This window comes from Pristiophorus japonicus, chromosome 1, assembly GCF_044704955.1.
Source record: "Pristiophorus japonicus isolate sPriJap1 chromosome 1, sPriJap1.hap1, whole genome shotgun sequence".
Classification (NCBI taxonomy): Eukaryota; Metazoa; Chordata; class Chondrichthyes; family Pristiophoridae; genus Pristiophorus; species Pristiophorus japonicus.
The window spans coordinates 194107495-194251673 of record NC_091977.1 but is presented as its reverse complement, the minus strand read 5'-3'; the positions used below and the strand labels follow the sequence as shown (position 1 = coordinate 194251673).

The 144179-nt window shown below is 45.2% G+C and overlaps 1 protein-coding gene across 2 annotated transcripts; it reads left to right on the top strand.

The window, feature by feature from the left end:
• Nucleotides 1-73529: 73529 nt before the first annotated feature.
• znf366 (zinc finger protein 366) lies at nt 73530-138556 on the top strand. 2 transcript variants are annotated; one of them, XM_070868220.1, is made up of 5 exons: nt 73530-73641; nt 95203-96502; nt 123304-123495; nt 128511-128685; nt 137194-138556. In XM_070868220.1, exons 2-5 carry the CDS (start codon nt 95225-95227, stop codon nt 137658-137660), a joined length of 2112 nt encoding a protein of 703 aa, XP_070724321.1. In that variant the 5' UTR covers nt 73530-73641; nt 95203-95224; the 3' UTR covers nt 137661-138556. The 2 variants fall into 2 exon arrangements, with proteins under 2 accessions (XP_070724321.1, XP_070724232.1); XM_070868131.1 differs by lacking the exon at nt 73530-73641 and adding an exon at nt 76120-76175.
• Nucleotides 138557-144179: the final 5623 nt, after the last annotated feature.

Sequence of the window (144179 nt, the reverse complement as noted above, 5' to 3'; positions counted from 1 at the left end):
CTGCCCTCTCAGGTGGGCTTCAAAGATCAAGCAAGCGACTTCCTCTGGTGCCTTGGCCAGCATTTATCGCCAATCAACATCACTAAAAAAAATTGTTTGATCATTTATCTCATTGCTGTTTGTGGGACCTTGCTGTCTGCAAACTTACTGGTGCATTTATCTACATTGCAGTTGTGGCTACACTTCAGAAGTAATTCATGGGCTATGAAGCACTTTGGAACATCCTGAGGTCCTGAAAGATGCTACATAAAATCAAGTTCTTTCTTTTTTGCAGAGGGGATATAAAACTGCAAAACAAGAACATGAGTGAACACTAGAGGTCTCCCTTTGACCTTCAACCCAAATCACTGTCCATCTTTCATCTGATATCTCAATAATACAACACAAGGAGCACTTTGCAAACTGTTTCATCAGTTATTATTCTTTATTTTTATATCATAGACCTATCACACTATTGGTGCATTGGGCCGGATTTTCAACTTTCAGGGTTTTTCGGTGAAAACGACAGCGATACGTGAAACTTACTGTTTTCGCTGCACTACCGTCTTTAAGCCAAACTTTCGGCCTTTACATCTGTGCCCATCGATAAGGGAGGCGTTGCACAAGCATTCGTGGCGCAAAATGCAAGTTTCGGCAACTTTAATCCGGGGCCAGGAGTGCTGCGAGAGAGGAAATAAAATTCCAAAAAACATTTACAAGACCCTTAACTATCCAATTGCTGTAAAAAATTTAAAAAATTAAAACTTTAGTGTATCTTTTTTGCAGGTTTTCATACTTACCACTGCTGGCAGGGCTGCACTGACAGGTTTGATCTGTTGCTATTCTGGGCGTGGCGAACTGGTAGGGAGAGTGCCGAAACTCTGACGCAACTGCAGTCCGAGTCGTTGCACATCGGTGAACCTCTCCCTGGCGGTACTTGGAAGCGCCATCGCAAATAGGTACCCGAAGATCCCACCCAGGCTTTGCGGCCGGGTTTTCACCGCGGAGGGTCAAATCATGGCGAAAACCAGGTCGCAAATCTGCTGAAAATCCAGCCCGACTCTATGCTGCTGTGGCTAGATTAATTTTGTTCTTGCGTCCTTCAGTTCTGTGTTTACAGTCCTAGTTAAATAATATCTACATTATCTATGCCTCTCAGCATTTCAAAGATCTGGATAACGTTCACTCAATTACTTTTTCCAATGAAAACAAGTTCAGTTCAGTGTGTTTCACCTCATGATTTAATTCCCTAAACCTTGATCACCTTTGTTGCTTTGATTTTTTTCCCTTAAGCCTTTCCAATGCATTGATGCCCTTTTGAAGGCGGAGTGCCTAAAACCGGACACAGTATTTGAAACATGGTCTCACCAGTAATCTAGATCAGGTTAAATGGATTGTTTAAATCATAAATCAAATTCCCTCAAGAAGCATTGGTATTCAGAGATCCCTCTCTTGTATTGTATCCTGTAACCCAGAGCCATTTATTTTATATTCCCATTGATTATTTTCCTTCCATAGTCTCATTAACTTGCATTTAGCCACATTACCACTGATCGCCTATCTATTCAACCTGTCCCAGTCTTTCTTGTTTCAACCCTCCTCCCAATTTGATGCCATCCACAAGAAGACAGTTTTGATTCTGTCCCCAAGCTCCAATTTATATACATTGTAAACAGCAATGACCGCAGGCACTGATCCCCGTGATTTCCATTAGTGTCCCTCGTCATACTGATGTAATGCCTCTCATAACCACTCTTTGGTTTCTCCGATTAAGCCAATTTTCAACTGACTTCAGAAGCTTTCCTCTTGTTTTGTGCTTACCTACCTTGTGGAGTAATCACTTGAGTGACATGGTATTAAAAGCCTTGCTAAAATCTACAGATATGGGGGCCACATAATTTCTGTTGTCAATAAGGTAAATTTGGAATTACTTTCTTCAATTTAAAATTGTCACTGAGTGATGCGAGAGGTTCGGAGAAATTTCTTTATGGTGAAATTTTTCAAAGCATGGAATGTTTTGCCACATTGAAAATTGAGGCAGAAACCATGCCATACTTTAAGGGAGGACTAAATAAACATGTGAAGCAGAGAAACATACAAGGCTACAAGGAGAAAACATGGTAGTGGAATTAGTGTTTAGGAATTGCTCCAACAAAAAATAGCAGAGACATGATGGACCAAATGGCATCTTCCTGTGCTGTAAATCTTTATGGTTATATTTCCTTGAAGAATACCAGTATATTTGTTCGACAAGATCTACCTCATTAATCCATACTGACTCTCTTGCCATGCCACTAATTTTTGTCCGGTTTGAGGCGGTAACACTGCCTGGTTGCTAACTTTAGCACTTGGCGATGTTTACTGCCTCTAATCGGGATATTGATTTTTAGCACCCTAAGATGGAGTGGAGTACTATGGGAAGCCTTCCACACTTCTCTTAGGGTGCTAAAGTTCAATTGTGGGGCGCTAGCGTTAATGAAGTTGTGGCGCTAGGGAACTGGCATCCTAACGCCTAAAGGGGACGTCAGCTGGACCACCTGAAGAGTAAAAATAAATGCAAGGAAGGTGATTTGAACATTTCTAAACATCGGGCAAAGTTAAACCAAGCTAAATAAAGTGAATGTAAATGAAAAAACCTCACCTTCTAACCACTCACCTGATGATCTGTTTCAGTATCGCCCCAGGAGCTTCTGGAATGCTTGCTTTCCCTGTCGCGATTAGCGCCAGGCACTAAGGCAGGTAAACCCATTGAAGTTCCTGACCGCGGTGCTACCAGGGTGTTTCACGCGCATTTACATCACTAAGTGGATGGCGCTAGAGTACGCAGCGGTAACTATTAGTGCCACTGGTAAACCTCCAATCAAGTTCTCGTGAGGCGCTGACAGCGCGGCACTCTGGTAATAAGTGCTTACCGTCTGATAGGGGCGCTAACAGGCCACTAACAAGTGGCGCTGTTCCATTCAATATTTCACCCTAGCTGTTTCATGAACCCCTCTTTCAGGATGCCTTCTAATACTTTACTCACTATAGACGTTAGGCTTACTGGCCTGTAGCTCCTTGGTCCATCATTTTTCCCCTTTTGATATTACGTTAGCTACTTTCCAGTGCTTGTGCAATGCTCCCATTTCCAATTAATCTTTAAAATTAGTGGTAATGACATGACTGATTTTGTTTGCTACTTTTAAAAATATCCTTGAATGAAATCCATCTGAGCCTGGTGTCTAGGCTTCCTTAAATTTTCCCATGTTTCCCTTATTGATGGATCTAATCACAACACCCCTGCACTCGCTTCTCCCAAGAAATTGTGAAGATTCTCAGAACCCAAATGGTACTTTTTGAAAAACAAAATGTTTCTTCACCTTGTGCAATTTAGAAATTCACTGAGCCCTCAGGTTAACAAATAGGAATTCGTCAAAATATACACATGGAACAAATCCATTCTTTCCCCATTTACTATGCACTTTGAGTAACACAAGCTCAATTGCACCTCAGCTTGCAACTAAGTACATACAGCATCAGCAAAGCCTTACGTTAAAACTAGAAAAGAGAATGGAAATTATTATGCTCCTAATAAAGGATGAAACTGAGTACTTTATGCAATGAGTAAGTGTGACCTTAGCTCCTTTAATTGAACTCCAGAGTACAGGTACAGCGTGGGAAGCCTGCTTATATACTGTGCTCCCAAGGGATGCTGGAATCCCTTTGGGACTCCAACAGGTAGGCCCTCTGGTTGTGGTGTGATACAGGTTGCCAAGGGTTAAATACATAACATCACTCCCTTGTAAAGTCAATAGTACACTTATTTACAGGGTGAGACGATCTGGGGCTTTTCGCTCCCTTGTCAATCGTCTCGGTACAAATGCAGGTGTGGGTGGGTTGGTTGGTTCTTCACTGAGCTACTGAACAGTTGGCCTTGCCAGGCTGCTGGGGATGGTGAGTTCAGCTTCATGGTCGATCATGATGTTGGTTGCCGCGTGTATGTGTGTGTGTTTGAGGGTCAAAGTTGGTGGTGTCCTCTTCAGATTGCTCGTAGCTGTTAGTGAACCGCAATTTGGTTTGGTCCAAATGCTTTCTGCAAGTTAGTCCATTGGCCAGTTTGATGCGAAACACCCTACTCCCTTCTTGGCTATGACCGTGCCAGCAAGCCATTTGGGACCATGTCCATAATTGAGTACAAACACAGGATCATTGACCTCAATATCGCGTGACAAGTTTGCGCGATCATGGTACATGCTTTGTTGATGCCGTATGCCCTCGACGTTATCATGGAGATCAGGGTGGACAAGAGAGAGCCTTGATTTGAGCTCCCTTTTCAGGAGCAGCTCGGCTGGGGGATCCCCGGTGAGCGAGTGGAGTCTGGTGCGGTAATGGAGCAGGACTCGGGACAGTTGGGTCTGCAGGGAGCCTTCTGACACGCGTTTCAAGCTTTGCTTGATGGTTTGAACTGCCCGTTCTGCCTGGCCGTTGGATGCGGGCTTGAACGGGAAAGATGTAACGTTCATGATCCCATTGCGGGTCATGAATTCCTTGAATTCAGCTCTGGTGAAAAACGGCCCATTGTAGGCTTTCGATGGTGACGGTGGACATGCTTACAGACATTATAACACATTCAATCCATTTTGAATAAGCATCCACAACAACCAAGAACATTGTGCCTAGAAATGGGCCCGCAAAGTCAATGTGGATCCTAGACCATGGTTTGGAGGGCCACAACCACAAACTTAGCGGTGCCTCTCTGGATGCATTGCTCAGTTGAGAGCAAGTGTTGCATTAGCGCATGCATCACTCTAAATCTGAGTCGATGCTGGGCCATCACACATGGGATCTGGCTATGACTTTCATCATTACTATGCCTGGGTGGGTGCTGTGTAGGTCGCGTACGAACGCTTTTCTGCCTTTCTTGGGCAAAACCACGTGATTATCCCACAAAAGACAGTCCGCCTGTAAGGACATTTCGTCTTTGCGCCTGTGGAACAGCTTAATCTCTTCCTGCATCTCCGCTGGGACGCTGGACCAGCTCCCATGGAAGACATAGCTTTTTACCAGGGACAGTAAAGGATCCTGGCTGGTCCAGGTCCTCATCTGACGGGCCGTAATGGGTGACTTTTCGTTTTTGAATGCATCCATAACCATGAGCAAGTCTGCAGGCTGTGCCATTTCCACCCCGCTGGTGGGCAATGGTAGCCGAGTGAGAGCATCAGTGCAGTTCTCTGTGTCCAGTCTGTGACGGATTACATAGTTGTCTGCTGACAGCGTGAGCGTCCATCTTTGGATGCGGGCAGAGGCATTGGTGTTAATTCCTTTGCTCTGAGAATAGCGATATGAGCAGCTTATGATCAGTTTCTAGCTCAAACATGAGACCAAACAAATACTGGTGCATTTTTTTCACCCCGTAAACGCACGCCAGAGCTTCTTTTTCAATCATGCTGTAGGCCCTTTCGGCATTGGACAGACTCCTGGACGCATAGGCAACCAGTTGCAAAATCCCCGATTTGTTAGCCTGTTGTAACACACACCCGACCCCGTATTATGACGACGCATCGCAAGCTAGCATTAATCGTTTACATGTGTTATACAGAACAAGCAGTTTGTTTGAACATAACAGATTTCTGGCTTTCTCAAAGGCAGCCTCTTGTGAGTTCCCCCATACCCAGTCATTTCCCTTGCGCAGTAGCATATGTAGGGGTTCTAGCAAGGTGCTTAACCCGGGTAGGAAATTATCAAAATAGTTGAGGAGTCCCAGGTACGACCGCAGCTCCGTCACATTCTGTGGTCTCAGCGCGTTCTTTGATGGCCTCCGTCTTGGCTTCGGTGGGTCTGATGCCGTCTGCTGCGATTCTTTTTCCTAAGAACTCGACCTCTGGCTGAACACACTTCGAGCATTTCAACTCGAGTCCCACGCAATCTAGCCGACTTAGAACCTCTTCCAGATTCTTCAAGTGTTCGATGGTGTCCTGACCTGTAACCAGTATGTCGTCCTGGAAAACCACGGTGCGTGGAACTGACTTTAGCAGGCTCTCATGTTCCGTTGGAAAATTGCCGCGACCGAACCAATCCCAAACGGGCATCTGTTATAGATGAACAGACCTTTGTGCGTGTTGATGCAGATGAGGCCTTTCGAAGATTCCTCCAGCTCCTGTGTCATGTAGGCCGAGGTCAGGTCCAACTTGGTGAATGTCTTTCCTCCAGCCAGGGTTGCAAATAGGTCGTCTGCCTTGGGTAGTGGATACTGGTCCTGTAACAAAAAACGGTTAATCATTACTTTATAGTCCCCACAACTTCTGACTGTGCCGTCACCTTTGAGTACCGGGACAATCGGACTGGCCCACTTGTTGAATTCCACCTGCGCGATGATGCCTTCTCTCTGCAGCCTGTCCAGCTCAATTTCCACTTTCTCTCGCATCATATACGATACCGCCCGTGCCTTGTGGTGGATGGGTCATGTACCGGGAACCAAGTGGATCTGCACCTTCGCCCCGAGAAACTTCCAATGCCTGACTCGAACAACGATGGGAATCTGCTCAGAACCTGGGCATATGAGGCATCATCGACGGACGAAAACGCTCGGATGTAGTCCCAGTTCCAGTGGATTTTTCCCAACCAGCTTCTGCCGAACAGTGTGGAGCCATCCCCTGGCACGATCCATAGTGGGAGTTCGTGCACTGCTCCATCATAAGAGACTTTTACTTCTGCGCTGCCGATTACAGGGATCAGCTCTTTGGTGTAAGTTCTTAGCTTGGTGTGAATGGGGCTGAGCTTGGGCCTGTGTGCCTTGTTGCACCACAGCCTGTCGGAGGCCTTTTTGCTCATTATAGACTGACTCGCACCCGTGTCCATTTCCATGGATACTGGAATTCCATTCAGTTCAATTTTTAACATAATCGGTGAACATTTCGTGGTGAAGGTGTGTACCCCGTACACTTCTGTCTCCTCGGTTCGAGTCTCTAGTTCAGCCTGATCCACCATGGATTGATCTTCCTCTGCAACGTGGTGGTTTGCAGGGGTTGCAGGGTTTGAAACTTGCCTGCACATTCGCTGGAGGTGTCCCATTGTTCTGCAGCCATTGCATGCATAGTGCTTGAAGCGGCATTGATGGGCCCAATGATCACCTCCACAACGCCAACAGGGTGTTAACTGCCTCGCATTAACGATTGATGGCGGACTCTGGGTTATCTGAGGTCATGCAACAGCCAGCGTGTACGTTCTGCCATATATATTCCTGCTCGAAAACGAAGTTACTTTGTGTACGGTACTTGCCGAAACCTCTTTATGCTGCGAAATTTGTTTGGTGTTATCGCTGGTGGACATAAATGCCTGGGCTATCGTTATGGCTTTGCTCAGATTCGGTGTTTCAACAGTCAATAGTTTGCGAAGGATAACCTCATGGCCAATGCCAAGCACAAAAAAGCCTCTTAGCATTTGTTCAAGGAATCCATCAAATTCGCCTTAGTTCGGCGACGTAGCTCACCACTTCCTGGCCCTCCGATCGTTGACACGTGTAGAACCGATAGCTCGCCATCAAAACGCTTTCCTTCAGATTTACGTGCTCCCGGACTAGTGTACACAATTCTTCATAGGATTTGGTTGTTGGTTTCACTGGAGCTAGAAGATTCTTCATGAGGCCATAGGTTGTTGCCCCACAGACAGTAAGGAGGATCGCCCTTCATTTGGCAGCGTTCTTGTCCCTTTCCAGCTCGTTGGCCACGAAGTATTGGTTGAGTCTCTCCACAAAGGCCTCCCAATCATCCCCTTCTGAGAATTTCTCCAGGATACCAACAGTTCTTTGCATTTTCGCGCGGTTGTTCGTTACCTCGTCGCCAATTATTATGCTCACAATAAAGGATGAAACTGAGTAAGTGTGACCTTAGCTCCTTTAATTGAACTCCAGAGTGCAGGTACAGCGTGGGAGGCCTGCTTATATACAGTGCCCCCAAGGGATGCTGGGATCCCTTGGGACTCCCAACAGGCAGGCCCTCTGCTGGTGGTGTGATGCAGGTTGCCAAGGGTTACATACATAACAGAAATGATTTCCATTTGGTCTGATCGCCCCAGCTTAAATTGGGCAGTGTGCCTTACTTATCCTTCACTTTGACCTCTGGTGAACGTGGTTATGTTTCTGAGTTCCACTAATTTGAGTGCTGATTGGGATTACTACCTCCCATTTGGCACATGGTGAGTAGAGGGTGGGAATGCTTGTGTTGTTGTAGATGTCAAGGCAATTTTAGAATTGGTGGCTGTTGATTCCGTGGCAGCAGTTGAAGACAGTGGGGTTGAAATTCCTCAGCCCTGCTCTCCCTGTGGGAGTCTGGTGGTACAGGTGCCAGTGACCATTGTACCTGACCCCGCCAGAGTATTCAGACACCAGGATGGGGTCACTTCATTTAAATGGCATCAGCAGCTACCTGTACCAGTATGGGCACATCTTGGGTGCCTGTACAGGGTGGATGTGGAATAATTGTGGTGCTGGCAAGCTGATCTTTATCCAGTGTCTCTAAATTTTAAATGGTTGCTCCATCAGTCCCCACTTAGAATTGGGTCACTTTAACATGCTGCCAGCATTTTGATGGGAGCGTCCAATCCAAGATTCAGGCCTTGCACCCCATGTGGGCCTCTCCGATGTAAAAGTAGCTGCTCTCAACATCAACGCAGCATTTGACGGCATATAACACCAAGGAGCTCAAGAAAAAGATCAATGTGGGTCAAAGGGAAAACTCTCCAGTGGCTGAAGTTATACCTGACAACAGGAGGTGGTTTTGGTGTTGGACACTAATAGACAGTTCATTGGTGAAGCAAAATGGAAGCACGGACCGCTGCGATGCCAAGGTTAATGGGATCGAGAAGGGGTGGGGGGGGGGGGGTGATCGGGGTGGCAGGCAACGTTATGGTCAATAGCCCACGTTCTTTGAATGTGGGGTTGGAAGAAGCACTCTTGCTCCTCCTGGCTCCACATTCAGGTCAATATATTTTAAAATCTGACATTGTTGGTTCCGGCCTAACCGGCTTTAAGGCCGCATGTAGATCCGGTTTTCCTGAGTGCAATTGGCGCTGGCTGCCTCAGGGCAAACCAATATTGCAGAGGGGCTCTCGAACAGGCGTTAGGCCTCTTTTTTTGCTTCTGCAAAGGGTCGAATGACCGTTTCAGAAGTGGGGACTGCATGCTGATTTTTTTTGTGGCCTTTACCAATATGGCGGGCGGACCACTTCTGGCTCGTAATGCCTGCCATATTGGAGGCTTAGGAAGTCGTTTAGTGCCTGGAAAATGGGCGCTGCGTGGCTGAATTTCAAGGCCAATATTTTTGGACAATCGGTGCCTGTGATATCCGCCACTTCCAGGGTGGACAAATTATGCTGGCAACTTGCATCTCCTTTATGTAGGTGTGAATCCAAGTCAGGTGCAAAATTGATAATTGAAATAATGGGATTGCTGAGGGATCACATAATGCCTTCTTATCCTGTCATTTACATACACTTATTCCATCCATTCCCTTTGTCTGAATTTATGGTGTATGCGAGAAGGAGTAGAATTCTGGCATATCAGCATTCTGTCCCAGCGCTATTTGCCGATGCCTGTACTAAGTGGCGTAGGCAGCACACAAAATTCATGCTGTCTGCTCATTTACATGATTGCAGCGCTGATCTCAGCGCTAAACATGTTGTTGATTGGTTTAGCGCTCAACGGGGTGAGGGGGGGACAATATCAATTGCAGTCTCTCCGCTACTTAAAGGCGAGGTGCTTTGATGCAGAAGCACCTCATTGTCAGCTTAAAGCAAGGCACGATGCACCACGCTAGAGAAAGGGCAAAACGTTTTACAGATGCGGCACTGAAAACTGTGGTCCTGGGATTCCAACGATGACGGGATGTCCTATACCCGCATGGGGGCAACAGGCCTTCAAGGTTGAACAGCCGAAGGATCTGTGAGGAGATTGGTCAGTCCGTCACTGTGATGAATGTCATCCCCAGGACATGGATCCAGTGCCGCAAAAAGTTTGATGACCTCACACGGCTGGGGTCAAGGTGAGTGAAGGCTCCGTCAAATGCCAAATCCCACCATCTGTACCATGCCTCACGCACTGCCCCACAGCCCCATCACTCACCTACCAACAATCTCTAGCTATCCCACTCATACCTCACAATCATAGCTTCACTTCACCCTCACCCTTACTACTGCTGCAGCACTCACATCCATATGCCAGCTATTCAACCATGGAAGGCACATCTTGCACTACACTCACTGACGCTCTTCTCCTGCAGGCAAAGGTGGTTCATAAACACAGAGAGCAACATCAGACAGGAGGTAGCCAAGTAATGGTTGAGAACCTGACTGACCTGGAGGAATCAGTGTTCCAAATAACTGGAGGTGCTGTGATAGAATCCATGGCGAGTGGAGAAATGGAAAACATTGCTGATGACGGTATACTCATACTTAATCCTTCTTCTCACATCCCACAATCACTTCTTACTTCCAAGCTGCTCATGGTGTATGCATGGATATCTTGCTGTCCCTCCTCTCACCACAACCCGACCCTTGTGCCTTTCTGATTTCAGATGCACAACAATTGCAACCTGATCAGCCTGTCCCTGAATATGAGGAAGCCCAGCATCGAAGCACTGACCACACTCGACCAGCTCCATGGGCGGGGGGAACATTGTCGGCATGATTGACAAAACTCCCAAAGCAAGCGCTTTACTCGGAACTCCTACACGGCAGACGATCCCCAGGTGGGCAGAGGAAACATTTCAAGGACACCCTCAAAGCATCCTTGATAAAGTGCAACATCCCCACTGACACCTGGGAATCCCTGGCCAAAGACGGCCCTAAGTGGAGGAAGAGCATCCGGGAGGGCGTTGAGCACCTCGAGTCTCGTCGCCGAGAGCATGTAGAAACCAAGCGCAGTGGAAGGAGCATGCGGCAAACCAGGCTCCCCACCCACCCTTTCCTTCAGCCACTGTCTGTCCCACCTATGATAGAGACTGTAATTCCCATATTGGATTGTTCATTCATCTGAGAACTCACTTTTAAAGTGGAAGCAAGTCTTCCTCAATTTCGAGGGACTGCCTGTGATGATGAGGAAGAGACTGTGAAAAGAAAGGAAGGAAAGAAAAAAAAAAGGGCAAGGAAGGAGTTGCATTTATATAGCACCTTTCACAACCACCAGACGTTTCAAAGCGCTTTACAGCTAATGAAGTACTTGGAGTGTAGTTACTGTTGTAATGTGGGAAGCGCGGCAGCCAACTTGCACACAACAAACTCCCACAGACAGCAATGTGATAACGACCAGATAATCTGTTTTTATGTTGATTGAGGGAAAATATTGGCCAGGACACCAGGGATAACTCCCCTGCTCTTCTTTGAAATAGTGACGTGGGATCTTTTACACCCACCTGAGGGGGCAGATAGGGCCTCGGTTTAACATCTCATCTGAAAGATAGCAGCTTCGACAGTGCAGTACTCCCTCAGCACTGCATTGGAATGTCAGTCTAGATTTATGGGCTCAAGTTCCATGAGTGGGACTTGAACCCACAACTTTTTGACTCCAGGGCAAGTGTGCTACCCACTGAGCCACAGCTGACACACCGGCACTGTATCTGACTCGCAGGCACTGTATCTGACTCGCAGACACCAACTCAGAAAATGGCACTGCGTGAACTTGGTTAGGATAGAGGTGGGATCTGCATGTGGTGAGTCACCAGGCATGTGTGGGCTGCAGCCAGGCCAGGGGAAAAAGTAGCTCAGGGGCTAGCTCCCCGGAGGGCACATTCACGCACGAGTTCTGCTGCACAGGACTCAGATGATGACCTTGATGGAGCGACCTTCAGAAGAAGGGTGATGGGCATGTTGGATGCAATGACAAGCCTGCCAGAGAGCCTCTCGTCAGTGTCAAGGAGCATGGAGGAGTCCAGCTCCAACATTCCACAAGGTTTTGCGCAGAGCCTGAAGCCCATGATTTCCAGGATGGAAATGGTAGACAACTTCGAGAGACCATGTGGACCCAAATATGATGCTGGGTCTGATGGTGATCTTGCAGCTTCCATTGCAGCACAGGTGGAAGCGACCCAACTACTCAGACTGCTGCCTTCGTGGCTGCGTTTACCAGTGTCGAAAGGGACTTGCAAGGTGTCGCAGCAGGCCAGCAATCCGTCCTCCAACAGATGGCTAGAAATGCTGAGGTGCTGCCCTGGGGCATTGAAGTGGCTCTGTGGAGCATGAACCTGCTGTCCTCTCAGGACAACAGCATTCGTACTCCCAGCACTGCCACTCCGTCAGTGTCTTTGCTGCTGCCCCTCAGCCAGCCAGCTCAGATTGCTGCCGCCTATGCGGAGGTGGTGTAGTCTACAGCCGGGCCTTCTATGTCCAGAGTTGGTTGAGGTCATCCTGCAAGGCCATCTATAGTCTCCCCCACTGAACATCTTCCATCAGCCATGCTGCAGCCACTGGGGGAGCATTGTGTTTGAGCACAGGAGTAGGAAAAGGCACACAAATTACAGGCACTAAAGGAATGCACAATGGTGATCAGTTGACTTTGGTCTTTTGATTAGAATCTGATAAATTTATCATTTTGTTTGGAATGTGCATTTTGTGGTGGCTCTCATTTCAGCTTTGTACCCAGGAGGATGCTGTGATGTTCCGTGATAGAGATGGTAAGGGTGGGGAAGTGGTGAGCAATGGGCATCTGGGGTTTCATTCACTGGAACCAGAGTCTGATGAGGTGCTCACGGACAGACCGCCCGGAACAGGGATTTGCTGTCTGCCTCCTCCCTCCCTCCTCATCCTCTTCCTGAGGTGGTTCTGGAACCCATGGTGGCAAGGATTGCACATTCATGGCCAAGTTGTGGAGCATGCAGCAGACCACCACGGAATAGAACACCCGCTCTGCTGAGTCCTGGAGGGCTCCTCCCGAGCGGTCAAGGCAGCAGAACTATTGCTTGAGCACCCGGATGGTCTGCTCAATGATGTTCCTCGTGGCAGTATGGCTGTCATTATATGAGTGTAGGCCACGAGAGGTGGAGTTGCAGAGGGATGTCATCAACCAGGTGCAGAGCGGATAGCCCTTGTCTCCAATCAACCATGCTCGGCACCAGACTGGCGCAGGATGAAGACATCATGATAGCGAGCATTCACCATCATGATGCGCTGACTGTGGTCACACACCAATTGTACATTAAGTGAGTGGTAGCCTTTGTGGTTATGGAATATCTCAGCATTGGTATACGGTGCCCGCAAAGCCACATGGGTGCAGTCAATGGCGCCCTGCATCATGACGACGCCAGATATCCTGGCAAATCTACATGCGTGCTTATCCTGCTGCTCCCTGTTTAGAGAGAAGATAATGAAGTCCCTCTGTGACTTCCCGGATGCAGCGATGGGTGGCGAACTGGGAGATGTTCACTATGTCGCCTACTCCAGACTGAAACCATCCGGTGGCAAAAAAAAAAAGAGGGCCACGGTGACCTTGAGGACCATTGGCAGCTCCATCATCGCCCTGCTCTGAGGCTGCAGGTCTTGTTCCAAGAGGTGGAAAAGTTCTGTGACCACCTCCTTGGTGAAACGAAGCCTCCAAATACACTGCTCCTGGATTAAGTGCAGATAGGAGAAGGGCTCTCGGCCTCCTGCTGAGAGCACTCCTCCTCCTCCTTCTGTGAGCATCTTGTCCTCTTCTTCGCTGCCTCTGCTCCATCTCCCTGTCATACTCGAGCACAAGGGGGACTGCAAGTAGAGCCCACATGACTGGGATCAAGTGGTCTGAGCAGATCCTTTTAAATATGAACAAGGCGTTCTCCACTTACAGCAACTCTCCCCGTCACCTCGCCAACTTTAAACAACTTGAAAAGTTCCAAACAGTTGCACAAACTTAGACAGAGACAGAGGCAGTAGAATTGAAAAAGCAAGTCAGCTGCAAGTTGTTGATAAATAACACTGCTAGGGGTTCTTCCTGGTGCTGATCGCTTGGTCAGATGGTCGTGATTTGAAGAGGGCGTTAAAAGGAGCAAATCTGTCCAAAATGACAGATTGTGCAATCGCACACTCATTGACTTCATGATCTGTCTCATCGAAATATGTGGAGTTAGCGCTGGTAACGGCAGCACTGCTGACCTCCTCAAAATGGCAGCCACCACAGGACCCACCGAAAGCGGGCAGATGCGAGCCATTATTTTCATCAACGACCAACCCTAAACCCCTGAATTTAGCAGCCCATATCTCTATTTCCTTTCCCTCATTTTTGCCAGTGGTTTCTTAATTCCTTGTCCTTTCAGCCCTTGGCAAAGGACTGCTAATAGGATGAAAAGCTTTTTAAACCTTTCTAAAGTCTTTTAGAATTAATCACCCCATAATTATCCCCATCTCTTCATTTAAACTTAATTTCTGCTCCCACCATTAGTGTGCTCTCCACGCCTGACAAATCTGCACCTGGAGCTATAATACAAATAACTGACTCAAGAAATTTGAGCCCTATTAATACTTTACTATTCTGCTGGGATTTGTACCATTTAGTTCTGGCTTACAACAGTAGGAAAAAAACTTTTCTGTTGTCTTGATAAAGTAACTGCACTAATGATGATGAGTACTTTTGTCCTTCCATCAGTAGAAGCCCCTTCTTATTGTACTATTTAGCAGTTGCCATGCTTATAGTCAGAGATGGCAAAAGCATTGTCAAATTTGGATGTTACAATTTATTCCTTTTTTACTTCAAAAATAGTAAGGGTTTGCTCTCAGATTATCTTTATTGTATGGACTATTGATCAACATTTCAATCCTTTTGGCGTATAGGCGTGTCCATGATCGAAAGTTATTTTCTCTCCCTTCCCTATGAACGACTCCTGGATCAGGTGACTTGTTTGCCAATTTTCCCTCTCCTTGTGGGATGTGATCTGTTTCCTTTTGGCAACTTCCCCGACTGTTTAGCAGGATTCTGAACTTGTGATGGAGAAACCTTGGTTAAAAAAATAAATAATTTTTAATACTAGAGCCAAAGAGGTAAAAAAAAATGTTCGAGCAGATTTACCAGATCAGCCTAAAATTTGTTACAAGAAACTTCATAACAATCTACAGTTCATCAAAAATGACTGCAGCACTCAAATTCATTCTAGAAGATTCTACATTTAAAGTAAATTGTCAAGCAGCTTTTACCTCATTAGATTGTGATATTCCCCACAGTCATGATAGACAGATTATTACGGCAAACACCTTGTTAGTGTTTTCCATTGCTGATATTCAAATTAAATGGACTTAAAATAAGCCTATTTTAGTTGGTCAGGGTGGACCCAAGTTCTGTCCAAATATTTGGGCTCCCTCAAGTAGAAATCTGGGCCTAGAAATTTGTAGCATTTACATTAGCCATTAAGACCCATTTCAGCAAAAAAATGGCATCTGCCTCACTTCCGCTGCTGGCGGGACCTGTGGCGGCTGCTATTTTCGATTGGGTGGGAGCACTGCCAATGTCCTGCTCACTGGGGATATGGAGATTTTATAGATCGTGACTTGAGTGTGCAATGCTCACCTGATGCCCGATCTACTATTTTGGAGTGCGCCACTCAACTTCCCGGTCAGGATTTAAAGGGGTGGAGTGGCGAGGGAGCGGAGGCCATGAAGAGGAGGAGAAGATAGAAGCAGAGGGAGGAGGAGGGCCAGGAGGGTTCTCAAAAGAGAACACTTCTCTTATCTCCGCTTAAGCGAGGAGCAGTGTATTAGGAGGTTCCCCTTCACCAAGGAGGTGGTCACAGAACTCTGCCACCATCTGGACCCAGACCTGAGTAAAGAAATACAGGAGGAGCATGCATGTGGCTTTGCCAGGATATTGGGGAGCCCCATAGTGCAGGGTCCCATCAGCTGCACATACGTGGCTTTGCAGCTGTCGCATAACAATCCGGAGATCTTCTTTTAACTGCAAAGGCTACCACTCAGTTAATGCGCAGTTCTTGTGCAACCAAGCCCAGCGCTTCTTGATGGTCAGTGCCCGCTATCTTGGTAGCAGTCATGATGCCTTCAACCTATGTCAATCCAGTGTGCCAGCAATCTTCCAGCCACCACTTTAAACCCAAGGGTGGCAGCTCAGAGACAAGAGCTATCCGCTCTGCACCTGGCTGATGACTCTGCTCTGCAATCCCAGCACTCATAATGAGAGTCATGTTGCCAGCAGGAACATCATCGAGCGGACAATCGGGCTACTGAAGCAACGGTTCCGCTGCCTTGACCACTTGGGAGGAGCCCTCCAGTACCCTTTTTTTGGTGGTCTGCTGCACGCTTCACAACGTGGCCATCATGAGTGGACAGCCCTTGCAAGCAGGGATTGTGGGTCTATCTCAGGAAGAGGAAGAGGAAAAGGAGGAAGGGAGGAGGCAGGTAGAAAATCCCCCTTTGTAGCCAACGAGCTGGACAGAGAAGGAAGCGCTGCAAAAAGAGCGGCCCTCTTCACAGTCTGCGGGGCACAGGTCTACAGCCTCATGAAGAATCTTCTGGCTCCGGTGAAACCCACAGATAAGTCGCATGAGGAGCTGTGTATACTGGTACGGGAGCATCTTAACCCGAGGGAGAGGGTGCTGATGGCGAGGTATCAGTTCTACACCTGCCAGCGATCTGAAGGTCAGGAAGTGGCGAGCTATGTTGCCGAGCTAAGGCGACTTGCAGGACAATGTGAGTTTGATGGCTACCTGGAGCAAATGCTCAGAGACTTTTTTGTACTGTGTGAACACCTCCTCAGACTCAGATTCCAATGAATAAAACCCCACACCCTAATCATACCTGTAAAGTCCTTACTCTACAGCATGAAACCAAACGAGGCACATTCCAGGGACAAGGCCACTCTGTGACCTTAACTCTTTATTACAGGACTCCAGAAGTGATGACCCTGCGTGGGACCTCCCTTTATATACCTGAGTGATCAGGTAACATAGAAACATAGAAAATAGGTGCAGGAGTAGGCCATTCGGCCCTTCGAGCCTGCACCGCCATTCAATGAGTTCATGGCTGAACATGCAACCTCAGTACCCCATTCCTGCTTTCTCGCCATACCCCTTGATCCCCCCTAGTAGTAAGGACTATATCGAACTCCTTTTTGAATATATTTAGTGAATTGGCCTCAACTACTTTCTGTGGTAGAGAATTCCACAGGTTCACCACTCTCTGGGTGAAGAAGTTTCTCCTCATCTCAGTCCTAAATGGCTTACCACTTATCCTTCGACTGTGACCCCTGGTTCTGGACTTCCCCAACATTGGGAACATTCTTCCTGCATCTAACCTGTCTAAACCCGTCAGAATTTTAAACGTTTCTATGAGATCCCCTCTCACTCTTCTGAACTCCAGTGAATACAAGCCCAGTTGATCCAATCTTTCTTGATAGGTCAGTCCCGCCATCCCGGGAATCAGTCTGGTGAACCTTCGCTACACTTCCTCAATAGCAAGAATGTCCTTCCTCAAGCTAGGAGACCAAAACTGTACACAATACTCAAGCAGTGGCCTCACCAAGGCCCTGTACAACTGTAGCAACACCTCCCTGCCCCTGTACTCAAATCCCCTTGCTATGAAGGCCAACATGCCATTTGCTTTCTTAACCGCCTGCTGTACCTGCATGCCAACCTTCAATGACTGATGTACCATGACACCCAGGTCTCTTTGCACCTCCCCTTTTCCTAATCTGTCACCATTCAGATAATAGTCTGTCTCTCTGTTTTTACCACCAAAGTGGATAACCTCACATTTATCCACATTATATTTCATCTGCCATGCATTTGCCCACTCACCTAACCTATCCAAGTTGCTCTGCAGCCTCATAGCATCCTCCTCGCAGCTCACACTGCCACCTAACTTAGTGTCATCCGCAAATTTGGAGAAACTACATTTAATCCCCTCGTCTAAATCATTAATGTACAGTGTAAACAGCTGGGGCCCCAGCACAGAACCTTGCGGTACCCCACTAATCACTGCCTGCCATTCTGAAAAGTACCCATTTACCCCTACTCTTTGCTTCCTGTCTGACAACCAGTTCTCAATCCATGTCAGCATACTACCCCCAATCCCATGTGCTTTAACTTTGCACATTAATCTCTTGTGTGGGACCTTGTCAAAAGCCTTCTGAAAGTCCAAATATACCACATCAACTGGTTCTCCCTTGTCCACTCTACTGGAAACATCCTCAAAAAATTCCAGAAGATTTGTCAAGCATGATTTCCCTTTCACAAATCCATGCTGACTTGGACCTATCATGTCACCTCTTTCCAAATGCGCTGCTGTGACATCCTTAATAATTATTCCATCATTTTACCCACTACTGATGTCAGGCTGATCGGTCTATAATTACCTGTTTTCTCTCTCCCTCCTTTTTTAAAAAGTGGGGTTACATTGTCTACCCTCCACTCGATAGGAACTGATCCAGAGTCTATGGAATGTTGGAAAATGAATGTCAATGCATCCGCTATTTCCAAGGCCACCTCCTTAAGTACTCTGGGATGCAGTCCATCAGACCCTGGGGATTTATCGGCCTTCAATCCCATCAATTTCCCCAACACAATTTTCCGACTAATAAGGATTTCCCTCAGTTCCTCCTTCTTACTAGACCCTCTGACCCCTTTTATATCCGGAAGGTTGTTTGTGTCCTCCTTTGTGAATACCGAACCAAAGTACTTGTTCAATTGGTCTGCCATTTCTTTGTTCCCCATTATGACTTCCCCTGATTCTGACTGCAGGGGACCTACGTTTGTCTTTACTAACCTTTTTCTCTTTACATATCTATAGAAACTTTTGCAGTCCGTCTTAATGTTCCCTGCAAGCTTCCTCTTGTACTCTATTTTCCCTGCCCTAATCAAACCCTTTGTCCTCCTCTGCTGAGTTCTAAATTTCTCCCAGTCCCCAGGTTCGCTGCTATTTCTGGCCAATTTGTATGCCACTTCCTTGGCTTTAATACTGTCCCTGATTTCCCTTGATAGCCACGGTTGAGCCACCTTCCCTTTTTTATTTTTACGCCAGACAGGGATGTACAATTGTTGTCGTTCATCCATGCGGTCTCTAAATGTCTGCCATTGCCCATCCACTGTCAACCCCTTAAGTATCATTCGCCAATCTATCCTAGCCAATTCACGCCTCATACCTTCAAAGTTACCCTTCTTTAAGTTCTGCACCATGGTCTCTGAATTAACTGTTTCATTCTCCATCCTAATGCAGAATTCCACCATATTATGGTCACTCTGCCCCAAGGGGCCTCACACAACGAGATTGCTAATGAATCCTCTCTCATTACACAGCACCCAGTCTAAGATGGCCTCCCCCCTAGTTGGTTCCTCGACATATTGGTCTAGAAAACCATCCCTTATGCACTCCAGGAAATCCTCCTCCACCGTATTGCTTCCAGTTTGGTTAGCCCAATCTATATGCATATTAAAGTCACCCATGATAACTGCTGCACCTTTATTGCATGCACCCCTAATTTCCTGTTTGATGCCCTCCCCAACATCACTACGACTGTTTGGAGGTCTGTACACAACTCCCACTAACGTTTTTTGCCCTTTAGTGTTCTGCAGCTCTACCCATATAGATTCCACATCATCCAAGCGAATGTCTTTCCTAACTATTGCATTAATCTCCTCTTTAACCAGCAATGCTACCCCACCTCCTTTTCCTTTTATTCTATCCTTCCTGAATGTTGAATACCCCTGGATGTTGAGTTCCCAGCCCTGATCATCCTGGAGCCACGTCTCCGTAATCCCAATCACATCATATCCGTTAACATCTATTTGCACAGTCAATTCATCCACCTTATTACGGATACTCCTTGCATTAAGACACAAAGCCTTCAGGCTTGTTTTTTTAACATCCTTTGTCCTTTTAGAATTATGATGTAGTGTGGCCCTTTTTGTTTCTTGCCTTTGTTTACTCGGCCTTCCACTATTGCTTTTTACCTTTCTACCATCTGTTTCTGACTCCATATTACTTCGCCCTATCTCACTGCATAGGTTCCCATCCCCCTGCCATATTAGTTTAAACACTCCCGAACTGCATTAGCAAATGTTACCCCTAGGACATCAGTTCCAGTCCTGCCCAAGTGCAGACTGTCCCTTTTGTACAGGTCCCACTTCCCCCAGAAATGGTTCCAATGTCCCAGGAATTTGAATCCCTCCCTGGTGCACCACTGCTCAAGCCACGTATTTATTCTAACTACTCCCTTTACTCTGATTAGCACGTGGCACTAGTAGCAATCCAGAGATTACTACCTTTGAGGTCCTACTTTTTAATTTAACTCCTAGCTCCCTAAATTCAGCTTGTAGGACCTCTTCCCGCTTCTTACCTATATCGTTGGTACCTACATGTACGAAGACAACTGGCTGTTCACCCTCCCTCTCCAGAATGCTCTGCAGCTGCTCCGAGACATCCTTGACCCTTGCACCAGGGAGGCAACATACCATCCTGGAGTCTCAGTTGCGGCCGCAGAAACTCCTATCTATTCCCCTTACAATAGAGTCCCCTATCACTATAGCTCTCCCACTCTTTTTCCCACCCTTCTGTGCAGCAGAGCCAGCCACGGTGCCATGAACCTGGCTGCTGCTGCACTCCCGTGATGAGTCATCCTCCTCAACAGTACCCAAAGCGGTGTATCTGTTTTGCAGTCCGAGAGGCGGGAGTTCGTGGTTGGTGAGGCCTATAAAGGCTCAGCGGCAGCGAGAGGTGGCGGCAGTCCGAGAGGCGGGAGTTCCTGGTGTTGGTGAGGCCTATAAAGGCTCAGCGGCAGCGAGAGGCGGCGGCAGTCCGAGAGGTGGGAGTTCATGGTTGGTGAGGCCGATAAAGGCTCAGCGGCAGCGAGAGACGTACCTGTGCAGCTGCAGCGGGGAGAGAAGGCAAAAAAGAAGTAGAAAGAAATCAAAAGGTGACGTCACAGCCAAGAGGGTAAGTGATTGGCTGGTGATTGGTGAGTAGTTTTTCTTTTTTCTCTTCTATAATAGTGAGTAAACGTTAACATTGTTATTGCCAATTTAAGTGTATCTAAGGGTTAAGTCATGGCAGGAGAGCTCGGTCGGGTGTTATGCTCCTCCTGTACCATGTGGGAACTCAGGGACGACTCCAGTGTCCCTGATGACTATGTGTGCAGGAAGTGTATCCACCTCCAGGTCCTGACGGTCCACATTGCGGAGTTGGAGCTGAGGGTGGATTCACTCTGGAGCATCCACGATGCTGAGAATGACGTGAGTAGCACGTGTAGCGAGTTGGTCGTACCGCAGGGAAAGGGTCCACAGCCAGATAGGGAATGGAAGACCAACAGGAAGAGCAGTGCAAGGAAGGTAGTGCAGGAGTCCCCTGTGGTCATCCCCCTTCAAAACAGATACAATGCTTTGGGTACTGTTGAGGGGGATGACTCATCAGGGGAGGGCAGCAGCAGCCAAGTTCATGGCACCCTGGCTGGCTGTGTTGCACAGGAGGGCAGGAAAAAGAGTGGGAGAGCGATAGTGATAGGGGATTCAATTGTAAGAGGCATTTCTGCGGCCGCAACCGAGACTCCAGGATGGTATGTTGCCTCCCTGGTGCAAGGGTCAAGGATGTCTCGGAGCAGGTGCAGGACATTCTAAAAAGGGAGGGAGATCAGCCAGTTGTCGTGGTGCACATTGGTACCAACGACATAGGTAAAAAAAGGGATGAGGTCCTACGAAACGAATTTAAGGAGCTAGGAGCTAAATTAAAAAGTAGGACCTCAAAAGCAGTAATCTCGGGATTGCTACCAGTGCCACGTGATAGTCAGAGTAGGAATCGCAGGATAGCGCAGATGAATACGTGGCTTGAGCAGTAGTGCACCAGGGAGGGATTCAAATTCCTGGGGCATTGGAACCGGTTCTGGGGGAGGTGGGACCAGTACAAACCGGACGGTCTGCACCTGGGCAGGACCGGAACCAATGTCCTAGGGGGAGTGTTTGCTAGTGCTGTTGGGGAGGAGTTAAACTAATATGGCAGGGGGATGGGAACCAATGCAGGGAGACAGAGGGAAACAAAAAGGAGGCAAAAGCAAAATACAGAAAGGAGATGAGGAAAAGTGGAGGGCAGAGAAACCCAAGGCAAAGAACAAAAAGGGCCATTGTAGAGCAAAATTCTAAAAGGAAAAAGGGTGTTAAAAAAACAAGCCTGAAGGCTTTGTGTCTTAATGCAAGGAGTATCCGCAATAAGGTGGATGAATTAACTGTGCAAATAGATGTTAACAAATATGATGTGATTGGGATTACGGAGATGTGGCTCCAGGATGATCAAGGCTGGGAACTCAACATCCAGGGGTATTCAACATTCAGGAAAGATAGAATAAAAGGAAAAGGAGGTGGGGTAACATTGCTGGTTAAAGAGGAAAGTAAGGCAATAGTTCGGAAGGACATTAGCTTGGATGATGTGGAATCTATATGGATAGAGCTGCAGAACACCAAAGGGCAAAAAACGTTAGTGGGAGTTGTGTACAGACCTCCAAACAGTCGTAGTGATGTTGGGGAGGGCATCAAACATGAAATTAGGGGTGCGTGCAATAAAGGTGCAGCAGTTATAATGGGTGACTTTAATATGCACATAGATTGGGCTAACCAAACTGGAAGCAATACGGTGGAGGAGGATTTCCTGGAGTGCATAAGGGATGGTTTTTTAGACCAATATGTCGAGGAACCAACTAGGGGGGAGGCCATCTTAGACTGGGTGTTGTGTAATGAGAGAGGATTAATTAGCAATCTCGTTGTGCGAGGCCCCTTGGGGAAGAGTGACCATAATATGGTGGAATTCTGCATTAGGATGGAGAATGAAACAGTTAATTCAGAGACCATGGTCTAGAACTTAAAGAAGGGTAACTTTGAAGGTATGAGGCGTGAATTGGCTAGGATAGATTGGCGAATGATACTGAAGGGGTTGACTGTGGATGGGCAATGGCAGACATTTAGAGACCGCATGGATGAACTACAACAATTGTACATTCCTGTCTGGCGTAAAAATAAAAAATGGAAGGCGGCTCAACCATGGCTATCAAGGGAAATCAGGGATAGTATTAAAGCCAAGGAAGTGGCATACAAATTGGCCAGAAATAGCAGTGAACCCGGGGACTGGGAGAAATTTAGAACTCAGCGGAGGAGGACAAAGGATTTGATTAGGGCAGGGAAAATGGAGTACGAGAAGAAGCTTGCAGGGAACATTAAGACGGATTGCAAAAGTTTCTATAGATATGTAAAGAGAAAAAGGTTAGTAAAGACAAACGTAGGTCCCCTGCAGTCAGAATCAGGGGAAGTCATAACGGGGAACAAAGAAATGGCGGACCAATTGAACAAGTACTTTGGTTCGGTATTCACTGAGGAGGACACAAACAACCTTCCGGATATAAAAGTGGTCGGAGGGTCTAGTAAGGAGGAGGAACTGAGGGAAATCCTTATTAGTCGGGAAATTGTGTTGGGGAAATTGATGGGATTGAAGGCCGATAAATCCCCAGGGCCTGATGGACTGCATCCCAGAGTACTTAAGGAGGTGGCCTTGGAAATAGTGGATGCATTTAAATTCATTTTCCAACATTCCATTGACTCTGGATCAGTTCCTATGGAGTGGAGGGTAGCCAATGTAACCCCACTTTTTAAAAAAGGAGGGAGAGAGATATCAGGGAATTATAGACTGGTCAGCCTGACATCGGTAGTAGGTAAAATGATGGAATCAATTATTAAGGATGTCATAGCAGTGCATTTGGAAAGAGGTGATATGATAGGTCCAAGTCAGCATGGATTTGTGAAAGGGAAATCATGCTTGACAAATCTTCTGGAATTTTTTGAGGATGTTTCCAGTAGAGTGGACAAGGGAGAACCAGTTGATGTGGTATATTTGGACTTTCAGAAGGCTTTCGACAAGGTCCCACACAAGAGATTAATGTGCAAAGTTAAAGCACATGGGATTGGGGGTAGTGTGCTGACATGGATTGAGAACTGGTTGTCAGGCTGGAAGCAAAGAGTAGGAGTAAATGGGGACTTTTCAGAATGGCAGGCAGTGACTAGTGGGGTACCGCAAGGTTCTGTGCTGGGGCCCCAGCTGTTTACACTGTACCTTAATGATTTAGACGAGGGGATTAAATGTCGTATCTCCAAATTTGCGGATGACACTAAGTTGGGTGGCAGTGTGAGCTGCGAGGAGGATGCTATGAGGCTGCAGAGCGACTTGGATAGGTTAGGTGAGTGGGCAAATGCATGGCAGATGAAGTATAATGTGGATAAATGTGAGGTTATCCACTTTGGTGGTAAAAACAGAGAGACAGACTATTATCTGAATGGTGACAGATTAGGAAAAGGGGAGGTGCAAAGAGACCTGGGTGTCATGGTACATCAGTCATTGAAGGTTGGCATGCAGGTACAGCAGGCGGTTAAGAAAGCGAATGGCATGTTGGCCTTCATAGCGAGGGGATTTGAGTACAGGGGCAGGGAGGTGTTGCTACAGTTGTACAGGGCCTTGGTGAGGCCACTGCTTGAGTGTTGTGTACAGTTTTGGTCTCCTAACCTGAGGAAGGACATTCTTGCTATTGAGGGAGTGCAGCGAAGGTTCACCAGACTGATTCCCGGGATGGCGGGACTGACCTATCAAGAAAGACTGGATCAACTGGGCTTATATTCACTGGAGTTCAGAAGATGAGAGGGGACCTCATAGAAACGTTTAAAATTCTGACGGGGTTAGGCAGGTTAGATGCAGGAAGAATGTTCCCAATGTTGGGGAAGTCCAGAACCAGGGGACACAGTCTAAGGATAAGGGGTAAGCCATTTAGGACCGAGATGAGGAGGAATTTCTTCACCCAGAGAGTGGTGAACCTGTGGAATTCTCTACCACAGAAAGTTGTTGAGGCCAATTCACTAAATATATTCAAAAAGGAGTTCGATGAAGTCATTACTACTAGGGGGATCAAGGGGTTTGGTGAGAAAGCAGGTATGGGGTACTGAGATTGAATGTTCAGCCATGAACTCATTGAATGGCGGTGCAGGCTAGAAGGGCCGAATGGCCTACTCCTGCACCTATTTTCTATGTTTCTATGTTTCTATGTTTCTATGACCGCAGGGGACCCCTGCACTACCTTCCTTGCACTGCTCTTCCTGCTGGTCTTCCATTCCCTAGATGGCTGTGGACCCTTCACCTGCGGTAAGACCAACTCGCTACACATGCTATTCACGTCATTCTCAGCATTGTGGATGCTCCAGAGTAAATCCACCCTCAGCTCCAACTCCGCAACGCGGTCTGTCAGGAGCTGGAGGCGGATACACTTCTCGCACACGTAGTCGTCAGGAACACCGGAAGTGTCCCTGAGTTCCCACATGGTACAGGAGGAGCATAACACGTGACCGAGCTCTCCTGCCATGACTTAACCCTTAGATACACTTAAATTGGCAACAACAATGCTAAAGTTTACTCACTGTTATAGAAGAGAAAAAAGAAGAAAAGCTACTTACCAATCACTTACCCTCTTGGCTGTGACGTCACCTTTCTGTTTCTTTCTACTTCTTTTTTGCCCTCTCCCTGTAGCTGCACAAGCTCCGCCTCTCACTGACCCCGGACTCATGTCTCTCCACGCACCTCCCGACGCCTCTCGCGGCCTTTTGTAGGCCTCTCGCTGACCCCGGACTCACGTCTCTCCACGCACCTCCCGAGGCCTCTCGCGGCCTTTTGTAGGCCTCTCGCTGACCCCGGACTCACGTCTCTCCACGCACCTCCCGACGCCTCTCGCGGCCTTTTGTAGGCCTCTCGCTGACCCCGGACTCGCGTCTCTCCACGCACCTCCCGACACCTCTTGCGGTAAGGAGTGTCTCCCACAAGTTCACCCCCTGTGGTCAAGGTGTGCATCTAAATTGAGTGTATACAGTAATACAGTGGTGTTACATTGTAGTTACAAACATGACATCACCTTCCCCCCCCCTCCCGAAAGTCTTACTGGATTCATAGGTTTAGTCTTTCAGGTGGTATATGCTCCCTCATGGAGCGCCGCAGTTGGGGCTCTGGTTATTGGACACTGACGTGAGTGCCTGTCACCTGTAGTAATTCCGGCCTGTCCGGGCTTATCTCAGGGACTGTGCATTCTTTTGATTGCTCTTGTTGCTCGTTCACTGGCGGTGGTGTGAGCTCCATCTCATGGTCTTCTTCAGGTTCCTCCGTGTCCATGCTGAACCGTTTCTTTTCTTGGTCCAGATGCTTATGGCATATCTGGTCATTGTTGAGTTTTACCACGATGACCCTATTCCCCTCTTTGTCAATTACAGTACCCTCAAGCCATTTGAGCCCCATGGCATGATTGTGGACGAATACAGGATCATTTATTTCTATACATCTCCCCCTTGAGTTACGGTCATGGTACTCATTTTGTGACTTGCGCTTGCCCTCAACTATGTCGGTCAGGACTGGGTGGATGAGGGACAATCGAGTTTTGAGTGTCTGTTTCATGAGTAGCTCTGCGGGCGGGACTCCCGTGAGCGAGTGCGGGCGGGATCTATAGGCCAGCAGGAGGCGCGATGGGCGGCATTGTAAGGAAGGTCCTTGAATTCTGAGCATACCTTGCTTAATGATTTGGACTGCCTGTTCCGCCTGGCCCTTGGAGGCTGGCTTGAACGGCGCAGTCCTGACGTGGTTGATGCCATTGCCCGACATAAACTCCCGGAATTCATAGCTCGTGAAACACAGGCCATTATCACTAATGAGGATGTCCGGCAAGCCATGGATTGCAAAGATCGCACGTAGGCTTTCCACGGTGGTGGATGACGTGCATGAATTCAGGATGATGCACTCGATCCATTTTGAGTACGCATCTACTACAATGAGGAACATCTTCCCCATGAATGGGCCCGCGTAGTCAACGTGAATGTGTGACCATGGCTTGGTGGGCCAGGGCCACGGGCTGAGTGGGGCCTCCCTGGGGGCATTATCCAGCTGGGCACACGTCGTACACCTGCGAGCAGTGTTCCAGGTCTGAGTCAATTCCAGGCCACCAAACGTGTGACCGGGCAATGGCCTTCATCATCACAATGCCTGGGTGCAGAAATTCGCGGAGGGAGATGATTGGGAAACTTTTGTGGAGCGACTCGACCAATACTTCGTGGCCAACGAGCTAGATGGGGAAGAGACGCGCTGCCAAACGAAGGGTGATCCTCCTCACCGTCTGTGGGGCACCAACGTATGGCCTCATGAAGAATCTGCTCACTTCAGCGAAACCCACAGAGAAATCGTACGACGATTTGTGCACACTAGTCCGAGAACATTTGTACCCGAAGGAAAGCGTTCTGATGGCAAGGTACTGGTTCTACACCTACAAAAGGTCTGAAGGCCAGGAAGTGGCGAGTTATGTCGCCGAGCTAAGACACCTTGCAGGACATTGCAAATTTGAAGGACATTTGGACCACATGGTCAGAGACTTTTTCACACTTGGCATTGGCCACAAAACCAAACTTCGCAAACTTTTGACTGTAGAGACCCCAACCTTGAGTAAGGCCATAGCGATAGCCCAGGCGTTCGTTGCCACCAGTGATAATACGAAGCAAATCTCTCAACACACAAGTGCTGCTACAAGTACTGTGAACAAAGTGATGTTGTTTTCGAATCGTAACGTACAGGGCAGGTCACACATACCTGCAGCGGGACACCTCCAACGAGTGTGCAGGCGAGCTGCAAAGCCTGTTAAACCTGAAACCACCATGTTGCAGAGGAGGACAGATTGATGGAGGATCATGACGAACCAGAGCCTCAGATAGAGGAGGCAGAGGTACATGGGGTGCACACATTCACCACGAATTGTCCCCCAATAATGCTGAATGTTGAACTAAATGGACTCCCGGTGTCGATGGAGCTGGACACGGGCACGAGCCAGTCCATCATGGGCAAAAAGATTTTCGAAAGATTGTGGTGCAACAAGGCCTCAAGGCCAGTCTTAACTCCAGTTCGCACGAAACTAAGAACTTACATTAAAGAACTGATTCCTGTAATCGGCAGAGGTCTCCGTAAAGGTCTCCTACAATGGAGCGGTGCACTCTGGGTGGTACCGGGTGATGGTCCCAAGCTGCTTGGCAGGAGCTGGCTGGGAAAGATACGCCGGAACTGGGATGAGGTCCGAACATTATCGCTCGCTGACAACACTTTGTGTGCCCGTATCTTAAACAAATTTCCTTCGCTGTTTGAACCAGGCATCGGCAAATTCCAAGGAGCAAAAGTGCAGATCCACCTAATACCGGGGGCGCGACCCATCCATCACAAGATGAGAGCAGTACCGTACATGATGAGAGAAAGGGTAAAGATTGAGCTAGACTGGCTGCAAAGAGAGGGCATCATTTCACCGATCGAGTTCAGCGAGTGGGCTAGTCCTATTGTCCCAGTCCTCAAGGAAGACGGCACCATCAGAATCTGTGTCGATTACAAAGTAACTATCAATCGTTTCTCCCTGCAGGACCAATACCCACTACCAAAGGCCGACGGCCTCTTTACAATGCTGGTGGGAGGAAAGACGTTCACGAAGCTGGATCTGACTTCAGCCTACATGACGCAGGAACTGGAGGAATCATCGAAGACCCTCACCTGTATCAACACGTACAAAGGTCTTTTTGTTTATAACAGATGCCCGTGTGGAATCCGCACATCGGCGGCGATATTCAAGAGAAACATGGAAAGTTTACTGAAGTCAGTCCCGCACACCGTGGTCTTCCAGGACGACATCTTGGTCACAGGTCGGAACACAGTCCAGCACCTGCAGAACCTGGAGGAGGTTCTTAGTTGACTCCGCGTGGGGCTCAGGTTAAAACGCTCGAAGTGCGTTTCCTGGTGCCTGAAATGGACTTCTTGGGAAGGAGGATTGTGGCGGATGACATCAGGCCCACTAACGCGAAGACGGAGGCAATCGAGAATGCACCGAGGCCACAGAACGTGATGGAGCTGCGGTCGTTTCTGGGACTCTTGAACTACTTTAATAACTTCTTACCAGGTCTCAGCACACTGTTAGAAACACTGCATGTCTTACTATGAAAAGGGGGCGAATGGGTTTGGGGCAAAATCCAAGAAAATGCCTTTGTAAAAGCGAGAAAATTGTTATGCTCAAACAAATTGCTTGTGTTCTATGATCCTTGTAAGCGTTTGATACTAGCATGTGATGCGTCGTCATAAGGCGTCGGTGTGTATTGCAACAAGCTAATGATTTTGGGAAACTGCAACCAGTTGCTTATGCATCTAGGAATCTGTCTAAGGCTGAGAGAGCCTACAGCATGATTGAAAAAGAAGCGTTAGCGTGTGTCTATGGGATAAAGAAAATGCATCAATACCTGTTTGAGCTAAAAATTCGAATTGGAAACTGATAGCCACTATATCCCTGTTTTCCAAGAGTAAAGGGATAAATACCAACGCATCGGCCTACTTCCAGAGATGGGCACTCACGTTGTCCGCATACAACTATGCCACCCACCACAGGCCAGGCACAGAAAACTGCACCGATGCTGTTAATAGACTGCTATTGCCCACCACGGGGGTTTGAAATGGCGCAGGCCGCACTCTAGCCAAGGTTATGGAAGCATTTTGAGAGTGAGCAATCACCCGTCACCCGGCAGATCAAAACCTGGACAAGCCAGGACCCCTTATTATCTTGAGTCAAAAGCTGTGTGCTTCATGGGAGCTGGTCCAGTGTCCCAGTGGAAGTGCAGGAAGAGATAAAGCCGTTCCAGCGGCACAAAGCTGAAGTGCCTATACAGGCAGACTGCCTTCTGTGGGGCAATCGAGTAGTGGTCCCCAAAAAGGGCAGAGACACCTTCATCAATGACCTCTACAGTACCCACCCAGGCATCGTAATGATGAAAGCGATAGCCAGATCCCATGTGTGGTGGCTCAGTAGCGATGCGGACTTAGAGTCCTGCTTTCTCAGATGTAATACATGCTTGCAGATAAGCAATGCACCCAGGGAGGCGCTGCTAAGTTTATGGCCTTGGCCCTCCAAACCGTGGTCTAGGGTATACGTCGACTATGCAGGCCCGTTCTTGGGTAAAATGTTCCTTGTGGTTGTAGACACGTACTCCAAGTGGATTGAATGTGAGATAATGTCGGCTAGCACATCTGCTGCCACTACTGACAGCCTGCGGGCCATGTTTGCTATTCACGGCTTACCCGGCGTCCTGGCGAGCGACAACGGGCCATGTTTTACCAGTGCTGAGTTCAAAGAATTCATGACCCGTAACGGGATCAAACATGTCACATCTGCCCCATTTAAACCAGCGTCCAATGGTCAGGCAGAGAGAGCAGTGCAAACCATCAAGCAAGGCTTGAAGAGAATAACGGAAGGCTCACTGCAGATTCGCCTATCCCGAGTCCTGCTTAGCTACCGCATGAGACCCCACTCACTCACTGGGATCCCACCTGCTGAACTGCTCATGAAAAGAACACTTAAGACAAGGCTCTCGTTAGTTCACCCTGATCTACATGAACAGGTAGAGAGCAGGCGGCTTCAACAAAGTGCATACCATGATAACGCAAATGTGTCACGCGAGATTGAAATCAATGATCCTGTATTTGTATTAAATTATGGACAAGGTCCCAAGTGGCTTCCCGGTGCTGTCAGGGCCAAAGAGGGGAGCAGGGTGTTTCGGGTCAAACTTTCAAATGGACTCATTCACCGGAAACACTTGGATCAAATCAAACTCAGATTCACGGACTATCCTGAGCAACCCACCTTGGACCCTACCTTTTTTGATCCCCCAACATACACACCAGTGGCAACCGACACCACAGTTGACCACGAAGCAGAACCTATCATCCACAGTTGCCCTACAGGGCCCAACACACCAGCTGTCCAGCAAGGCCAGCTGCACAGCAGCTCAGCGAGGGCCCAACAAATGATTCAACAACACCAGCTTTCACACCGAGACGATCAACCAGGGCAAGAAGGGTCCCAGATCGACTCACATTGTAAATAGTTACACTATTGACTTTGGGGGGGAATGTTGTTATCTATGTAGACTTGTATTTACTCTGTAAAGCCACCAGAGGGCTCATCCCCTGGTGTCCCAAGGGATCGCATAATCCCTTGGGAGCACAGGTATTTAATGAGGCTTCACAGGTTGGAGAGGCACTCTGGAGACCTGCAATAAAAGACTAAGATCACTCTTTACTTTGAGCTCACAGTGTTCAGTCTGACCCTTTCTCTATACACAACAGTAAGTATCAGAGTACAGAAAGACGCTAGACCAGTTTACTGCAAGCCACGTCCCGTACCAAACGCACTCAAGGAGAAAGTTGAGCAAGAACTCAAAAGACTAGAAACTGAGAACATTATCTCTAAGTTAGATCAAATAATTGGGCTACACCCATTGTTTTTGTATCTGTGTCAGATGGTAATGCTGCTATTATGTCCAGGTTTCCATCCCCATCACAATTTACACCCAATAGGGAAGAAGTGTTCTATTTTTCATACATTGATGAGCTGCCAGTCATAGCTGAGGAGATTGGTAGAGCAACGAAACGTGACAATTATTTTAAAGGTATATGAATACATAGCAAATGGTTGGCCAAACCAGGTATCAGAGAAAGATATTCATCCATACTTTGTTCATAGGAATGAATTATCAGTGCATAAAGATTGTATCATGTGGGGTACAAAAGTAGTTATCCCAAATTGGTCCTGCTGAGAGCCCTCCTCTCCCTACTCCTCTCCCCCTACCCCCCTCCCCCTTCCAGCAGCTTACCCAAGTCATGCTGTATTCCAATGGGAATTTCTACTAGTGCACCCATGTTTGGGGACAACTGGTTTGTGCAGAAGGCTTGAAATCAGCAAAAGATCTTCCACGTGCCACACCACTCCCGAAAGATGTTAGCAACTTGAAACAGCTATAGAAAGCACCAAATACTTGTAGAATCATGGCAACAGCCATAAGAAATCAAGCAGCAACTACCCTGTAAGTACGTGACGATCCCTTTAAATAGCACTGGTAGGGTGTCCTTCCTGTTGCTGAATGCATGTTCAGCTTTGTGAGGTTATGAGAGGAGGTTGGCTGGAGCATTGAGTTCCAAAATAGCACCGCTGGCGAGAACGTTGCACACTGATTGAGATCATGATCTGCTTGCTGTGCATACTTTCGGTAGATGTTAGCTGCGCGTGCAGCCCATAAGTGCGCACAAGCATCAGATGCCATTCTGAAACCCAAAAGGCACCTGTAGCGCCAAAACAGGTGCTAATGATCTCAATTTTGCGTCTTAATTCTCATATGCAGAATATTCTACTCTTCCTCTAGGTACTCAATCCTACTTTCCATTTTCTCCCAGTCAGGTTCATCCCCCGGAGAAAGAAGGCACATAACCAGAATTTAGAGAATTTCTAGCCATGGCTTTAATTTCTCTGACTGTTGCCAACACTCGCTCATCTGGGCTCTGGACAACTTCCATGAATTCAGTTATGTGACTGGCCAGCAAGTGCCACAATTCAAAGGAGCCAAAGTAGATGAGTTTGTTTTTAATGTTATCAGCTGCACTGAACAGTGGTTCAATAAACAAAAGGCCTAGTGAGGAATGGAAAGTCTGGCATAGCCTATACAGTAGTGGGGTCACGATAAGCAAGTACACATACAGGAAATATTGGGGATTAATTCTACTAAACATTAAATCACACAAGCTTATGGCTCCAGAGTAGAGGCTGAGCTGGAATTGTAGAATCATAGAATAGTAAAGCACAGAAAGAGGCCATTTGTCCCATTGAGTCTGCTCCGGCTCTTTCAAAAGAGCTATCCAGTTAATCCCACGCCCCGCTCTTTCTCCATATCCCTGCATTTTTTCCTATTTAAGTATTTATCCAATTCCTTTTGAAGGCAACTTTTGAATCTGTAAACAGCACCCTATCAGGCAGTGCATTCCAAATCCTAACCACTTGTTGAGTAAAAAAGGTTTTTCCTCATGTCACCTCTGGTTCTTTTGCCAATCACCTTAAATCATTGCCCTCTGGCTGAATGGCTGAAGGGTCGATAACCAAACAGTTTCTCTATTTACTCTGTAAACCCTTCATGATTTTAAACACCTCTATCAAATCTTCTCGTAGCCTTTTCTGCCCGAAGGAGAACAACCCCAGCTTCTCTAGTTTATTCACGTAACTGTAATCCCTCATCCCTAGATTCATTCTAGTAAAACTCTTCTGGACCCTTTCCAAAGCTTTCACATCCTTCCTAAAATTTGGTGGCCAGAATTGGACACAATACTTTAACTGCAGCCGGACTAGTGTTTTATGTAGGTTTAGCATAACATCCTGGCTTTTGTACTCTGTGCCTCGATTTATAAAGCCCAGGATCCTATATGCTTTGTTAACTGTTTGGCTAACCTGTCCTGCCACCTGCAAAGATTTGTGCACAAACACTCTTGGTCTCTCTGCACCCCCTTTAAAATTGTACCATTTAGTATGTATTGTGTCTCCTCATTTTTCCTACCAAAATGTATCACTTCACATTTTTCTGTGTTGAATTTCATTGCCATGTGTCCACTCATGCACCAGCCTGTCTATGTTCTCTTTAAGTCTATTACTATCGTCCTCACTGTTTATTGCACTTCCAAGTTTCGTGTCATCTGCAAATTTCAAAGTTATGCCCTGTACCCCCAAGTCCAAAGCAATAATGTTTCTCAAAACCAGCAGGTTTCCGTGTACTGAACCTTGGGAAATGCCACTGAATAACTCCCTCCAGTCCAAAAAACAGCCATTCCCAACAACTCTGTTTTCTATCCCTTAGCCAATTTTGTATTCTTGCTGCTACTGCCCCTTTTATCCTTTATTTTTGCTTACTTTATCAAATCCTTTTTGGAATCTATATACACATCAACTGCACTGCCCCCATCTACCCTCTCTGTTACCACATCAAAAAATGCAATCAAGTTCGTCAAGCACAATTTGTCCTCAACAAATCCATGCTGGCTCTCCTTTATTACGCCATACTTGCTCAAGTGGCTGTTAATTTTCTCCCAGAATATTGTTTCTAAAAGCTTCCCCAACACCAACGTTAAACTGACTGGCCTGTAATTGCCAAGTTTTATCCTTCTTCCATTTTTTGAACAAGATTGCAACATTTGCAATCCTCCAGTTTTCTGGCACCACCCCTGTATCTAAGCAGGAGTGGAAGATTGTGGCCAGCACCTCCACAATTTCTACCCTTAGTTCCCTCAGCAGCCTATAATACATCCCATCTAGACCAGGTGACTTATCCACTTTAAGTACCGCCAGTCTTTCTAGTACCATCTCTATCTATTTTTATCTCATCCAGTATCCTAGCAACCCTTTAATTTGCCGTAGCTTTGGCAAAGTCCTCTTCCTTGGTAAACACTGATGCAAAGTATTCATTTAGTACCTCAGCCATGTCTACTGCCTCCACCAGTAGTTCTCCATTTTGGTCCCTAATCAGCTCCACTGCTCCTTTGATAACCCTTTTACTGTTAATATGCCTATAGGAGACTGTTGGATTCTCTTTTATGCTAGCTGCCAATCTATTCTCGTACTGTCTCTTTGCCCTTCTTATATCCTTTTTCACTTTGTCTCTACTTTTATATTCAGCCTGATTCTCCCTTGTATTATCAAACTGACATATATCATATACCCCCTTTTTCTGCTTCATCCTACTTTTTAATTCCTTCATCATTCAGGTAGCTCTTTGGTTGCTTTTCCTTGCCCCCCTTTAGAAATGTACATAGACTGTACCACAACCATCTCCTCTTTAAAGGTCATCCATTGCTCCATTACATTTCAGCCTGCCAGTCTTTGCCTTCAATTTACCCGGGCCAGATCCCTCCACAATTCACTGAAATTAGCCCTCCTCTGGTTAAGTACTTTTATTCTAGATTGCTCCTTGTCCTTCTCCTTACAATACTATGATCACTATCCCCGAGACGCTCTCCAACTGTGAATTTCCAGTAACATGAAATATAATAGTCTGCTAATACTGACCAAGTAAAGATAATACTTGGGATGAAGAAGAACAAAAATCACTCCATGGAAAGACAAACATCTTTGTAGTATCACAGTCTAGTTTATTTGAAATTATTAATTTGTCTTAAGACAACAACATCTTGCATTTATATAACACCTTTAATGTAGGGAAATGTCCCAAAACGTCATCAGGAAATTTCCCTTAGGTTTCTTCTTACAAATTTCACCTTAACTCCTTTACCCATAGAAATACTACTTGGCATCAGCAAGAAGCTTCAGAGTGATGTGACTCTGGAAGCAAAAATAGGAAGCCAATTGCATGCTTGTTTTGCTCAAAATAAATCACAACAACAGCTTTGTAATCAGGGGAATGCACTGGGCTGTGGGATATCTGTTGTCTGTAGGTTATCGGGAGCACACATTGGGCAATGGGATATCTGTAGGTAATCGGGGGAATGCACTGGGCAATAGGATATCTGTTGTCTGTAGGTAATCTAATGCAATTTCTCCAAAAAGCAGAAACTTGCAAATGCTGAAAACCCCTGGGTGGGCCTTACACTGCCTTTGCTAGTTGCATGTTCTTTTGTTTCTTTATGTCCTTAATGCTTCTTTCTGGCTCAGATGATGTTTTGTATCATCTAATAATCTCTGCCTCTGACAGATTACAGGTCTTTCATGGTTTTGCTTCCTCTCTGTGCATGGAGTATCTTTTACTTTGTTCATTTTTTCCTTTGCCTCCGTTTTTTTCTGCCTCCATTATACTTTGCTCATCTGTCATCTTGCAGTGCAGTGTTGTTCCGCTCACTTCCCCCCCGTTATAGACTGACTTATACATTTCGGGCAATTTCTTTATACTTTTTTTAAGCTTTCTATTTACCCAGAGACCACCAGGGTGAATTTTAAGAGACATCTGTTCTTCTTACCAGCAGTTTCAATCTGCACCTTCTTGGTACACGAACTATATAGAAAAAAGAAAAACGAGGATAGGAGTGATGGCTGCACTGACCCACCATTCCCATTATGTCAAATCAAAACAGCAGGAAAATCTTCCAAAACCCCGCGCCGTCGGCAGTGGGCAACTTATCAGAAAGTGTCAATTACCATGGGGTTTTGGACAATTTTGCCTAACAGCTCTGATCCATTAAAGCCAGAATCGGAATGACTTTTGTGATGTACTCTGATCTGTGGGCAAGGAAGAGTTCACATTGTACAGTTAGTGTGGATGGAATCTCTCAAACTCCCAAATGATGAAGTTACCCATTCCTTCTTGGTTCTCATAATAGTTGTGTCAGCAGTTGTGCAAATAGTGTAGAGGTGTATATTTGAATTCTGAATTCAGTAAGAGAGTTTTTTTTCAGTGCAATGATCTGTTAGAGACATTATTGATATCACTTTGCTTAGAATCAATAGATTTTGCACTATGGAAACCCTGTGAGAACAGTGGTTTGTTTGCCAATCAGATATGGTAACTTGTGCACATCTGAGATTCTGCAGAGGGAGAGCATCTGCTCGGAGTGAATTTACCGGATTGAAACAACAAACAGACAGAGGGAGGGAACCTCACAGAGCAGGTCATTCTAAGGACACTCTCACGCACTATGGAACCACTAGAGGTGCATACTGTCCATCTGCCCTTGCATAGGGAATGATGGACAGTACAAGGCAGAATATAACAAAATAGCATTTAAAAAAATAATTTTTACGCTATCGTCATTTGCTGTAAACATAAACATGCCACCCAGTGGCACTGAGGCTTTGCTTACCAACCAATGCACTAGAACCGTATGACTCAGATTTGTGTGCATGATTCCCAACCCAAGTTCCGGATCTTAAAAGAAAGTAAGACTTGGATTTATATAGCGCCTTTCACGACCACCGGACATCTCAAAGCACTTTGCAGCCAATGAAGTACTTTTGGAGTGTAGTCACTGTTGTACTGTAGGGAAATTGATCTTGTTAGGAGATCAAGCACATTGCCAAAATGAGCAAAGTACTTTCCCCAAGAGCAGGTGGGAAAATCAGAGCTTAATCACCACAGTCATTCTCACATACAGATCAGCAGAGGAAACATAGAAACATAGAAACATAGAGGTGGTTTCCTGTCCACACTTTCTACTGGGATAAAATAAATAAATATCTCAGAAAAAATTGCAAATGTATGGGCTGGGAACTCAACATTCAGGGGTATTCAACATTTCGGAAGGATAGACAGAGAGGAAAAGGAGGCGGGGTGGTGTTACTGGTTAAAGAGGAAATTAATGCAATAGTAAGGAAGGGCATTGGCTTGGATGATGTGGAATCGGTATGGGTGGAGCTGCAGAATACCAAAGGGCAGAAAACGCTGGTGGGAGTTGTGTACAGGCCTCCAAACAGTAGTAGTGAGATTGGGGACAGCATCAAACAAGAAATAAGGGATGTGTGCAATAAAGGTACAGCAGTTATCATGGGCGACTTTAATTTACATATAGATTGGGCTAACCAAACTGGTAGCAATGCTGTAGAGGAAGATTTCCTGGAGTGTATTAGGGATGGTTTTCTTGACCAATATGTTGAGGAACCAACTAGAGAGCTGGCCATCCTAGACTGGGTGATGTGTAATGAGAAGGGACTAATTAGCAATCTTGTTGTGCAAGGCCCCTTGGGGAAGAGTGACCATAATATGGTAGAATTCTTTATCAAGATGGAGAGTGACACAGTTAATTCAGAAACTAGGGCCCTAAACTTAAGGAAAGCTAACTTCGACGGCATGAGATGTGAATTGGCTAGAATAGACTGGCAAATGACACTTAAAGGGTTGACGGTGGATCGGCAATGGCAAACATTTATAGATCACATGGATGAACTTCAACAGTTGTACATCCCTGTCTGGAGTAAAAATAAACAGGGAAGGTGGCTCAACCGTGGCTAACAAGGGAAATTAAGGATAGTGTTAGATCCAAGGAAGAGGCATATAAATTGGCCAGAAAAAGCAGCAAACCTGAGGACTGGGAGAAATTTAGAATTCAGCAGAGGAGGACAAAGGGTTTAATTAGGAGGGGGAAAATAGAGTACGAGAGGAAGCTTGCCGGGAACATAAAAACTGACTACAAAAGCTTCTATAGATATGTGAAGAGAAAAAGATTAGTGAAGACAAACATAGGTCCCTTGCAGTCGGACTCAGGTGAATTAATAATGGGAACAAAGAAATGGCAGACCAATTGAACAAATAATTTAGTTCTGTCTTCACGAAGGAAGAGACAAATGACCTTCCGGATGTACTAGGGGACCGAGGGTCTAGTGAGAAGGAGGAACTGAATATCCTTATTAGGCGGGAAATTGTGTTGGGGAAATTGATGGGATTGAAGGCTGAAAAATCCCCGGGGCCTGATTGTCTGCATCCCAGAGTACTTAAGGAGGTGGCCCTAGAAATAGTGGATGCATTGGTGATCATTTTCCAGCAGTCTATCGACTCTGGATCAGTTCCTATGGACTGGAGGGTAGCTAATTTAACACCACTTTTTAAAAAAGGTGGGAGAGAGAAAACGGGAAATTATAGACCGGTTAGCGTGACATCAGTAATGGGGAAAATGTTGGAATCAATTATTAAGGATGAAATAGCAGCGCATTTGGAAAGCAGTGACAGGATCGGTCCAAGTCAGCATGGATTTGTGAAAGGGAAATCATGCTTGACAAATCTTCTGGAATTTTTTGAGTATGTAACTGGTAGAGTGGACAAGGGAGAACCAGTGGATGTGATGTATTTGGACTTTCAAAAGGCCTTTGACAAGGTCCCACATAAGAGATTGGTGTGCAAAATCAAAGCACATGGTATTGGGGGTAATGTACTGGCGTGGATAGAGAATTGGTTGGCAGACAGGAAGCAGAGAGTCGGGATAAACGGGTCCTTTTCGGAATGGGAGGCAGTGACTAGTGGAGTGCCGCAGGGCTCAGTGCTGGGACCCTAGCTCTTTACAATATACATTAATGATTTGGATGCAGGAATATCTCCAAGTTTGCAGATGACATTAATCTGGGTGGCGGTGTGAGCTGTGAGGAGCATGCTAAGAGGCTGCAGGGTGATTTGGACAGGTTAGGTGAGTGGGCAAATGCATGGCAGATGCAGTATAATGTGGATAAATGTGAGGTTATCCACTTCGGTGGCAAAAACACAAAGGCAGAATATTATCTGAATGGTGGCAGATTAGGAAAAGGGGAGGTGCAACGATACCTGGGTGTCATGGTTCATCAGTCATTGAAAGTTGGCATGTAGGTACAGCTGGCGGTGAAGAAGGCAAATGGTATGTTGGCCTTCATAACTAGGGGATTTGAGTATAGGAGCAGGGAGGTCTTACTTCAGTTGTACAGGGCCTTGGTGAGGCCTCACCTGGAATATTGTGTTCAGTTTTGGTTTCCTAATCTGAGGAAGGATGTTCTTGCAATTGAGGGAGTGCAGCGAAGGTTCACCAGACTGATTCCAGGGATGGCTGGACTGACACATGAGGAGAGACTGGATCAACTGGGCGGTCGGGAGCACGGGTCGGGTCGGGGAGGGGAGGAGGGAGGTCGGGTTGGTTTGGGTGGTGGGGGGAGGGAAGGAGCGCAGGTCGGGTCGGGTTGGTTCGGTTCAGGTCGGTGGGGGGGGGCAGAGGGAGGTCGGGTCGGGTCGGTTCGTGTCGTGGTCGGGGGGAGGGAGGTCAGGTCGGGTCCGGTCCGGTCCGGGTGGGGGGGGTGTGTTCGGGAGCGCGGGTTGGGTCGGAGGGGTGGTGGGAAGAAGGTCGGTTCGGTTCGGGTCGGAGGTGGGGAGGGAGGGAGGGAGAGGGAGGTCAGGTCGGGTGGGGGGGGGAGGGGGACCGCAGGTCGGGTCCAGTCCGGGGGGTCGGGTCGGGTCGGGTCCGGTCCGCGGGCGGGGGTGGGGGGGGGGAAGTGGGAGCCGGGTCGGTGTCGGGGTCGGGTCCGGTCCGGGGGTGGGGGGGGTGCGGGGAAGCGGGTCGGGTCGGGAGGAAGCAGGAGCTGGGCGTGGGAGGCAGCCCTATGCACGCAGCCCCAGTGAGGCCATTTGGCCAGGGCTAGGGGCTGCGTGCTTCGGGCCCCTCCCACACAGTTTTGGGCGCCTGGAGCTACTGCACATGCGCGCCCACTGTAGCGCGCATGTGCAGAGGTCCCGGCACTGTTTTCAGCGCAGGGACCTAGCTCCGCCCCCCACAGCTCGTGCTGCATCGCACCCGGCTCCAGAGGACCAGCAGGGAGCCGGAGAATTTGTACGCTTTTTTTTTGGCGCACTTTGTGGCGCGAAAAACGGGTGTCCAGGTTGGGGCTGCGCCGTTCTAGGCGCGGCCCGAAACTTGGGCCCAATGTATTGAAGACCGTAAACTAGAGAATCTTGCTCACAATTTTATAATTAATTAAATTGGGTAAGAATGATCGGTTTGTTTGAGCTCACTGAAAATCTCAGCGTGTCTCAGGTTTGCCACCTTGTTGAATTCAATGAGTGTCATTGTAGGTGGTGAACGGACATGTCCTCCACTAGGAGTAAAAACACTTTTTCCAGCAGGCTATGAACCCATATTGTTGTGTATAACATAAGTATATACCCTTACACTCAATGTCCAGTTACATAAGACCACTGGATGTATCTTCACACTGTATACACTATGCCTGTACCACAAGAGGGTGCAACTGGTGAAGATCTAGAGGTCACCTGTACACAACAGGTAACCAGATATAAAAGGGAGCTCACCATGTTGTGCCCTTACTCAGGAGCTGCAATAAATGGACTAAGATCACCACAGTTCAAGTACAATACCTTACCTCGTGGCGACATTACTAGAGTGCTTACAGACACTATAACTGGCGACGAGATTACGGATTTCCACGCCAAAAATGGGTATCCTCGGCAACTTTCAACAATTCGCCGATGGGGAAGATTGGGATGCCTTTGTGGAAAGGCTCGAACACTTTTTCATTGCGAATGACCTGGCGGGAGACACCCCGACCTCGCTGGCTGATAAGCGCACAGCTATCCTGCTCAGCAGTTGTGGGCCCGCCGTCTATGGCCTCGTCAGGGACTTGCTAGCCCCAGAGAAGACGACAACCAAAACATATGTGGAGCTCGTAACGATGATACAGGAACAGCTCAAACCTAAAGAGAGCATCCTCACAGCCAGACACCGGATCTAAACCCACCAGCGGCCCGAAGGCCAAAAAATCGCAAAATATGCTGCAGCCCTCAGACGATTGGCTGCACCGTGTGATTTTGGTGACCACCTCACCGAAGCGCTGCAGGACATCTTTGTTATTGGAATCGGCCACGAGGGCCTTCTCCACAGGCTGCTCTCTGCGGACACCACGGTCACCCTGCAGAAGGTAATTAACGTCAGCCAGGCGTTCATGGTCTCGGCCTGTGATTCCAAGCGGATGTCTCACCCCCAGGACTCTAACCCGGCAAGTACTGTGAACCGACTGGCGCCTTTTAGAGGCAAGACTGCTACCCCGAGTCCCGCAACCCTGAGTCCGCCACATGGGGCCAACTGGCCAGCCCCATGCTGGCACTGTGGAGGGAATCACAGGGCCCACCAGTGCCGCTACAAAGACTATACTTGCAAAGGCTGTAACACGAAAGGCCACCTCCAGCGAATGTGCAAGAGAAATTTACTCACCGAGTCGCTGAAGAGTTGGTCGATCACCCGGGCTCCAGCGCTGATGAAGAGGAGGAGAGAGTCCAGGAGGCAGCTCAGCGCCAGGAAGAGGTGTACAGAGTGTTTACCTGCTCCACTGAGAGTTCTCTGTTGAAAATGGAAGTTGAAATCAACGGTGTTTCAGTCTCGATGGATGTCGACACAGGGGCGAGCCAATCGCTGATGAATCAGGCGGCCTTTGAGAAACTCTGACAGTCCAAGCAAACGACCGAAAATGATCCCGATCCAGGCGAAGCTGCTCACCTATACAAACGACACCATCCCAGTCAGTGGCAATGTGGATGTCCAGGTGTCCCATGGTGGCGCGATGCACAAGTTACCTTTGTGGATCGTTGCTGGTGATGGTCCAACGCTGCTAGGGAGAAGATGGATGAAACAAATCCAAATCTGTTGGAGCCGGGAAAACTTCCAAGGCCCGGCGATCAACGTCCTACGTGGCCCCAAATTTGGATCCAGCACAACACCTGAAAATCCAACCATCCAACTCGACTGCGTGGCGACAACACAGACCGCTCAACCTAACTGCGAGATGATCCAGCCCAAACGACCCGACCTCACCTTCCAGGCTCCAGTGGCAGGACTCCGGAGGAAGAAGATCGGCGCAGAAGGTAACTTCCCTGTTTCCATGGCAGAACCCGGGTAAATTGTGCACCGCGCCATCATGTGTTACACTTACATCCACACTACCAACAATTGATACCAGTTCCTTGGTGTAGGTGCGCAGCTTTGCCTGAACCGGGACCAGCTTGGGTCATTCAGCTTGATTGTTCCATAGCCTCTCAAAGGATTCCTGGCTCATTACTGACTGACTCGCCCCCGTGTCCACTTCATGAAGACTGGAACACCATTTATCACTGGACTTCCATTATCACTGGAGGACAATCTGTGGTGCAGGTATATACTCCATACACTTCATCCTGAGACTGAGCTGCCTCTCTAGCCATCTCCTCGTAATCCACGCTGGATTCACAGCCATCTGCTGACTCCTCTTCCATGTGGTGAGTCACAGCTCTTTTGCACATGCGCTGGAGGTGGCCCTTTGTGCTGCAGCTTTTGCACACATAGTCTCTGAACCTGTTATATATGTATACTTGCATTTACTTTGTACAGCCATCAGAGCACTCATCCCCTGGAGTCCCAAGGGATCCCATAATCCCTTGGGAGCACAGGTATATAAAGAGGCTTCACAGGTTGGAGAGGCACTCTGGGAACCTGCAATAAAAGACTAAAGTCACACTTTACTTTGAGCTCAGAGGGAGATGATTGGGAAGCTTTTGAGGAGCGAGCCGACCAATACTTCGTGGCCAACGAGCTAGATGGGGAAGAGAGTGCTGCCAAACGCTCTCGAACCAGGCATCGGGAAATTCCAAGGAGCAAAAGTGCAGATCCACCTAACTCCGGGGACGTGACCCATCCATCACAAGGCGAGAGCAGTATCGTGCATGATGAGAGAAAGGGTAGAGATCGAGCCAGACCGGCTGCAAAGAGAGGGCATTATTTCACCGATCGAGTTCAGCGAGTGGGCCAGTCCTATTGTCGCAGTCCTCAAGGGAGACGGCATCTTCAGAATCTGTGGCGATTACAAAGTAACTATCAATCATTTCTCCCTGCAGGACCAATACCCCCTACCAAAAGCCGACCACATCTTTGCATCGCTGGCGGGAGGAAAGACGTTCACAAAGCTGGATTTGACTTCAGCCTACATGACGCAGGAACTGGAGGAATCATCGAAGGCCCTCACCTGCATCAACAAGCACAAAGGTCTTTTTATTTTTAACAGGTGTCCATTTGGAATTCGATCAGCGGCGGCGATATTCCAGAGAAACATGGAAAGTTTACTAAAGTCGGTCCCACACACCGTGGTCTTCCAGGACGACATCTTGGTCACAGGTCGGAACACAGCCGAGCACCTGCAGAACCTGGAGGAGGTTCTTAGTCAACTCAACCGTGTGGGGCTCAGGTTAAAATGCTCGAAGTGCATTTTCCTGACACCTGAAGTGGAGTTCCTGGGAAGGAGGATTGCAGCGGACAGCATCAGGACGAAGATGGAGGCAATCGAGATTGCCCGAGGCCACAGAACGTTACGGAGCTGCAGTCGTTTCTGGGACTCTTGAACTACTTTGGTAACTTCTTACCGGGTCTCAGCAAACTGCTAGAACCACTGCATGTCTTACTACGATAAGAGGGCAAATGGGTTTGGGGCAATAGCCAAGAAAATGCCTTTGTAAAAGCGAGAAAATTGTTATGCTCAAACAAATTCCTTGTGTTGTATGATCCATGTAAGCGTTTGGTACGAGCATGTGATGCGTCGTCATATGGCATCGGGTGTGTATTGCAACAAGCTAATGATTTCGGGAAACTGCAACCGGTTGCTTATGTCATGTATTCAACCAGCATTGTAACCCATGTATAATCTGACCTAAGTTGTACACTGTGAGAACAATGACCACTAGGTGGTGAACTTGTGGGAGACACTCCTAACCTGGACCTTCAGAGATAAAAGGGGAAGCTCCACCCACTTCCATCACTTGAGTGCTATGGAATAAAGGACAGGTCACAGACTGACCTTCTCTCATACATGGGCCTCGTGTGCATTTATACTGTATAGTAAGGACATAACAATGGCGACGAGAAACTGGGATTTAAACCATACGAGCATGGCCACTAGCAGAACAGACGAGAGTTACTGTGTTAAGGAATGGTTGGGACATAGATTCAACATTGTTAAAGCAGCACACAGTCCTCCAGGCAGACAAGGGCAATCGGGCATGTCCCAACATGTAGTCGAACCCAGAGGGGGAGTTCGACAGAGACAATGGCAAGCTGAACGGCGATTCACGTCATTGCAAGAGACAATGCGGCCAGTAATGGGGCCATCAACACCTGTTAATGGCGCACTCAAGGGCAATAACAGGGGCAGTCAGGGACGATCGACTGGCAAGGGACCTTTTGTTTCAAACAGCAACTCATGTTGGAGGCATGGAGGCACAAACTCAGCCGGAATTTGCAGAGATGAGCAAAATACCTGCAGAAATTGCAGAAATGAACGCTGGGGGAAATCGCTGGAAGCTGAAGTTCAGCGAGTTCATGTGGAGCACGTATACAGTTCATACACCAGGACGCCACCGATAATTATGAAAGTGCTCCTCAATGGCATCCCAGTATCAATGGAGCTAGACACAGGGGCCAGCCAGTCCCTGATGGGTATCAAACAGTTCGAAAAGTTGTGGGCGTCCAAGGCCAGGAGGCAAAAATTATCGCTAATTGACGCACTGCTACGGACATACACAAAGGAGATCATTCCGGTGCTAGGCAGCGCCACGGTAATCGTGATCCACAAAGATTCGGAGAACAGGTTGCCACTCTGGGTTGTCCCGGGGGACGGTCCCGCACTACTGGGTAGGAGTTGGCTTGCTGTCATGAACTGGAAATGGGGCGATGTCAATGCAATTTCCTCTGTGGAGCGAGTATCATGCTCACAGATCCTGGACAAATTTGACACATTATTTCAACCCGGCATTGGCACTTTCATGGGGGCCAAGGCAGTGATTCACATAAACCCGGACGCCAGGCCAGTACACCACAAGGCCAGAGCGGTGCCGTACGTGATGCGGGAAAAGATAGAAGGCGAATTGGACCGCCTGCTGAGGGAAGGCATCATCTCGCCAGTCGAATTCAATGACTGGCGACCCCGATTGTGCCGGTGCTCAAGGCGGATGGGTCGGTTAGGATATGTGGCGATTACAAGGCCACCATCAATCGGGTGTCACTCCAAGACCAGTACCCGCTACCGAGAGCGGAGGACCTCTTTGCGACGCTATCCGGTGGCAAACCTTTTTCAAAATTGGATCTGACCTCAGCTTACATGACCCAGGAGCTGGCGAGTGAGTGGAAGAAGCTGACCACCATTACGACACACAAGGGGTTGTTTGAGTATAACAGATGTCCGTTCGAGATTCGCTCGGCCCTGCGATCTTCCAACAAAATATGGAAAGTCTCCTCAAGTCGATTCCAGGGACCGTGGTTTTTCAGGACGACATCCTCATACGGGTTACGATACTGAAGAACACCTCCACAACCTGGAGGAGGTGCTACGCAGACTGGACCGGGTAGGGCTACGACTGAAAAAGGCGAAGTGCGTCTTCCTAGCTCCAGAGGTAGAACTCCTGGGGATAAGGGTAGCAGCAGATGGGATCAGCCCTACTGCGTCCAAGACGGAAGCGATCCAAAGAGCACCCAGACCCCGTAACACGACGGAGCTGCGTTCATTCCTAGGGCTCCTGAACTATTTTGGTAACTTTCTTCCCAAATTGAGCACGCTGCTAGAGCCGCTACACGTGCTCCTACGCAAAGGTCGCGAATGGGTCTGGGGGGACAGCCAGGAAAGGGCTTTTAATAGTGCACACAATTTGTTATGTTCCAACAATCTGTTAATGCTATATGACCCATATAAGAAACTTGTGTTAACGTGCGATGCGTCATCCTATGGTGTCGGGTGTGTGTTGCAGCATGTCAATGCCAAGGGTCAGTTACAGCCGGTAGCTTATGCCTCCAGAGGTCTGTCCCAGGCAGAAAGGGGCTACAGGATGGTAGAAAAGGAGGCGCTCGCATGTGTATATGCAGTAAAGAAAATGCACCAGTACCTGTTTGGCAGGAAATTTGAGTTGGAGACAGATCACAAACACCTAACGTCCCTTTTGACCGACAACAAGGCCATAAATGCAAACGCATTGGCCCGCATACAGAGCTGGGCACTCACGTTAGCCGCCTATGACTACACCATTTGGCACATACCGGGCACCGAAAACTGCACCGATGTACTCAGCAGGCTCCCACTAGCCACCACTGAGGGGGCTACCGAGCATGCTGCTGAGATGGTCATGGCTGTTTAGCTTTCGGAAGTGAAGGCTCACCCGTGACAGCCCGTCAGATTAAAGTCTGGACAAATAGAGACCCGCTATTGTCTCTAGTCAAGAAATGTGTCCTGAATGGGGACTGGGCAGCCATGTACAGGGCATGCCCTGAGTAATTTAAACCATTTCACAGGCGCAGGGATGAACTCTCGATTCAGGCCGATTGCCTACTGTGGGGAAACCGCGTAGTCATGCCCCAGATGGGCAGAGAGGTGTTCATCAGAGAACTCCATAAATGAGCACCCGGGCATTGTCACGATGAAGGCAATTGCCAGGTCACACGTTTGGTGGACAGGGATAGACGCAGATCTGGAACTTTGTGTTTGCAGGTGCAACACTTGTGCCCAGCTGGGCAATGCGCCCAGGGAAGCCCCCCTCACCCTGGCCATGGCCCGCCAAGCCTTGGTCACGCATCCATGTGGACTACGCAGGTCCTTTCATGGGAAAAATGTTTTTGGTTGGAGTAGACGCCTACTCCAAATGGATCGAGTGTGACATTTTAAATTCAAGCACATCCTCTGCCACGGTAGAAAGTCTACGGGCAATGTTCGCCGCCCACGGTCTACCGGACATCTTGGTCAGCGACAATGGCCCATGCTTCACAAGCACTGAATTCCAGGACTTCATGGCAGGCAATGGAATTAACCATGTCAGAAAGGTACCATTCAAGCCGGCCTCAAACGACCAGGCCGATAATCAAACAGGGGATGCTCAGAATCCAAGGGGGTCCCCTACAAAGACGCTTATCACACCTTCTGTTGGCCTACAGATCCCGACCACACTCACTCACAGGGATTCCACCCGCAGAGCAGCGAATGAAAAGGACGCTCAAAACCCGGTTATCCCTCATCTACCCCACCATGAAAGAAATTGTCGAGAGCAGGCGCCAGGCACAATATGACTACCATGACAGGAATGCGAGGGTGCGATGTATTGATGTAAATGACCCTGTTTTTGTTCTCAACTACGCTGCAGGGCCCAAATGGCTCGCAGGCATTGTGGTTGCCAAAGAGGGAAATAGGATTCTGGTAGTTAAACTTACCAATGGACAAATCTGCTGCAAACATGTGGATCAAACAAAAAGGAGGTTCAGCAACCCCATAGAAGAAGCAGAGGAAGAACACGATACAGAGTTCACTCCTCCACAGGTGACCGAACACAGGAACCAAAGGGAGGAGAGCCCAGTCACTGTGGGCAGTCCAGACAGGCCTGAGGCACCGCAAACAGCAGACACTCAGGCCAGCGCCCAACAACTGGAGCCCCAACTCAGGCGCTCTACAAGGGAGCGTAAACCACCAGAGAGACTCAACCTGTGATCCCAATAAGACTTTGGGGAGGGAGGTGATGTCATGTATTCAACCAGCATTGTAACCCATGTATAATCTGACCTAAGTTGTACACTGTGAGAACAATGACCACCAGGTGGTGAACTTGTGGGAGTCACTCCTAACCTGGACCTTCAGATATAAAAGGGCAAGCTCCATCCACTTCCATCACTTGAGTGCTATGGGATAAAGGACAGGTCAGAGACTGACCTTCTCTCAAGCATGGGCCTTGTGTGCATTTATACTGTATAGTAAGGACATAACAGCTTAAGCATCCAGGAGTCTGTCTAAGGCTGAGAGAGCCTACAGCATGATTGAGAAAGAAACGTTAGCGTATGTCTATGGGGTGAAGAAAATGCATCAATACCTGTTTGGGCTAAAATTCGAATTGGAAACTGACCATAAGCCACTTATATCCCTGTTTTCCAAGAGTAAAGGGATAAATATCAATGCATCGGCCCGCATCCAGAGATGGGCGCTCAGGTTGTCCGCATACAACTATGCCATCTGCCACAGGCCAGGCACAGAAAACTGCGCCGATGCTCTCAGTAGGGTGCCATTGCCCACCACGGGGGTGGAAATGGCGCAGCCCGCAGATCTAGCCATGGTTAGGGAAGCATTTGAGAGTGAGCAATCACCCGTCACTGCCGGGCAGATCAAAACCTGGACAAGCTAGTGCCCCTTATTATCTTGAGTCAAAAGCTGTGTGCTTCACGGGAGCTGGTCCAGTGTCCCAGTGGAAATGCAGGAAGAGATAAAGCCGTTCCAGCGGCGCAAAGATGAAATGTCTATACAGGCAGACAGCCTTCTGTGGGGCAATCGTGTAATGGTCCCGAAGAAGGGCAGCGAGACCCTCATCAATGACCTCCACAGTACCCACCCAGGCATCGTAATGATGAAAGCGATAGCCAGATCCCACGTGTGGTGGCCCGGTATCGATGCGGACTTAGAGTCCTGCGTTCACAGATATAATACATGCTTGCAGTTAAGCAATGTACCCAGGGAGGCGGCACTAAGTTTATGGTCTAGCCCCTCCAAACCGTGGTCTAGGGTACATGTCGATTATGCAGGCCCATTCTTGGGTAAAATGTTCCTTGTGGTTGTAGGCGCGTACTCCAAGTGGATTGAATGTGAGGTAATGTCGGCTAGCACATCCGCTGCCACCACTGAAAGCCTGCGGGCCATGTTTGCCACACACGGCTTACCCGATGTCCTGGTGAGCAACAGCGGCCCATGTTTTACCAGTGCTGAGTTCAAAGAATTCATGACCCGCAACGGGATCAAACATGTCATATGTGCCCCGTTTAAACCAGCATCCAATGGTCAGGCAGAGAGAGCAGTGCAAACCATCAAGCAAGGCTTGAAGAGGGTAACTGAAGGCTCACTGCAGACTCGCCTATCCCGAGTCCTGCTTAGCTACCGCACGAGACCCCACTCACTCACTGGGATCCCACCTGCTGAACTACTCATGAAAAGAGCACTTAAGACAAGGCTCTCATTAGTTAACCCTGATCGACATGAACAGGTAGAGAACAAGCGGCTTCAACAAAGTGCATACCATGATAGCACAAATGTGTCATGTGAGATTGAAATCAATGATCCTGTATTTGTTTTAAATTATGGACAAGGTCCCAAGTGGCTTCCCGGCACTGTCATGGCCAAAGAGGGGAGCAGGGTGTTTCAGGTCAAACTTTCAAATGGACTCATTCACCGGAAACACTTGGACCAAATCAAACTCAGATTCATGGACTATCCTGAGCAACCCACCTTGGACCTATAAAGTCCTGACCCTGCAGTACAACTTACACGAGGCACATGCTGAAGTCAAGGTCACTCTGGACCTGCACCTTTATTTCACAGCTCTCGAATGCCACACTTGCCTGAGACCTGCCTTTATATACCTGTGTGGAACAGGTATGCAGTGTCTCCTGCAAGTGCACCCCTGGTGGTAAAGTATGCTTGTGGTCATATCTAGTTACAGTCATATATAGCATGGTAAGATACAGTTATATACAGTAGTGCGAGATACATGACATCACCCTCCCCCAAGGTCTTATTGTCTTTATAGATTCAGTCTCTCAGGTGGTCTACGCTCTCGCGTGGAGCGTCTTAGTTGTGGTTCAGTTGTTTGCCTTGGTGCCTGTTTTTCTTTCGGTGTGATTGCTGGTATCTCACCTGGGCTGTCTGTTTCATTCAGTATGATTGCTGGTATCACTCCTGGGCTGTCTGTTGAGACTGCCCTTTCCTCAGGTTGTTCCCTCTGTCTGTCCAGCAGTGTGGTGTGAGTTCCACATTGTAGTCTGCCTCTGGTTCTGCAGTGTTGTTGGTGAATCTACTTTTTACTTGGTCGACATGCCTCTGGCAGGTTTGGCCATTGTCCATTTGTACAACCAGTAGCCTGTTCCCTTCCTTGCCTGTTACTGTCCCTGTAAGCCATTTTGGACTCCTGCTATAGTTTAGCACAAACACTTTGTCCCCTATTTCATTCCACCTCCCCCTCGAATTTCGGTCATGGTACTCAGTTAGCTTCCGCCGCTTTGCCTCAACAATTTCATGCATGTCTGGAAGATTAACGAGAACCTAGTCTTTAAGGTCTGTTTCATCAATAGTTGCGCGGGGGGAACCCCAGTCAACGAATGCGAACGAGATCTGTATGCCAGCAGCAGTCACGACAGGCGGCTCTGCAGCGTGGGACCTTGGATTTTTAGCATGCCTTGTTTAACGATTTGCACTGCTCGCTCCACCTGGCCATTGGAGGCCAGCTTGAACGGTGCAGTCTTAACATGATTTATGCCGTGGTCAACTATAAAACTTGAAATTCTGCGCTGGTGAAGCATGGATCATTATCACTGACCATATGTCTGGAATTCCGTGCGTTGCAAATATGGTTCTAAGGCTCTCCACAGTGGTGGACATGGTGCTCGAGTTTAAAATGGTGCACTCGATCCACTTTGAAAATGCATCGACGACTACGAGGAACATTTTGCCCATGAATGGGCCTGCATGGTCTACGTGCACCTGCGACTACGGTTTGGTGGGCCAGGGCCAGGGGTTTAGGGGGGCCTCCCTGGGGGCATTACTGAGTTGGGCACAAATGGTGCACCATCGGACGCAGAGCTCCAAGTCCGCGTCAATGCCAGGCTACCAGATGTGGGATCTGGCTATGGCCTTCATAAGGACGATCCCCGGGTGCTTGCGGTGGAGCTCCCGGACAAACGCCTCTCTGCCTCGCAAGAGCATAACTACTCGGCTGCCACATCAGGCAGTCTGCCTGTAGTGATAGTTCATGCATGCGCCTATGGAAAGGTTTGATCTCCTCGGGGCAGGCATTGCGAGCCTCTGCCCAGTCACCAGTTAAAACACATCTTTTGACTAAGGATAACGTGGGGTCGCTGGTCGTCCAGGCTCTGATTTGGCGAGCTGTCATGGGCGAACGTGTGGATTCAAAGGCATTGATTGCCATGACTATCTCACAGTCCTGTTCGTCGGACCCTTCCATGGTCGCCAGGGGTAGCCTGCTAAGCGCATCGGCACAGTTGTCTGTGCCTGGTCTGTGCCTTATTCTGTAGTCGTAAGATGCCAGCATGAGTGCCCACCGCTGAATGCCGTCGAGGCGTTGGCGTTTATTGCCTTGCACTCGGATAGCAGGGACGTGAGGGGTTTGTGGTCGGTTTCTAATGCGAACTTGGCCCCGAAAAGGTATTGGTGCATCTTTTTGACACCGTACACGCATGCGAGCGCCTCCTTCTCCACCATACCGTACCCGTTCTCCGCCCGAGAAAGTGACCTAGAGGCATAAGCTATGGGTTGTAATTTACCCGCATCATTGACAAGCTGTAAAATGCACCCGACCCCGTACGCTGATGCATCACATGTAAGAACTAGCTTTTTACCTGGGTCAAAAAAGGCTAAAACACTGTTGGAACATAGAAGGTTGCGTGCCTTATTGAAGGCACGTTCTTGGGCGTCCCCCAAAAAACAATCGCACCCCTTTCTGAGTAGCACGTGGAGAAGGTCCAGCAGCATGCTCAAGTTCTGCATAAAGTTCCCAAAGTAATTGAGTAGTCCGAGAAAGGCGCGCAGTTCCGAGACATTCCGGGGCCTGGGTGACAGGCGAATCGCTTCTGTTTTGGATTCTGTTGGGCGGATTCCATCACCGACAATTCTTCTGCCCAAAAATTCAACCTCAGGTGCGAGAAACAGACACTTGGATTTCTTAACTCTTAGGCCTACCCGATTCAATCGACTTAGTAATTCCTCCAAATTGCGGAGATGGGAGTCGGTGTCCCTGCCCGTGATGAGTATGTCATCTTGAAACACAACCGTCCCCGGGATGGACTTGAGCAGACTCTCCATGTTGCGCTGGAATATAGCAGCTGCTGACCTGATGCCAAATGGGCATCGATTGTGCATAAAAAGGCCTCGATGTGTGTTGATGGTGGTGAGTAGCTTAGACTTTTCGGTCAGTTCTTGCGTCATGTACGCAGGTGTGAGGTCTAGTTTCGAGAAAAGTTTTCCTCCAGCCAATGTGGCAAATAGGTCCTCCGCTCTGGGCAGCGGGTATTGGTCCTGTAGGGAGACTCTGTTTATGGTAGACTTGTAATCCCCACAGATTCATACGGATCCATCAAACTTCATGACAGGATGATGGGACTTGCCCAGTCGCTAAATTCCACGGGTGAGATAATGCCTTCCCGCAGAAGCCGGTCCAGTTCGTGTTCAATCTTTTCCCTCATCACATAAGGCACAGCTCTAGCCTTGTGATGGACTGGTCTGGCATCCTGTGTGATGTAGATTTTAACTTTAGCCCCTTTGAAGGTGCCCACACCTGGCTGAAAGAGATGTTCAAAACGACTTCGAACTGTTGAGCAGGAGGTCCGTTCCTCTGACGACATGGCGTGAACATCATCTCATTTCCAATTTAGTTTTGCCAGCCAGCTTCTCCCCAACAGTGCTGGGAGATCTCCGGGGACAATCCAGGGGAAGTCGGTTCACCGTCCCTTTGTGTGTGACTGAGAGCATGGCGCTGCCAAGGACTGGGATGATTTCTTTGGTATCGGTCCTTAGTTTGGTGTACTATTTTCATTTATTCACTGGAATTGCAATTGTAAATGTGACCAGCTGTATGTGTCCCATCCAGCAGAAAGACATCCTCTCTAAAAAGTTATATTTTCATCTTTGCAGAGAAAGGTGGCACACAACAAAACGGAAACAACTCGAACAGGAGGTGGCCCGGCAAATGTGCAGCCACTGACACACTTGGAAGACAGGGTCGCTGCTTTGATGGGTCCTGCCTGGAGAAAAGCAACCACCACTGCACAAGCTGGGCCCACACTCCAGGGAGAGGGTAAGCCCTGCAAATTCCACATTCTGGCTTTGCTAAAAGATAAGTACTGCGCGGGCTAGCCATGCTTCGGTTCATGGGGATGTCTCTGTCAGCTACGCTTTGGTTGATATAATGTGCTATCATTCATCGTGGTCCTTCAAATGAGCCTGCTGCCTGTGCTGTGTGAGCCTACTCATACCACCCTGCCCCCTCCTCTGCTGCTAACCATTTGTCTATTCCGTTATATTTTGCAGAACTTGAGGCCAACCCTGACGAGGTTGAAGCCGATGCAGAAGGTGGTTCAGAAGTGGACGAGCCTGAAGAGGAGAAAATCTTCCAATCCCACCTTCCAGACCAAGAGCATGGGATTGAGGGGGAGGGGGAGGGAGGAGAAGCAGGCGGAGGGGATGGATGAAGCTCCCACTCTTGTACTCGCTCTGGAGGAGGTGCAGGTGCCGCCCATTGAGGTGCCAAGCGATTTCCTGAGTGGTACGAGTGTTGGGACATTCCATGGTTTTGCATAGTCCGAGGCTGCGGGTCCCAGTGGAGTGCAGCAGGGCACACCCAGAGCCCCACCGTCAGAGGCTGTGTGTTCCAGTTGACACGTCCTTACACGTATTTACAGTATAAATGCACACGAGGCCCATGCTTGAGAGAAGGTCAGTCTGTGACCTGTCCTTTATTTCATAGCACTCAAGTGATGAAAGTGGATGGAACTTCCCCTTTTATATCTGAAGGTCCAGATTAGGAGTGTCTCCCACAAGTTCACCACCTAGTGGTCATCGTTCTCACAGTGTACAACTTAGGTCAGATTATACATGGGTCACAATGCTGGTTGAATACATGGCATCACCTCCCCCACAAAGTCTTATTGGGATCACAGGTTGAGTCTCTCTGGTGGTTTATGCTCTCTTGTAGAGCGCCTGAGTTGGGGCTCCGGTTGTTGGGCGCTGGCCTGAGTGTCTGCTGTTTGCGGTGCCTCAGGCCTGTCCGGACTGCCCACAGTGACTGGGCTCTCCTCCCTTTGATTCCGGTGTTCGGTCACCTATGGAGGAGTGAACTCTATATCGTGTTCTTCGTCTGCTTCTTCTATGGGGTTGCTGAACCTCCTTTTTGTTTGATTCACGTGTTTGCGGTAGATTTCTCCATTGGTAAGTTTAACTACCAGAATCCTATTTCCCACTTTGGCAATCACAGTGCCTGCAAGCCATTTGGGCCCTGCAGCGTAGTTGAGAACAAAAACAGGATCATTTACATCAATACATCGCGCCCTCGCATTCCTGTCATGGTAGTCATATTGTGACTGGCGCCTGCTCTCGACAATTTCTTTCATGGTGGGGTGTATAAGGGATAACCGGGTTTTGAGCATCCTTTTCATTAGTAGCTCTGCGGGTGGAACCCCTGTGAGCGAATGTGGTCGGGATCTGTAGGCCAACAGGAAGCTTGATAAACGGCTTTGTAGGGAACCCCCTTGGATACTGAGCATCCCCTGTTTGATTATCTGCACTGCTCGTTCTGCCTGACCGTTTGAGGCCGGCTTGAACGGTGCCGTTCTGGCATGGTTAATTCCATTGCCTGCCATGAAGTCCTGGAATTCAGTGCTTGTGAAGCACGGGCCATTGTCGCTGACCAAGATGTCCGGTAGACCGTGGGCGGCGAACATTGCCCATAGACTTTCTACCGTGGCAGAGGATGTGCTTGAATTTAAAATGTCACACTCGATCCATTTGGAGTAGGCGTCTACTCCAACCAAAAACATTTTTCCCATGAAAGGACCTGCGTAGTCCACATGGATGCGTGACCAAGGCTTGGCGGGCCATGGCCAGGGGCTAAGGGGGGCTTCCCTGGGCGCATTGCCCAGCTGGGCACACGTGTTGCACCTGCGAACACAAAGTTCCAGATCTGTGTCTATCCCTGGCCACCAAACGTGTGACCTGGCAATTGCCTTCATCATGACAATAGCTGGGTGCTTATTGTGGAGTTCTCTGATGAACTCCTCTCTGCCCATCTGGGGCATGACTACGCGGTTTCCCCACAGTAGGCAATCGGCCTGAATCGAGAGTTCATCCCTGCGCCTGTGAAATGGTTTAAATTACTCAGGGCATGCCCTGTACATGGCTGCCCAGTCCCCATTCAGGACACATTTCTTGACTAGAGACAATAGCGGGTCTCTATTTGTCCAGACTTTAATCTGACGGGCTGTCACGGGTGAGCCTTCACTTCCGAAAGCTAAACAGCCATGACCATCTCAGCAGCATGCTCGGTAGCCCCCTCAGTGGTGGCTAGTGGGAGCCTGCTGAGTACATTGGCTCAGTTTTCGGTGCCATGTCTGTGCCGAATTGTATAGTCATAGGCAGCTAACGTGAGGGCCCACCTCTGTATGCGGGCCGCTGCATTTGCATTTATGGCCTTGTTGTTGGCCAAAAAGGACGTTAGGTGGTTTGTGATCTGTTTCCAGCTCAAATTTCCTGCCAAACAGGTACTGGTGCATTTTCGTTACCACATATACATATGCGAGTGCCTCATTTTCTACCATCCCGTAACCCCTTTCTGTCTGGGACAGACTTCTGGAGGCATAAGCTACCGGCTGTAACTGACCCTTGGCATTAACATGCTGCAACACACACCCGACATCATAGGACGATGCATCGCACGTTAACACAAGTTTCTTACATGGGTCATATAGCGTTAACAGATTGTTGGAACATAACAAATTGCGTGCTCTATTCAAAGCCCTTTCCTGGCTGTCCCCCCAGACCCATTCGCGACCTTTGCGTAGGAGCACGTGTAGTGGCTCTAGCAGCGTGCTCAATTTGGGAAGAAAATGACCAAAATAGTTCAGGAGCCCCAGGAACGAATGCAGTTCCGTCGTGTTACGGGGTCTGGGTGCTCTCTGGATCGCTTCCGTCTTGGACGCAGTAAGGCTGATCCTGTCTGCTGCTACCCTCATCCCCAGGAATTCTACCTCTGGAGCTAGGAAGACGCACTTCGCCTTTTTCAGTCGCAGCCCTACCCGGTCCAGTCTGCGTAGCACCTCCTCCAGGTTGTGGAGGTGTTCTTCAATATCGTAACCCGTATGAGGATGTCGTCCTGAAAAACCACGGTCCCTGGAATCGACTTGAGGAGGCTTTCCACATTTCATTGGAAGATCGCGGCAGCCAGGCGAATGCCGAACGGACATCTGTTGTACTCAAACAACCCTTTGTGTGTCGTGATGGTGGTCAGCTTCTTCGACTCACTCGCCAGCTCCTGGGTAATGTAAGCTGAGGTCAGGTCCAATTTTGAAAAAAGTTTGCCACCGGATAGCGTTGCAAAGAGGTCCTCCGCTCTCGGTAGCGGGTACTGGTCTTGGAGTGACACCCGATTGATGGTGGCCTTGTAATCGCCACTTATTCTGACTGACCCATCCGCCTTGAGCACCGGCACAATTGGGCTCGCCCAGTCACTGAATTCGACTGGCGAGATGATGCCTTCCCTCAGCAGGCGGTCCAATTCGCCTTCTATCTTTTCCCGCATCACGTACGGCACCGCTCTGGCCTTGTGGTGTACTGGCCTGGCATCCGGGTTTATGTGAATCACTACCTTGCCCCCCATGAAAGTGCCAATGCCGTTTTGAAATAATGTGTCAAATTTGTCCAGGATCTGTGAGCATGATACTCGCTCCACAGAAGAAATTGCATTGACATCGCCCCATTTCCAGTTCATGACAGCAAGCCAACTCCTCCCCAGTGGTGCGGGACCGTCCCCCGGGACAACCCAGAGTGGCAACCTGTTCTCCGAATCTTTGTGAGTCACGACTACCGTGGCGCTGCCTAGCACCGGAATGATCTCCTTTGTGTATGTCCGTAGCAGTGCGTCAATCAGCGATAATTTTTGCCTCCTGGCCTTGGACGCCCACAACTTTTCGAACTGTTTGATACCCATCAGGGACTGGCTGGCCCCTGTGTCTAGCTCCATTGATACTGGGATGCCATTGAGGAGCACTTTCATCATTATCGGTGGCGTCCTGGTGTATGAACTGTATACGTGCTCCACATGAACTTGCTGAACTTCAGCTTCCAGCGATTTCCCCCAGCGTTCATTTCTGCAATTTCTGCAGGTATTTTGCTCATCTCTGCAAACTATGGCTGAGTGTGTGCCTCCACGCCTCCAACATGAGCTGTTGTTGGAAACAAAAGGTCCCTTGCCAGTCGATCGTCCCTGACTGCCCCTGTGACTGTCCTTGAGTGCGCCATTAACAGGTGTTGATGGCCCCATTACTGGCCGCATTGTCCCTTGCAATGACGTGAATCGCCGTTCAGCTGGTTATTGTCTCTGTCGAACTCCCCCTCTGGGTTCGACTACATGTTGGGGCATGCCTGATTGCCCTTGTCTGCCTGGAGAACTGTGTGCTGCTTTAACAATGTTGAATCTCTGTCTCAACCATTCCTTAACACAGTACCTCTCATCTGTTCTGCTAGTGGCCATGCTCTCGTGGTTTAAATCTCAGTTTCTCGTCGCCATTGATACGTCCTTTCTATACAGTATAAATGCACACGAGGCCCATGCTTGAGAGTAGGTCAGTCTGTGACCTGTCCTTTATTCCTTAACACTCAAGTGATGAAAGTGGGTGGAGCTTCCCCTTTTATACTTGAAGGTCCAGGTTAGGAGTGTCTCCCACAAGTTCACCACCTAGTGGTCATTGTTCTCACAGTGTACAACTTAGGTCAGATTATACATGCGTTACAATGCTGGTTGAATACATGACACCAGTGGGACGCAGCGAATCACACCCAGGGTGAGGAGGGGAAGGAGAGTTCGACAGTGCTCTCCTGAGGTGCAGGATTTAACAGATGTGGGTCAGATGATGGCAACGAGTGCGGAGTGCATTGACCTTACACGATCACTCCTGGACATCATCAGTGGGGTGGGTGATGAGGTATCGGGACTGTCAGAAGAAGTAACAACACTCTCACGAGAAATGAGAACACTGTTCAGGCACATGAGCGAGGGAATGTCACAGGTAGCTGATACAATGTCGGTGCACGTGAGGGAGGGAATGTCGCAGGTCGCTGCTGAATAAGGGAACACACCCATACCCCGCGCCGATTCACAGAATCAACTGCCACTCCCACTCCAATCTCCAGACCAGCCTCTGAAGAGGCCCGAGCCAGGCCTTCCACATTATTGCCTGCCCACGCCCCCATCAAGAAGTGCGCATTACCCGAGATGCTTGAAAGAATAAGCTGCGCCACTGCCTGCGGTCAAGGATGGAGTCAACAAGACTGAGCGCAGCGGGCGGTCTTAGAATAAGGTGGAGGAGAGATGGGTGCAGCCTTTCTTTGCTGCTATTATTGTTGTTGTTGTTGTTGTTATTATTGTTGTTGTTACTGTTGTAACTGTTCTCAAATTAAAATTTTTTTGTATATTATGTAAATTTACAAGTTTAAAAGTTTGTAAGTGATCTTAAAGTTTGTAAATGATCTTAAGTGAAAACTTTAAAGTTTGGTACAAGAATATTTTTTATTAAAGTTAAGTTAAGTACAAACAAGTGTTAAGCTTTTGAATAAAATATATTTTTAATTATAACTGAATCATTTCCATTATTTGTTCCATTATTAACACAACTTTTTGAACTAAAGAAGAATCGTTTCCATTATTTGTTCCACAAACACAACATTACGGAACAGATCCAAACAGTAAACCTGGTCCATGTGGAATAGTTGCCGCTGAGCCTTCAGGCAAAAAGCGTTCATGGAAGAGCTGCTGGCGTAAGGCTTGAGCAATCGTTAAAGGGGCACAACAGCCCTCCCTCCTTCACCTTCATGCTCCGGGTTCAGGTAGTTGCATGGCTTCCTCATCCTCAATCTCCTCCATCTCCTCCTCATCATCTGCATCTTCTCCTCATCATCAGCCACTCTTACCTCAGGTGGGTCTTCTAATACCAGCTGCTGCTACCTCATGATGGCTAAGTTATGCAGCATGCAACACACAACAGTGAATTGACCGACAATCTCAGGGGAGTATTGCAAGTAGCCTCCGGAATGGTCCAGGCATCGGAAACATTGTCTCAAGATGCCAATGGTCCTCTCTATGATGCTGTGCGTCGCAATGTGTTACATCTTGTATTCCCGGTCAGCTTCCGTCAGGGTGTAGGTGCGTCATGAGCCAGGTGGCTGTGATATATTCACAGAGCACAAGCACACACAGCTCCTAACATGGCAGGCAGCTCTGTCGGAAGCCTCCGGAATCTGCCTGGTTCTGTTTATTATTAACTCTGCAGTTGCAGTACACAATACGTCCACATCCACAGTGTGGAGCTACAAACATTACAAGCTTACAGACATTACACTTCTCCCTCCTGAATGAAGAAGTTATTGTAACAAACATCATACATAACTTTCATGTTTATACATAACGCAGGATATTTACAAATTTAACTTTACCACTTGTTTTCTGTTTCGAAGAGGATACCTTCACTCTCGAACAGAACCTTCCAAACCTGGTGTCGATTTCACACTCACTCGAGGCTCATCCTGAGGAACATTATACTCCACGGAATTTCCTTGATTTTCATTTGAACTCACTCTAACTTCATTCAGGCTCTTTGTTTTCCTGACTCGGACTCAGACTTTCATTCTGATTCTCTCCTGGATTTGTTTCCAGTACATTGGATTTAGGATTTGCTACTGGTATATCAAAACTATCTGATGAGTCAGAAATAATTGAATCATTCCCACCTTCAACTCCTTCCATGTCTGTAGGTAAAATATGATCAATATGAACAAATCTAACCTGTCCATTATCAAACATCTTTACCAAATATGTGCGAGGACCACATATCTTCATCACTCTTCCTAATAACCACTTTAACCATTTATGGTGATGGTTCTTCACTCCCACCTTCTGGTTTAATTTCACACTTCTCTCTTTTACTCTATCTCCATCATGATTCTCTTTCTGTTTTAATTGTGTCTCTTCTACGGACTGTGCCAAATTTGGTTTTAACAACGACAATCTGGTTCGTGACTGTCATTTGAGAAACAACTCTGCTGGTGTTCTATCAGTGGTTGTATGAGGAGTATTTCGATATGTAATCAAAAAATTAGCCAATTTGTGATCCAATGACAACTGTCGTTTCCTTGGATTTGGATCTAACATTTGTTTTATGAGGGCACGTTTTACAATTTGTACAGTGCGCTCTGCTGCACCATTCGAAGCAGGATGGTATGGTGGAACCTTGGTATGTTTCACCCCATTTTTGCTTGTGAACTGTGCAAATTCTTCTGAACTAAATTGTGATCCATTATCCGAAACAATCTCTTCAGGGAGGCCAAATGAAGAAAATAATTTTCGCAAAATGTCCAATGTTTTACTTGTTGTTATTTTCCCTATTGGAAATACCTCAACCCATTTCGAATGGCTATCAATCACAATGAACAATTGTTGTCCTTCTAAAATCAATATGTAGCCTTTGCCACACCCTGGGAGGCCATTTCCATGGCTGTAATGGTACTGGTGGTGGTTGCTTGCTTACCGATTGACATGTCGTACATGACTCACGATGTACTCTATATTTTTATCAAGACCTGGCCACCATAAATAACTGCATGCAAAACTCTTGGTCAAGCACATTCCCAGGTGCTGGTCATGGAGGTCTCCTAATAATTTGGACCTAAATTTATTTGCTATAACCACTCTTGCACCCCACATGATACAATCTTTATTGACTGATAATTCATTCTTACGAATGAAGAATGGATCTGTATCTTTATCTGTTACCTGGTTTGGCCATCCATTTGCAATATACTCATATACCTTTGACATCACTGGGTCACGTTTGCTTGCTCTACCAATCTCTTCAGCTGTGACTTGCAGTTCATCAATGTATGAAAAATAAAACACTTCTTCCCTATCGGGTCTAACTTGTGATGGGGAAGGCAATCTAGACATAGCATCAACATTACTGTGATCAGCTGATCGTCTGTATTCAATATCACATGTATATGCTGACAAAATCAAAGCCCATCTCTGCATTTGGGCTGCAGCTAATGTTGGAACTGGGGACTTTGGATGGAGGATTGCTGTTAGGGGCTTATGGTCCGTAACGATGGTAAACTTATGACCATACAAGTATTTGTGAAACTTCTTGACCCCAAAAATTAATGCCAAAGCTTCCCTTTCAATTTGCGCATAATTACGCTCACTGGCACTGAGAGTGCGTGAAGCAAAAGCAATTGGTCTCTCCTCCCCACTACGTGATACATGAGAGTCACTGCCCCAACTCCATATGAGAGGCATCACATGCTAACTTAATCTCCTTAGATATGTCATAGTGAACTAACATGGTGCTCTCTACCAATTTGCTTTTACACTCCTTGAATGCTGTATCGCATTCTTTTGACCACTTCCAATGGACCTGTTTTTTCAAAAGTTCATTCAGTGGATGTAATACTTTAGCCAAATTTGGTAGGAACTTCCCATTATAGTTCAAAAGACCCAAGAATGAACAGTGACATTCCTGGGAATGGGTGCATTTCTAATTGCATCCAATTTTTCCATGGTTGGATGTAAACCATCTTTGTCTACTCTGTACCCTAAGTACTCCACTGAGTTTTTAAATAACTCACACTTACGAGCAGACACTCGTACTCTGTGCTTCTCTAGCCGTTTGAGGACTTCATTCAATATGCTATTATGAATTTGCCTACTTGGTGCTGAAATTAGTATGTCATCCAAATAACATACTACCCCTTCAATAACTTGCAAAATCTGGTTCATCACCCCTTGGAATATGGCAGGGGCGGAAGACACTCCAAACGATAGCCTATTAAATTGATATAGGCCTAGATGAGTATTTATAGTCAAACATGACTTGGACTCTTCATCTAGTACAAGCTGTAAGTAGGCATTCGTAAGATCCAGTTTTGAGAATATCTGACAACCTGTCAGTGTTGTGAACAAGTCTTCTATATTCGACAATGTATTGGGGACATTACCCTCTCGAACCTGGTTTACGGTTACTTTATAATCACCACACAATCTTACCTTACCATCGGACTTAGGTACAACAACAATGGGTGTAGTCCAATTACTTCGATCTATCTTACAAATAATGTTCTCAGTCTCTAGTCTTTTGAGTTCTTGCTCAACTTTCTCCTCGAGGGCATATGGTACGGAATGTGGCTTGTAATAAACCAATCTAGCGTCCTTCTGGACCCTGACACTCACCTTGAAGCCTTGGATTGGACTGCCCGATTCGCAGAACACCTTTGGATACTTCTTGTTAACCTCATCCATTGATGAAAATCTCGCTTCCACACAGAAAATCTTACTCCAATCCAGCTTCAGTGAGCTCAACCAATTTTTTCCTAGTAAGGCAGACTTGTCTCCCTTCACTACTATTAGAGGCAAGTTCTGAAATTGATCTTTACATTTCACCGGTACGGTGATACGACCTACCACAGGAATTTTCTCTCCCGAGTAGCCTCGCAGCTCTATCTTGGATTTCTCCAGTTGGAAATCATGCAATTTGTCGAGGTACAGTGATTCTGGTACTACACTCACGGATGCACCCGTGTCAATTTCCATTGGTATCTTGAATCCCGCAACATCTATGTGGATTTTGATGCTTTCTGAATCGCTGTCCGTTAACGTCGTGCTCCTGATGATGTGTAACTCTAACATCTCCATGTCCTGTTGTTGTTCTTCCATGCTATGTAGTCTCTTAGGATTTCTACTCATAGCTTTGAACACTGGATTCATAGCTTTGGAAGCTGGTTTACCTTTCAGTCGGCATGCCTTTGCAAGATGCCCAGTCTTCCTGCAAAAGAAACACTCCGGCTACTCACCAATCAACTCATTCCCTTGTGGCGACGTCACTTTAGGTTTTTACTCTGACGTCAATCTTTCAAGTTCTGGCTGTGTTGAATCGCTCCTGCTCAGGTCCGCCTGTGGCCTTGGGCCTGCTCTCACCGCATTCTTTATCCCCGCGCAGCTCTCACTCTCGCTCCCGCTCAGGTCTGCCTGATCTATGGTAAAATGATAGTTTTAATTATCAGATGTAAACTCAAAGATTGTCTATGTTTTAATATCTGGTAAACAGTAGTCAATATGGATAAAGAAAGCAAAGGTGCTGCTTGGCCAACCTTCTTATCTCCTTTGAGGAAACGTATGCCCGACAATGTGTTGAATCTGGACTTCCAACGGATTTTGGGGAAGTTCAACATGAAGGGCTATTAGTTAAGCTCACAATTGTTGTGATTTGGGGTAAACCTTGGGTATGGAAAAAAAACTGGCTGAAGGACAGGAAATAATGGGTACTTGTTCGAGGAGTTAGGGTAAGATGGGGGAGGATTACTGAGTGGGATGCCCCAGGGCTCCTCCTACCTGGAGGGCCAAAAGAGGCATACATAAGTGTAAATTTTTAATATTTTACAGATTCCCATGAGGAGCGGACTGCTCACCAGGGCCCCACAAGAAACCTTAGGTTTCCCTTGCCCCGGACTCCCCCAACCCCAACCTTGATTCCCATTCCTGAGCCCTCCGATGCATTTACCTTATGTCGAGGAAGATTTTCCCAGGTCCACAGTGGCATCCTTGAATTGCCCAAATTTAATGGGCAAGCAGCCGCTTCCAGGGATAGAGGGCATTTATCCCTGGCCAACAGTTTTCTCCATGCATGGGAAAGTCATATGATGCAAAGTGGGTGGAGATCTGGCATGACAGAAACTTGCACAATATTTCATTTGTTTGATTTATATCCAGAAGTCGGGTCAAACCAATAGGTGAATCTCGGCTTAAATGTGTTGGATAAAGTTCATTATCGAGCAGATTGTATATGGTCGGTGAAAGGAACTTACTTCTGATCTTGTGTTTATGTTCTTACCTGCACTAACTCCACTGCACAAGATGAATAACTACTAATATTATAGAAAGAACAATTAATATGATTATAACTGCAAACACTGGAGCTGTTGGTAAAACGATAGCGGCGATAGTCATTGTTAGCATCCTGGATGCAAAAAGAGAATCACATGGTGATACTAGACATTTGATGGTCCAACATGCTGTAGCATGGGGTAGTATGTGAGATCATTATAGAATCGTAGAATCATAGAAATTTACAGCACGGAATTTACATTTCGGCCCATCATGTCCGTGCCGGCCAACCAAAAGGCTATCCACTTTCCACCTCTAGGTCGTAGCCCTGCAGGTTACAACACTTTAAGTGCACATCCAAGTATTTTTTTAAATGTGATGAGGGTTTCTGCTTCTACCACCCTTTCAGGCAGTGAGTTCCAGATCCCCAACACCCTCTGGGTGAAGAAATTTCCCCTCTTAACCTCCTACCAATTACTTTAAATTTATGCCCCCTGGTTGCTGGCCCCTCTGCTAACGGAAATAGACCCTTTTTATCCACTATATCTAGGCCCCTCATAATTTTATACATCTCAATGAGGTCTCCCCTCAGCCTCCTCTGTTCCAAGGAAAACAAACCTAGCCTATCCAATCTGTCCTCATAGCCATGATTCACCATTCCCAGCAACATCCTCGTAAATCTCCTCTGTACCCTCTCCAGTGCAATCAGATCCTTCCTGTAATGTGGTGACCAGAACTGCACATAGTACTCTAGCTGTGGCCTAACCAGTATTTTATACAGATCAAGCATAACCCCGCTGCTCTTGTATTCTATGCCTCGGCTAATAAAGGCAAGCATTCTGTATGCTTTCTTAACCACCTTATCTACATGGCCTGCTACCTTCAGGGATCTGTGGACATGCACTTCAAGGTCCCTTTGTTCTTCTACACTTCTCAGTGTCCTAATATTTAATGTGTGTTCCTTTTCCTTGTTAGCCCTCCCCAAATGCATTACCTCACACTTCTCCGGATTAAATTCCATTTGTCACTGTTCTGCCCACCTGACCAGTTCATTGATATCTTCCTGCAGTCTACAGCTTTCTTCTTCATTATCAACCACACAGCCAATTTTAGTATCATCTGCAAACTTCTTAATCATACCCCCTATATTCAAGTCGAGATCATTGATGAATAACCACAAAAAGCAAGGGACCTAGGACTGAGCCCTGCGGAACCCCACTGGAAACATCCTTCCAGTCACAAAAACACCCATTAACCATTACCCTCTGCTTCCTGCCTTTGAGCCAATTTTGGATCCAACTTGACACTTTGTCCTGGATCCCATGGGCTTTTATTATCGTGACCAGTCTGCCATGTGGGACCTTATCAAAAGCCTTGTTGAAATCCATATACACTATATCAAATGCACTATCCTCATTGATCCTCCTTGTTGCCTCCTCAAAAAATTCAAGCAAGTTAGTCAGACACGGCTTTCCCTAAGCAAATCCACGTTGACTGTCCTTGATTAATCCGTGTCTTTCTAAATGAAGATTTATCCTGTCCTTCAGAATTTTTTCCAATAATTTTCCCACCACCGAGGTTAGACTGGCTAGCGTGTAATTACTTGGTCTATTCCTTTCTCCCTTCTTAAACCAAGGTACCAGTTTAGCAGTTCTCCAGTCCTCTGGCACCACACCTGAAGCCAGAGAGGATTGGAAAATGATGGTCAAAGCCTCTGCTGTTTTTTGCTTCTCTTTACAGCCTGGGCCTGGGAACTTATCCACTCTCAAAGCTGCTAAACCCCTTAATACCTCCTCTCTCACTATGTTTATTTCATCTAATATTTCACATTCCTCCTCCTCGATAGCTGTGTCTGCATCGCCCTTCTCCTTTGGGAAAACAGACGCAAAGTATTCATTAAGAACCATACCCACATCTCCCACCTCCACACACAGATTACCCTCATGGTCTCTAATAGGCCCTACCCTTTCTTTAGTTATCCTCTTGCTCTTAATATATTTATAAAACATCTTTGGGTTTTCTTTGATTTTACTTGTCAAGAATTTTTCATGCTCTCTCTTTGCTTTCCTAATATCATTTTTAATTTCACCCCTGCACTTTCTATATTTCTATATCATTATAAGCTTGCTGTACTATCTGGAAAGGACAGGGAACATTTTATGAATTTCTGAACAAAGCACAAGAGAAAATTCAATGGGTAAGGAACCTCAGATATCTCTCAGACATCTCTCAGTTGTCAAAGAGCAACAATGACAAAGATCATTAGTCACCTTGTTGACTAAGGTATGTCCATTATTTTTTAATCCGTGTCCTCTACATGTGAAGTTCTATAGGCAGCATGAAATTTTGCAAAATTTACCCCTATAAGTTCAGGAGTTCAGGGGTCCAGTTCACTGAAGGAAAGGGCAGTACTTGAGAATCACTGAAAGGATAGGATGTAACTGGGAGAGATCAGTGAAGTAACAGAAAGCATCAGGATCTGTACAAGAGAGAAACACAGGGAGAAAGGAGATGAGATATAGAAACAATGGAAAAAGTAACAAAGTGAGAGAATAAATAACAGAGAAGACCAGGAGGAGTCAGGAAAAAACACTGCTGTATACTCTTGTGTAACTTCTTTGCTAAAATTTATAAAAACAGGAATTTCAGCCTCAGGAAGGAAGTAACAAAGATGGAGAAAGAGAGAAAGATGGATGGCAAGAGAAAGAGGAGAATAAGAGAAAGAAGCAGAGTAAGAGGGAGAGAAAGAGAGAGAGTGACAAAGAAAAAAGAGGGGAGAGTAGCAAAGATGCAATGAGAGGGAGAACAATAGAAAAAGAGATTGAGAAAGAGAGAGCAATAGAGAGAAAGAGGAGGGGCAACAGATCAAGAGGGTGAGTAACAGAGAAAGATATACTTTTACTGACCCCATAAACAACAGGATTGAGGTAGGTTCCCATCCAGACCACAGTAAGATCGATGAATGAGATAATGGCATTTGGTTTGAATATATTTGGGTAGCCCTGTCCTTGCTGTGCTATGCGCCCTGAACGAAAACAAAAAAAACTAAATAAATAGAGAAATGCTCTAGTTTGCACCATGGTACAGAGAAGACTTCCGAATTTTCCAGGGGCTTGAATGTCCCAGAATCCCAGAAGGAGAGGGAGACTATTGCAGGGATCGCCCAAGCCTCAAGGTGGCCCTCCTCGTATTTGATTATGTAATCTTTCCTGCCTACCACCCTATCACAGACCTTCCCTTGTGTTCTTTCCTCCTCCCCACCCTTTCCCTACCTCTGCACTTGCTTAAAATCCGTTACATCTCTTTTTCCAGTTCTGATAAAAGGTCAACAACCTGAAACGCTAACACCGTTTCTCTCTCCAAAGATGCTGCCTGACCTGCTGAGTACTTCCAACATTTTCTGTTTTTATTTCTGTGGACCTGTTACCTTTAATTTTAACTCAGTGTTGGTGTGTAAGGGATATGGGGCTAGATTTTACACTTTGTGCATATCGCCCAAAAATGGGTGTTATTTCCGACTTGGGCTGTAAAAATGGGTTTTCAGATCGCCGGCTTTTCGTCCATTCTCAAAACACCTAATCTCCATTTTTGAAATTGGGTGTTACCGCGAGCGATATGAAATAGGCGGTAGCGTTAAATCTCTCTGACCTTCTGCCGTAAAGTGTCGTCGTCCTTAGCAATGGTATGGCAACGCTCGATTCTCGTGATTCAGGAGGTCAAGGGTCATCATGACATGTGCAGAAGAGGAGACAGAAAGAGAGGGAGCTGAGAGGCGTGTGTGGCTGTGGTGTGTGCTTGTTTGGCTGTTGTGGGAGGCACGAGGGAGATTCACCAGCAGCAAAAAGCCTACTATATACCAAGAACATAGTTGGCACCGAGTTTATGTCCAACAAATAAGATATAAAATGGAAGGGATGGTGGAGGTCCTGGAGCTGGTAGCCAGGAACACTGGTGGCAGAGGGCTCCCAGTGGTCCCGGAGCGCGGCACTGCACCCCAAGGTGCTGCACCCTCATTGCCAATGACACATTAGAGCCAGGAGCAACAGCTTGCTTCTGGCTCGGAGCACGTTCCCACCTCGGGACCATCCTCCCGTTTCTGTCCAAGCAGCGGTTCGGCCGTCAACCCCCCCCCACCCAATGAAGCATCACCTGAGGAGCTCCTCGGCCAGGTGGCTTGGAGTCAGGAGGGGAAGGGGAAAGGGTAGAGGTGGGGATGAGAAGCATGGGGTGGGGGGAGGGGCGGGGAAAGGGTTGATTTGTACAGAAATACTGATGATTTCAGACAACTGTTCGGTTTAAAAGTTTTTAATTTAACAAAACCTTGTTGCGCATTGCCTCAGATAGCTGCACCGTTACATCAAAGGGCATAACTACACTGAACTTTAATCAATTTAAAGTTTAACTGTCACCAAGGTGATGCACACCATTGATATATGACCTGCATACCCAGCAGTGAGTCAGCCTTGTAAATAACACCAATGTTCTTTCAGGCAAAGTGCTCATTGATGAGCTCCTGACATAAGGCTCTTGCAGCTATCATGCCACCACGGGCCCTTTCATGTGGGCTAGAGGGGGGCGGGGGCATGGCTTCAGCGTCAGCCTGATTGTGTAGGCCGATGTCAGCGTCCACCGCCTTGTCCTCCTCTTCCTCTCTCTGGTGAGGTGGACTGTCAGACTCATCAGGCAATTCTTGTCCCCTCCTGATAGCCAAGTTGTGCAGCATGGAGCACACCACCACAAATTGAGTTACCTGCTCAGGGTGGTATTGGAGCTCATAGAAACATAGAAACATAGAAACATAGAAAATAGGTGCAGGAGTAGGCCATTTGGCCCTTCGAGCCTGCACCACCATTCAATAAGATCATAGCTGATCATTCACCTCAGTACCCCTTTCCTGCTTTCTCTCCATACCCCTTGATCTCTTTAGCCGTAAGGACCATACCTAACTCCCTCTTGAATATATCCAACAAAATGGCATCAACAACTCTCTGCGGTAGAGAATTCCACAGGTTAACAACTCTCTGATTGAAGAAGTTTCTCCTCATCTCTGTCCTAAATGGCTTACCCCTTATCCTTAGACTGTCCCCTGGTTCTGGACTTCCCCAACATCGGGAACATTCTTCCTGCATCTAACCTGTCCAGTCATGTCAGAATTTTAAATGTTTCTATGAGATCCTCTCTCATCCTTCGAAACTCCAGTGAATACAGGCCCAGTCGATCCAGTCTCTCCTCATATGTCAGTCCTGCCATCCCAGGAATCAGTCTGGTGAACCTTCGCTGCACTTCCTCAATAGCAAGAACGTCCTTCCTCAGATTGGGAGACCAAAACTGAACACAATATTCGAGGTGAGGCCTCACCAAGGCCCTGTACAACTGCAGTAAGACCTCCCTGCTCCTATACTCAAATAGCCTAGCTATGAAGGCCAACATACCATTTGCCTTCTTCACTGCCTGCTATACCTGCATGCCAACTTTCAATAACTGATGTACCATGACACCCAGGTCTCGTTGCACCTCTCCTTTTCCTAATCTGCCGCCGTTCAGGTAATATTCTGCCTTCATGTTTTTGCCACCAAAGTGGATAACCTCACATTTATCCACATTATACTGCATCTGCCATGCATTTGCCCACTCACCTAACTTGTCCAAATCACCCTGCAGCCTCTTAGCATTCTCCTCACAGCTCACACCGCCATCCAGCTTAGTGTCATCTGCAAACTTGGAGATATTACACTCAATTCCTTCATCTAAATCATTGATGTATATTGTAAATAGCTGGGGTCCCAGCACTGAGCCCTGCGGTACCCAACTAGTCACTGCCTGCAATTCTGAAAAGGACTCGTTTATCCTTACTCTCTGCTTCCTGTCTGCCAACCAGTTCTCTATCCACATCAGTACATTACCCCCAATACCATGTGCTTTAATTTTGCACACTAATCTCTTGTGTGGGACCTTGTCAAAAGCCCTTTGAAAGTCCAAATACACCACATCCACTGATTCTCCCTTGTCCACTCTACTAGTTACATCTTCAAAAAATTCTAGAAGATTTGTCAAGCATGATTTCCCTTTCATAAATCCATGTTGACTTGAACCGATCCTGTGACTGCTTTCCAAATGCGCTGTTATTTCATCTTTAATAATTGATTCCAACATTTTCCCCACTACTGATGTCAAACTAACCGTTTTCTCTCTCCCTCCTTTTTTAAAAAGTGATATTATTATTAGCTACTCTCCAGTCCATAGGAACTGATCCAGAGTCGATAGACTGTTGGAAAATGATCACCAATGCATCCACTATTTCTAGGGCCACCTCCTTAAGTACTTTGGGATGCAGACTATCAGGCCCTGGGGATTTATTAGCCTTCAATCCCATCAATTTCCCTAACACAATTTCCCGTCTCATAAGGATTTCCTTCAATTCCTCCTTCTCACTAGACCCTCGGTCCCCTAGTATTTCCGGAAGGTTATTTGTTTCTTCCTTCGTGAAGACAGAACCAAAGTATTTGTTCAACCGGTCTGCCATTTCTTTGTTCCCCGTTATAAATTCACCTGATTCTGACTGCAAGGGACCTACGTTTGTCTTCACTAATCTTTTTCTCTTCACATATCTATAGAAGCTTTTGCTGCCTCCTGAGTGGTCCAGGCATCTAAAGCGCTGTTTAAGCACTCCAATGGTTTTCTCCACGATATTGCGAGTGGCTCTGTGGCTCTCATTGTATCGTCTCTCGGCTTCGGTGTGGGTGTCACGCAGGGGGGTCATCAGCAAGAGGGCAAGGCTATATTCTTTATCACCAAACATCCAGCATTGACCTTGTGGCTGATTGTTAAACAAGTCAGAGACAGTGCTCTCACGCAGAATGTGAGCATCATGGATGCTGCCTGAAAATTTAGCATTTACTGCCATTATAATTTGCTGGTGGTTGACAATGAGTTGGACATTCAGGGAGTGGAATCCCTTGTGGTTCCTGTAAAGCTCTGCATTCTGAAAAGGCGCCCGCATCGCGATGTGCGTACAGTCTATTGCTCCCTGCATCTTGGGGAAGTTTGCAATTCTGGAGAATCCTAGAGCCCTCTCACTCTGTGCCTCCCTGGTCATAGGGAAGCTGATCAAGTCCATCCTGTGTGCGCACAGGGCTTCAGTGACCTGTCTAATGCAGCGACGTGTAGCATGCTGAGACAGTCTGCCAATGTCGCCAGCTGTGGCCTGAAAAGAACCCTACACGTAGAATGACAGTGCCGCGGTGACTTTTACCTGGATGGACAGTGCAGTACTGCTGGTGCTGACAGGCTGCAGATCTCCCCTTATGAACTGACATACCTCAGTGATAATTTCTTTGTGGAAGCGCAGTCTCCGAAGGCAGGTGGTGTCGGGCAAGTCGAGGTAAGACCGCTTCTCCCTGTACTTGCGGGGGGTGTAACATCTGGTCCTCCTCATCAGTCTGGCTCGTCTTACATTGGGCACATAATGCTGTGGAGCGTACCTTCAGCCATCTCAAGTCTGCAACATGTAATTGGTCATCAAGAGAGGGTGAGAAAAGACAAACCACATTGCAATAGCCGATTGGTCACAAACAATTAATATCCCGACGAAGAAACTTATTAAATTCCAATCGGTTACAGTATGGTCAAGATGTTTGTACAGATGTTCACATCAACTCCAATGACCTCCAGAGTACATCCGAACTCCCCTGAGGTTGAAGCACAGCAGCCTTTTAAAGGATGCAACATGTGATGTAGAACATGGCGTCCATAACGCTGTGATTAGTTCCACTTTTTCTGGGTGTTTTTTGGGTGAGCGATATTGTGATTGATACGTGTGCGAGGTGGTGAAAGTGATGCTGGGCGATCTCATGGCCGCTAGTTTCAGTAAATATGATCTTTATGCCAAAATAAAAGTGGGCGGGCGGTATTATTTTTTCCCGGCATTACGCACATGGGGAAAGTAATGCTCGACGATAAGTTTCCGAAAAATGCCCGTCTGTTTCCATTTTGTGGCTAAAGGGGCAATATCTGGGCGTTATACATCATTTCAGCGGTAAAATGGACGTTAAGTGGGCATTAAGCATGCAAAAAAAGTGGAAAATCTAGCCCATAATCTTCACCAAACTCAGGAAGAATAACACTGAAGTTTGTCCAATGACAGCTGTCATCATTTTATCAGCTGAGGGAGAGTATAGCAGAAGGTTTAAGAAGGTGAGTTTTCTACCCATTTCCATTAATAGATCCATGCTGGGACTGCTGGTTGGGGTGCTCAAGACTCAGGAATGCCAGTCACAGCTTTGCATCACAAGCTCCGAATAGGACAACCTACTTTAGGAATCCAGGTCTGAAATGAGAACAGGGGCCTCTTAAAAGAAGGCCCCTATCAATTTAGTAGTGACCCAAAGTCCCATGCGGATCAGGCACTGGTTTCAGCACTGCCATACTGGTTATTGTGTTATTTTAGGCCCAAAAAACAGAAGCAGCAATGTTAAATTTCAACCCCTTCATTTCTTAGGGTGCTAAACTGTGATAATTGCTGCTCAGCTGTGATTGGTTCAAAACTGTCACCAAACTGGAACAGTTGACAGTATGGCATGCTGACGGAAACCTGAGCTTTCTCACTTGTTTGCCAATGTTTTGTATTATCAGTAACTAGGAATGACGATGGCCCAAACTTCTAAAGCCCAGAATTTCACTCAATTGTGATTTAATGGGTCAATATCTAATGAATTCAAATGTAAAAAAATCTGTAAATCTGCTGAACTGTAATTACTAATCATGTACAATGACAAGCGGATTTTAGGAATTAACTGTCAAGAGATTTAAGGCAGCAAATTTCACAAGTGCTGCAGGTGAAGTCAGTTGTGTTGCCCATATCCTAAGTGGTTTCGTTTTCAATAAGCCATCAATCCACTACTTGTCTGTGTGATATTCTTTCGGAGTTGCGGGTATAATATTTATTTTATCAGTTCCTGCCTAGTTAACTATTGTAAAATCAGCCATTAGTACCTTTAACTCTGTTGCAACCCATGGCTATAAGAGCAGCTGACTGTAAGCATAAATCATTGCTCAGTAACAATCAGGAACACACAATATATGCAGCATAGACATTAGTCATGATACTTTTACATCATTATATTCATGCTGTATGTGCAGCAACATTCCTTGTATATATTATTAAATACAAATTATATTCTTCATCTGGAATGAGGGATTTATGCTGATGATATAAAACTGAGTTTACAATGAATGCTTACTACTAATAACATGAGTATGAAAGGCAATACAAAATGTTTTCTATTCACTGATATCTGGTAGATCGTGCTTGACTACTTATCTTCTTATAAAAATAACACACCCCTGTATGCAAGCAGTGCCTCAATCTAGGCTGGGAATGAAGGTTCAAACCTCTATCTAATTTCCGTTTTTGTTGTTTCCATATGAATCTTTTTTTCTCAGAGAAAGATGACTATCTGGAGTTTCCTTATTTTTGTGCAGGAAGTCAAAGGGCTGTTGGCTTCCTCTCCCCTCCCTTCCTTCCTTTTTTTCCGAAGGTACTCATCTGAAAAAAAGAAAACGAAGTAATTCTGTTCCTGTTCTCCTTCTTGAGTAACTTCAAACACTGACACAATTAGTTCCTTCTTTAATCAAATCTATGCGTGGTGGCTGTGAGGAGCAGGTAGACAGTCGTGCGCTCTGTAGACATTAAGGAAACTCACCGGTAAGTTTCACTGAGAAATGTAGATTTGAACTGCTGACATGTAAATTGACTGAAAGCTAATATCCTTGTGATTTTTAATCTAAGGCAAGGTAATACGTGAATGAATGCAATTAATTACAAATATCTAAAATCTCATAGGATTCAAACAATGTTGCAAATTAGTTCACTGGTTTAATTAGACATCCTTTATCTGCAATCCAAAGGTTTGTAAGATTCCTTTATTTTTAAGAAAGAAAAAAACTGAAAGTTGTTATGATTGCAAGTGCTGAGTGACCAGTAATAGATATTCTGTACTTTTACCGAACACGCATGTTTATCATTCTCCTGTAAAAGATTGAGATCAAAATATACAAATGGTCAACCTTTCAGCAAGAGTGTCCCTTCCCATTCAGTCACAGAGTTTTAGATTAGTTCTTCAATTATTTTTGCACAAAGTTAGAAATGAACCTGTGGTTGTGTTCAGCCAGCTGAGTAATTTATGTACGACTCAAAATGTAGCAGAATTACATTTGCCTGAGAAATAAATATGTGGTCAGATTTTACCGATATGTTACTTGTTTTGAAAGTTCAAATGAACCAGTAGAATAATATTTATTAACATTTATTTATAAGCATTTATTCCGTAAAACTTATATTAGACTAACATTCAACTTGATAAATATTGTTTAAAAATTTGTGATTATCGGATTTTCCTTACCTTTTGACATAGTGTTACAGCTAGTGTCAATGGTACACAACTTTACACAATACTGAAATTATGTGATACATAAGCATTCATGCAATCAGATTGAAATTTGCACATTGTATTGTGTGAATACATCACACCGAGTAAAAATAATATAAAATAACATCAATGTTTAAGCTCAAGAGATAAAACACACATTTGAACAGTTTTAATAATCTTTTCTTTTCAAAAGGCTGTTTTCTTTCTACTTTTAAAAGTTTAGCAATTTTGGAATAATTTTTTAATCAAAGTTCAAAAATGATCAGAAAATAATCTGGTGCCTTCTGTCAGGTAACAAGCTGTGAGGTCAAACATGAATTTGTGGTGTAAATCAACCTGTGTCTTCCTTCAGCATCAGGTACTAAACTAATTACAACAGACAATTCTTTGCAAAAGAAAAAGTATGAGGGGTTTTAAATTAAATCACACACACACACAATTGTTACAATAAGAATATTCGCCATAATACACACAACAGAAATAATTATTCTGTGGGATATTCATGCTTCAAATGCAGAAGGACAAACTGAAACTAAAAGTGTTAAAAACGGGAAGTGTTAATCCCTTTATCAGCACATAAAGGTAAATTCCCAGGGAGAAATGAAAAAAAAACTGCAACAACAAAAGCACAGTCCTGCCCCTTTGTCAGTGAAGAGTATCATATACAAACCAGCAGAGAAGCCTACTCGTTTTCACTTCTCTATTTCAGCAATCCCTTTCCAAACTGTTCACAGATTTCCACTGAAATACCCACTGTCAATAATTTCAACGTTTTGAGGTGTTAGTCCATAAATGTCCACAGGAGATCCCGCACAGCACCAAAATGAGTATTAAATAGGTTATGCATAATAAATCTAATTGAGGAGTAGTCAGTCACTCAGCTTCAATCAAGAATAGAATCTCTGTGAGGTTCATGGGAATAATGTTTTCGAAGGGGATAAGCACACTTACATGATCTTTTTTTAAACAGTTCTAACTGCACAGTGTACTTCATTCTATGTGAAGCACTTTGGACGATTCTCTGAGACATGATCAGGCGCTATATAAATGCAAGTTCTTTATTTTCTTTCATAAGCTCTGCCCTGGTAACTCACTTGTGACAACAATGTTTGAGTGACAGGGAAAGAAGGGTTAGCATTTCCATATATCAGTTATAATTAAATCCTTATGTTCTAAACACACTTCCATTTAATAGCACTTAAATAAAATAATGGCAAAATTAGGTATTGCAAAGAAACTGAGTTGTCTACTGGGATAGTACATTGCTCTTTCACCTCTGGGACTTGAGTTCAAATCCAGATCAGACTGGAAGGGTGAAAGTTTTGTCGCTCTGTTGAACGGAATCGGTTGAAATTGCACCGTGTTATTAATGAATGTCTTAACATATTTATATGAAATTCTTTTGACTCCTTATTTTAAATTTGTTTTAAAGTTCACAGTAGACATGGATTATGCACATCATTCAGCAAGGATTGACAATCTTATATAAATAGATCAAAATAACACTTCTGTAGGAAATGGAAACTACACATGAAGTAAAGAATGTTTCTGTGGAATAAAAACAGGCAATAATGAAAATACACAACATGTCATTCAGCATCTGTAAAGAGAAAATACATGTTAATGTTTTGGGTGTAGAGACTTCTAACTCAGCACTTCATCTATCTTGTTTATTTTCTCACAGGCTTTCTGTACATTTCTAGTATTTTTATTTTTATTTCAGACGCCATTTAAATTTCAACATTGGCTCCGTGGTAGCAGTCTTCATTCTGGCTCAGAAGGTCGTGGGTTCAATTCCCACACCAGAAATGTAAGCATGTAATCCAGTGCTGCACTATTTAGTGGCGCTGCCTTTTGGATGAGACCTTAAACTGAGATCCTATCTGCCCTCTGAGGTGGATGTAAAAGATCCCAATGGCATTATTTGAAGAAGTGCTGGCATCCTGGCTATCTTTTATCCTTCAACCAATATAATTAAAAAGCAGTTTAATTACTCTGTTGTGGACACATTTTCTGCCACATTTCCCTATATTACAACAATGACTAAAGATCAAAAGTACTTTGCTGGCCATGAATTGCTTTGGGATGTCCAGGGGTTGTTAAAGGTGCTATATAAATGCAAATTATTTATTTCCAGCAGTTGCAGTTTTTTTTAACTCTCGTTGAGACTGGGCAAGGCAATAGATATGCTGACACTGAGATTATTTTGTAAGATGTGGTAAAGTATTGTATTCCCTTGCACTGATATTCTTCATTTGAATGGGAGCAAAAAAATTAAAATACATGTTATAAGAAAAAAGTTGTGTAAAACCATTGATACAATAGTGGTGACTGAGTAAAAAGAAAGTTGATGTTTTTCATTTTCTACATATTCTTTCCCAGTAAATAATAATGTGGGAGGTCAATGGTCTCAAGCTGACAATGTAGAGGGAGTTGTATGAGATTCCAGTGCCTTCTAGTTTAGCAGAATAAATGGATGTTGTGGTTTTATCTCAAAAATATAACTCAATAAGACAATCTAAAAATCTTGCTTGTTAAGAAAGCCTGAAACAAAATTATTAGCAGATTGGAGGTACTTTATAGAAAGAAATGTTTAATTTAGCACAAGAATTGATTCATTTTTATTGAAAAGCGGGAAGTGTTTTAAAAGTTGCTCATTGCTTGTTGGGTCTTTACTGCAACACGTCAAAAGTTTAACTTTGCTCTGGTGCTATTACTCACTTAAAAAAAGAGAAATCCTGGTAAAATATAATAAAATCTTGCTGTTCTTGATAGGAAAAGAATCCTATAATGAAACTGGCAATTTTCCAAATTAAATGCTAGAAGGAATGGCCATGGAGTTAACTCCACTGTGGTGAAGCAAGAATTTTGATTTTCACATTAAAATGGCTCTGTTAATAGGTGGTAATGAAGCATACAAAGTAAAAACCTTGCTTGTGAGCACCGCCCTTGCAGCTTTAGTGTCAACTGTGGCTCAGTGGGTAGCATACTCACCTCCGAGTCAGAAGGTTGTGGGTTCAAGTCCCACTCCAGTGACTTGAGCACATAAATCTAGGCTGACACTCCAGTGCAGTGCTGAGGGAGTGCTGCACTGTTGGAGGTGCCGTCTTTCAGATGAGACATTAAACTGAGGCCTCGTCTGCCCTCTCAGGTGGACGTAAAAGATCCCATGGCATTATTTCGAAGAAGAGCAGGGGAGTTATCCCTGGTATCCTGGCCAATATTTATTCCTCAATCAACATAACTGTAATATATTTGCTTCGTGGCTTCTTTGATTAAGAAGTCATAGCAAGAAATTGCTATTATGAACTAGTTTGTTTATTAACAAAGCTTTAACAATCACACTTCACAGTACCAGTTCATCCATTAGGCTCACAACTGCATACCTCATCGCGGATGATCTAGACTCAACTGACTGGGGTTTTATTGCGTCTTGTGAACATCAGGTGACTGGCTAAGCCACTCACAATGCAACAGCTCTACAAACCTGTGAGCATACTCACATGTGCATACATTTCAATAACAAAAACAGGTTATCTGGTAATTATCACATTGCTGTTTGTGAGAGTTTGCTGTGCGCAAGTTGGCTGCAGCATTTTCCACATTACAACAGTGATTACATTCTAAAAATACTTAATTTGCTGTCAAGTGCTTTGAGATGTCCGGTGGTCATGAAAGGCAATATTTAAAGGCAAAGTCTTTCTTTCTTTTAGGAGATTGAACTAAGAAGGTTCTCAGTAGGCAGCGTTATATCAGCAGATCAATTCTATTGTATCTTTTATCCCTTTAAGTTCTGAATTACATGTAAAGTTTTTGGCATACATCGAAAACCATTCCTTATAGTTTTTTAAAATATTGTTCTTTTCATTTTTGCCCTGGTATCATTAATCCACTTGTAGTGGATCCCAGAGCTCAGCTGATTTTGCCCTGAACCGACCACAAGGATGCACACAAGAGCAGCCCTTGCTCCTAAACAAAACCATTGGACTATCACTGAGCCACTCACACTGACATGGTTGAATTTAGAACTATGAGGAAGCAAACATATTAAAGGATATGGGGAAAAGCCAGGAATATGGAGTTAAATCACAGACCAGCCATGATCTCATTGAATGGTGGAACACCTCCTGATCCTATGTTTCTACATTCCAAACATTTAATTTAATGCTTTTAACAAGAAGTCCGGCTGAATATTTCTCAAAATCCAGCTGTGTATTTCTCAAAAGTCTTTCTGTCTATTTCAAAGTTCTGCCTTGTATTTTTCAAAGTACCAGCCCCCTCCTTTCAGAGAATGAAGGAAAACAGGAAACGCCTAAAGTAAAGGAAAGAGAAATTATGGAGGTGAGAGAGCGGTGCAAGAAAGGGAAGAGAGAGAGAGAGAGAGACAGAGAGAGTCCCAGCCACCTCTTCCCTCAACAACTATCTGTCCCACCTGTGACAGAGTCTGTGGCTCTCATATTGGACTGTTCAGCCACCAAAGAACTCACTTCAGGAGTGGAAGCAAGTCTTCCTCGATTCTGATGATGAGTGAGGGAGGAGAGAGCGAGGTGCAAGAAAGGGAAGAGAGAGACAGAAAGATAACAGTGAGGGAGGAGAGAGACAGAAAGATAACAGTGAGGGAGGAGAGAGATGAAACTGAGAGAGAGATTGAGAAACAGAACTGGAGGAAGAAGAGAGATCAATATGGAATTGAAGGAGGAGAGAGAGAGATGAGAGTGAGGAAGGAGAGAAAGATGGCAGTGAGGGAAGAGAAAGATGAAGACAGTGAGAAACAGAAGGGTGGACAGAAGCAGAAATATAGACGAGAGAGATAAAAACAAATGAAGGAGGAGAGCAAGAGAGAGACTTTAAATCAGTAAAGGAGAGAGAAAAAACACAAGTGAAGGAGAGAGACATTTTTTTGCAGACTTAGCTGGAAGACATGAGATTTTTTGGCGTGGCCCAGCTCAATGAAGGTTGAGTACAAATTAGTTAGATAACTTTGGTTAGATTTTTCATCAAGAATAACAATTGGCTTCAGAGAGCCTTGAACAAAGGCATATAGGTGTAACATTGTGTGGGTAGGGCATGCATGTGGTGAAAGCCTTCAGTACCATCATTTAATTGGTGGTTGTGCCTTTGCAAGTGAGGAACATTAAACAATGCTGCCTCACCTGCAGTGACAGGATTATATTCCCCACTGCTGCACATTTCTTCCATTTCCTTCAAAACTTGGAGGTCCTTGGCAATGACTTTCCAAGTTTCTTACAAAGCTGAATTGGCCAGGGTTGTCGCATATGCTTCTTCTAGCTACACACACCTAGATCTATTTCCTAGAACAAGTCTAGTAGCCTGGGATGAGGGGCTGACTTACATGGTTTAGTAAAGGTTTCACAAAGGGTTGTCATGACACTGTGACATCATGATGTGTACTGGTTCTGGGGCACAGTGCCAGCTCCAGCACTTACATAGGACCCAGCATAGAACTGTCACTGTATCAGACTATCCACCTGAGACAAATTGAAATGCAACATGGCTGCTTTAAGTTAAGATTTTCACCCTGAATTAACGTCAATGTGTAAAGTAGGTGTGAAAATCCCAGTAATATAGCATTCATAAAAATGATATTGATCAGTTCTTAGCACTGAATATTGTGCAGTAGATCAAAATATCAATCACGTTACATTTCTTCTTATGAAACTGAAAACCTGCCATATTTTCTTCATTTTTTTTACAAATATGTTATGTCAGTTGTTACAGGTAACAGATAAAAATGAGAGGAGCTATACAATGTGCAATTCCCACTGAAAGCTATTGACTTTGAGTTCTGCAGCACTTGTGTGCAATTTGTAGTGGCTTTTGGATACTGGTCACCCCCACCCAATTTAGGGATTTTCTTTACCTTTTGAATTCTTTCATCCAGAACCACATCAAAAATTAGATTACTCTATTACAGTCAGGGATGGAAAGAACCTTCATATTGTAATTAACTTTATTAATGGCACTAAGTATGGAAAACCCCTTCCCCAACAGCTCTCATATTCCCCTTTTTGCTCTATTCTGTTCCCCCAGCCTACTTGCTGTCACGCATCCTCCTTCAGTTGTGAGGCAGGAATTATCTAGATCTAGATTTATGGGGCAATGTTTCAACTCTGCGTTATCATCATGGAGCCTTGCCTGCTGGTAGCACATAGTGGAAATTTCAGTAATTTCCTGACCCTTTAAATTAACGATCAGAAAAGTGTGTATTGCACTTGCCTGAGTTTCCGATATGTGCTACTTGAGGTGAGGCCCCCACCAGACCAGCAGCACGAAATCCGAAGATGACTGTTTTGCTGTCAATGGCCTTGTGCGATTTGCCAACAGGAGCAGCAAGCAGGAACAAGATGGATTATGTCAGCTCTTTCGCTATTCCTCCACTGAGCAGTGTGGCTGAGAACAGACACCTCCTATTTTAGTATTGTCTGCAAATTTGAACGTCTTTCCCTATATCCAAATCATTGATGTTCACTGTGAACTGAAGTGGTCCCAGAACAGAACCCTGTGGGAACCCAACCCACTTCCAACCACCTGAGATATTGCCCTTAACTCCTACTCAGTTTCTTCCCTTCTTCTCTTCTAACCAGTTTTAGTACAGTTTTCACCCCCTCCCCCAATTCCATTACCCTTACTCTGCTCTAATAGCCGCCTGCGTGATACTTTATCAAAGATTTTCTGAAAGACCATGTGCACCACATCCACTGCAACTCCCCCATCCACCAAATCTGTCACCACCCAAAGAATTCTCAGCTTTTACAAGCACGATCCTTTTTCTGTTAACTGCTTCTAGTCATTTTACTTTTGTCTAGATATTTAATTAAAGACTCCAAAATTTCCAGATTTTTTAACTAACTGTCCTGTAATTACGCATGAGAATCAAAGAATCATATACTAGTACAGCATAGGAGGAACCCAGCGAGTCTACACCAGCTCTTTCAAAAAGAAATCCAGTTAGTCCCACTCCCCCGCTCTCTGCATATTCCACAATTTTTTCAATTCAAGTATTTATCCAATTCCCTTTTGAAGTCTACTTTTGAATATGTATCCACCACCTTATCAGGCAGTGCATTCCAAATCCTAACCACTCATTGCATAAAAAAGTTTTTCCTCATGTCGCCTCTGGTTCTTTTGCCAAACACCTCAAATCTGTGCCCTCTGGTTATCAACCCTTTAGCAATTGGAAACAGTTTGTCTTTATTATCTCTATCTAAGCCTTTCATGATTTTAAACACCTCTAGCAAATTTTCTCTTAGCCTTCCCTGCTCTAAGGAGAACAATCCCAGCTTCTCCAGTCTGTCCAGAAAACTGGAATCCCTGATCCCTGGAACAATTCTAGTAAATCTCTTCTGTACCCTCTCCATATGAGTCACGTTCTTCCTAAAGTGTGGTGCCCAGAATTGGACATAATACTCCAGCTAGGACCGAACTAGTGTTTTATATAGGTTTATTGGCCCTGAAATTCCACAGAGTTCTACCAGTCACCCACTATAACTCCATTACAACACGCAGGAAAATGCGTTAGCAGTTGAAAACAGACAATTTATGTTATTTCTCTGAGGGCTTCCGCTTGTCTTCCATCAGAGCTTCAGTGGCAGTGTTCGCAGCCCCATGGAATTTCACCGTCAATGTGTTCTACCTCCCTCTGCTGACCCCATTGAATTCCAGATGTGTTTCTTACCCGGCAACATAACAAAATCAAAGCTAAGTGCTTCAGAGGTAGAATATATAATTAAAAAAAATGAAAATGATGTGTGTCAAGAGCAGAAGGCACCTACCCTTTCATCTCTAGGGCCTGGGCTCCAGCCCAGCCCAGCTCACACGGCATTGTTCTATTAAAAAATCTCCACATTTTCAAGTGTTTTTTAATAATTATATTTTGCTAATACAAGGCAACATCCTAGTGAATTTGAATTGTACACTCTCTAAAGCTTCACTTTTCTTCCTATAGTACGATAAATGAGGTCTTATTAAATTTTTATATAGTTTCAATACCTCAGGGTGTAAATAATTTTCTATTTTTTTCCCTTTAATTGTTTTTATGATTATCTTATATTTGTGCCCTCTCGTTACTGAGTCATCAAGAATTGCAAGCAATCTATTACTATTCAGCTTATCATAATCCCTCATAATCTTGAATGCCTGTATCGGGTCACCCCTTTACCTTTTCAGCTTGAGTGAAAAAGACCCTAATTTCTCAAGTTCACTACATCTTCAGTCTCTAAAAATACAGAAACTATCACAGGTGCCAAATAGCTTCATTCAGGCTAAAATAAAAAGTGCCATTTATTATCATTTAATGAACTATGTGAAGTAGTGATATTAGGTGAATATGATGCAAACCATAATTGGCAATGCATACTTCCAGAACAAACATATAGAGAGTCAACTGTTCTCCCACTTACTTCATGAGACTCTTGGAATGACAGTCACTTGCAATTTGTGAAACCCACAGCTCACAGAGTGCTATAACTGAGTCCAACCTCAGTAATCTCAGAGCAACTGATGAATACAGCCCTTTTCAGCCTTTTAGATGGAGTGTAGAAGTTCTGGCAGCACTTTTATTTGCTGTTGAACCTGTCACAAATCCCAAGGAGTGGGTATTTAAAGAATCACAGATGGTATCCTCATCTGTTGTGGTATAACAGGGTGCCCGCCCCACAGAAGCAGTGGATACTGGAATGACACACAAATCCCAAATTGGGAAAAGCAAAACTCTATTTAATTATGCTTAAGACATATACATGGAGATTTACATTTTTAATATCAGCAAAGTGCAGACCATCCTGTTGGCTCTTTATCAATGTTAGGTCAGGGATTTCCTTTCTGCACTTGTCTGTCCATGATTTTCCACCCAGTGCTGGGTCCCTTGCTTTTTGTGGTAAATATCAATGACTTCAATGTTGGGGGTATGATTAAGATGTTTGCAAATTACACTAAAATAGGCTGTGTGGTTTATAATGAAGAAGAAAGCTGCAGATTGCAGGAAGATATCAATGTACTGGCCAGGTGGGCGGAATAGTGGCAAATGGAATTCAATCGGATGAGTGTGAGGTATTGCATTTAGGGAGATCGAACACGGCAAGAGAATACATATTAAATGGTACGACACTAAAAAGTGTAGAGGAACAAAGGGACCTTGGAGTGCAGATTCCTGAAGGTAGCAGGCCAGATAGATAAGGTGGTTAAGAAGGCATATGGAATACTTGCCTTTATTAGTCGAGGCATGGAATACAAGAGCAAAAAGGTTATGCTTGAACTGTATAAAACACTGGTTAGGCCGCAGCTGGAGTACTGTGTGCAGTTCTGGTCACCACATTACAGGAAAGATGTGATTGCACTGGAAAGGGCGCAGAGGAGATTTACAAGAATGTTGCCTGGACTGAGAATTGTGGCGATGAGGAAAGATTGGAGTTACTGGGTCTGTTTTCTTTGGAACAGAGGAGGCTGAGGGGAGACCTGATTGAGGTGTATAAAATTATGAGGGGCCTGGATAGAGTGGATAGGAAGGATCTGTTTCCCTTGGCAGAGGGGTCACCAATCAGGGGACATAGATTTAAAGTAATTGGGGGGAGGTTTAGAGGAGATCTGAGAGGAAATTTCACCGAGAGGGTAGTGGGGATTTGGAACTCACTGCCTGAAAGAGTGGTAGAGGCAGAAACCCTCACCACATTATAAAAATAATTGGATGTGCACTTAAAGTACCGTAACCTACAGGGCTACGGACCAAGAGCTGGAAAGTGGGATTAGGCTGGATAGCTCTTGGTCGGCCGGTGCGGACACAATGGGCCAAAATGGCCTCCTTCCATGCTGTAAATTTCTCTGATTCTATGATTCATTTTAATGAGAGAAAATCATCGGCTGGTGAGTGCAGAAGCAGAAAGCTCCGACCTAAAACTCGAATGGGGTTATACAATACTAGTGTACAGATGCATCAACATTTTGTATGAAATTCCTCTGGTCTCCATTACAATTTTTTGATGAAGGCTAGTTTATAAGAACATAAGAACATAAGAAATAGGAGCAGGAGTAGATCATTCGCCCTCTCGAGTCGACGCCGCCATTCAATCTTATACCTCAACTCCACTTTCCTGCACTATCCCCATATCCCCATACCCCTTGATTACCTTAATATTCAAAAATCTGTCTGTCTTCATGGAAGAAGACACAAAAAATCTCCTGGAAAAAGTGGAGTATCAGGGGTGTAGCAAGAATGAGGAACTGAAAGAAATTAGTATTTGTGAAAAAAATAGAACTGGAGAAATGAATGGAACTGAAAGTTGATAAATCCCCTGGGCCCAATGGCCTACATCCTTGGGTTTTGAAAGAGGTAGCTATAGAGATTGAGGATGCATTGGTTGCTATCTTCCAAAATTCCATAGATTCTAGAACGGTTCAAGCAGATTGGAAGGTAGCTAATGTAACCCTGTTATTTAAGAAGTGATAGAGAGAGAAAACAGGGAACTAGAGTTAGCCTGACATCTGTAGTAGGGAAAATGCTAGAATCTATTATTAAGGATGTGGTAACAGGGCACGTAGAAAAGAATAATATGATTGGGCAGAGTCAACATGGATTTATGAAAGGGAAATCATGTTTGACAAATCTGTTAGAGTTTTTTGAAGTTGTAACTAGCAGAATAGATAAGGGGGGAACAAATGGATGTGGTATATTTAGATTTTCAGAAGGTATTCGATAAGGTGCCACACAAGAGGTTATTGAACAAAATGAGGGCTCATGGGATTGGGGGTAATACACCAGCATGGATTGAGGATTGGTTAACGGACAGAAAACAGAGAGTAGGAGTAAACGGGTAATTTTCAGGTTGGTAGGCTGTAACTACTGGGGTGTCACAAGGATCGGTGCTTGGGCCCCAGCTATTCACAATCTATATCAATGATTTGGATGAGGGGACCAAATGTAATATAATCCAAATTTGCTGATGATACAAAGCTAGGTGGGAATGTAAGTTGTGAGGAGGATGCAAAGAGACGTCAAGGGGATATGGACAGGCTAAGTGAGTGGACAAGAACATGGCAAATGGAATATAATGTGGAGAAATGTGAAGTTATCCACATTGGTAGGAAAAATAGAAAAGCAGAGTATTTTTTAAATGGTGAGAGATTGGGAAATGTTAGTGTTCAAAGAGACCTGGGTGTCCTTGTACATGAATCAGTGAAAGTTTACAGCAAGCAATTAAGAAAGCAAATGGTATGTTGAACTTAATTACAAGAGGATTTGAGTATAAGAGTAAAGACGTCTTACTACAATTACATAGGGCCCAGGTGAGACCGCTCCTGGAGTATCATGTACAATTTGGGTCTCCTTATCAAAGGAAGGATATACTTGCCATTGAGGGAGTGCAACGAAGGTTCACTAGACTGATTCCTAGGATGGGGGGATTGTCCTATGAGGAGAGATTGAGTAGACTAAGCCTATATTCTCCAGAGTTTAGAAGAATGAGAGGTGATCTCATTGAAACATACAAAATTCTTACAGGATTGACAGGTGGGATACAGGGAGGATGTTTCCCATGGCTGAGGAGTCTATAACCAGGGGTCACAGTCTCAGAATCAGGGGTCGGCCATTTAGGACTGAGATGAGGAGAAACTTCTTCACTCAGGGGGTGGTGAATCTTTGGAATTCTCTACCCCAGAGGGCTGTGGAGGCTTAGTCTTTGAGTATATTCCAGACAGAGATTGATAGATTTTTGGATATTAAGGGAATCAAGGAATATGGGGATAGTGCAGGAAAGTGGAGTTGAGTTAGAAGACCAGCCATGATCTTATTGAATGGCAGAGCAGGCTCGAAGGGCCAAATGGCCTACTCCTGCTCCTAATTCTTATGCTCTTATGTTCTTAAGCAGGCACTTACTGCAAATGTGGTTGTCTGGGATCACAATACTCTCCACAAACCCCCACATGCTGCAGTTGCAGCATACCACCTGCACTGCCATCCCTATATGACCTTGTTCTATTTAATTAAATGTAATTACATTTGTATTAAAATAACTTAGTTTACAGTTTAGTTCCTTGACTTCTTAATTGATCTGTATTAAGTAATGGATAATGAAATTAAATATCTACCTGTAGCATAAAGCACTACAAATAGTGTGGGCAAAAAGCTGCAACTCATTCCCCATCGTCTCCGAATTCTTACTCTTTCCAAATTCCCAAATAAACCACTCTTTGTCCATTTTGTGCAGACCACTTTGTGCTCTGAAAAACTTTTGACTTTTACACTCTTAAGAACTACACCCAAATTACAAGTGTTGACTCAGCTCACCTATCCCCTGTGATTATCACCTATTCAAGACTAACACTTACAGCTGACTGACAGTTAACTGCCACTGGCAGGCAACTTCTGATAACTACAGTTTTTAAGTTTTATTAAAATGTTAAACTAAATTTCACTTTTTACAGCTTCTTACACAATACTTACCAGAAATTCCCTCTCTTTTCAAATTCTCAAAAAAGCCATTCTTTAAGTCCACTCTGTGGACCATATTTTTTGTGGCTCAGGTTCACCTGAGTGTGAGTGGGATCGTTAAACCACCCATACCCTCTGATGAATCAGAAGATTAAGATCGTGAGTTTATACATATCATTACGGTTCCAAGCTTAATTGTTGTGCGGAGCTTAGTCTGCAGTAGGTTAGCTCATCTCAGCCAGGATAAAGAACATAAGAACATAAGAATTAGGAACAGGAGTAGGCCATCTAGCCCCTCGAGCCTGCTCCGCCATTCAATAAGATCATGGCTGATCTGGTCGTGGACTCAGCTCCACTTACCCGCCCTCTCCCCGTAACCCTTAATTCCCTTATTGGTTAAAAATCTATCTATCTTTGACTTGAAAACATTCAATGAGCCAGCCTCAACTGCTTCCTTGGGCAGAGAATTCCACAGATTCGCAACCTTCTGGGAGAAGAAATTCTTTCTCAACTCGGTTTTAAATTGGCTCCTCCGTATTTTGAGGCTGTGCCCCCTAGTTCTAGTCTCCCCCACCAATGGAAACAACCTCGCTGCCTCTATCTTGTCTATCCCTTTCATGATTTTAAATGTTCTCTAAGATCACCCATCATCCTTCTGAACTCCAAGGAGTAAAGACCCAGTCTACTCAATCTATCATCATAAGGTAACCCCCTCATCTCCGGAATCAGCCTAGTGAATCGTCTCTGTACCCCCTCCAAAGCTAGTATATCCTTCCTTAAGTAAGGTGACCAAAACTGCACGCAGTACTCCAGGTGCGGCCTTACCAGTACCTTATACAGTTGCAGCAAGACCTCCCTGCTTTTGTACTCCATCCCTTTCGCAATGAAGGCCAACATTCCATTTGCCTTCCTGATTATCTGCTGCACCTGCAAATCTACCTTTTGGGATTCATGCACAAGGAGCCGGCGCCTCACAACTTGAGCCGCCTCGGGGAAATCCCCTCCGTGCCTTTCAGTTCCGCGCGGAGGGGTTTCCTGTACGGGCTGCTCCTGCACACTCTCAACTTTGCCATCCTCGCCGGCCGTCCGGACACGCCATGGCGTACCATCTTGCCGTCCGAAGAAGGCGAGGGTCCCCGATGGAGGGCAATCTATGCGGGAGTCCTCCCACTATTCATCGGGGACTTGGCCTGGAGGGTGGTGCACGGAGCAGTGCCGTGCAACAAATTTTTAAGCCGGTTCACGGACTCCCAGGCCGCCTGCAATTTCTGCGGTCTGGAGGAGTCCGCGTTCCATGTTTTTACTGAGTGCACGAGGTTGCAGCCCCTGTTTCATTATCTAAAGGGGCTGCTCCTGAAATTCTGGCTGCACTTCAGTCCCACTCTCCTGATCTTTGGGCACCCTGTGCGGAGGGGAGCGGGTAGGTCCGAGGGCCTCTTCGTAGGACTGCTCCTGGGCACGGCCAAGGGTGCCATCAGCCGGTCCAGGCAGCGGGCGGTCGAGGGGGTCGTTCAACCTGACTGCCTGCCTCTCTTCCGCTCTTACATCCGGTCCAGGGTGTCCTTGGAGATGGAGCACGCGGTGTCCACCGGTACGCTCGCGGCCTTCCACGAGAGGTGGGCACCAGAGGGACTGGAGTGCATCATCACGCCCGGCAACCAAATTTTAATTTGATTTTACGTTTTAAAGTTTAATTTGTTTTAATTGCCGGTGCTTTTAGTGTCCCCCTCCCCTTTTATAGGGGGCACTGGAAAAAATGTGATTTTAGCGCCCAAAAAAAAAACCCCAAAAAAAGAAAAACACAAAAAAAACCCACAAAAAAGAAAAAAAGGGCCTTGTAAATGTCTGCTGTGTCATCCAGGGCGGGTGGCACGGTTTAATGTTTTATGTTTTACAGGTAGACTCTAAAAGAGTTTCATGCACAAGGACCCCCAGGTCCCTCTGCACCACAGCATGTTGTAATTTCTCCCCATTCAAATAATATTCCCTTTTACTGTTTTTTTTCCAAAGGTGGATGACCTCACACTTTCCGACATTGTATTCCATCTGCCAAACCTTAGCCCATTCGCTTAAACTATCCAAATCTCCTTGCAGCCTCTCTGAGACCTCTACACAACCCGCTTTCCCACTAATCTTAGTGTCATCTGCAAATTTTGTTGCACTACACTCTGTCCCCTCTTCTAGGTCATCTATGTATATTGTAAACAGTTGTGGTCCCAGCACTGATCCCTGTGGCACACCACTAACCACTGATTTCCAACCGGAAAAGGACCCATTTATCCCGACTCTCTGCTTTCTGTTCGCCAGCCAATTCTCTATCCATGCTAATACATTTCCTCTGACTCCGTGTACCTTTATCTTCTGCAGTAACCTTTTGTGTGGCACCTTATCGAATGCCTTTTGGAAATCTAAATACACCACATTCATCGGTACACCTCTATCCACCATGCTCGTTATATCCTCAAAAAATTCCAGTAAGTTAGTTAAACATGATTTCACCTTCATGAATCCATGCTGCGTCTGCTTGATTGCACTATTCCTATCTAGATGTCCCGCTATTTCTTCCTTAATGATAGTTTCAAGCATTTTCCCCACTACAGATGTTAAACTAACCGGCCTATAATTACCTGCCTTTTGCCTGCCCCCTTTTTTGAACAGAGGCGTTACATTAGCTGCTCTCCAATCCGCTGGTACCTCCCCAGAGTCCAGAGAATTTTGGTAGATTATAACGAATGCATCTGCTATAACTTCCGCCATCTCTTTTAATACCCTGGGATGCATTTCATCAGGGCCAGGGGACTTGTCTACCTTCAGTCCCATTAGCCTGTCCAGCACTACCCCCCTAGTGATAGTGATTGTCTCAAGGTCCTCCCTTCCCACATTCCTGTGGCCTGCAAATTTTGGCATGGTTTTTGCGTCTTCCACTGTGAAGACGGAAGCAAAATAATTGTTTAAGGTCTCAGCCATTTCCACATTTCCCATTATTAAATCCCCCTTTTCATCTTCTAAGGGACCAACATTTACTTTAGTCACTCTTTTCCATTTTATATATCTGTAAAAGCTTTTACTATCTGTTTTTATGTTTTGCGCAAGTTTACCTTCGTAATCTATCTTCCCTTTCTTTATTGCTTTTTTAGTCATTCTTTGCTGTTGCTTAAAATTTTCCCAATCCTCTAGGTTCCCACTAACCTTGGCCACCTTATACTCATTGGTCTTTGATTTGATACTTTCCTTTATTTCCTTGGTTATCCACGGCTGGTTATCCCTTCTCTTGCCGCCCTTCTTTTTCACTGGAATATATTTTTTTTGCGCACTATGAAAGAGCTCCTTAAAAGTCCTCCACTGTTCCTCAATTGTGCCACCGTTTAGTCCTTGTTTCCAGTCTACTTTAGCCAACTCTGCCCTCATCCCACTGTAGTCCCCTTTGTTTAAGCATAGTACGCTCGTTTCTGACACAACTTCCCCATCCTCAATCTGTATTACAAATTCAACCATATTGTGATCACTCATTCCGAGAGGATCTTTTACGAGGAGATCGTTTATTTTTCCTGTCTCGTTACACAGGACCAGATCCAAGATGGCTTGCTCCCTTGTAGGCTCTGTTACATACTGTTCTAAGAAACAATCCCGTATGCATTCTATGAATTCCTCCTCCAGGCTACCCCCTGCGATTTGATTTGACCAATCGATATGTAGGTTAAAATCCCCCATGACTACTGCCGTTCCTTTTTCATATGCCTCCATTATTCCCTTGATTATTGCCACTCCACGGTGACAGAGAAGATAATTAGCAATGGCTCCCACTCCTGATTGATGTCTAGCAGCCCCTACTGGAAGTGTGAGTGTGTGACTGTCAGGTAAAGCGAGTGTCCCACAATTTTTTATCTGTTAACTTCAACAGACAGAAAATGGCACATCTAAATTCCTGATATGCAATTCTGGCACGCCAGGAACAATGTAAATGGGAATTTACTCCTCTCCCTTCTAACTGCTTACATTCATTATTCACCAATCATGGTCCGCAAAACCTTTCCTCCCATTGTTAATTTTCTCTGAAATCACATTCCAGGAAAAATATCCACAAGATAGAACTGCCAAGACAGCTCCTCACCTCTGCAACTGGATAGCCCTAAAAATAAAATTTCGCTCATAAAAGCACCTAGCAAAAATTACAAAGGTAGCCATAAATTGACTCCAATAACTTTCCCACATACTTGACAATACCCACTAGCAATGTTCCCTCTAATATATTTTTGGGTGCGCGGTCCATTTAGCGGGCTGCACTGCCAAAGTTTTGTGCATGCACAAAATTTCACATTTGAAAAGCCTGTCCCAGCTGCGCAGCTTAGAGGGAACGTTGCCCACCAAGCCATGTAACTTGGAGGCCTTTCGAAGTGGTTTCTCAGGTCTGCCCCATGCAGCATTTTGATACGGATCCCCCCAACTACAAATCTTGGGCCAGGGTTCCAATGCATGCACAAAGAAACATGCTTCTTTCTGTGGTCTGTTTCCTCCCGATCTCACCACAGGAAGTTCCTGAGTCTTTCACTAGGCCTTTTTTGGAAATATCAATGTGTCAGTCTTGGTTTTCATGGTAGCTCTATCACCTCTGAGTCAGAGGTCGTGGATTGAAGTCCCAGTCTAGAGACTTGAGCACATAATCTAAGATGGCACTCCAGTGCAGTACTGATGGAGTGCTGCGCTGTCAGAAGTGCCATCTTTCGGATGTTAAACTAAGGCCCCGCCTCTCAGCAGGGGTGTAAAAGATCCTGTGGTACTATTTGAAGATGAGCAGTGGAGTTCTCCTGGTATGTTGACCATATTATTCCCTCAACCAACACCACTAAAAATAGATAATCTGGTCATTTATCTCATTGCTGTTTGTGGGACTTTGCTGTGTGTAAATTGGCTGCTGTATATTACCACAGTGATCACATTTCAAAAGTACTTAATTGGCTGTAAAGCACTTTGGGACACCCTGAGGTCATGAAAGGTGCTATATAAATGTTTGTTCTTTCATTTACACTACTGAAATTCTCTGAGTTTGATGATATCACGAGCTGTGTATATCTATTTATCTTTCATATAGACATCTCTTCAGAAAAACTAGAGGCATGTTTTACAAAAAGGATGTGATTTTGATTTTCTGGCACTGATTAGGGAAATACATTCCAAGAACAAGAGGTAGAATCCAGGATTATTCATGGAAGGTATGACACAGAACCCTGTGGTTGAATTTACATGAGTAATATCAACGTAATTCGGGTGGGGAATTTCAAACGTAAGTGAGTTACAACCAAGACCACTTCCGCTCATGTTTTTCACAATCTTTTATGCTGGTTCAAGATTCAATTCGCCCGAATCAGGCCCCGCTCAAAAACTGGCCAGTTCCCAAGTCGAAATTGCGAGATTCTGCCGATTGTGCTGGTTAGGAAAGGCTCTTCATACTGCGTCCATTTTCTTAGGCGGGCAGGCTCCAATAAGCATGTTTTAAAAGTTTTTTCATATAAAAAAATATTTAATTTACTAATATGAAACTAACTAGCATACAACAATAAAACTGTTACATGGTTCAGCAAAAAATGTTAATGCCATTTTCAGTTATTTTAAATCAGGTTACTCATAGTTGGAGGACTGGACACCTTAGTTAAAAATGTTTACTTTTGGTGATAAAGCCATTTTCAGCTGAATTAATAAAACGTTCTGTCGCGCTGCCCAATTATGCTGGTTCATTGAAGATTTTATGTCTGCAATTATGCAAATCAATTTTAGCAGAAACTTGAATTGTAACCTAACCAGTATAACTTCAAACTAATTTTGGGTGCAATTGTTTGATACGTTTGTAATTATACTAACAAGTCCCTTCTTAATATTGTTTTTTTTTTAAATCTGGTTTGGAGCTTGTGTAGGAGCATAATTTCTAAATGAAGAAAATAAGTCAAAAGAGACTTTAATGCACATTTCATCTGTTCTTAATCCAGACTTGCAAGATTTAAAAGCATCTTCTGTTATTCAGTGGTAACAATTTAATATATATTTGCATGGGATGGTCAAACCTCTACCATTCACAACAGCAAATATTAATGTTGCTATAACATCTGATGAACACTGTGCAGTTATGTAGATTCTATTTCTATCACTTTATGTAATATTTAAAGCATGCCATCTTTTTATTTAAATCTATCAAACAAGTCTCTGTGCAATCAGAGACAAACGCTACAAAATCACTGCTGTCTGATCCACATGGTACCTTACCATTTCAGTTAGGATCACATTGCTCATTGGCCAATCTGTTTGTATAACCAGACATGGACATGTGTACAACTCAGAGTTTTGTTATTCGATGTGTTTATATTTTCTAACTATATTATACAAAATTAAAATATTTAGAGCATATTCAAGGCACTTTCCTAAGATAATATTGACAATATTAATATTGATAAGCTACCCTTTGTGGCGGGGGAAATTCAGAATGGTTGGAAAGGAAAAACAGGCTGGGTGTATAATGCGCAGCAGATCTGCTTACCACCTGTTTTGCCGAAGTTGAATTTTATCACCAAAAGGTCTTCCTGGAAACACCTCTGACAATGGAGTGATACAGCCCTATTCCCAAATATCTAGGATACCCGCAGTTTGGAAACATAGGGGAGCTTTCTTCAACGGGGCACAGTCTACAGCAGAGTAAATGAACGTTGAACTGCAATTATAAGTTAGGCAAAGTGGTCGTGCTGTTTCTTAGTGGTGAACTCAGCTTGTAATTTGTTCTAGGAACTGGGAAGCCATATATGACTGACACAGGTAGGGGAAGAACCAAAAAGTAATCAATCAAAGGGAGAAACAAGGACTTCCATGTTGCAAATAATTACATTATTTACCATCCACTTTATTTGTTTCACACAAAAGCAATCGATATTGGTGAAGAGTTGTTTGAGAAATGATTTGTTCATGTTGGGATGTCACCTTAATTCACATTCACACTTGCCCTCATCAACCTGTTCCCCATATATGCGTTTTTAATGTAAAATTAGGCTTTCATGTATTCACACATGTTAAGCAAAAACAATCAATCCTTAAATAAAGTATGGCATTTTATGTTACATTTATATATTTTCAAATTTTCCCTTGGATATTTTTCAGGAGCTAATTATTTAAATGACTAACCCCAAAGTACACAGCCTCAGATCACATTTCAATGTTGATGTAGAAACTCAAATCTCCACTTTTAAACCTTTAATGATGCTATTATGCATTCAAGCTCTGTGTTTTAAAGGAAGAATGTCACAAAATATTAAATATTCTTCAATAAATAAATATAATGATAACGTTCAGTTAATATTAATGTTACTTGCTGCAGGTACAATTGAGTACTCATATTTAATCTAACATTAAATTTGGAATTAGAATCATAGAATCATAGAATGGTTACAGCACGGAAGAAGGCCATTCGACCTGTCGAGCCCATGCCACCTTGAAATTCAGATGGTTTAAGTCTAATTTTGAAACCAAGGTCAGCCTCACTAGAGGATTACAGGCATATATCTTTTCCATTGGCTCAACACTAAAGAATAGAATGGATTAGCTCTTTTGATGCACCATGAGGTTATACATAGTCGTGTCATCTAATTCTGAGTTACCTGAACTGAATTTAATCTTTTTTTAAGTTAGTGTCACAGTTTATCCCTCATTGCTGATTATACTGATCTGGTAAACAAGGTGATACTTTTTTGGCTATTGCGAATCGTCAAAGCACCATTCAAAAGTTTTGAACAATATAACTTAATGGACCCAATTTTTTGTCCTTTATACCCTGTATGCACCAGTTCAAGGAACATCATGGTCCAGAAGAAAGACTAAGAACAACACTACCAGGTCATCACCACATTTACACACAATGCACATTTCCACTGCAGAGTTGGGTTTTAGAATAATATTCAAGAGACATGGAAGTGATGTCATTATGCCTTCGACATCTTTTCCCAGCTTTTGTACTCTCACAGTGCCAGGTGTCAATCACAGCCACATATAAAGAGCATCCAGTGTTGGGATAAGCTATCGGAAGAAATTCATATAAAAGGGCATAATAGGAAAATTAAATGAACAGTTTTTCCCTGATTTTCTTCTTTTAGTTTTCTTTTTACTGTTATCCCTTTCTGGTAAATGCTCTGCTGTTGCTTTTTCTTCTAGCTCCATTAATGTCACCAAGGTGTTTCCCATTGGGAATTCCCAGATATGTGAGGTTTTTGGAGGAGGAAGATAAAGACCAAGCAGGATAATAAAACTCATGGAAAAGGAAATCAGTCGGGATTGATTTTCTATCGCCAGTTTTGCACTATTGTCGCCGAAGACCAATTTCACCACCAAGATTTTATTTTTATGTTGTTTCTTCTATTTTAAGGAAAGAAGCTGAGTCAACATCAATGGAGAACAAGGCAACTGATAAAAATAATGAAGACATTCATATTTCCAGAGATTTAAAAGAAAGGCAGACTTCTCCACACTTCAGAATGCAGCCTCTCTCACTGACCATCAAACCAAACAAATTTACAGTCTTGGGAGACTATGAATCAACAATTGCATATTCTAGAAATGACATTTCCACTGCATCTATAGAAAGGTACCCTGCAAACTCTGAAGGAGGATCTCGTAAGAGGAAAAGTACTCCCACAAAAGTAATTCATAATGTTCAGTCAGAAGACTTGTCAAAAGATATGGATGAACTTGAAGACATCAAAGTTGAATTGCCATCACCACAACCCATAGCCCAAATGATAGATTTAAGCAATTTAGGGTTTCAGTTATTCCGAACTTTTGATCACCTAGGTACTACGGGCTTGAAGCACGAGTCTATTAAACATAACTTAATGTGGCCTACCAGTCCGCTGATGTTGCATCCTTCTCGACCATATTTTGCCAATGTCCCTCCAGACTTTATGTTCCCTTTTGTTATGACACCATCAAATCTGCATTTTAGATATCCTTTTCATCAAAATGGTCCTCTAGGAAATCTTAATGGAGGTATCTCTGCTGCAGAAGAAAATAAGAACACGGTTGAGCGAGTCGATGTAAACATTCAAATTGATGACAGTTATTATGTTGATGTAGGTGGCAATCAGAAACGCTGGCAGTGCCGAATGTGTGAGAAGTCATACACTTCCAAGTACAACCTAGTGACACATATTTTGGGACACAGTGGTATCAAGCCTCATGCTTGTTCTCAATGTGGAAAACTATTCAAGCAACTGAGCCATCTACACACTCATATGCTCACACATCAGGGTACCAGGCCTCACAAATGTCATGTTTGCCACAAAGCTTTTACCCAAACCAGCCACCTCAAGCGACATATGATGCAACACAGTGATGTGAAGCCGTACAATTGTGGTATTTGCGGTAGGGGTTTTGCTTATCCAAGTGAGCTAAAAGCCCATGAAACCAAGCATGAGAATGGTCGAGACAACATTTGTGTTGAATGTGGACTTGACTTCCCTACCCTAGCCCAGTTAAAGAGGCATTTGACATCACACCGAGGTCCTACACTGTATCGCTGTGATGAATGTGACAAGACTTTCCAGTACCCAAGTCAGTTGCAAAATCACATGATGAAACACAAAGATATCCGTCCATATATATGCACTGAGTGTGGGATGGAATTCATTCAGCCTCACCACCTCAAGCAACACTCCCTGACTCACAAGGTAGGAATTTTGTGCAAAATAGAAAAGGGATATTTCATTGAAACCTTCTCAAAGATGGTGACAGAAAAGTTAATAAGGTAGAAACCTACAGCAGTTTGTCTATTGCAGGGGATTCTACCTTATGGAAAAATTAGGGCTGGAAATTGGCCCCATTAGTGACTCCGGGGGTGGAGGGGAGATAGCGGGGCGCTACCGATTCTGCGACCGGGCGTGGCGAGAGTACTGTGAAATTGCCGAGGACGTTGGCGGCGGAGGTAACCCCTAGTGCCACGATCTCCTGCACCCCGGAGATTATAATGTCATCTGGCTGTGCAGTGCCCCGGTAGCGCTCTGGGTCTGAACTTCAGTTCCTTCCCCTGCAGCATTGCCGGACGTCAACAGTTAGGGAGGTCGGCCGCTTGGTGAGCGATATTTAAAGGTAAGGTTGCTTGTGTCAATAAAAAATTAGTTTTCACCATTTTTTTGAACATTTTTTCAACATTTTGCTGCACAGCCCTTGATCAGCCCTGCACTTTGTTAGAGTGCTTGGGGTTGATTGTCACGGATTGCGGCTGCCATCGGCGAGGAGGGACATCAATTTCAGGCTGAGCCTGCAGCAATGGCCCTTCCGTCTAAGGGAGGGGAGGAGCCTCGGACACCAGCAGCGCTGCACTCGACATTGTGCTTGATTTAGCGCTCCACTTCCTTCCTGGAGCGCTAAATCGGAAGTTCGCGTCAGTTTCACTTGAGTAGCGCCCGGCGATACTTTTGTGCTACCGCAATAGTTATTGCCCCAAACGGGACGCTATACAATTTCTCCCCCTAGGTCTTTTAATATATTTATTGTTTATATTTACAATTAAATGGAATCAATTTTTTAAAATAGGCAGTTATGTGGAAAAACATGTTTAAGGTTTGCTGAAAGTCAACTACTCACTTGCAATATTGTATTATAAACACAATGGGCCAGATTTTGCTGAAAAATTACAGCGTCTGAACAACACACCCCGTTATTAATGCTCAAATCGGCCAGCAACTTGGAGCGAGGAAGAGGTACCCCATGAATTGAGAATCAGCACAAGTTTCTGGCCCATTTGCGCCGCTCCACCATTAGCTTCGCAAAAACGACATCTCACGCTTAACCTCCCCGTGATTCTAATACTGCTGCACTTGCACACTAATTGCCCATTAAACTCATAACAGAAAGTTGTCTAGTAATTAATAACATAAGTACTCTTTTAACAATGTGATAATTTATATGACTGTCATTCAGCCTCTCTTGCCCAGAAAGTAAATAATGATAAGTATAGAGTGTCATTCCTTTAAGTTGTGAATTGTTTTAGGAGATTTTAAAAATGTCAATTAAAAAAAAACTTACTTTTCCTTTCTGGCCCTTTTTTCTCTCCCTCTTAATCCAATCTTATTTCCCTCTCTTTATTTTTCTTTCTGTCTCTGATTTGAATTCACCCACTCTAAATCTGCTCCTACTCGTGCCTTTCTCTGTTTATTTCTAAATCCCTTAATCTTATTGATTAAGGAGATACACTGTTTGACCCATTCTTCACCAAGGCCCTGTTGTCCTCGTTGCACCCTTATCAGCTCACACTTCCAGCAACTTTGTGGGCAACATTTTTTTAAACCTAAACGTGCCGAACAATTCTAACTAACAGGGCCCACGCCAACAAAATCTGGCCCAATATGCATTAGGAAACACAGAATACACACAGGCACACACACGTTTCATTCATGGCTCAACTACCACAGCTCAATTCATTCATGCCATGAACCAAGCATGCTAACCTCCCTGATCCTCCATTCCACGCTCATTGAGCAAGACTCCATTCTGGGAGCCTCACCTTGCAATATTTACCTTAATTATGTAATCATATCCAATAAGCCACCATACCTTGTTTTCAAAATACTATGTAGCAAATCAAATGGAATACTTAGATTCCTATTTATGACTAATAATTGGATTTTATCTACACTGATTACAGAAGTTGGTCCTCAAAATCCTCGACCATTCAGAGTACTCCTGCTGTAATTTCAGTCAGAACTACTGGAAACTAGGCCAAGTCCAGCTTACACTGAATCCTGGCTTTCTCCCAAGTTTTCTCATTGGTCTGTTTGAAGTGGAGCATCTGTCTTCCCCAAACATCGCCATTGTCATAAGGGGTTAGAGGCAGGTTTGGGCCTTGGAGACTCCCCATGTGCTGGGCCTTCAGTAGAATCTGGGGTATGGTCATTAGAGTTATTCAGGTCAGATACGCCATGGCGACAGGGGTGGAAGTGGGGCTCGTCTAAGGGCCAGGATGGGATCGAGGCCGGGACCCGGAAAAGGATGCAAATCATAGAATCATAGAAAGTTATAGCACGGAAGGAGGCCATTTTGGCCCATTGTGTCCATGCCGGCCGACAAAGAGCTATCCAGCCTAATCCCACTTTCGAACTCTTGGTCCGTTGCCTTGTAGGTTACGGCACTTCAAGTGCATATCCAAGTACTTTTTAAATGTGTGAGGGTTTCTGCCTCGACAACCCTTTGAGAAAGAGAGTTTCAAACCCACGCCACCCTCTCTGGGTGAAAACATTTCTCCTCAAATCTCCTCTAAATCTCCTACCAATTACTTTTCTGTTAATAATGTTTTTTAAATTATTTTATAATGGGGCCGCTTTGACTAGAGGGCTGCTGGGGTTACCATTGAATTATTTCCATGAGGGACCCAACCCTCTTCTGACACTCCACCAGACTTTCAACGTATGGCAGGTACCCTTGATGCATCCCATTGCCTTGGGAACCCTCTCATGGGATTTAAAGGAAACCTATAACTCCCTGAAAGTTCACTAGGGTCAGTGGTGGAGGTTTCTGACAGGAATGATTCCGGAGTAGTTGCCCTAATCACTTGCTGGCAGATTATCGGGGATAACATGTTTACCAATGATAATATTTTCAAATTTCAACAAAATTAAGTCATCACACCTGTTCTATCTGTGTAAACATGAATTCAATTTCTATGAAATTTATACTTAAGTTAAAAATGTTAGAAGAATTACTGCAACGGCAGCAGAAAGGTAATTGGGAGATGTGAGTAATAGTTTTTGTCTATTGATGCTGAAGATTATGGTATCTTGGCCTTTATTGCAAAGGGAATGGAGTATAAAAGCTACAGTTATACAAGGTATTGGTGAGGCCACACCTTGAATACTGCATGCAGTTTTGGTTTCCATATTTAGGAAAGGATATACTTGCTTTGAAGGCAGTTCAGAGAAGGTTCACTAGGTTGATTCCGGGGATGAGGGGGTTGATTTATGAGGAAAGGTTGAGTAGGTTGGGCCTCTACTCATTGGAATTCAGAAGAATGAGAGGTGATCTTATCGAAACGTATAAGATTATGAGGAGGCTTGACAAGGTGGATGCAGAGAGGATGTTTCCACTGATGGGGGAGACTAGAACTAGAGAGCATGATCTTAGAATAAGAGGCTGCCCATTTAAAACAAAGATGGGGAGAAATTTCTTCTCTCAGAGGGTTGTAAATCTGTGGAATTCGCTGCCTCAGAGAGCTGTGGAAGCTGGGTCATTGAATAAATTTAAGACAGAAATAGACAGTTTCTTAAACGATAAGGGGATAAGGGGTTATGGGGAGTGGGCGGGGAAGTGGAGCTGAGTCCATGACCAGATCAGCCATGATCTTATTGAATGGCAGAGCAGGCTCGAGGGGCCGTATGGCCTACTCCTGTTCCTATTTCTTATGTTCATGTTCTTATTATACAAGATAACTGTTATCTTTTTTAATTATTTTTGCTGTGATCTTTATCCCGCATCCAACTCCCCTCCCCCCGTAGTCAGGCCATGTCTATGCAATTCTTCTCAGTGAGGAATCTGGGTGTCTGGGATTTAAATATTTGTTTTAAAGGGCACCATCATTACTACACCTTTTTTCTTGTTTGGAAAATGTTTTACAATAGCCATATGAGAATGGTGTGTTACGCATTGTCTACACATTGCAAAGCTTTATCAGTATTTTCTATAGAGTTGTTGCATATGCAAAAACTCAATAGGCTTAGTAGAAACATAGAAAAATAGGTGCAGGAGTAGGCCATTAGGCCCTTCGAGCCTGCACCACAATTCAATAAGATCATGGCTGATCATTCACCTCATTACCCCTTTCCTGCTTTCTCTCCATACCCCTTGATCCCTTTAGTTGTAAGGGCCATAACTAACTCCCTCTTGAATATATCGAACTGGCATCAACAACTCTCTGAGGTAGAGAATTCCACAGGTTCACAACTCTCTGAGTGAAGAAGTTTCTCATCATCTCAGTCCTAAATGGCTTACCCCTTATCATTAGACTGTGACCCCTAGTTCTGGACTTCCCCAACATCGGGAACATTCTTTCTGCATCTAACCTGTCCAGTCCCGTCAGAATTTTATATGTTTCTATGAGATCCCCTCTCATTCTTCTAAACTCCAGTGAATACAGGCCCAGTCAATCCAGTCTCTCCTCATATGTCAGTCCTGCCATCCCGGGAATAAGTCTGGTGAACCCTTGCTGCACTCTCTCAATAGCAAGAACGTCCTTCCTCAGATTAGGAGACCAAAACTGAACACAGCAGGAATGGGGTACTGAAGTTGTATGTTCAGCCATGAATGGCGGTGCAGGCTCGAAGGGCTGAATGGCCTACTCCTGCACCTATTTTCTATGTTCTATCTATCTACAATATTCGAGGTGAGGCCTCACCAAGGCCCTGTACAACTGCAGTAAGACCTCCCTGCTCCTATACTCAAATCCCCTAGCTATGAAGGCCAACATGCCATTTTCCTTCTTCACTGCCTGCTGTACCTGCATGCCAACTTTCAATGACTGATGTACCATGACACCCAGGTCTTGTTGCACCTCCCCTTTTTCTAATCTGCCGCCATTCAGACAATATTCTGCCTTCACATTTTTGCCACCAAAGTGGATAACCTCACATTTATCCACATTATACTGCATCTGCCATGCATTTGCCCACTCACCTAACTTTTCCAAGTCACCCTGCAGCCTCTTAGCATCCTCCTCACAGCTCACACCACCACCCAGCTTAGTGTTATCTGCAAACTTGGAGATATTACACTCAATTCCTTCATCTAAATCATTAATGTATATTGTAAATAGCTGGGGTCCCAGCACTGAGCCCTGCGGCACCCCACTAGTCACTGCCTGCCATTCTGAAAAGGACCTGTTTTTTCCTACTCTTTGCGTTCTGTCTGCCAGCCAGTTCTCTATCCATGTCAATGCATTACCGCCAATACCATGTGCTTTAATTTTGCACAACAATCTCTTGTGCGGGACCTTGTCAAAAGCTTTTTGAAAATCCAAATACACCACATCCACTGGTTCTCCCTTGTCCACTCTACTAGTTATATCCTCAAAAAATTCTAGAAGATTTGTCAAGCATGATTTCCCTTTCATAAATCCATGCTGACTTGGACCAATCCTGTCACTGCTTTCCAAATGCGCTGCTATTTCATCTTTAATAATTGATTCCAACATTTTCCCCACTACCGATGTCAGGCTAACCAGTCTATAATTCCTCGTTTTCTCTCTCCCTCCTTTTTTAAAAAGTGGTGTTACATTAGCTACCCTCCAGTCCATAGGAACTGATCTAGTCGATAGACTTTATGGAAATGATCACCAATGCATCCACTATTTCTAGGGCCACTTCCTTAAGTACTCTGGGATTCAGACTATCAGGCCCTGGGGATTTATCAGCCTTCAATCCCATCAATTTCCCTAACACAATTTTCTGACTAATAAGGATTTCCTTCCGTTCCTCCTTCTCGCTCGATCCTCTGTCCCCTCGTATTTCTGGAAGGTTATTCGTGTCTTCCTTCTTGAAGACAGAACCAAAGTATTTGTTCCATTGGTCTGCCATTTCTCTGTTCTCCATTATAAATTCCCCTGATTCTGACGGCAAGGGACCTACGTTTGTCTTCACTAATCTCTTTCCCTTCACATATCTATAGAAGCTTTTGCAATCAGTTTTTATGTTCCCTGCATGCTTCCTCTCATACTCTATTTCCCCCTCCTAATTAAACACTTTGTCCTCCTCTGCTGGATTCTAAATTTCCGTGAACTTCCGTGCGACCTGATTCTACTTTATTAGCTCTAAAATGAGGATTAAACATGGAGGCTTTCTTCATATACAAGGGCTGTACGTGTGTGCCTTTGGCCCAATGACCTCCTATGGTTGCTCCCCCTGGTGGCAGGTAAACCCAGGCATACATATATTACAAGAGTGCAACAGTACATATAAATGAGTGTACTATAGACATCTTCAGCTACTTGTGTTAGTCTTTCTTCTAATTGTCAAAGTGACATTTTTTCTGGACTGAGTAGCCTTCCCTTCTGACGTTATGTTGTCTCTGTCAGTGGAGTGGCTCATCATATGCTTTTCTAGCATACTTATATTAGCGATCTTTGTGAGCAGTACCACAAAAAGCTAATTCTCAGAGAGTGACTGTATATCAGAGGAAAATGGAGGTATTGGGCCTGAAAATCTTCAGCAATGTATGTAGCATATGGAGGTTCTGGCTGCCCCAGGCCCCATAGGGAAATCATTCCTCGTGAAAATCCTCAGGCCCAATGGCAGGTCCCTGGTGAAAATCAGGCGTAGCAGGCCTAATGGAGGCTCAAATTCTGGCAGGTCCCAGAAATGCTGGATCCTGCCACATAGCTACTAGAAATCAAACCCCTATGGGTCCTAGGAAAGGCAGAACATCCATATGCCCCAAACATGGCCCATTGCATTGAAGGGAATGGGGCTGAGGGCAGGGATTTTCGATACCAGGATTTTCCTCAGCATCCTTACTATGTATCAACCAAGATGCCAGGATGAACTCAGTATACAGGCAGAACTGAAACCCACTGGGGTCTCCAGGCCTGAATCCTACCTTGAAAGATCCCAGAAATTCTTAATTTGCCTCTTCAGAGTGGCTGCCTTATTGGGCACTTTAGAGGAGGGCCAGTCAGTGATCCTAGGTGGCCATTTCCCTCCCTCCTTTCCTGCAGCATGATACACTCAAGTTGGCCAAATCCATGCAAATAAGTTGACCCTGCCTTGACCCCAGATAATACAGCGCCAATTCTCCCACACATACACCAACAGAGTGGGGCCGAGCATCTTCAGACTCATTGACTCATGTCATTGTTTTGTTTTCTCAATAGTAAAAGTGGATCAGAAGTGAAGACTCAAGGGGTGTCAATCAGAATTTGAACAGCTTTTCTGGATGAATGCATCATTAGCATTAAGGCATTGTACATTAGCATTAGATGAGAAAAAAACATTTAACCATTGGGCCCTACTACATCGAAACACCATCCCTGTACAATCTGCCTTAACACAAATTCAATTCCACCCACTTACTCTTCTGAAGAAAGGATCTGCATAAATCCTCCCTGATCCCCAAAAGTTAACAAACAAAAGCTCCATAATATTTACCAATCCCTCTAATCTCCATTATTCAAACTCTGGCCTTTCCCTGCTCAGGCAAATCCCACCCTTCCCAGCAATAAAGGACCATTACATCATCTGGAGTATCATTGTGGGTGGAGATTAGAGATAGTAAGGGAAAAAAGTCACTGGTGGACGTAGTTTATAGGCCCCCAAACAATAACTTCACGGTGGGGCGGGCAATAATCAAGGGAATAATGGAGGCATGTGAAAAAGGAACGGCAGTAATCATGGGGGATTTTAACCTACATATCGATTGGTCAAATCAAATCGCACGGGGTAGCCTTGAGGAGGAATTCATAGAATACATACGGGATTGTTTCTTAGAACAGTATGTTACAGAACCTACAAGGGAGCAAGCGATCTTAGATCTGGTCCTGTGTAATGAGACAGGAATAATAAACGATCTCCGAGTAAAAGATCCTCTCGGAATGAGTGATCACAGTATGGTTGAATTTGTAATACAGATTGAGGGTGAGGAGGTAGTGTCTCAAACAAGCGTACTATGCTTAAACAAAGGGGACTACAGTGGGATGAGGGCAGAGTTGGCTAAAGTAGACTGGGAACACAGACTAAATGGTGGCACAATTGAGGAACAGTGGAGGACTTTTAAGGAGCTCTTTCATAGTGCTCAACAAAAATATATTCCAGTGAAAAAGAAGGGCGGTAAGAGAAGGGATAACCAGCCGTGTATAACCAAGGAAATAAAGGACAGTATCAAATTAAAAACCAATGCGTATAAGGTGGCCAAGGTTAGTGGGAAACTATAAGATTGGGAAGATTTTAAATGACAGCAACGAATGACTAAGAAAGCAATAAAGAAAGGAAAGATAGATTACGAAAGTAAACTTGCGCAAAACATAAAAACAGATAGTAAAAGCTTTTACAGATATATAAAACGGAAAAGAGTGACTAAAGTAAATGTTGGTCTCTTAGAAGATGAGAAGGGGGATTTAATAATGGGAAATGTGGAAATGGCTGAGACCTTAAACAATTATTTTGCTTCGGTCTTCACAATGGAAGACACAAAAACCATGCCAAAAATTGCTGGTCACAGGAATGTGGGAAGGGAGGACCCTGAGACAATCACTATCACTCGCGGGGTAGTGCTGGACAGGCTAATGGGACTCAAGGTAGACAAGTCCCCTGGTCCTGATGAAATGCATCCCAGGGTATTAAAAGAGATGGCGGAAGTTATAGCAGATGCATTCGTTATAATCTACCAAAATTCTCTGGACTCTGGGGAGGTACCAGCGGATTGGAAAGCAGCTAATGTAACGCCTCTGTTTAAAAAAGGGGGCAGACAAAAGGCAGGTAACTGTAGGCTGGTTAGTTTAACATCTGTAGTGGGGAAAATGCTTGAAGCTATCATTAAGGAAGAAATAGCGGGACATCTAGATAGGAATAGTGCAATCAAGCAGACGCAACATGGATTCATGAAGGGGAAATCATGTTTAATTAATTTACTGGAATTCTTTGAGGATATAACGAGCATGGTGGATAGAGGTGTACCGATGGATGTGATGTGTTCAGATTTCCAAAAGGCATTCGATAAGTTGCCACACAAAAGGTTACTGCAGAAGATAGAGGTACGCGGAGTCAGAGGAAATGTATTAGCATGGATAGAGAATTGGCTGGCTAACAGAAAGCAGAGAGTCGGGATAAATGGGCCCTTTTCGGGTTGGAAATCGGTGGTTAGTGGTGTGCCACAGGGATCGGTGCTGGGACAACAACTGTTTACAATATACATAGATGACCTGGAAGAGGGGACAGAGTGTAGTGTAACAAAATTTGCAGATGACACAAAGATTAATGGAAAAGCGGGTTGTGTAGAGGGCACAGAGAGGCTGCAAAGAGATTGAGATAGGTTAAGCGAATGGGCTAAGGTTTGGCAGATGGAATACAATGTCGGAAAGTGTGAGGTCATCCACCTTGGAAAAAATAAAAGTAAAAGGGAATATTATTTGAATGGGGAGAAATTACAACATGCTGCGGTGCAGAGGGAACTGGGGGTCCTTGTGCATGAATCCCAAAAAGTTAGTTTGCAGGTGCAACAGGTAATCAGGAAGGCAAATGGAATGTTGGCCTTCATTGCGAGAGGGATGGAGTACAAAAGCAGGGAGGTCCTGCTGCAACTGTATAGGGTATTGGTGAGGCCGCACCTGGAGTACTGCGTGCAGTTTTGGTCACCTTACTTAAGGAAGGATATACTAGCTTTGGAGGGGGTACAGAGATGATTCACTAGGATGATTCCGGAGATGAGGGGGTTACCTTATGAAGATAGATTGAGTAGACTGGGTCTTTACTCGTTGGAGTTCAGAAGGATGAGGGGTGATCTTATAGAAACATTTAAAATTATGAAAGGGATAGACAAGATAGAGGCAGAGAGGTTGTTTCCACTGGTCGGGGAGACTAGAACTAGGGGGCACAGCCTCAAAATACGGGGGAACCAATTTAAAACCGAGTTGAGAAGTAATTTCTTCTCCCAGAGGGTTGTGAATCTGTGGAATTCTCTGCCCAAGGAAGCAGTTGAGGCTAGCTCATTGAATGTATTCAAATCACAGATAGATAGATTTTTAACCAATAAGGGAATTAAGGGTTACGGGGAGCGGGTGGGTAAGTGGAGCTGAGTCCACGGCCAGATTAACCATGATCTTGTTGAATGGCAGAACAGGCTCGAGGGGCTAGATGGCCTACTCCTGTTCCTAATTCTTATGTTCTTATGTTCTTATGTACCCCCGCCCTGGCCGAAGAGCTTGCCGGTCCGCTCCCCCGTCTGACATCCCAGGCCGAATGGTCTCCTCCTTCTGGTCCCCAGTCCTTCCTGACCTCTCTCTCTCTCTCTCCCTGCCATCTGGGCATCTGCTGCAGTCACCTGCGCTGATTTCCTTACCTGCGCCGGTTTCTTTAACTCTCCAGAAGGTTTTTCTGCAGAGGCCACATATGCCGGCCTAAGCAGAACTGGAGTAGCTCTTAGATGGCCAAACTTGCCGAAATGGCCAGAATTGGCGCGGGTGACAGGTTACACCCGCTTTGGCTGAAAAAAAAACGAACCTAAAAAAAAACCTTAATTAACTGAGTTACGCTGGTGCAAATTGATTGGGGAAACTTAGGCCAAAAAAAGCGGCCTGCTCAAAAAAACGATGCAAGTCACTGGGGAAAATTAAGCCCGTATATTTGGAGAGAGACAGATCAATGGATATAAATCATACCATATTATCTTTAATAGTGAGATTCTTGCTGTGCTTTTGACTTGAAAAGCAATTATGTAAAAAAAACATTCTTTTCATATGCTCCTTCCCCTGACTGATAACCTGCCGCATTTATCATTTCCTCCCCAATTTAGAAGGCAGAACAGTGCAGCTCAAAGAGATCAAAATGGATTGTTTTTTGCTCAATCCACTACTAAACATACTTGAACACAACAGGAAGGAACCCCACCCCTTGTAGTTAACCCCTTGAGACTTGTGCAGCTTTGCCTCCAGAGGGTTTTAGCTACCAGCAATAGACAAAAGAAAAGTTGAGGAAGTTGACTGAAAGAGGACAGGATATAAACATGCCTGCAAGCTTGTTAGATAGAAAGAACATTGCACCTCTGGTACATATGCAGCAGGAAGAGGAAAGCAGCTGGTGCTGAGATGTCTTAAAATTGTTTTGCTTTTTACTGTTTATTACAAATTCTTTAGAAGCTTTAGTTCCCATCATTATGTGTATGTTTCTTTAGTTTCTGGTGTAATTCTGCACATACATAATTATGGAACCAGTTAAATCAATTTTGTAGGATACTTACTCCTATTCTAAATATGGAACATCATACTAAATCACTAAAAACCACTGTCTATGGATAATGCCCTCCTCTCCTCTCTCACTTTCAAAAGGGAATTGGATATATACTTGAAAAAGGTCTCCCGGGAAAGAGCTGGAGAGTGCGACTAATTGAATCGCTCTTTCAAAGAGCCGGAATGGGCATGATGGGCCAAATGGCCTCCTTCTGTGCTGTATTATTCTATGATTCTCTGGTTCCTTCCTTCATAGCTATGCTGAACTTGAATATGAATCTAAATGACAGAGCATTTTAGCTAGGCTAGGCTGATGAGTGGCAAGTAACATTCACGCCACATAAGTGCCAGGCAATGGCCATTTCTGAGAGAATCTAACCACCTCCCCTTGACATTCACTGGCATTATTATCGACAAATCCCCCCACCAACATTCTCAGGGTCTCCATTAACCAGAAATTCAACTAGACCAGCCACATAAATGCCTTGGCTATTAGAGCAGGTCAGAGGCTGGGTTTTCTGCGGTGAGTGTCTCATCTCCTGACTCCCCAAAGCCTTTCCACCATCTACAGGGCATAAGTCAGGAGTGTGATGGAATACTCTCCACTTGTCTGGATGGGTGCATCTTGAACAACACTCAAGAAGCTCACCGCCATCCAGGACAAAGCAGTCCACTTGATCAGCACCATGGTTGTGCTGCGTACTATCTACAGGATGCACTGCAGCAACTCGCGAAGGCTTGTTTGGCAGCACCTCCAGAACCCGCAACCTCCACCACCTAAAAGGACAAAGCCAGAGGTGCGTGGGACCATCACCATCTCCAATTTTTCCTCGGGAACATCACCATCTCCAATTTTCCCTCCACGTTACATACCATCCCAATGTGGACATATATTGCCATTCCTGCATTGTCACTGGGTCAAAATTATCGAATTCTCTATCCAACAGCACTGTGGGAATACCTTTGGTTCAAAAGTAAGGTTCAACACCACCTTATCACATGCAACTAGGGATGGGCAATAAATGCTGGCCTTGCCAGCGATGCCCATCACAACAACCAACAACTTGTATTCATATAGCGCCTTTAACATAGTAAAATGTTCCAAGTTGCTTCACAGAAGCGTTATAAAACAAAATTTGAGCCCGAACCACATAAGGAGCTATTAGGGCAGATGACCAAAAGCTTGGTCAAAGAGGTAGATTTTAAGGAGGGTCTTAAAGGAGGAAAGAGAGGTAGAGAGGCAGAGAGGGTTGGGGGGGAATTCCCAGGGCTTAGGGCCTAGGCAGCTAAAGGAACGTCTACCAACGGTTGAGCGATTATAATCAGGGAGGCCGAAAAGGCCAGAATTTAAGGAGCACAGATATCTCGGCGTGTGGTGGGGCTGGAGGAGATTACAGAGATAGGGAGAGGTGAGGCCATGAAGGGATTTAAAAACAAGGATGAGAATTTAAAAATCGAGGTGTTGCTTAACCGGGAGCCAATGTAAGTCAGCGAGCACTGAGGTAATAGATGAATGGGACTTGGTGCGAGATAGGACACGGGCAGCCGAGTTTTAGATGACATCAAGTTTATGTAGGGTAGAACATAGGAGGCCAGCCAGGAGTGCATTGGAATAGTCAAGTCTAGAGGTAACAAAGGCAAGGATGAGGGTTTCAGCAGTGGATGAGCTGGGGCAGGGGTGGAGTCGGGACATATTATGGAGGTGGAAATAGGCAGTCTTAATAATGGCGCAGATGTGAAGTCAGAAGCTCATTTCAGGGTCAAGTATGACACCAAGATTGTAAACAGTCTGGTTCAGCCTCTGACAGATGCTAGGGAGAGGGATGGAGTCGGTGACTAGAGAACGCAGTTTGTGGCGGGGACTGAAAACAATGGCTTTGATCTTCCCAATATTTAATAGAAGGAAATTTATGATCATTCAGTACTGGATGGCAGACAATGTCCAACAAGTTAGAGACCATGGAGGGGCCAAGAGAAGTGGTGGTGAGGTAGAGCTGGATGTCGTCAGTGTACATGTGGAAACTGATGCTGTGTTTTGGGATGAGGTCACTGGGGGGGCAGCATATAGATGAGAGCTTGAAGGGGGCCATGGATAGATCCTTGGGGGACACCAGAGGTAATGATTCCAGAGTGAGAAGAGAAGCCATTGCAGGTGATACTCTGGCTACGATTAGATAGATAAGAATGGAACAGATGAGTGCAGTCCCACCCAGCTGGATGACAGTGGAGAGGTGTTGGAGAAGGATGGAATGGTCAACCGTGTCAATGACTGCAGACAGGTTGAGAAGGATGAGGATGGATAGTTTACCTTTGTCACAATCACATAGGATGTAATTTGTGACTTTGATAAGAGCCGTTACGGTACTGTGGCACGTGCAGGAACCTGATTCAAGGGAACGGAGTTTGTAGTTGGGCCCAGAGAGATGAGCACGGATTTGGGAGGAGACAAGGCATTCAAGGATTTTGGAGAGCAAAGGAAAGTTGGAGATGGGGCGGTAGTTTATAAGGACGGAGGGGTCAAGTGTTTTTTTGAGGAGAGGGGTGATGACGGCATATTTGAAGGAGAGGGGGACAGTACCTGAGGAGAGAGAACCGTTAATAACCGCTAACATGGGAGGCAGAAAAGGAAGTTGGGTGGTGTTGTGTATGCATTACATAAGTATACTCCCTGTACACTCAATGTACAATTACGTAAGACCACTGGATGTACCTTCAGACTGTATACACTATGCTTGTATCACCAGAGGGTGCAACTGGTGGAGACCTAGGGGTCACCTGTACACGACAGGTAACCAGGTATAAAAGGGAGCTCACCATACTGTACCCTCACTCAGGAGCTGCAATAAATGGACTAAGGTCACCACAGTTGAAGTACAATACCTTACCTCGTGGAGTCATTACTAGAGTGCTTACAGACACAATAGGTCATCAGCAGTTTCGTGAGAATAAGGTCAAGGGAGCAAGAAGTGGGTTTCATGGACGAGATGAGCTCTGAGAGGGCATGAGAGGAGATCGGAGAGAAACTGGAGAAAGATTCAAGGTCAGAGCTAGGACGGGGAGGAACCTTCAAGGAAGATTGGCCCAGTCAGCTAGGGGAAGGAAGAGGAAGAGGCAGTTGAACGGATAGTCTCAATCTTAAAGACAAAGAAGTCCATGAGCTCCTCACACTTGTTGTTGGAGGTGAGGGTGGAGGAGACAGGGAGAGATAATTAGTTTTTAGCGGTGCTCGCTGAACCCTTTCTGCCCCGTGGCGGAGATTGGCCAGCGCCCCATGAGGCTGCTGTGAGCAGTGTCAACGCCTGCCTTGTGGGGCACAAACCGGGCTGACAGCTGCTTGCAGGGCGAAAGTTAAAGGGGAGTTCAGGTGCACCGCACGCCGCCATTTTTATTTTGCGGCTGACTCGCTGGTCGGCTCCTTCTTTGTTCCTTTGACGCGGTCCGGTCCGCCAGCGTGCAGTCCAGCACTCTGTTTGGGTGGCCCAATGGAGGCCATCAGAGGCCCAGCAGAGTGCGCAGCTGGAGAGGGGCATTAAAATGCGTAAGGCTACGCGGGGCTGTAGCGCTGACAAACGTCTCTGAGCAGCACCCCGGATCCTGCCCCAACAGGAAGTGGAGCACTCAACATTGCGCTCCACTGTCTGTGAGGGGCGATAACCGCAAATTCGTGGCCGGGGCGGGAATTCCATGCTGGCACAGGAGGTCCCGCCTTGAGTCGGTTACCGTCCCCAATCAGGGCACTGGGGAATTTCGCCCCCACAGTGTGAATGCAGCCGCGCTGCCGCCAACTGTGGCAATTCTGGGGCGGCCAGTGGCAGGTGGCAAAGCCGCTTCTGGCTCCAACCCGCACTGTATGAAGAATCTACGATTGATTGGGCTCATTAAGCCCAACTTGCGAGGTTTCCAGCCAATTGAAGGAAGCGGGTCTGATGACGTCGTTTGATGACGCATCATCAGCCGGTTTCCTTAAAGTGATCATGGCCACATGATTTTGACAGTTGTGTTGTCAGTGTTCTACAACATTGAGCTACTGCAAACACTAACAAACACTGCACAAAGGTGTATGGCTGCACACAGGCTCTCCCATGATTCCCTCCATATGCTTATGGAGGGAGTCACAGCATGCAGGGAGGTTCTCTTCCCTTCCAAAGGAGGAAGAGTCCTCCCCAGGACACCAATGCAGCCTGGTTGCACATTGCACAGGAGGACACAAGCAGGGATGGCATCAGGAGGAGCTGGCTGCAGTGGCCCAAACCTTTTAATGATCTCAGTAGATCACGAAATGTTACTGCAAAGTCATACTCAACCTCATCCTGCTGTGCTGCTCATCACATCCCCATCACTCTGCCTTCCTTACCCTACTCCTACACATCCATACTCTCACCAGCTTACTTTGAACTTCCAGCCATCCCTCTCTCTATCTACATTATCAGTTCCCCATTTCACTAGCCACCCCTCACACGCACTCTCATCCTTGTCCAATCATACCAACTAAGAGGACACAAGTGTAGGCACTTGGGTCTTTTAGCCAATTTTCATGTAGAGTTTCTGCTAATGTGTTGTCAAACATTGAAATCTTTATTTTCAACACTTTGCGTTCTTGAACAGATTTATGTGCACCTTTGGAAGTGGCTTAGTGAGTTGTCGTGAATGGTGAGACCTAACGGTACCCCCACAATGGTGATGAGTGTGAAAGGAATAGCTTGGGCATTGCAGAGATGCTTTATGGTGCTGGTGTGGGGTGGTGTCAACCTGGTGCATCATGTGGCAGCCAGGGTGTACAGCGCTAAGTGAAGTAAATGTGGCCATGGTGAGGCCATCCCTGGCCTCCTGGCCAGCAATGTGGTCAGGTGCTGATGCCCTGAGTCATGTGCAGCATCAGTTGATTGCGGAGAAGTTTGGTGTTATTGATGGTGATGCTGGTGTGTTTAGTGATGTTGGTGTTGGGGCTGATCGTGATGGGATTCTGAGGACCGAGTTGAGATTTTCTCAAGGGCACCGCAGCTGAAGTTGAGATGACAAAAGTGATCTGTCAATGGTGAGAGGGGTTGTTCCAATGAGGTGAGAGTGGACAGAGATCACTGCAAACGCATTCAAACTGCATAAAGCTTAAAAGTGTCATCTAAATCCTGAAAGCTTCAGCTTCTGAGGTTGGAAAGTGAACAGTTGTGAAATGGTAGCTTTTATACCACTTCTGCAGCTGTCAACTAGTCAAAGCAATGGAGAGTCACTGAGAACCTAACATACTTACCTGACATGATGCCCGAGCGACGGGAAGCTCATTAAAAACTTGGCAAAACCCTTTGGAGCTGGTAAAATGCTGCTAAAATAGGTTTAAGCAGCTTGTTAACTATCACACTTGCCTAACCCGCCGTTTAGTGCCCAGTCTGCAATCAGCAGCAAGAACCGGCACTTTGGAAAATGACAAGGAGGCGGGTTCAGAGTGGACTTCCGCCCTGCTGTCAATCAGGGCCATTTTGACAGCAGGCCCGCCTCCAAACTCTCACTCGCAGGGCTGGTAAGATTCCGGCTTAGTTCCTATAGTCGGGAGTGGATGCTGAAGGAAGGAGCGTTTCAAACAAGAGGAAAATATGCAAGGTTGTTGAAGAGTCTGGCTTGTCTTACTATTACTTTCAAAAGCACCACAATATGACTGGACAGAGTTATGGAAAAAGCAAAGAAATGCCGTATATAATTATGATGCAATGCGCAATCAGCATTAGCTAAATGTACAAGGATATGAAAATAAAATGATACCAATGTCTCTGCTGCTTCCAATGTTTTTATATTGTTGTAATTGAGGACACAGTTGGGTAATGATCTGCTAAATCACTATTGTACATAGCATTTGAATTATTTATTAGCGCTGGGTCAAAGATGGTCATTGTTGATATAAAAAATGCTTCGAACAACATTTGAAATCTGAATTGGTTTTGCTTGAGTGCTTTCACATAGTAGGATAGCCTTAACCTTGACAAAAGAATAACATATAACTGTTATATCTATAAACTTGTTTTTACTCTGTATAGCCACCAGCGGGCTCATTCCCTGGAGTCCAAAGGGATCCCATAATCTCTTGGGAGCACAGGTATTTAAAGAGGCCTCACAGGTTGGAGAGGCACTCTGGAGACCTGCAATAAAAGACTAAGGTCACACATTACTTTGAGCTCACAGTGTTCAGTCAGACTCTTTCTCCATACATAACAACTGGCGATGAGATACAGATAGCGAACCGAAAGATGCAGAGAACAGTGGCCAACCTGGAGAAGTTCTCGGAGGAAGATGATTGGGAAACTTTTGTGGAGCGACTCGACCAATACTTCATAGACAACGAGCTAGATGGGGAAGAGAGCGCTGCTAAACGTCTGTGGGGCACCAACGTATGGCCTCATGAAGAATCTGCTCACTCCAGCGAAACCCACGGAGAAATCGTATGACAATTTGTGCACACTGGTCCAAGAGCATTTGAACCTGAAGGAAAGCGTTCTGATGGCGAGGTACCGGTTCTACACCTACAAAAGATCTGAAGGCCAGGAAGTGCCGAGTTATGACGCCGAGCTAAGATGCCTTGCAGGACATTGCGAATTTGAAGGACATTTGGAGCACATGCTCAGAGACTTTTTTATACTTGGCATTGGCCACAAAACCATACTTCGCAAACTTTTGACTATAGAGACCCCAACCTTGAGTAAGGCCATAGCGATAGCCCAGGCGTTTATTGCCACCAGTGACAATACGAAGCAAATCTCTCAGCACACAAGTGCTGCTACAAATACTGTGAAAAAAGTGATGTTGTTTTCGAATCGTAATGTACAGGGCAGGTCACACATACCTGCAGCTGCACGTCTGCAGATGTCTCAGAGTCCACCATCAAGGGTGATGAATGCAAGGCCATTAACACCTTGTTGGTGCTGCAGGGGTGATCATCGTTTCCATTCATACGTTTACAAGGGCTGTGGAACAATGGGACACCTCCAACAAGTGTGCAGGCAAGCTGCAAATCCTGCTAAACCTGCAAACCACCATGTTGCAGAGGAGGACAGATTCACGGAGGATCACGACGAACCAGAGCCTCAGACTGAGGAGGCAGAGGTACATGGGATGCACATATTCACCACAAATTGTCCCCCGATAATAGAAACATAGAAAATAGGTGCAGCAGTAGGCCATTCAATCCTGGCTGATCGTTCACCTTTCCTGCTTTCTCTCCATACCCCTTGATCCCTTTAGCCGTAAGGGCCATATCTAACTCTCTCTTGAATATATCCAATGAACTGGCATCAATAACTCTCTGCAGTAGGGAATTTCACAGGTTAACAACTCTCTGAATGAAGAAATTTTTCCTTATCTCAGACCTAAATGGCTTACCCCTTATCCTTAGACTATGTTCCCTGGTTCTGGACTTCCCCAACATCGGAAACATTCTTCCTACATCTAACCTGTCCAGTCCCGTCAGAATTTTATATGTTTCTATGAGATCCCCTCTCATCCTTCTAAACTCCAGTGAATAAAGGCCCAATCGATCCAGTCTCTCCTCATATGTCAGCCCTGCCATCCCGGGAATCAGTCTGGTGAACCTTCGCTGCACTTCCTCAATAGCAAGAACGTCCTTCCTCAGATTAGGAGACCAAAACTGAACACAACATTCCAGGTGAGATCTCACCAAGGCCCTGTACAACTGCAGTAAGACCTCCTTACTCCAATACTCAAATCCCCTAGCTATGAAGGCCAAAATACCATTTGCTTTCTTCACCGACTGCTGTATCTGCATGCCAACTTTCAATGATTGATGTACCATGACACCCAGGTCTCGTTGCACCTCCCCTTTTCCGAATCTGCCGTCATTCAGATAATATTCTGCCTTCGTGTTTTTGCCACCAAAGTGGATAACCTCACATTTATCCACATTATACTGCATCTGCCATGTGTTTGCCCACTCACCTAACCTGTCCAAATCACCCTGCAGCCTCTTAGTATCCTCCTCACAGTTCACACCACCACCGAGCTTCATGTCATCTGCAAACTTGGAGATATTACACTCAATTCCTTCATCTAAATCATTGATGTATATTGTAAATAGCTGGGGTCCCAGCACTGAGCCCTGCGGCACCCCACTAGTCACTGCCTGCCATTCTGAAAAGGACCCGTTTATCCCAACTCTCTGCTTCCTGCCTGCCAACCAATTCTCTATCCACGTCAGTACATTGCCCCCAATACCATGTGCTTTAATTTTGCACAACAATCTCTTGTGTGGGACCTTGTCAAAAGCCTTTTGAAAGTCCAAATACACCACATCCACTGGTTCTCCCTTGTCCACTCTACTGGTTACATCCTCAAAAAATTCTAGAAGATTTGTCAAGCATGATTTGTCTTTTATAAATCCATGCTGACTTGGACCGATCCTGTCACTGCTTTCCAAATGCGCTGCTATTTCATCTTTAACAATTGATTCCAACATTTTCCCCACTACTGATGTCAGGCTAACCGGTCTATAATTACCCATTTTCTCTCTTCCTCTTTTCTTAAAAGGTGGTGTTACATTAGCTACCCTCCAGTTCATCGGAACTGATCCAGAGTCGATAGACTGTTGGAAAATGATCACCAATGCATCCACTATTTCTAGGGCCACTTCCTTAAGTACTCTGGGATGCAGACTATCAGGCCCTGGGGATTTATCGGCCTTCAATCCCATCAATTTCCCTACCACAATTTCCCGCCTAATCAGGATTTCCTTCAGTTCCTCCTTCTCACTAGACCCTCGGTCGCCTAGTATTTCCGGAAGGTTATTTGTGTCTTCCTTCGTGAAGACAGAACCAAAGTATTTGTTCAATTGGTCTGCTATTTCTTTGTTTCCCATTATAAATTCACCTGAATCTGACTGCAAGGGACCTACGTTTGTCTTCACTACTGTTTTTCTCTTCACATATCTATAGATGTTTTTGCATTCGGTTTTTATGTTCCCAGCAAGCTTCCTCTCATACTCTATTTTCCCCTTCCTAATTAAACCCTTTGTCCTCCTCTGCTGAATTATAAAATTCTCCCAGTCCTCAGGTTTGCTGCTTTTTCTGGCCAATTTATATGCCTCTTCCTTGGTTTTAACACTAGCCTTAATTTCCCTTGTTAGCCACGGTTGAGCCACCTTCCCCATTTTAGAAACATAGAAACATAGAAAATAGGTGCAGGGGTAGGCCATTCGGCCCTTCGAGCCTGAAGTTCATCCATGTGATCTTTAAATGTCTGCCATTGCCTATCCACCGTCAACCTTTTAAGTATCATTCGCCAGTCTATTCTACCTAATTCAGGTCTTATACCATCGAAGTTACCTTTCCTTAATGCTGAATGTTGAACTAAATGGACTCTTGGTGTCAATGGAGCTGGACATGGGCGCAAGCGAGTCCATCATGGGCAAAAAGACTTCCGAAGGACTGTGGTGCAACAAGGCCTCAAGGCCAGTCTTAACTCCAGTTCGCACAAAACTCAGAACTCACACAAAAGAACTGATTCCTGTAATCGGCAGTGCTACCGTAAAGGTCTCCTACGATGGAGCGGTGCACAAGCTACCACTCTGAGTGGTACCGGCGGCGATGGTCCCACGCTGCTCGGAGGTGTTGGCTGGGAAAGACACGCTGGAACTGGGACGACGTCTGAGTGCTATCGCCCGCTGACGACACTTCGTGTGCCCAGGTCTTAAAGAAATTTCCTTCGCTGTTCGAACCAGGCATCGGGAAATTCCAAGGAGCAAAAGTGCAGATCCACCTAATTCCGGGGTCGCGACCCATCCATCACAAGGCGAGAGCAGTACCGTACATGATGAGAGAAAGGGTAGAAATCGAGCTAGACCGGCTACAAAGAAAGAGCATAATTTCACCGATCGAGTTCAACGAGTGGGCCAGTCCTATCGTCCCAGTCCTCAAGGGAGACGGCACCCTCAGAATCTGTAGCAATTACAAAGTAACTATCAATTGTTTCTCCCTTCAGGACCAATGCCCAATACCAAAGGCGACGACCTTTTTGCAGCGCTAGCGTGAGGAAAGACCTTCACGAAGCTGGATCTGACTTCAGCCTACATGACGCAGGAACTGGAGGAATCGTCGAAGGCCCTCACCTGCATCAACACGCTCAAAGGTCTTTTTGTTTATAACAGATGCCCGTTTGGAATACGATCAGCGACGGCGATATTTCAGGGAAACATGGAAAGCCTACTGAAGTCGTTTCGCACATCTTGGTCACAGGTCAGAACACAGTCGAGCATCTGCAGTACCTGGAGGAGGTTCTTAATCAACTCAACCGCGTGGGGCTCAGGTTAAAATGCTCGAAGTGTGTTTTCCTGACGCCTGAAGTGGAGTTCTTGGGAAGGAGGATTGCGGTGGATGGCATCAGGCCCACCAATGCGAAGACGGAGGCAATTGAGAACGCACTGAGGCCACAGGACGTGACGGAGCAGCGGGCGTTTCTGGGACTCCTGAATTACTTTGGTAACTTCTAAGTGGGTCTTAGCACACTGTTACAATCACTGCATGTCTTACTATGGAAATGGGATGAATGGGTTTGGGGCAAAAGCCAAGAAAATACCTTTGTAAAAGCAAGAAAATTATTATGCTCAAACAAGTTGCTTGTGTTGTATGATCCATGTAAGCGTTTGGTACGAGCATGTGATGCGTCGTCATATTGCATCGGATGTGTATTGCAACAAGCTAATGATTTCGGGAAATTGCAACCGCTTGCTTATGTATCCAGGAGTCTGTCTAAGGCTGAGAGAGCCTGCAGCATGATTGAAAAAGAATGTTAGGGTGTGTCGATGGAGTAAAGAAAATGCATCAATACCTGTTTGGCTAAAATTCGACTTGGAAACCGACCATAAGCCACTTATAACCCTGTTTTCCGAGAGTAAAGGCATAAATACTAACGCATCGGCCCGCATCCAGAGATGGGCACTCACGTTGTCCGCATACAACAATGCCATCCGCCACAGGCCAGGCACAGAAACCTGTGCCGATGCTCTCAGTAGGCTGACCTTGTCCACCACAGGGGTGGAAATGGCACAGCCTGCAGATCTAGCCATGGTTATGGAAGCATTTGAGAGTGAGCAATCACCCATCACTGCCCGGCAGATCAAAACCTGGACAAGCCAGGACCCCTTATTATCTCTAGTCAAAAGCTGTGTGCTTCACGGGAGCTGGTCCAGTGTCCCAGTGGAAATGCAGGAAGAGATAAAGCCGTTCCAGCGGCGCAAAGATGAAATCAGACTGGGGCAATCGAGTAGTGGTCCCCAAGAAGGGCAGAGACACCTTCATCAATGACCTCCACAGTACACACCCAGACATTGTGATGATGAAAGTGATAGCCAGATCCCACGTGTGGTGGCCCAGTATCGATGTGGACTTGTGAGTCCTGCGTTCACAGATGTAATACATGCTCGCAGCTAAGCAATGTACCCACAGAGGCACCGCTAAGCTTATAGTCTTGGCACTCCAAACCGTGATCTAGGGTATATGTCGACTATGCAGGCCCATTCTTGGGCAAAATGTTCCTTGTGGTTGTAGACGCGTACTCCAAGTGGATTGAATGTGAGATAATGTCGGCTAGCATGTCCGCTGCCACTACTGAAAGCCTGCGGGCCATATTTGCCACTCACGGTTTTTACCCAATATCTTGGTGAACGATAACGGGCCATGTTTTACCAGTGCTGAGTGCAAAGAATTCATGACCCACAACGGGATCAAACATGTCACATCTGCCCCGTTTAAACCAGCGTCCAATGGTCAGGCAGAGAGAGCAGTGCAAACCATCAAGCAAGGCTTGAAGAGGGTAACTGAAGGCTCGCTGCAGACTCGCCTATCCCGAGTCCTGCTTAGCTACTGCACGAGACCCCACTCACTCATTGGGATCCCACCTGCTGAACTGCTCATGAAAAGAGCACTTAAGACAAGGCTCTCGTTAGTTCACCCTGATCTACATGAACAGGTAGAGAGCAGGCGGCTTCAACAAAGTGCATATCATGATAGCTCAAATGTGTCACGCAAGATTGAAATCAATGATCCTGTGTTTGTATTAAATTATGGACAAGGTCCCAAGTGGCTTCCCAGCACTATTGTGGCCAAAGAGGGGAGCAGGGTGTTTTGGGTCAAACTTTCAAATGGACTCATTCACCGGACCAAATCAAACTCAGATTCACGGACTATCCTGAGCAATCCACCTTGGACCCTACCTTTTTTGATCCCCCAACATACACACCAGTGGCAACCGGCACCACGGTTGTCCACGAAGCAGAACCCATCATCTACAGCAGCCCAGCAGGACCCAACACACCAGGCAGCCCAGCAAGACCAGCTGCACAGCAGCCCAGCGAGGGCCCAACAAATGATTCAACAACACCACCTTTCACACCGAGATGATCAACCAGGGCAAGAAGGGCCCCAGATCGACTCACATTGTAAATAGTTACACTATTGATTTTGGGGGGTGGGGGAGTGTTGTTATATATGTTAACTTGTATTTACTCTGTACAGCCAACAGAGTGCTCATCCTCTGGAGTCCCATAATCCCTTGGGAGCACAGGTTGGAGTCCTCAAAGGTTGGAGAGGCACTCTGGAGACCTGCAGTCAAAGACTAAGGTCACACGTTACTTTGAGCTCACAGTGTTCAGTCTGACTCTTTCTCCATACAGAACAATAACCTCCAATGTCAACAGTTGTATTTCCCCCCCCAGACTGTTTAAGAGTTGAGGAGATTTGTGCAAGAAAATATTAGAGGTTGTTTTTAGGTCTATTACTGCACCAGTTTTCTTATATAGCCTTAAACTTTCATTACAGTGTATTGTCCTGTGTAGAACTGAGCGTGGTTACCCAATCTCAGCTGCTCATGCTATTATAATTGACAAGGTTGGGGAGAAATTTAGCCAGGGTTATTGCCTCCAAATTACCATCCAGTGATAGTCAGTACAGTGCCTGCTGACACTCGGGTCAAGAATCTGAGAGCCCTGCTCCACTGCTGGGTGAAGGCGGAGCTGGACTTCCAGCTATAGATGCTGACCCTGTTCCAAATTGAAGGGTCAAGATCATTAGCATGTTTGGGGCGGATGCATCAGTGGTGCCGACACTGACAGGGGCCAGGAATGTCAAAGTGGATCCATACCGCTCCAACACAGCAGAACAGTTTTGAGAAGGGCTTCACTATAGAACAGCTGAAACATTCTTGAGAGCAATTGTGCCATTCTGCAAGATCATTGATTCCCTTAAGCACTTTTAAAGAAAGAACTAGCATTGAGCTTCTGCACCATAACTAATTCCGTTGCACTCCTGGTTGGCCTCCCACATTGTACCTTATGTAAATCTGAGGTCATCCAAAACTCGGCTGCCCATGTCTTAACTCGCATCAATCCTGTTCACCCATCACCCCTGTGCTCGCTGACCTACATTGGCTCCCGGTTAAATGATGCCTTGATTTCAAAATTGTTTTCAAATCCCTCCATGGCCTCGCCCCTCCCTATCTCTGTAATCTCTTCCAGCCCTACTACCCCCCAAGTAATTCTGACCTCTTAAGCAGCCCTAATTTTAATCAAAACCATTGGTGGCTGTGCTTCAGCTGCCAAGGTTCCAAGCTCTGGAATTCCCTCTTTAAACCTCTCTGCCTCTCTTTCCTCCTTTAAGATGCTCCTGAAAACCTAGACTTTGATCAAGCTTTTGGTCATCTGCCCTAAATTCTCCTTATGTGGCTCAGTGTCAAATTTTGTTTTATAATGCTCCTGTGAAGCACCTTGGGACGTTTTATAATGTTAAAGACCCTATATAAATACAAGTTGTTGTTGTTATTTATACAGCACCTTTCATGACCTCAGGATGTCCCAAAGTGCTTTACAGCCAATTAAGTAGTTTTGAAGTGTAATCACTGTTATAATGAAGGAATACATGACAACTAAATTGTGCACAGCAAGATCCCACAAACAGTAATGAGATTATAATCAGATAATTTGTTTTGATGGTGTTAAATGAGAGATAAATATTGGTCAAGACACCAGGGGGCCGAAATTCACCTTCACCGTAAACAAATCGCACCTACCATTTTTCCTATGTTTTCCCCGCAGTGGATGAGGTGGCCTCTTGCGTGAAATTCAGCTCTTTGTCTTTTTTTTTTGAGCGGAGCAGAAGTCGGTCATAATGGGGACGGAAGTGGGGCGGGCAGAGTGTCCGCCGCTGTCGGCCATCAGCGTAGCGCTGATGATGTCATTATGATAGCGCGACACCATGTCTCTCCCCTTCACTTAAAGGGGAGGGCTGCTGCGAGCTCTGCGATTATTTTAGTTAGGCCCAATGAGCCACCAGGGAAGGTTTTGGCCGGGCCAGCGGCCTGGCACCCAAGTGGAGGTGCCAGGCTGCCTGTTGGCAGCCCGGCCGAACCAGGGAGCATAATTGTCAGGCCGACTTGGCAGTCGGTTGACAAAAAAAAAGATGGCGGCGGTGGCAGTGGGCCCTCCCCTTTAATGGCGGCCGCACTGCCATTTTGCACACACTGTAAACACAGTGCACCGACAGAAAAAATTGTCAGGGCACCGCATGGCGGTGCAAGAATTCTTTAGATGAATTTTGCTTGTGGGGCGGGAGATCAATGGTTCATTTAAGAGGTAGTGGGAACTGCCGGAAAAACCACCAAGGAGAATTTCGCAAGCGGCGGCCATTCGACAAAAAATCAGCAGCCATTCGACACCGCCGCGTGGCCGCCACTTTCCAGCAATCGGGAGGCTGAGTTTCGGCCCCCAGTTCTTTTATGAATACGGCCATGGGATCTTTTACAACAGCCTGAGAGGGCAGATGGGGCCTCAGTTTAACTCCTTCAGTACTACACTGGAGCGTTAGGTAAGATTATGTGATCAAGTCTTCGGAGTCGAGACTTGAACCCACAATCTTCTCTCAGAGGCGAGAGTGATACCACTGAGCCGCAGCTGGCAGTGAATTTAGAGTGTTACGAAAGCTCATAATGGAACCGACACTGGCTTTCAGCAGGCAAGGGTTCTGTTGGACATATCAGTTGGCAGGCTGGGCGGAATTTCTCAGAAAGCCCAGAAAGTCACCCATATATACCTCCTTGACATAAAGGACAAGGTGGAAGATCTGTCCTCCTCTCTCCACTCGCACCCCACTGGAATTTCCCAACCATTTGTCCACAGGCTTTGATAGTCAGATCTGGGTTCCACACCATTTTCTGTCCCCCTCCAGCAGTTAACATGGAGATACAACCTGGGCCAAGACAGAATATTGGGCCCTTATGTCTCGGCTCATATATGAAGAATAATTTGGGAGAGGTATGGGAGGGCGCTCTTGGAACTGTACTGCTGCATGAGTCAGTGCCTTTTAAAATGAAAGAAGAAAACAGAACTAAACAGAAGCATTTGTTGTATCTGGCTTTCACTTCTTCTTTGTGGTCCAGATTTCAAATCAGTTTTTCAGAGTCAAAGAGATTGGAAAATTATACAGTATCCATGTATTTGAAAGCACAAAATGAGATCCATCAGGGGAATTCCTGCACTAAAATGTTTCCCCTTTTTGTTTCTTGTTTCAGGGTGTGAAGGAACATAAATGTGGAATCTGTGGACGTGAGTTTACTTTGCTGGCAAACATGAAGCGCCATGTCCTTATTCACACCAACATCCGGGCCTACCAGTGCCACCTTTGCTTCAAGAGCTTTGTGCAAAAACAAACATTGAAGGCACATATGATTGTCCACTCTGACATCAAACCTTTCAAATGCAAGGTTTGTATTGATTAGTTGCGCAGGCTAACAAATAAACTGTTTCCGCCTAATGACGCACTGGCAATAATTGCGTGGTTGCAGTAACTTGATACCAATAATCCAATTTTCACGTGAGCAGTTTCGTCAGGTTGTACACAGGACTCAAATCATTAGATTTGATTGTTGGCAATAACTTTGACAAACATTGTGCGCAAAGCCCAATAGCACAAAAATGTCACAAATAGATCTTATTAGGAACTTATAACGCAATAGATTAAAGGTGGTCAGTATGATAGGCTGCTATTATCACACATAGTTAACAAAATATGATGCAAAGTGATGCGCTACACTAGGCAGGACCGTAAAATTAAACAGTAAAAGGTAAATGTGCCATAAGTGAGGGAAATTAGGAAAAACAATGAGATACAGGAGGCCTCCCTTTTGGTTCAGGAGCATAAGGGGAGCCAAAGACTGGGGAACAAGTCAAATGCCTCAAGAGGTGCTGGGCTTAAGGAGATGAGAGAGAGAGGAAACAGGAGAGTTGTGCCCAAAGTTACATTTACGTTAGTTGTGGCACTTGAGGGCCCCGATTTTAACTCCGGGTGGGTTCTGGGCAGGGTGGTGGCGAGGTGAGTTGGATACTCACCCACTGTTGCAGAAATTGGTCCAGCTATTTTAACTCCTGGGTTATTAACATTCCCCCCTCCCCCCCGGTCTACTTCCCACTCGGAATGCAGGGTAAAATGGGTGGGAAGCAATTGCCCCGATCTACGGAAATTCAATTGCCCCATAGCTGACCTCCGGCATTCAGGTAGGTGTGCAGAAGAGGGTCTCGCAGGAGGGAAGGGGGGAATATTGGGCAGGGGAGGTCCAAATTATCCTTTGTGGGATCTGGAGGAGCTCTCCTGTAGGATCCAGGTAATTCGAGGATGGGTAAGTAATCTGGCTTCCAATGGGTGGGTAGGATTTAAATCGCCCGAGGTATTTAAACTTAGAAAGAGCAGGGTTGCCCTATATAATGCAAGTTATTGTTATGTTCGACATCATTTTAAGCTCAATAAAAAATCCAATGTCACAAGCAAGTAAATATTATATAAGTTCGTATGACGATAAAGAAAGTTAATTCTACTTATTGTTAACTAGCTTCATAATTAGCGCTATTCAAATACCTTAAATTTGTATATCTATATATCTCACTGTGCGGCTTGACGCTTGAAGCGTGTGCTTTTCAAAATTATCAACGTTAACTTTATGGAAATTTAGGCAGCTATGTCACACAAATAAACACCAACATAACTAAACACAAAACTGATTCTAATACACTTTCTAAAAATAGGCTTGTTTTCTGTATGGGGGAGTTCTGCAAATATTATCTAGTGACTCGGGCATGCTAATGACATGAAGCATTTAAAATAGAGATACAAATCAAAGGTTTAATGGATTGGATGCTCATATTTGCCAAGCTTCTGAGGTCTCAGCTCTCGCTATATTCTGAGAAGATTGTTACTTTCTGCAAATAGTTTTTTTTTACATTCGTTCAAATCTTTTGATTGCTTTAAACATTTGGAGCCTGACACATGGTCCATTCAACTCAAATTGCCTTTCAGTATCAATGAACTAAACAAATCGTTATCACAATCTCACCTTGAGAGAAAGATTTTTTATACCCAAAAACAGCTTTATTGAATTATAAACACTCACAACAGAAAGCAATAAAAGGCAGTAACTGTGCAAAACAAGAATAAGTACCCTCAGGATATTATTGCAGGCTATAATATAAAAGAGAGAGAGTCCAAGAAAAATCACAAGGCAAGAATTACAGTTCTAATAACTTAGTAAAGAAGGAACAGCCAGAACAAAGTGGGAATTTAATAATGATCAGCCAACTATCAACTCGCCAATGCAACACCTTTCCGCAAGCAGAGAACTGACCAGCACCAACTGATGGGGTGAAATCATGCTGTGCAATATTCACATATAAATCCATTAAACCGTTCACATTAGTATGCTAATACACCACTCTTCGCTGCCGTCACCCTCCTGCACCAGCTCGCGCTGCTCCCTGGAGTAGTATACCTCCACGCTGCTCCCAGGGCCGCCACACTGCTACTTTTATGGCCCCGACCTGCCGCTGGTGTTCTCACATGGTGGTCATCCTCATTTCGAGGGACCGCCTATGATGATGATGAATACACCACAAAACAATTTCACTCCAAAACAGGCCTGACAAAATAATATGCGTATTACGGTCCTAGCATATAAAGCATTGCAGTTAGGCCAGAGCATGAAAAGATTACTCCGCCTTTCCAAAAAACAGTTACTTGGGGGCAAGATCAGTAAGATGTACCATTGCTTTGCTCATTGCAGTGAAAGAGTCCCATTCTTCTCAACCAGTTTGAGGATGAAAGTCTCCTTTTTAAAAAGAAGTCTGGGTAGTGCTTATCTGCGACTTGCACAGAGTTAAAATGAGATTATAATTTCTCACTAACCTACAATATTCGCGTGGTGAACTAAAGAGCAGAAAGTAAAAGGGACAAGTAAAACATACTTTTTAAATCCTTACTTCTACACCAAGCTGAGATGCTATCTACAACGTTTTGCTTATGCCGACAGTACTGCAGTTAATACATATTTTAGGTATCTTTCATTGCTGCAATAATTATTCAACATTAGAGAATCTATACAAAATTAATGGTGGCTGTGTTGCACAACAGAAACTGTATTTTATAAATTATAAAAGATAAAGGGGCCGAAAGGGGGACCTTCAGTTAAAGGGGAGGGCTGCTGCAAACTTTGCATGGGGTTCAGTGAGGGTCACCAGGGAGGGTTTCAGCCGGGCCAGCAGCCTGGTACCCAAGAGTAGGTGCCAGGTTGTACGTTGGCAGCCCGGCCGAACCCATGACCACCATTGTCGGGCCGACCTCAGAGTCGGCCGACAAGTAGAATAAAATGGCGTCCGCAGCAGTGCACCCTCCCCTTTAAGGGTGGACGTGCCGCCCAGCCACACACGGCTTCCCGCAGGAGAGAGCTGTCAGTGGCACCTACCGGCGACGGCGCTGCTCCCGCGGGGCAATTACCACAGAGGGTAGAAAGGGGGCCGCCGCCGGTCAGTGTGGGGTTGGCGCGGGCCCAATGGGCATAGAAACTTGTTCCCGGCCCGGGGGCAATTTTGGACGAGTTGGCCCATCCGTCTGCCCCCAGTCGGTAAGGCCTCTTTGAGGCGGTAATGGGCCTTAAGGAGGCGGGCAATTTCAGCCCCAAAGAGTTAACAACATCCTGAGGACTCTTAAATGAATACATTCCAGTTTGACAACTATCATCATTTTGGGAACTAGACAAAAAAATGATCAGCTGATTAAATACCAGGCTAAGATCTATGTCTGACCCGGGCTGGTAGAGGGTTAAAACAGTGACCAGATAGATGCCTTTTGGCATGAAGCTCCTCTTCAGCAGAAGGAAGGATATCGCTGCACTGACTGCCTGCTTAACAATAGTTTCATGTCCCCGGGGAACTGTCTGCAAATAGATTTCATCTCGCTTTCTCTTGTACTCCTTAAAACTTCCTGTTTTCTCACGGTCCTTTTGGACAGTGTACAGACTTGCTCCCTCTCTCTTTGAGAATTTGGAAACCTCTCCAAAGGAATTCATAGTGTGGAAAGCAACATTGTTTCATAACCTCCTATTCCCAGAGATTTTAAATGTTGGAATTTAGAGCTATATTTAGTAATGTGATGGTTACTAAATATAGCTCTAAATCCCAACCAATTGAAACTGGATTACTGACTGCAGGCGATTGAAATGGTACTTAAACTATTGATAATTACATTTATTGAGGTAATTGCACTATTTCAGTGGATATTTTCAAAGCAAGGTTCAAGGGTTTACTAATATCTGAGATTATAGTCATCAAGACAATGCAGTTCCTCAGTAATATATTTACATCATTTCTTGGGGCAGAAGAGAGGCAAAAGTGCCCACTACTGAACTCATTCCCTCCAAAAGTGCCATTAGCAGGCTTTCTGCTGCCATCCCAGGATGTAATGGGATCACTCTCCTTGGGTTGCTGGTACTTAAGGTAGGAGGCAAGGAAATTAGATGGTTTGCCTGGCCTCGCCACCCATCCCCACCAAGTCCTTTAAAAGCAGTGTGGTGGGCAAGCATTGGGCGCCCAAGTTCCTTCCTGCGAGGGAGGAAAATTCCTGGCGGCACTGAAGAGAAGGCATCTGGCAGTAGGCTTCCCTGCCACATTTCCCTTCATTTTCGCTGCAATTCGGCGCAATAGATAGAGAGATATGTAGATAAGTAGGCAATGATAGATAAACAGACAGATGGATTGATAGATAACATAAGCATATATAAATAGATGGATCACCCGATAGATAAGTAGATAAATAGAAAGATTGATCGACATATAGATAGAGATCCAGGAGCTTAAATATGTGACAGTGTGAAGCTAAAGGAATGATCAGAAATAACTGTCTCCAAGTACTTTTCTACACCATTATTCAGACATGTATTGAGACACACTGTAACATTATTTGGGCAGACTCTCAGACGAGCCTTTATTTATCTTTCTTCCATGAAAGGCACGTGGTGTTACATTACACTTCAACAATCCTTTTTTACTTTGCATGATTCTTGGGAGCATGCTAGCACAGAATCAGACCTAGTCTACTGGTAACAAACATTGAAATCTCTGTGCACACAGTTCAGAGTAGCAGGCGACAAATCTCTCTGTGAGAGAGGACACAGGCCATGTGCAAAGCTTTACCGCGGGCAGTTTGCAGATTCTTTTGAATTAACAACAACTACTTGTATTTATATAACATTTTTATACAAATATTGAGGCATTGCAGCAGCAACACTTGTTGCTGGCAAAAAAACTTGGAGGTCTGACTTAAGCCACTGCAACTTATTTTGTCGCACTGTACAGTCCTAAATCTATTCTTGTGGTGATTAACATCTCAACAGAATACTGCATTCTTAGAAATTAATAAATAAATCAAATTCAATTGTTTATTCATTTTTATTGACAGTTGTGTGGAAAGGAGTTTAACCGGATGCACAATCTGATGGGACACATGCACCTGCACTCTGACAGCAAGCCATTCAAATGTCTGTATTGCCCCAGCAAATTTACCTTGAAGGGAAATCTTACACGTCATATGAAGGTTAAACATGGAGTCATGGATGGAGGGCCTGATTCACAAAGTAAGAACATAGATTTTAATGAAATATGGAGATTTTTTTCAGAATGTGACCTGCCTGATTCACCGCATTGAATATTTTGAAAGCTCTCTGTCCTTTCTCTCTATTTCCCTTTATTTCTCTCTTCACCTCTCTTCCCTTCTGTCTTTTCTCTCCTCTCTTAGTCCCCATTTCTTCCCTCTTTGACCATCCTCCTCTCTCCTCTTTCTCTTTCTTTGTTTCTCTTCCCATTCTTTCTCTCTCTACCCCTCTTTCTGTTTCTCTCTTCCCCCCTCTTCTTTTCTTCTCTCTCCTGTCCTCTGAAGATTCCATAATGAAGGGTTGGCACGCTACTTAGTGAGGTATTTCATCACTTCCAGTTGGAAAGGTCTTTTTATCATTTCTTTCCCTATGCCTGGGAGGTAAAGGAAGCAGACCCATTCCTACAAGAGAAGCTTTTAAATGAGATAGCCTGGCTGGAAATGTAAGGTGATGGGTGCAAAGATAATTCTGGGATTATGCTATAAACTACCACTGAAAACAAAAAAAGAGGACAGGTTACTCTATGAAAATATAAGAAATGTGTAAACAGAAATTTAAATTCAAACCTAATATAACTGCGGATGCCCAAGAGATGTAGAAACTGAATGTAATGAATGACCTCAAGATCCAGAGCTGCTGAAGATCGCCCACCATGGCCATCCGAAGTGTCCTCAATGGAAGCTGAGTGGTCTTCCATGTCCCAAGCAGTAGCCACTGGGGAAGCACTTCGTAGGAGCACTAGGAGAGGTAAATGAGCACAGAAAACAAGCACTAAGGGGTTGCACAAGGTGATTCTTAAATATTTCTGTTAACTATTAGAAACAGATGGAATTGAGTTGTTGGCTACATTTGCTTTTTGTTCTGAATTTGGTGTTGGTGCTTATATTTGTAGTGAAGTGAGGGCAAGACCCTGAAGCCAGACTGAATTAAGGCAGTCAGATAGTGATTGTAAGGTCAGGGGTGATAAGAATGATGGGACTTTTGGTGTATTGGAGATGGGAGGAATGGTTCAAATGAAGCGGTCCCGGGTGTGTTTCTCTCTGAGAGCTTTGGGAGCTAGGGGCACTGGTGATCAATGTTGCTCCTGCTCTTCCTCCTCTTCATGCTGCTCTCCTCCTTCTCCTCCTCCTCAACCTCCTGTTCCTGCCCCGACTCCTCCTCTTGCTGGACTTCTTGCTGCCCAGATGCTGGTAAGGGCTGGTCCCTCACGATGGCAAAGCTATGCAACATTCAGCAGACAACCACAAATCTGGATCAGGTGTTTCTACAAAGCTCCTCCCGAATGGCCCAGGTAGAGGAATCATTGTCTGCTGATGAGTGGATGCTCTACGATGTTTTTGGTGGCAGCATGGCTCTTGTTGTAAGCCAGCTCTGCAGCTGTGCCTGGGTTGCTGGCAGAAGTCACAAGTCTAAATTCGTCCAGTAGCGACCCTGTGACCTGACGACCTGGTTGGAATAAAGGCAGCAGAGAACTGGAGCTGGATGAATAAATCATGACTGAATCATTGACATCATAGAATCATAGAAATTTATGGCACAGAAGAAGGCCATTCAGCCTATCTATGCCAGCCAAAAAAGAGCAATCCAGCCTGTTATGTCTTTAATGCTCTAATGAATGACTCCACAAGGTCTAGTATTGTACTTGAGCTGTTGTGACCTTAGTCCCATTTATTGTAACTCCAGAGTGAAGCACAAGCATGGTGGGCAGCCTTTTATACTGGGCCCTGCACACCTATGCAGGTGACCCTCAGGTCTCCCACCGCAGTGCCCTCTGGTGGCACACTTTATGTGACTATACAGTTAGTATAAATGGTCTACATACATGACATCACTTCCCCCCAAGTCTTTAATGCAAATTGACTTGTACACTGATGGTGACCTGGGCTTTGCTCTTCCTGGTTGACCATTGGAGGGTCGCTTCTAGCTTGGTAGTGAGATTTGTTGTCAATGGAGGTTCCAGTGGTATCTGGTTGTGAGTCTATGACTACTCCATTACCCGCCCCTCTCCACCCCCCCCCCCCCCCCCCACACAGAGATCATGCTAATGGCCCGTTACATGCAAGTTGTATTCAAGTTCATCACATGGGTTTTACATTTACATCTTGGTACATTTGTTGGTTGGATTACAGTTGCGCTTCTTTTGGTGTGGTACATTTACATGATCAGTACAGATATATCAGTACAGGTACACAAGGACAGTCTAGTTCCAGCACGGCCGGATGAGATCCGGGTCGTCTGGTGGCAGCACAGCGCCCCATGCTAGTGGGTCTGTGGGCGAGGTGAGCTTATTTTGCTCAAGTTGCCGGAGCTCAGGGTTCTTGCCGTTACTCCTAGTGTTGGGCAGGCCCAAAGACAGCTGATGTGTCTATGACATTCCTGCCTTTTCATTTGCACAGTGTCGCTGCTGCTCCCTGGGAAGCGATCTGAGCGAGTGAGTGTTTCGTCTAAGCGACGGTGGGGCTGCCTCGTCTTGTCTAGCAGTTAGCAGGGGACTGCTGACTCGCTTTCCTTGAGGGCACCATTGTGAGCACTCTCTAGTTTGGGATCCTGGCTGGTCCAGGTCCCGTTCGGAGGAGCCGTTGCGGGTGACCCTTCGCTCTTGGGCATTACCGTGGTAGTGAGGGGGTTTGTGGGCTGCGCCTGTTCCAACCGGGTGGTGGGCGACGGTAGCCGACTGCGAGCATAGGCGCAGTTTACTGTTTCTGGCCCGTGGCGGTTCATGTCATCGGGTGCCTGCAATGTTAAACCGATCTGAGGCAGGGTATCGCTACCGGTGCCTCTGCTCTCCAGGGATCATTTACTCTGCGGCTTGTCTACCTCTGTCAGCTGCGGGGACACTTTATGATACATCGTTTTGGTCCCAGGGACGCAGGCTACAGCATTGGATAGCCCGCTGGACCTGTATACGACCGTTAGGTGTGCGCCCGCTACATTGGTTGATTGCAATTTGCACCCGACATCACTCAACAACATTTTGCTCGTTACAGCTGGACTTTTACATTGGTTACCAATTTCAAGCAGTTCATTCAAAAATGGCGGGTTGCTGGCCTCCTTTAAAGTACCTTACTACTTTTACCCCAATCGTCTTCCTTGCGTGGAACCACGTGTCGTTGCTCCATTAACGCTGCACCTCGTGATTTGGATGCCATCTTTTCCCTATGATGTCGACTACCGCGATCTTCTTTCCCAGGGATTCTGCCACTGAAGCTGGGAAGGCGCCCTCGGATCCAATCTTCCTCCCCAGGAGTCCTGCCACTGAAACCGGGAAGGTGCATTCGGGTCGTCTCGGCCGGATCATCGCCACGCAGTCGTGATGAGTGGTCTGTGCCTCGGGGGCTGTGCGGATCTGCTCTCCTGTGCCTGGTCCAACCAAAGGTGGGGGCTTGCTCTGCCTCTGAGCACGGGGGACGTCGATCGCTGGAGGGATGAAGTTTTCCCAGTTCCAATGAATGTTCCCCATCCACCTTCTTCCAAGTAGTGTTGGTCCATCACCTGAAACAATCCACAATGGTAAATTGTGCACCGCACCATCATGGGATACACTTACATCCGGACTACCAACAACTGATATCAGTTCCTTGGTGTAGATGTGCTGCTTTGCCTGAACCAGGACCAGCTCGGGTCGTTCAGCTTGATCGTTCCATAGCCTCTCAAAGGCTTCCTGGCTCATTACTGACTGACTCGCCCACGTGTCCACTCCATGAAGCCTGGAACACCATTTATCTCGACTTCCATTATCGATGGAGGACAATCTGTGGTGCAGGTAGGTACTCCATACACTTCGATCTGGGACTGAGCTGCCTCTCTAGCCATTTCCTCATAATCCGCACTGGATTCACAGCCATCTGCTGACTCCTCTTCCACGTGGTGAGTCAGCTCTTTTGCACATTCGCTGGAGGTGGCCCTTTGTGCTGCAGCCTTTGCAAACATAGTTTCTGAACTGACACTGATGAGCCCTGTGATTACCTCCGCAACGCCAGCATGGTGCTACTCGACTTATGTTTGCACCTCTCAGCGGACTCTGAGTTAAAGGACTCGGGGGCCTGTACGCTCTGCCCTGGGCAGACTCACGTTCAACAGTTCTGCCTGTGAAAGGCGCCATTCTATTTACAGGACTTGCTGGGTTTGAGTCCTGAGAGTGAGTCATCATCTGCTTGGAGCTGCAGCTTGAGGTCCTGAATGCCTGGCTGATGCTGGTGGCCTTCTGCAGAGTGATGGTGGTTTCGGCAGACAGTAGCCTGTGAAGAAGGGCCTCATGACCGATGCCAATTATGAAGACATCCCGCAACACATCGGCGAAGGATGCGCCGAGTTCACACGGTCCTGCCAGCCTCCTGAGGTCGGCAGCGTACTTCGTGATTTCCTGGCCCTCGGGGCGGCAGTGTGTATAAAATCGATGCCTGGCCGTGAGGATGCTCACCTTCGGTTTGAGTTGGTCCTGAATTAGCAGCTTCAGCTCCTCGTATGACTTGGTCGTTGTTTTCTCTGGTACAAGCAAGTCCCTGACGAGGCCGTAGACCCCGGGCCCACAACTGGTCAACAGGATAGCTCTGCGCTTATCTGCCAGCGTGGCCGGATCATCGCCTACCAGGTCGTTTGCTATGAAATATTGGTCTAGCCACTCCGTAAAGTCTTCCCAATCTTCATCCTCTGAGAACTTTCCTAATGCACCAACGTTAGTCATTTTTGCATGTAAGTTCTTAATCTCATCACCAGTTGTTATGTCTTTAATGCTCTTATGAATGACTCCACGAGGTCTAGTATTATACTTGAGCTGTTGTGACCTTAGTCCCATTTATTGTAACTCCAGAGTGAGGCACAAGCATGGTGGGCAGCCTTTTAAACTGGGTCCTGCACACCTATGCAGGTGACCCTCAGGTCTCCCACCGCAGTGCCCTCTGATAGCACACCTTATGTGACTATACAGTTAGTATACATGGTCTACATACATGACACAGCCTAATCCAACTTTCCAGCTCTTGGTCCGTAGCCTTGTAGGTTATGACATTTCAAGTGCATATCTGAGTACCTTTTAAATATGTAATTTAAATGTCAGGGAACTGGGCACATACCTGCCTGATGCATTGTTTGCAGCAATAAACAAGCTGGATGTTGAGAAAGTAGAATCCTTTTCTATTCAGATAGATGCTATAATGGTGAAACGGAGCACAAAAGGCAATGTGGGTGCAGTCATTGGCACCTTTTACCCTGAGGAAGCCTGCAATGCGGAAGAAGCCTGGTACTCTCTTGTCCTACCTTGCTCTGCCCATGAGGAATGAGATGTAGGGGTTCCTCCTGGGATAGAGAGTCTTGGTGACCTTCCTGATACAACTGTGGCGGTGTCGCTGATGTTACTTGCTGCAGCCTAGAAGGAGCCTGTTAAATAAAAGTTAAAGGCCATGGTGACCTTGACAGCCACAGGCAGTGCTGTTCATGCCTTGGTTCGAGGCTTGCGTCGTGACTGCCTTCGGTGATATAGCTCAGCTTAACCTCCTTGGTGAAGCGAAGGTGCCTGAGACATTGCTCCTCTGTGAATTTCAGGTAGCAGAAGTGCTCCCTGAGGATCCTCTGTGGCTGTGGCCTCCCACGCAATGCCCTCCTTCTTCCTCTTGTCCCAGCTGCTCCTGCCCTCTCCTATCTTCTTTACTGCCCGCAGCCTCACCCCACCCCCCCCCCCCACACCGCCCCCCCCACCCTCCCACACTCAACATCCTGTCCTCCAGCCCCAAAAGTAGCCCTACCAGACCAACCATGACTGTACTAAAACTCAGATAAAAACACAATTCAGAAATTAATTGTAGAAGTGAGAATATAGGCCAAAAATGCCAAAATTTAACCGGCAGCCAAAAAAGACAAACCTTCCTGAGATAAGGAGAAACTGTTGACAAGACAGCACATTTAGGTGATAACCACAGAATGAAGACTGTTGAAGGATAGCAAGAAATCTGAATGGTAAAAGGCATCAATGAAATCTAGGTAACATGTGAACAAAGGTTACATTAAAAAATATAGAATTAGAAAATTCTGTTCAGACCATAAAGACCCACTCCTTTCATAACATACAATCTACCCTATGATGTACTCCATCCCACCCATTTATTCTCCTGAGGAAACTTTTTGTGTAAATATTTTCAAATGCTCAAAGGTTATCCTGTAAAACATATCCTCGCATCTTTGCTATTCAATTCTGGCCTACTTCCTTCCACGGATTACATCCTCCTACCATCCCTGCTACAGAGAGCCATTGTATAATGTTGAATATTTGGTCCTCTTGGTAGATAACCTTCCTCCAGGAATGAATAAAACATAGAGCTATGTTCATGGTAACATCTCTAAGGTTTTTTTTATTAAAAAGGAGGAATGAAGAGATACAGAAAATGGAAAGTCAGAAACAGGAAAGGTGAAGGGCAAGGACAGATGTCAAAAGCATAGGGAAAGGCTGAAAGAGAGAGACAGGTAGTAGAGATATGGAAGGGTGGCACATGTTGGCTGCAGTTACAGATTTCTCATCAAGATTTTGTATCAGCAACTTTATAAGATTTTTTTTGATAATTACATTGAGAATGTTTAAAATTAATTAATGGTTGGTTAGTTAATTAATATTGACATATAAAATATTTTCAACTCTACCTTTTTCTTTCTTATTCTCTAAACTTCCTGGCTACTAACAGTGTCTATGCTGTGAATTGGGAGGTTATGATAACTATTATCTTCCCTGGCAGTACAAACCATGTATTGACCCTGACCAGAACAAGTTGGCTTTTCTTTTCTATCAATAATCTGTTGGCATCTTCTGTAATAAAACATTATAAAATACAATTATCCTGGCCAACTAAATAAGTCAGAACAATAAATAAATATAAACTATATTCTAATCAGCATATAGACCAGAGGAGATGAAATAATTTGACAGGTTAAACTATTTCCAGCAGGCCTGTTGTGTCATGACCGGGAGAGATTAACATCAAACACTCAAGTTCATGTGCCCTAATATTTATAGCATTTAATTCCCTTTTGTTCCAGTTGTGAATGAATACACTTGTACTTACTGTGACCCTGCAATAGCTAAATAAAACAATTAAATCCTGTACTCAAAGAGTAGTTCACGAGGGCAAAAGCTTTTTGAAACAATGGTCATAAATAAAAAAAACCTTTAACTTTCAATCAAAACCTGATAAATGTATTGTTATCTGTTTTTGATATTTTTCTCTGCTTTGCCTCCCCATATAGTAAATGATGAGTAGAGAACAGAAATTTAAACTAGGATGTTTTCCGTTAACATTTCAGGTGGTGAAGGGTTTGTATCTGAAACATTAACCTAACTTTCTCTTTCAGATTTTGACTGACCTACAATTCTAGCATTTTCTGATTTTAATTCAGATTTCAGTGTTCATGTTTTATAAACCTCTAATATTTTTACTTTTAATTTTATATTTCCTTGTGTGCCAGGAGAGGTAGAAGTTCTCCTATGGGCCTCACAAGGCAGCCTTGGGCCTCCCTTGCCCTGGGCTTCACCACCACAACCATATTAGCAATGAATCGGGGCCTTCAGAGAGGGAGAGAATGGAATAAAAAGAGATGTGATAAATATAGTCAGTGAGGATTGTTCCAATAATACACTTGCTTAGATTATTTTGGCCTAGAAATTTGGGTTGTTTGCACCTCCTGTTACAATGACGGTAACCCGTAGCACCCCGTTTTGCTGTGCTGACATCATCACCGTGCGCAGCGCCCCTTTATCGCCCTAAATTGGGTATCGCCCATTGATGCTGCACTGGGTGATGACAGCAACAGCTTTAGGGGATGTGAACCGGGCGGCAGGCAGCTCGCGGAGTGATAGTTAAAGGACAGATGTCGGCCATTGAAAAAAAAAACCTGCCGATTTTGCTGAGCACCCCATGGGCACTTTGAACGTGGGGTCCGTGCCGCAATCGCTCAGCAAGTGCCGGGCTGTTGGCAGGGCAACCCCATTCCCAAGATGGTCTAAGGAGGCCCATTTTTATACTGCAGAGTTTGCAGCTTGGACCCTTCCCTTTAATTAAGGGAAGGATCCGTCCCACACGGCAGCACTACATAACCCAGTGCACAACGCTGCACCCCGCTACCGACGTGCCTGCCCCGCTCCCTATGTAACCAGCCCGCTAATGCCCCAAGTGGAACGTGTTATTTTATGCTTCACTTCCTTTCGGGGGCAGTAACACAAAGTTAGCGAGCGGGGCGACATTTCTGTGCCTGGTGCAAAATGTCCCGTCTCCCAGATGTTGCCGCCCCCAAACAGGGTGCAACAGAATTTTTCTCCCTTTGTGTTTCAAAACTTTATTAACTACTGGCAATCTGAAGTGTCTTAAGTGTATTCATTTTAAATAATTAAGAAGGATAAATATTTAATTCAATATTAGATTATTATTATCTACAAGGTTTTGTAGAACCATATAAAATATTTTGTGTGATCTCTTGATTGATGATCATGTTGATGTACCTTAATTTTAGGCTTCAGGAGGAGAGGGCGAATTGGATTTGCACAGAACAATCTAATGAGCAATTTTGAGCAGGAAGAGCCCTTTGACCTTTCCCAAAAGAGCAGAATAAAAAACCTATCCCAGTCTGATGGTGAGAGTGCCAAGGGGAGCTCATGTCAAGAAGAAGAAGAAGAAGACATCTACTATTCAATGGAACAATACAGTCCTGACGAGTATTGCAGAGCAGACAAAATATACATGCCAGAAGATCTATCCCAGAAACCAGGAAGACTGATTCAAGACTTCAGATACTTAGACAATGAAGAACAGGACAAAGAGGGAGTGATAAATGAGGAAGACGAAGAATTGATGTCTGATGGAAAATTTCTGCCAAATGGAACTGAAACTGACCATAGCACTGCTGCCATGCACTATCTAATGGATATCAATGAAAGTTACAAGGACTTTTGTCTTGACAGAAGGTGCAGCCCAGTGTGAAAAACTCAAGGTGACAAAATGTAATCACTATATTGATCTAAAAATCTGAAAGAAATAGGAATGGTGTAAAAGAATATGGAATTCTGATTAGGGACATCAAAAGTATGAGGTGCACAATAACTTTTGCTTACAATGTTAATGTTTAGTTAGATTATGTAGTTCATTGGCTTGAACCCTCTTTGATCGTAGGGCCACATCAACATAACTTGCCCTTCTGTCATACGGCAACCAGTGGCACTGACATTTGATATAAAGTCCTGGTAACTATGCAAAGCTGTAAATGTCGGCGTTTCATCAATAGTCAAACTATCTGCTTGGCAGGCATAATGAAGAAGACGCCATCCTCAATTTTTGCCTGTTTAACAGTGGGACTTCCTGACCATGCACTTGGCTAAGACAACTGACTCTATTCACTGCGCGTTTATGAACAGATTGTATCTAGCCCGTGTCACCACAGGGATAGGAAGTGAGCACTTTTGTTTGCCATGTTAATAAGGAAAGATAATGTGCAGGGTTTTCAAATGTTCAATATGCAAATTAATATTGATATTTCTCCAGATATCATTTAGAGTGCTTATTTTAAATGTACCTATCATTGAAATTACTAATCAGATATTAGCCAGTCACATTTTGGTGCATTTCTGTGGTATATTTTCTAGATTTAAAATATAACTTTAAATTATGTCCTTCATGCATGCAAAGTTTTTTAAAGTAATAAAATACATTCGCTGAAGTATGAAGCAATGCCGGAACTATTACAAACCAATGACAAATGGAGAAAATATGTAACAATAAAATAATCATGGGTTTTCATTGAAATGGAAAATCTCATATGCTTGTCATCTGTGTCTGATCTGAAGATAAAGAAACAAATGAATGCTCTTTTGTGAGATACACGAACGTCTTGTGGTTTTTCTTTTTATTTGGTCCTTATGAAAATTTAAGGACCACTTGTTTAAACTCCTCCATAATTCATGTAATTCTGGAGTAAACATTGACTTAGATGCTCAGGAATGTCGGCCCCACATTATGGCTGAGGATTTGAGTTCCGGTGCTGGCTCATGCTTGAAATCCGCCATTTATATATGAAATAAAATTAGTTGCTTTTCAGCCAGGCCTCATAATACTGAAGTGATCCATTTGGGGAGGGGATGGGGGAAATGTGTGTACTTCTCTACCCAAAGCACTTCTGTTGGTTGAGTCCATTGGTGTAGGAGATCATGCTGAGGTCTGTTGATATGAATTCATAGCTGAACAGGATGTTCAGATAATCAGAAGCAAGCAATTATGATTGAGATGGTAGAAAAGGGTGAGGAAAATTAGGTAGAAATGTAAATATAAAGCATTTGTTCAGAGAATATTACCACAATATTCTGTCATTTACTCATGCACTCATTTATAACATTCTTTAAAGAAATAATGGTTCTATGTGTTGGAAATCATCGTTATCCAGTATTACTCTAAAGTTTAAAGTACATGTAGTAAAGGACCAATATGGAATACATGTAGTTTTGACCAAACTGCTTGTATTTATTCTTCATCAACAATAGAAATATACAATTTTCCTCTTCACTTTTTACTCCTGTTACATTGTCAAGGGAGCAGATGCTGTGAATCACAAAATTGCACCCTCCCTTTACAGGATATTTTCCGCACTCATTTTTCAATATTGACAATGCTAATATTTCCAGAATGTTTTTAAGATAATTAATATAATTAAGATTTGCATTGCTAATTGTTCCATATATTCTGTTTCATAATATTCATAATAGTTTACTCAATAAAAATATACAAAGTACATCATGTGTTACTGAATATCTTGCTAAACAGAAGGTAATGTGCTGCATTGTGCAGTAATGCAGCAGCAATTCAGTAGATTTATTCAATAACTTTAATTGCTTCCACTTTAAATGCTCTTTCTAGAACATAGGAATATAGGAACAGGAGTAGGCCATTCAACCCCTCAAGCCTGTACCGCCATTCAATTAGATCATGGCTGACCTGTACCTCAACTTCATTTACCCTTCTTTGCTCCATATCCCTTGATAATCTTACCTGGTGTTTATCTATTGATCTCAGTCTTAACAATGTCAATTGACCCAGCATCCACGGAATATTGGGGGAGAGAGTTCCAGATTTCTACTAACCTTTGTGTGAAAAAAATGTTTCCTGATTTCATTCCTAAATGACCAAGCTCTAATTTTAATATTATTACTCCTTGTTCTGAATTCCCTTTCAGAGGAAATTGTTCCTCTGTATCGACTGTATTCAATCACTTTATCATTGGTGATGGGTGATAGTATGGAGGTGGAAGTAGGCAGTCTTTGTGATGGAGAGGATATGGAGTCTGAAGCTCAGCTCTGGGTCAAATAGGGCGCTGAAGTTGCAAACAGTCTGGATCAGCTTGAGACAATGGGCAGGGAGGGATTTTGAGGCAGGGGCCCGACGACATCCACTGTAAGAAATCATGAATTGGAAGAGATAACTTGAGACCAAGATGTCACTTCAGACTGGTGTTCGAATTGAAGGATTCATTCCATGGTACAATAGCTAGAGCGACTTGAACATGTGAACATAACTAACCAATAACAGGCAGCTCCAAACATCTGACAGCCAAAAATGGCATGTCTGACTCCAACCTCGGGAGGATGTGAAGAGGAGGGTTTCACCCAAGAGTTGATACAAAGAACCCAACATATCATAGGTTAAGTGGGCTTGCCAATATCCTACACCAGGCCCACTCCTAAAAAGCGAATAAAAGAAAGACCCAGAAGGTGTTTCAGGGCAGATGCTAAGATAAGAAGTGTTCGTACCACCAGCTGTCTGTCCGATCGGGACTAAAAACAGCTATTTGTCACGGTCGTATGGCTAAGTCTATTCTGATTGTGTGTTATGCTTGACTATATTTGAACTATCGCTCCCTTAATAAATGCCTTATAACTCCTAAGACCCTTTGGGTATCTGTGTGTAACCTGTGATCCTCAATCTTACAGTGGTGTCAGTGTTGGAAGTTGTAAGGTTCTGACTAGCGGTGGTCCGGCAGACTTGGTCCTTAGACTGAGTATTTTTCTCTCTGAAAGAAGGAAGCGGGAGGGAGTGTGTCAAGTAGGTGAAGCCTAACACAAATTGGATGGTGCTGATTATCGAGAAAAAGTCACGAACAGTCTAAACGAGCAGGACCGAAGAGGTGGAGATAACCAATAAGGGAATTAAGGGTTATGGGGAGCGGGCAGGTAAGTGGAGCTGAGTCCACGACCAGATCAGCCATGATCTTGTTGAATGGCGGAGCAGGCTCGAGGGGCTAGATGGCCTACTCCTGTTCCTAATTCTTATGTTCTTATGTTCTTATAGCGAGGGAAAAGATCTAAATTGTATGTTCGGAACTCAGCAAAGGAAGGAAAAACAACAATAAAAAAAAGAAAGTGGAACCTGCAAGGAAGTTTTAGCTTTTGTGCCGAGAGAAATAAAAAACAAGATTTGCTCAGTGAATGGGATCTTAAAAAAACAAAATGCTGGAATGTATGTAGTTTGTGTAAAAACGTGTTAAGGTGTGGCAGTTTCCCTGATTGTTTTGACTATGATTTATGGAGCTATGAAAAAAGATAATCTTTGGCCTTGAAGTCACAGTTGCTAGTACTTTGTTTTAAATTGGATTACAGTAAACAAAATTGCTATTGTCTTATATAGTTTAAAGTAAAAATGCGTGGTCTTGTTTTTTAAATCAATTTGGACATTTAAAAAGCACTGTCTTCTTTAGTGTCCCTGTTTTAAAAAGAAGCCTATTTGAATGTAAGCTGAGGGAAGCTCAGACCTCTTTTTCTTTTTGTGTATAATGTATGATGTTTATTAAATTGTAAAAACTCGACTTACATTGTGACCACAGGGAAATTCCGGTTATTTTAAATTATGTGATTTTATAGTTCCGTAAAAGAGATACTCCCATTTTAAAAAATCATTAGCAGTATTTGAATTGGAAGTTTAGAAACAATTGGAGTGTAATCTAAAATGCTGTCTTTCCCGATGAGAAGGTTTTATTTCTAAACAAGTTTTGAAGACACAAAGACTTGGGGAAAAAAGTTTCTATCGGGAAAGGTTTTTAAAAAAAATTACGTAAAGTGATGCAATTGCGTGCGTCTGACTATATTTGCTCTGCCTTCTTACAAACCTACAAACGAGTTAACCCTTTCCACTGACAGCTGTTTTTTTTTTGTTCACCAAACAACAAAATGAAATTTTAAAGATATTGGATATTATTCATTTAAGTTTCTGAATTGGAAGTGAATGCTTTCCGACGTGTCCAAAGGAAAATAATATGTAACGGGTTATAAACAAAAAGCACTAGATGCTAGCTCAGTTAATAATTTGAAATCTGAGATCAATAGATTTTTGCTAGCTGGGGTAATAAGGGATATGGAGCCAAGGCAGATAAATGGAGTTAGGATGCAGATCAGCCATGATCTCATTGAATGACGGAATAGACTCATAGAAACATAGAAAATAGGTGCAGCAGTAGGCCATTCGGCCCTTCGAGCCTGCACCGCCATTCAATAAAATCATGGCTGATCATTCCCTCAGTACCCCTTTCCTGCTTTCTCTCCATATCCCTTGATCCCCTTAGCCGTAAGGGCCATATCTAACTCCCTCTTGAATATATCTAACGAACTGGCATCAACAACTCTCTGTGGCAGGGAATTCCACAGGTCAAAAACTCTCTGAGTGAAGAAGTTTCTCCTCATCTCAGTCCTAAATGGCCTACCCCTTATCCTAAGACTATGTCCCCTGGTTCTGGACTTCCCCAACATCGGGAACATTCTTCCCGCATCTAGCCTGTCCAGTCCTGTCAGAATCTTATACGTTTCTATGAGATCCCCTCTCATCCTTCTAAACTCCAGTGAATAAAGGCCCAGTTGATTCAGTCTCTCCTCAAATGACAGTCCAGCCATCCCTGGAATTAGTCTGGTGAACCTTCGCTGTACTCCCTCAATAGCAAGAATGTCCTTCCTCAGATTAGGAGACCAAAACTGAACACAATATTCCAGGTGAGGCCTGGAGTAAGGCCTCCCTGCTCCTATACTCAAATCCCCTAGCTATGAAGGCCAACTTACCATTTGCCTTCTTCACCGCCTGTTGTACCTGCATGCCAACCTTCAATGACTGGTGAATCATGACACCCAGGTCTCGTTGCACCTCCCCTTTTCCTAATCTGTCGCCATTCAGATAATATTCTGCTTTCGTGTTTTTGCCCCCAAAATGGATAACCTCACATTTATCCATATTATACTGCATCTGCCATGCATTTGCCCACTCACCTAACCTGTCCAAGTCACCCTGCAGCCTCTTAGCATCCCCCTCACAGCTCACACCGCCACCTAGTTTAGTGTCATCTGCAAACTTGGAGATATTACACTCAATTCCTTCATCCAAATTGTTAATGTATATTGTAAAGAGCTGGGGTCCCAGCACTGAGCCCTGTGGCACCCCACTAGTCACTGCCTGCCATTCTGAAAAGGACCCGTTTATCCCGACTCTCTGCTTCCTGTCTGCCAACCAGTTCTCTATCCACGTCAGTACATTACCCCCAATACCATGCGCTTTGACTTTGCACACCAATCTCTTGTGCGGGACCTTGTCAAAAGCCTTTTGAAAATCCAAATACTCCACATCCACTGGTTCTCCCTTGTCCATTCTGCTTGTTACATCCGCAAAAAATTCTAGAAGATTCGTCAAGCATGATTTCCCTTTCATAAATCCATACTGACTTGAACCAATGCTGTCACTGCTTTCCAAATGCACTGCTATTTCATCCTTAATGATTGATTCCAACATTTTCCCCACTACTGATATCAGGCTAACCAGTCTATAATTACCGGTTTTCTCTCTCCCTCCTTTTAAAAAAAGTAGTGTTACATTAGTTACCCTCTAGTCCATAGGAACTGATCCAGAGTCTATAGACTGTTGGAAAATGATCACCAATGCATCCACTATTTCTAGGGTCACTTCCTTATGTACTCTGGGATGCAGACTATCAGGCCCTGGGGATTTATCAGCCTTCAATCCCATCAATTTCCCGAACACAATTTCCCTCCTAACAAGGATATCCTTCAGTTCTTCCTTCTCACTAGACCCACTGTCCCCTAGTACATTCGGAAGGTTGTTTGTGTCTTCCTCAAAGTCCTGAATGGCCCACTCCTGTTCTTATGTACTAAAAATCAGCTTTCTGACATAAAAAACACTAAATATAATAGTTCACAAAACATTGCTAAACCTACCCAGTTACCTTTGTAGTGTTTGAAATTACTCCAATACAGGTAATATTTTCTGCAAAAGCATGTCCTCTTTCAGGTACAGACTTGAATTCATGGGGTTTTCCACAGCTACCACTCTACCAACTTAATAAAAATATTAAACCAAACAACTCTCAAAATGCACCATTGTTACTCTGTGTCAGCACTATGTGGATAAAACTCCCAGAGTGCAATTAAGATTGGTTCCTTTCAAGTTTATTGATGGGCCGTCATT

Coding starts and splice junctions, on each gene's coding strand:
- znf366 (XM_070868131.1), top strand. Junction 123,496..128,510: donor TCAAACCTTTCAAATGCAAG/GTTTGTATTGAT, acceptor TTTTATTGACAG/TTGTGTGGAAAGGAGTTTAA. Junction 128,686..137,193: donor TGGAGGGCCTGATTCACAAA/GTAAGAACATAG, acceptor CCTTAATTTTAG/GCTTCAGGAGGAGAGGGCGA.